The sequence below is a fragment of the Monodelphis domestica genome, chromosome 2, assembly GCF_027887165.1.
Source record: "Monodelphis domestica isolate mMonDom1 chromosome 2, mMonDom1.pri, whole genome shotgun sequence".
NCBI classification, from domain to species: Eukaryota; Metazoa; Chordata; class Mammalia; order Didelphimorphia; family Didelphidae; genus Monodelphis; species Monodelphis domestica.
In genome coordinates, this window is record NC_077228.1 from 11,790,548 (window position 1) to 11,934,726 (window position 144,179).

Sequence of the window (144,179 nt, forward strand, 5' to 3'; positions counted from 1 at the left end):
CACTGAACCCAGATCCTAGAGATGAGCCTAACAAAAGGTATGCAACTCGCCACCTGTGGGATCCTGGCAAAGTATTTCTCAAACAAATCACCTCCACATGTACAAGCCAACGAGGCAGAAGAGGAAGGGCTAGACAACAATTTGTATGAAAACAAGGTCGAGGTCTTAATGAATTCCATCTCAATGTAAATCACCAGTGTGATATGGCAGCCAAGAAGGATTATACAATCTCAGGCTCTGTGAAGAGAGATGTCACCTCCAGGAAAATGGAAATGGTAATTCCACTGCACTCTGCCTTGTTCGGGTCATATGTGGAATGCTGTTTCCAGTTTGGGACACCCCATTTTGGAAAAACCTTGATAAGCTGAATAACATACAGAAGATGACAACCACAATGATCAAGGCTTTGAGTTTATACCATAAGAATACTGGTTAAAAGAACTGGGTGTGTGTAGCCAAGAGGAAAGAAAAATGGTAGCTGTGGGGAAGAGAAATGGTGGTGAATATGTCACCTAGCATCAAATATTGAAATGCCATCACCTGGGAGATGTGAACCACTTGGCCCCAGAGAGCATTTGCTAGGCATTTGCAAAGAACCAAATTTAGACTTGACATCAGGAAAATTTCCCAAGCGAAAGTGAAATGGGCTGCCTCCAGGTGTATTGGGATACCCCTCATTAGAGATACTGAAGCCAAGGCTGCATGACTTGTTTACTGGGCAGGTTGTAAAAGGGATGGGAAGGCATAAGTTGGGTTAAGTAGCTAGTGCCACCTTTTCCAATTCTGAAATCCTGTCATTGTATGATTTGAATTAACTTCTTTGGGCTTCAGTTTCATCCTCAGTTTCAAAAAAAAAGATGAAGATGGAGGAGGAGGAGGAAAATGAGAAGAAGAAAGAGAAAGGAGGGAGGAGGAGAGAAAGGAGGAGAAGGAGAAAGAGAAGAAGGAGGAGAAGAAGGAGAAGGAGAAGAAGATGGAGGAGAAGGAGAAAAAGGAGAAGGAGAAGGAGAAGGAGAAGAAGGAGAAGGAGAAGGAAAAGGAGAAGGAGAAGGAGAAGGAGAAGGAGAAGGAGAAGGAGAAGGAGAAGGAGAAGGAGAAGAAGAAGAAGGAGACCTCTATAGACTTCTAGGTTTGAAAATCCATGATTCTACCAAAGTGATGTTTACAAATACACGTGAAGGAGATTTGAGATATAAGATCAAATATTTCAGTCCAAAAATATGATGGAAAATTTCTAGATCTGAAACTAAGAGGTTCTAAAACTTTTCAGGGAGAAAAATACTAAACTTACTTAGGGATACAAAAATGGATTATGTATAACTTGGTCTTCTTAATACCAGCAAACATTTATTAAATCCCTATTGTATGCTAGATGCTCTAAATAAAAAGTCAAAACCTCCATTTTGACCTCCAGTTCTTTGTAAGATGACTGAAGTGCTTAGAGAGAGAAAGAGAGAGTTTAGTCAGCACTTTTTATAGGCTGCGAAGCATGCTAAGCACTGGGTATACCAGGACAAGCAGAAAAGTCAATTCAATAACTATAAGACACCTACTATGTGCCTGACTATAAATAGAGTATAGTCCCTACCATCAAGAAGTTTATATTTTCATAGAGGAAGACAACACATAAAGGATTTCTAGAAAGTAGGGGATGGGGGAGTAGGATACCCTTGCCAATGCTAGGTGGCGGGAATAGAGAAGGAGAAAGAAAAGTCTGATCAATTAATCAGGCCAGAAGGAAGACCCTTCATGAAATAGTGGTCCTGTTGAGACTAGTCCATCCTCCATCTGTGATGTCTGCATCTTTCCCCCACAGCTCCAAAAGATTCTTCAGTCACTTCCCAAGAGGTGACTATATAATGTCCATAGCTAGATGGAATTTAATTAGATGTAATTCAATTAAACAGTTATTAAAGATCTATTGTGTGCAAGCTACTTTGTTAGGCATTGGACAAAGTAAAAAATAATAATAAAACCATCCTCATCATCAAGAAGTTTAGATTCTACTACGGGGATGTGACAGGTACAAAGAGAAATGAAAAAGTCAATTCAGGAGGAGAACGAACAAAACAGATCAGGAAGAACTCCTTGGAGGAGGTGGCACCCAAGCTGAAACTTGAAGGAAGCTAAGGATTCAAAGAGGCAAGAGGTAAGGAGGAAGTATGTGTTAGGGATGGCCTAGGCCAAGAGCATGGAGGCAGGAAATAAACTATTGAATTCAGAAAACAGATTGCAAGTCCCTTTTGATGATGAATTTTAAATGCATGAAGTTGAATAAAATAAAATGTTTGGAAGAGTAAGATTGGAATTAGACTGTGAAAGACCTCAGGTGCCCGAGGCTGAGAAGTTTTATTCTAAGGTAATAGAGAGCCAATGGAGATTTTTTTTTTTTGAGCTAGGAAATTATATCATCTAGACCTGTTCCTTGGAAAAATCATTCTGGCATATGTAGGAAAGACAAAAACTAATAGAAGCAGAGACCATTTAATAGCTAACACTTAGAAAATGATACACGGTAGGTTTGCAAAGCACTTTGCATATGTTATTTTATTTACTCTCAAAGCAACCCTGGAAGTAGGTTCTATTATTATCCCACTTGACAGATCAGGAAGTTGAGGCTGAAAAAAGTTAAGCATTTTTCCCAGGGGTCAGACAGCTAGTAAGCTGCTGAGGTAGGATTCAGACTTGGTTCTTCCTGACTCTAAAACTCAATGAATGGACTGTGTCGCTGGGCCACCTCCTTAGAAGATGTTGTAATAATCCAGGCAGGAAGTGATGAGGGCCAGAACCAGGTTGGTGCTTCTGGAGAGATGTGATAGAGAGTGGAGAGAGATGGTAGACAACTGAGGCTGTAAACCTGGGAAAGTGGAAGATGGCTCACGTAATCTTAAAACTATGGAGATATTTAGTGGAAAAGGGCCCTAAACAATAAGCAAAAAAGTCAAAAATGGAATGGGCTGCCCTAGGATGGCAGGGAGTCTTTGTCATTGAGAGCCTCAGGAGAAGGCTGAATGACTATTAGTCTTAACATTTAGAAGAGACAATCTCTGTTCCTTCAAACCAAAATTCTAGGATTAGGATTAGTTTGTAGTGGGGAGAAAAAAAGAGAATTTTTTCCATGTATTTCCTTCTCTCTCTGCCTTTCTCCTCCTCCTCCCTCATCAGGATTGTGGCATGGATGCATCTGGAAATACTCTTGAGTGAGACACCCGGATCACTGAGACAACCTGTTTGTTTAACTAGGATACCAGAGTCTTGCTTTCATGCCATAAGAGGAGCTATTGAAAAAAAACTAGAGATGTTTTAACTTAGAGAAGGTTTAAAGGGTGTAAGAGAGTTATCCCCAGCTATTCTAAGGGCTGTTCCATGGAAGAGAGATTAAAAATTATTCTGCTTAGCCTTGGGAGGCAGTGTGGTAGAGTAGTTAGAGAGCTAGTCTTGGACCTAGGAGAACTTACTTCCAAGCCCCTCTTCTGACCCATATAGGTAGGGTATATGTCCCTGGGTAAATCTCTAAACTTCCCAATGTTCTAGGCAGCTCTCATAAGCTGCAGAGAAGATGATCTTCATTGGTAGACAGAGTTCCCTCTACCAATAAAATCCCCCGTCTAATCTTTAACCCCTGGTTAGTTCTGGAAGTCAGAACCAGGTGGAATGGGTGGAAGTTGTAAAGATATCAATGTAGGGCTTACATCAGAAGAAAATTCCTAAGATTTAGAGCTGTCCTTGGTTAGGACAGACTACTTTGGGAGACAATAGGCTCCGCTCACTGGAGGTCTTCCAGCAAAGTCAGTATGACCCCTTTTTTAACCCCTTCCCTTCCATCTGAGAGTCCATACAAGGTATTGGTTCCAAGACAGAAGAGCAGTGAGGGCTAGGCAATAAAGATGAAGTGACTTGCCTAGGGTCACACAGCTGGGAAGTAGCTGAGTCCAGATTTGAATCTCCCATCTCTAGACCTAGCACTCAATGCCCTGAGCTATCCCCTGTCGATATGACTCTTCATTGAATGGGAATATGTAGAAAAGGTTTTGGGGATGAAATGGGATGAATTAGCTGATCATCAAGGTCTCGTCTGATTTTAGGCTTCTGTTGACTATAGGAAACAGGATTTCTACCTAAAACATTCCAGAAAGTTCCCACTTTCCACTTGGTGCATGTAAGAAAAGGCATCCTCTGTTTACCAAGCCTCCTATTTCCCGAGGAACGGGTAAATTCTCAACTTTGAATGCCTAACAGCAAAAGCTCTGTTGATTCAGCTTTCTGCGTTTCCTACCACTATTTACCTTGCTTCTCTGTCTGCCATTATAAAGGGCATTCTTGGCTCTCAGACCTGGCAATTTCTGACTTTTAAATAGTTCAGCTTTCCCTTTTTTTCCACGAATCATCCATATTTATTTTGCCTGGCTTAGAAGGTATTTTGAGATGAAGTATCAGATTATAGAGGGCAGTGCTGAGTCTGAAGAGCCTCACTCCATGTTCTTAGGTTTGTATCTGCCTGCACCCATGAGGAACACACGAATACAGACATCTATCCACACAAAGGTATCTTCATGGAAAGAAGGAATGTCTTAAATCATGACCCAGCACTTATGAACCATCCAAAACAGCACTGTGTTTAGCAAATGCTCACTGACTTCTTATGAAACGTGAAAATGGTTCCAGCACTCTGTCCCCCAACTCAGAATTTATTTACGTTGCCTCTATTTCTCTTTCTTGATCTCTAGGAAGACTAGTGGACACTTGACTATTCCACACAGGTTGGACAAAGCCAAGAACTGTCCTGGATGCTGAGTCCAGAGCCATAGATTGAAATCTGCCAGTAGCCCTCCAAGTCTCCTAGGGGAGATCTCCAAGTGAGTTTCTTTCCCCTTCCTAAACATGGCACCCAGAAGGGAGTCTAGCATTCCCAATGTGATCTGACCAGAACCAGAGACAGAAGGACCATCACTTCTTTCTTCCTATATCTCAGGAGCTCAATGCAGCCCAAAGTCACATTATGGTTCTTGGCTGCCACCTCACATTGTTGATTCAAATACTGAGTTTTCTTGAATTTTTAGTGAAAATATTCTGGAAATGAGAGGAATGGAGCCAGCATTTCCATTTCTAACAGGCATTTCCCCTTCTCCATCTCCCATTGTTCCCAACCTCACTGGCAACTTATCTAACAGATGGGTCCTTACTCCCACCAGGAGCCATAAAGGCTTCTGGGAAATGTTTTAGTCCATTATGGTCCAGACCTATGATTTCATCAGTAAGGAACTCCCAAGTGAGGAAACTCATTTTACCAATGCAGTTCACCAACTGTTCCATAGCAAAGAGTCTTTGAGAGTTGTCCTAGCCATTGTGAAAGACTGAATGACTTGCCCAGCATCACACAGCCGAGATGTCCAATGCAGGATTTGAACCCATGGCATCTTGACTCCATCAACAATGCCACTCTGCTTCCCATTGCCAGGAAATAGAAAAAATGAAGTCTCTTCAAAACAAAGGGGGATGAATAGAGGTAGTTTAAGGTATATTTACCTATTAAACTAATGGATTCTTGAAGGCAACTAGATGGTAATGTGGCTAGAGCTCTGGGGCTAGAATCAAGAAAATCAGGCACTTTACTAGTTGCATGACCCTGGACAAATGACTTCTGTCTCTGCAGCTATAAAATAAGGATCATAATACCACCCAGAATCACTTAGAACAGTGCCTAGAATATAGTGAGTGCTTAATAAATGATTATTTCTATGGTTGAGGTCTTTCTCTTTTGTGTTCTCATTTAAAAAAAATTTAGTGGCCTATTTCTTAATTGTAAATTTTGCACTAATGTCAGGTTCTTCTTCCTGTGTATAGGAAGGAACCTCATGATTGAGTTTGTTGTTATTATGGTAATTTCCTGAGCTCTCTGAGGGTCTTTGACCTCTTGATTATTCTGATTTCTAGATGCAGAGTCTCCTGCATCTCCATCACTTTAGTAGCTCTCTTTGTGGTGGCAGAAAACTAGAAATTAAGAGGATGCCCATCAACTGAGGAATGGCTAAGCAATTTATGGCATATGATTATGATGGACTCCGACTGGGCTATAAGAAATGACAACCAGGTTGATTTTGGAGACACATAGAAAGACCTACATGAAACAAGCAGAACACTGAATACAGTAACAGAAATGAATGACATATATTCCTGCCTCCAGAGAAAGAACTGATAAATAGAAATAAGTAAAATGGGGGCAATTAGGAGGACTCAGTGACTGAGACCAACACCTAGAAGCAGGAAGTACTCAGTTTAAATATGACCTCAGAGACTTCCTAGCTGGGTGACTCTGATGTAAGCTATGAGTACTTTCATGCAATGCATATTTCCAAATTGTTTGTGTCCTGATAGAAGATATATATCACACATAAAATAAAAATCTCATGATGGAAATAAAGTAAATGTTGGCATGCTTTGATCTGCCTCAGACTCCAACTTTAGCTGTGGAGAGCATTTTCATCACTGGTCCCTTGTGGTTATCTTGGAAACTCACTTTGCTGATCATGGTTTAGTCCCATGTTGGTGAACCTATAGCACAAGTGCTGGAAGGACTGTGTCACTATTTCTCCCATGACCCACCCCTCTGCCTAGCAGTACAATGGGAGCACTTCCTCCCTCCCCTGTCTGGGATGAGGGGATGGGGGGGGGGGGCTCACATGCTACAGTGAGGGTTGCAGTTTGGGCATTTGATCTCTAAAAGGTTTGCCATCACTGGTTTAGTCCTTCACAGTTGATCATCATATAATGTTTCTGTTACTATATAAATTGTTCTCCTGGTTCTGTTCACTTTCCTTTACATCAGTTCATAGAAGTCTCTCCAGCTTTCTGAACTCATCCTGTTCTTCCTTCCTTATGGCGCAATAGTATTCCATTGTAACCATATCCCATGACTTGTTCATTCATTCCCTGCCTTTCAAGAGTTTACCTTCTATTTGTAGGGGCACAATATGCAAAAATTAATAGTTAGCATTTCTATGAGGCTTTGAACTGTACAATTTTATCTCTTTGAGTGTGTGTGTGTGTACATATATATATATATGTATATATATATGTACACACACACACTGTCTGTACATAGATTGTTCCTAGATGTGTATCTATCCATACACACTCACCTTTGAGAACTTAGCTGACAGAGTGCCAGGGGATAGCGATGGAGTAGAAAGGTGATGTTATATAGTGAAACAGAACTGGTTAGGAACAAGAGGACCTTGGTTCAAAATTCAGCTCTGCTTCTCTCTACCATTCAATACATTCCCAATAGAGATTTGTAGACTGACTTAAGGAAAGAACTACTGGCATTCAACTCTGACAGTGGAAATTCTCCCCTGGAGACATTACCACCCAGCTCAAATACCTCGACCCCCAGGAAGCCTTCCCTGATTATCCCCATTAAAAAAAAAAATCCTTCCTTCACCCAGGCCTGAATAGCTCGGGGTGGTATAGCACTCTCAAGTTCAAACCATTTGGCAATACAATTGTTGCAGATTAGAGAAAAAGCGGGTGGGGAACAGGACCAAGGGCACTGTGGGAATCATGGCACAGGGAGGAGGAATAGGGGACTGGGAGCAGAAAGGAGGGACCTGGAGCAAGGAGGAAAGAACAGAGAAGACACAAGGAAAAGGACAAGGGGGGAAATATGAAACAAGGAAAAGATACCGAAGAGCAGGGAATCAGGAGCCTAGAGCAAAGAGGGAAGGTCGTGAAGGAGCACCTAGAGGAGGCGATGGGGATCTGGAACAAGCAGGAGAGACCAGGAGAAACAAGGAATGGAGACCTGAGAGCCGGGAATCAGGAGCCTAGAGCAAGGAGGAAAGGCCCAGGTGATGAGGGAGCAGGAAGGAAGCGAGCGCCAGGAGGAGGCTTGGGGACAGGGCAGGTGAGGAGGACACCAGGAAAGGGCTACAGGGGCCTGTGCAGCCAACCTCAGACTAAGCAGCGGCAGGCAGATGCCCGACACCGGATTAGAGGAGTGGGTGGCGCTTAGAGAAAGGGAGGATCTAGCCCGCGCCGCCAGCCAGCCAGCCCCCAGGGTTCAAGGGCAGCCGGCGCCTCCTAGAAACCAACAGAGGCCCAGGCTGCGCGGTGGCGGCGGCTCTCCCTTCTCCGGCGCCTGGGATCCTTACTCGGGGCTAAAGGGAGAAACTGCTCTCCCCCGGTACTGAGGGGATCCAGCAGCCCCATCTTCCGCACCATCCCTACCCCAGCACCCTCGGTGGTCACGCTGGGGCTGCCGCCAGGGTAGCCAAAGCGCAGCAGCTCGCATCCCCCCCCCCCCCCAATAGGGAAGGTGGAGTACGGAAAAGGGGAGGGGGGCGGAGAGAAGCTGGAGGCCCACCCCCAATTCAGCGGCCTTAAAAAAAAAGCTTTGAATCAGCCGCTTCCTGGCCCCTCCTTGCTGCAACCCAAACATGATTCATGACAAATGCAGGAGCAAGAGGAGGAGGGAGGATGAAAGAGGGAGAAGGAAGGAGGAAAGAGGAAGAAGGGAGGAGGGAAAGGGAGGAGGAAGGAGATCTTCCTGTCTGAGCCTTAACCGAGAACAAGTGCAGCATCATATAATGATAACCCACTGCCAGAGGACTCGCAAGGTTTGCCGGGCGTCCTGGGAGCCCTGACATGGGCAACTCATTCCCTTCCCTCCGCTCCCCCCACCCCATCTCCTGTTCTAGCGCTGTGGGAAAATGAAGGTCTCGAGCCCCACCGGAATGATCCAAATAACGCGGCTTCTTTCCATCAGTGCTCTCCTCTCTCCTTACACAAGAACAGCTTTCTCCCGAATCCCAGTCTGCCTCGGTTTCTCCTCTGCGTGTTTTCCGGTTAAATAAATACTGCAACATTTCCAGCCCTGAAGGTCAGCTACTGCTGCCCCTCTGGGCCTGGAAGGGATTCCCCAGTAGTCTTCCAAAGAGATCTTAAATCCCCAGCCCGCAAGAGTTAGGACCCGTGTCCTTCTGGGGAATAAAATAGCCCTGAGCCCCCCTCCAGTTCATTATTAAATGCAGCTTTTTACTATTCCCCCCCCCCCCATCCTTTGCCCAAGTTCGGGCTTCTCCCTCTCTGATTGCTGAGGGCTGTGTAAACAGAGGCATTAAGTCATGCAAGATGAAATGCAAAATGCTTCCAAAGAAGCCATCCGCCTAATTCAGCACCACAACTCCTAAAGGAAGGACCGCGGTGGAAGCCCAGACCCGGCTTCTCTGCAAGCCACCACCACCACAACAAAAGAGCGGCTGTCACATTTATTATATAACGCGAATTTTGCAGGATGGGCGCCCCTGAGCTCCCTTCTCAGCCGGCCAGCGTCGCCGGGCAGCGCCTCGGCCTTCGGGGGGAGCCCCCCATCCCCTCCGGGGCCTTTGATCTTCCCCAGGTGGAAGCTTTCCTTACCTTTATTTTCAGACTCGGTCATTCTCTCCTTCCTCCTCCTCTGGCTGGGGATGAGCAGGAAGCCCAGCTGATGACTTGTGCCAGGCAGACTTTTGATTTGTCATTCACGGCCTGTCAAAGGTCACGAGGCATTGATGCTAAGCCTGCTCAGGCTGGGGCACCCCAAGGGAGCGACGGAGCTGTGATAATTGTATGCAACTGGGTATGGCTGAGTTCTATCTAATTGTGATTATGCGGGACCCCAGAAGGGATGAGGATCCAGGCAGACATAAACACGGAGCACAAAACGTGGCATGGAATCGGATCTGGAGTCTCCAGTGATCTGTCCTTCATTGATGGAATATTCGCTTTAGCTCATCTTCACCTCTGGCCAGACCTGTTTAGGGATGAAGGGGAGGGAGTGAGCATCATTCCGGAGGCTGCAAGAAGGAAGGGGGTTCCATTGGAGACCCCAACGTTAAAATGAGGTCTGGGCATATGTCTCACCACAAACCTTTACATTGTAATAATAGCAAGCACTTTATAAGAATTATCTCATCGGATCCTCACAATAACTGGGGGGTGGGGGTGGGGGGGATGGAGGTGCTATTTTTATCCTCATTTTGCCAAGAAAGAAACAGATTAAGTGACTTGTCCAGGGCCACACAGCTAGTAAGAGTCAAAGGCAGAATTAGGTCTCAGTTCTTTCTGACTCCAGGTACAAAACTCCATCCACTGTGCCATCTAGCTGCAGAGGGAAAAGCTGTTTATTATCCAATCCATTAATATGCAAGTTTTCAGTCATTAAGCATTTTTAAACCCTTACCTTCTGTCTTGGAATCAATATTATGTATTGGTTCAAGGCAGAAGAGTGGTAAGAGCTAGGCAATGGGGGTTAAGTGACTTGCCCAGGGTCACACAGTTAGGAAGTGTCTGAGGCCACATTTGAACCCAGGATCTCCCATTTCTAGGCCTGGTTCTCAATCCACTGAGCTACTCAGCTGCCCCCAATAAGCATTTTTAACTACTTAAATGCTCAATGAATAGAGAGAGAATATTAGATTTGGAGTCACAGGACTTGAGTTCAAATTCCAGCTCTATCTATATTTATCTGTCTATTCTTCTATCCATCCATCTGTCTCTCTGTCTGACCACCTATCTTCTCTTTCCATCTACTCATCAATTCATTTATCCCTACATCTATCCTTCTATCCATCTATCCATTTATTATCTATCCATCTATCTCATATCCATCTGTATATATCATATAGTTTATAAGATATAGGTATGTATCCTATATTTCTACATATTCTATCTGTATATGTGCATGTGTGTGAATATATGTATATATTTTGTTTGTTTGTTTATACATAGTTGCTGCCATGACTCCCCCATTGGACTTCGAGCTCCTGGAGAGCAGAGACTGTTTTTATCCCCAGCACTTCCCACAGTGCCCAGCACATCTTAGTCCCTTAATAAATGTTTGCTGAGCAATACAATGACCCAGGACAATTCAGAGGGACTCATGAGAAAGAAAATCTGTGGGAGTAAAAACACAGAAGAAAAACAACTGCTTGATTACATGGTACGATGGGGCTAGGATTGGGGATGGAGACTCTAAATGATCACCCTGGTGCAAATATCAATAATATAGAAATAGGTCTTGACCAATGACACATGTAAAACCCAGTGGAATTGTGCATTGGATATGGGAGGGATTTGGGGAGGGGGGGGGAAAGAACATGATTTTTGTAATCCTGTAAAAATGCTCTAAATTAATCAATTAAATAAAATTTTCAAAAATAAATAGATAAATAAATGTTTGCTGAATATCTGACTCCATGACTTGTGTGACTTTGGGCAAGTCTCTTCCTTTCTTTTAGCCTCAGCTTCCTCATCTGCAGTAAGAAGATGTCAGTCAACAGACATTAATCAGGAAGCCCTGATAGTGTCTTCATGTTTCAGGGCAATGGGAATACAAAGGTAAAAATGAAATAGCCCCTGGCCCTCAAGGAGCTTGTGTATGCATATACATAGACACAAAATGAAGATAATACAATACAATAAAAATAAGTAGAATCAAAAACTAAATCCCAGGCTGCAATACCCAAGGTATGGAGGAGGGGAGGGGTTCTGAATCTATAAAGCAAGGGGATTGGACAGGGTAGCCTTTGTGCTACCTCACCAATGGGTAAACTGATCCACTTTCTGAGTAAATGGTAAGTCAAACACCAAATTGTTCTTTAAATTCCTTTTCAGAGCAAAATGAGTAGAACCCAGAGAACACACTGTAACCCAGTAACAGCAACGTTGTCTGATGATCAACTGTGACAGCTTGGCTGCTCTCAGCAGTGCACTGATCTGGGACAATCCTGAAGGACTTCCAATGGGGAAAGAAAGAAGCATTGGAGTCAGTGGTTGTGGATCAAAGCAGAATGTCTTTCCCATCGGTGCATCTTTGGCTTTATTTGGGGTTTGGGTGGTATATGAGTGTGCTCTTACAACAGTGACAATATAGAAGTGCTTTTGGCTAAAGACATATGGCTGGGATCAAATTGTTTACCATCTCCAAGTGGGAGGAGGGAAGGGAGTAGAGGACATGATTTGGATCTTATAATTTGGGGGGTATGTTGAAAATTTTTCTCATGTGTAATTGGGAAAATAAAATATCTTTTAATTTGAAATAAATGATAATTGGAAAAATAAAATAAAAGATTCCTTTCCTCTAGCCAAGATCTCTGGATCACAGATTTAGAGACAGAAAAGGGACCCTAGAGAGGACGAAATCCAATGCTTTCTATCATTTTACAGAAGAGGAAACCAGGGGGAAGGGGGAGAAGATGAATTCCCCAAGGGACTAAGGATTTAGTTTGAATTTGAATCCAGGTCTTCTGATTCCAAAATCAGTTATCATTTTCTGGTGCTTTGGAAAAATCCTTTCCACCCTCTTATCTTCCATCTTACAATCAACCCTATGTATTAGTTTCAAGGCAGAAAAGCAGTAAGGACTAGGCACCGAGGTTAAGTGACATTTCCAGAGTCATACAGCTAGGATTCATCTGAGGTCAAATTTGAACCCAAGACTTCCTATCTCTAGGCTTGGCTTTCAATTCACTGAGCCACCCAGCTGCTCTTTACGTTTCCTCATCTTTAACATGAAAAGGCTAGACTTGATGCTTTCCAGGCCCTGGAAAGCTCTCCATCTATGATCAGAATTGAACTGGATGAGGTTATATAATCAACAAAGGGGCAGGGTTGAACACTAGACTGGGAATTAGGATAACCAGGTTCAAATCCTGCCTCAGACACCTATGAAGTTCCAGCAGCAAGGAAGAGCTCAGATCTACCATACCTCCAGGTTCAAGGCTCTAACCATTCTACAACCCAGCTGCCTCCTCAGCTATGTCCATAGATATTCCAGGACTTTTTCATGCACAATCAGCAATCTCTTTTCCCTGCTCCCCAAGCACCACCCAAGCCACTCTCCTGCTCTCCAGGAAGTGCCAAACCCTCCAAGCTCTCCCCACCAACGATGCTGTCCTGGACCACGGCGATGACTCATACAAACCAGCAGGCTTAATTAAGTTGTATCAAGAACAATTTAAAACACATAATTATGAAAATATGCTCCAATTCACAGATTCAACAGAAATTATTTCTCCAGCCTCTGTGGCAAGAAAAGAACATTTTGTGTCCAGTTCCAGGTCCACCACGGGCCCGGGAGAAGAGATGCTGCTGCCCCGTGGGCTGCCCAGCTCTGCACAGTGCCTGCCTTGTCACACAATTGTTCTGAGTCATTTTTCCAGTGACTCATGCTGGGCAGACTGGGCCCTTCTGGGAGCAAAATCAAAGTCCCAGAGATTTAGCATCTAACCTCTAACCAAAAGGAACAAAGCTGCCTCTTTTCAGGGGAATTTCTTTTTAAGCATCTCAAATCTGCTGGATTAGGCTAATGGGCTGCTGAATTTATCTGTCTTGGGACTTCTGATATTTATCTATGGTTCCCTGGAGATGGAAAGAGAAATTAGACATTACACTAACATTGAATTCCCAAATCAGCCAGCGCCTCACCTTTCTGATTCTTCAGAGGGATGGGGCAGAAATCCTATCACCCTCTCTGCTGCCATTTCCATCCTTTTCTGCAGCTACACTGCCCCCATACTCATGAGTACAGTGATGCACAAGAATTCTAATAGTCATCACAAGTAGTTTTGTTATAATTTAAGGTCTGCAAAGGGCTTTACAAATATTATCTAATCTGATTCCCACAGCAGTCCTACAAAGTAGGTACTATTATTATTATTCCCATTTTACAGAAGAAGAAACTGAGGCAAATAGAGGTTAAATGAATTGCCCATAATCACACAGCTATTAAGTGTCTGAGGCCAGATTTGAACTCGGGTCTTTCTGACTTCAGGTCTAGGACTGTCCCCACTGCACCACTTAATTGCCTATGAATTACTATTGTTTCCATTTATAGATGGGGAAATGGTGTCTTCAAGAAATAAAGTGCTCTAGCCAATGCCACATAATAAGCCTTGATCTCTTGGCTCCCCAGTCCAGCATTCTCTAAGGTCTGAGAACCATTTTTCTAGAGGGAAGGGTCTTGAAAGGTCCTCAAAGTCTAGAGTTTCATAATTCTTTGGGGGGCATGGATGCCTTTGGAAGTCTGAAGAGGTTTAAGGACTTTTTAGAATCCATTTTTTAAACCTTCAGCTTCTGTCTTAGAACTGAAACTGAGTAAAGGTTCCAAATCAGAAGAGTGGTAAGGGCTAGGCAAAGTTAAGTGACTTGCCCAGGGTCACAGAGCTAGGAAATGACTGAGGTCAAATTTGAACCTAGGACCTTCCACCTCCAGACTTGGGGCTCTATCCACTGTGCTAGCTAGCTATCCATCAGAATCATATTTCTAAATAAATAAAATAAAATTCACAGGATAACAAAGGAAACCCATCATATTGAAATATAGTTGCCAAAACAATTTTTAAAAGCAAGCTTCCCCTTGCATCTATTCCAACAACCTCATTTTACAGATTAAAGAAACTGAGACCCAAGGAGAAGTCTATTATATCCCAACTATATGCCCCCTACCTAAGCCTGTGTTCTCTTTCCCTTTTATCCCCAAATTATTATAATTTAAAAGTTGGTTATGTTTATGAAATCCATTGGAGAGACCAGTCTTCCAAAGGATCTTAGGGGTAATATGCAATTTGAAATCTTGTGCCTTTGAACTACATTTCCCAGGAGCCTACTGACTTCCTGTCATTACATGCTGATGTAAACAGGGGATAAATAGGGTGGTCTTCTGTGGCTAGTTCTCTTTCCTTCCTGGGTTGGGATATTGGTGGAGTGAGCTGTTTGAACAGGTAGATTAGCCATGGGCATGTGGTTTTATTTTGTTACTTCTAGTGATTATTAATAAAACTTATAAAACATAATATTGAAATGGTTGTATACTAATTTTAATTTTTACAAGCCTCTGCTCTACTCCTGCTAGTATGGATCTTCCATTGCCAGCCACCTGGATTATTGTGACCCCCTCTTTTCAAGTTCTCCCCCCTCTGTGGTCTTCCCTCTAGACAGGTGCCAGATTAATTTTTCTGTGTTGTAGAGAAGGTACTAGCCTGCCTAGGTAGTGGGAGTTTTCACATCCTGGAGTTCCCTATTCCAGTGAAATCACAAGTCTATTCCTATTCCTTTCTGTATTCATATATATCACTGTGCAACTAACTCCTTTGCTCAAGAGTCCCCATTTTCTCAACAAAGCTGTTATTTCTTGGCCGGGCATCCAAGGGCTCCCTACCACCTCATCACACCTTCTCCAAGCATACCTCAAATTATCTCCCACCCCTACCAGGCATCTAGATGGTTCAGTGGATAAAGTGCCAGGTCTCAAGTGAGGCTGTATGACCTGGGGCAAGTCACTTAACCCTGTTTACTTCTGTTTTCTCATCTATGAAATGAGCTGGAGAAGGAAATGGCAAACCAGCCCAGGATCTTAGCTGTGTGACCCTGGGGCAAGACATTTAACCCTATTTGCTTTAGTTTTCTTATAAGTAAAATAAGCTGGAGAAGGAAATGGCAAACCAGTTTGGAATCTTAGCTGTGTGATCCTGGACAAGTCACTTAACCTTATTTGCCTCAGTTTCTGCTCCTGTAACATCATCCAGAGAAGGAAATGGCAAACCACTCTAGTATCTTTGCCAAGAAAATTCCAAAATGAAGTCACAAAGAGTAGGACATGACTGAAGCAACTAAACAATAAATGATCTCTCTAGTCCACCAAAATAGAAGAACCTTCTGATATTGTATCTTTCCCATCAGTTCATCCCATGAAGGAATATGCTTCAATGGGAGCAGGACAAAGGTGAGGTAGGTGGTCAAGTCCCAAACCCAAGACCCACCTATTCACAACATCCCCTAAATCTGCCCTGAATCACCAACTATTCCTCATCCCATATATAATCATTGAAACCATACTCATGCCCAATTTACTGCCGCATGTGGAACTCTTCCATTCTTCAGTCTCATTCTAACACAAAACAAACCAAAAAATTTTTCTCTACACTTACCACTTCCTCTCTAGAGCTAATGCTCTCCCATAGTGCTCATTTGCTCTCTTACATATGCATTTATTCAGCCCCTATTATTAAAGGAAGACACATGGGAGAGTGGAAAGTGATGGATCTATAATCAGAGAGCCTGGGCTTGAATCTGGTTGAGTCATTTACTTATATCTAAGACCCTAAATGCATCACTTAGCATCTCTATATCTCCATCCTCACTTGAAAAATGAGGGGATTGCTCTAGAGGGCTTCGAAGACCCCTTTTAGCTCTTTATCTGTGATCCTAAGAGCACTTCCCTCCCCAAGTCACTATGAGGATAAAACAAGATCTGATCATAAGGAGCTCTGCAAATTTTGTGGTGCTGTAGAAATGCTCCTTGTGGTTGTGGTTACCATCATCATTTTTATCATTATCCTACCAGGGAAAACTGGGCAAGTCACATCACCTTTTGGGTCTTCAGTTTTTCATTTGTAAAATGCAGGAATTGAACTAGATTTCAGCTCTAAATCTCTGATCTTCTATGACATACTGCATGATTGGCACTGAGAATTTCCAGACAAAACAAAGAACTCCTGATCCCACCTAGACAACAGTATTCATTCGTTCATTCAATAAACATTTATTAAGCACCTACTATGTGCCAGGCATTGTGCTTTATAGGCACATACATATACATTTTATCAAATATAAAATTATAAAACTCAAACAAAAAGAGGTAGGCTGCTTAGTAATCAGTTTTATGAGAAGGGATATTCTTACGCACTCTTACATTTAATCTGTATAATTAACATTCCCCCAACATTTTCATAAGTCTAGACAACCAATAAAATAATGCTCTGCTCATATCCAAAGTGTAAATGCTCACATTGAAAATTTAACAGTCGGATTTTACCAGACCAGTTAGACTTGTCTCCAGCACACCCCTAGAGAGGAGGTAACTTGAGGGGAGAAGGCACTGGAAGCTGAGGGGACCGGGAAAGCTCTCTGCTTTGAGAAGAGCCTTAAAAGAACCAGGCACTCCAAGAAGCAGAAGAAGGAGGCAGATAAGAGACCTCTGAGGTCTTTGGTCCTGCAGGAAGCCACTGACCTACCCGTCTATTGATTAGATGCTAACCTAATCAATAAATTGATATTCTTACACATACACACACACACAGGAGGAGGCAGAGACCATAGGGGTAACCATCAAACTGCTTCCTCCAGGCCTTTGGCTGCTCACTAATGCTGCCAAATATTCTCCCAGGCACTATAGAAACCTGCTTACCTTTGCAGGTTCCAGAGCAAGGGTGTTCCATTCTTTTCCATTTGCTCCCATGGCATCTCTAGTTCCCAACTAGATTGGCCATAGAAATTCCCTAGAGATCAAAGGAACACAAGATCATAGCTAGGGAGATGGGAGGGATTGAAGAGGTCCTCTAGTTTCAACTCTCCCATTTTACAGGAGAAAAAACTGAGACTTGAGCGTTTTCCCTGACTTGGTAAATCCCTGATTGATGTATTGATTGGGGGAGGGGAAATGCTTTTGATCTTTTCCAATCATGCTGTGTGCTTTGATTTATGATTGTGACAGTGGTAGGGTGTGCCTCTATGATTTGGTGAAATGTCCTGTGTGACAGGAGCTCCATCTGTCATTTAATGAGCAAGTGGCAGTGTAATCAAGACATTTTCCACTAGGTGGTGCTGTGCTTCAGCCACTAGGCAAAGTGGGTCTAAATCAAGGTAGGTATGTATGCAAGAGATCTCTCCTGACTCTGCCCTCAACAGACTAGCACTGTAGTCAACGGACCAGAGCTGGAATAAATGACTGCCATTTACTAGTCGTGTGATCTCAGTCCAGTGCCTTACTCTGTCTGTATCTGCATGTCTTCATCTGTCAAATGAAGGGGCTGGACTTGACCCCTAAAGATCCCAGGGAGGCTTACTAAGTCTCTAATCCTCAGATTGACGCTGCATTTGGAGAATTGCCTTCAATTTGATCAGTCTTCTATAATTGTATTATGAAAATGTAACCACGCCCTGGCCACAAAGAAAACGAGAAAGAAACTTGGGAGGTCCTCCACAGAGCCTTCAGCTACCTCCTTTGGTCCTTTTGATGTTCTCCCTGTTCCCAGGAGACCTCGGGAGAAGCTGCCCTCCGAACATTTGCAGGTGCAGGAAGACAGTGTATTCTGGTACTCTGATATTGGGTTAAAAGGGAAGGTGTGGATGAAGTGAAGAGAAAGTCTGGGTTCCCTCTTCCCCCTCCCCAGCACTCTGAAATTCATCCGGGTCGCATCTTGCCCTCTCAGCCTGTCTGTCCATCCAAGGCTGCTCTTCTACCATCAACCTTAAGGGGAGATGTAGATCAGCGGAACAGACTGGATAAACAGAAGCGCATGCGTTGGCCATGAAGACTTCAGCACCTGGGATAAGGACTCACTACTTGACAAAAGCTAATAGGAAAACTGGACAGTTGTAGGGAGTAAATCCAATTTACCTCAACGTCTCACAAGTTAGACACAGATACGCTCCAGATGGGTACCGATTAGACATGAGAAATCATATTGTAAATAAAGCAGAGAAACATGGAAAAAATACCTATCAGATCTATGGATGGGAGAAAAGTTCATGACTAAACAAGGGATAGTGAGGAGCACAGAAGATAAACGAGGTAGCCTTGATCATATATATATATATTTTTTAAAATTGTGTGCACAAGTCCAATAGCTGGATGAAAAGAAAAAGAACTGGGGCAAGGGGAATCTTTGCAACAAGTTCTTTTTCTAATAAAAGTCTCATAGATATAGAAGGAGGTGATTCAAATGTATAAGAATAAGAGTCATTCCTACTTATACAAAAAATTTTACAGCAGTTCTTTTTATGGTGTCAAAGACCTGGACACTGAGGGAATGTTCATCAGTTGGGGGATGGCTGAACAAATTATGGTATAGGTTGGTGATGGAATACTATTGTGCTATAAGAAGTGAGAAGGATGATTTCAGAAAAAGAAGGAAAGAACTGCATGAACTGAAGCAGAGTGAAATAAGTAGAAGCAGGAGAATATTGTACACAGTAACAGCAATATTGTCTGATGATCAACTGTGAAAGACTAAGCTACTCTCAGCAATGCAATAATGATCTGGGACAATTCTGAAAGACTTATGAAAGGGAATGCTGTCCACCTCCAGAGAAAAACCTGTTGGAGTTGAATGGATACATGCTCTCTTTCACATCAACATCTTTACAGTTTTATTTTGGAGGTTTGGTTTTGGATAGTATGGAAGTGGGTTTTGCAATAATCCATGTATGGTCCAGATCAAATTACTTACCCTCTCCAAGTGGGGGGAGGGAAGGGAGGAAGGGAGATGGTTTAAATCTTATAATTTGGGAAAATGTATGTTGAAAATTATGTGTAATTGAGAAAAATATTTTGAATTAAAAAAATAAATGTCATTCCCTAATTGTTAAGTGGTCTAAGAATATGAACAGTTAGTTTTCAAGGGAGAAATACCCAGGATATTGATTGTCGTATGAAAAAAAAATGCTCCAAATCATTACTAATTAGAGAAATGACCATTAAAGTGATTCTGGAGGTCCACCTGATATCCACTTGATTGGCAAAGATGACAAACAAGGAAAATGGCAAATGTTGGCAGGGTTGTAGGCAAAAAGGCATATTGTTGCACTGTTGGTAGAGCTGTGACTGGTTATAACCATTCAATCAATGAAACAGAAAAAGATTCTTTATAAACAAAAATCTTTGTAATGTATATATATTTTTGGTAGTGTAAAAAAAAAGACAAAGCCTGATATCTAAAGGGATGCCCACCAATTGTAGAAGTGCTAGAAAAGTTGTGGCATATTAATATGATGGAGTATGGAATGAGGAAATAGATTATTTCAAAAAGATACAGAAAGACTTTCATGAACTGATGCAGAGTGAAGTAAGAAAGAATAACTTGAATAATTTACACGATAATATCATTATTATAAAAGCAAACAATTTTAAAGACTTTAACAAACAGATAAAGAATTAAATGAGCAGAAGAATGAGGAGAACAATTTATATAACAACATCACAGTAAAGGCACCCTTCAGTCCCTACAGAGATGAAGAATACAGCCTGAATACTTCTCAGACAATGAATTGCCTTCTGGAGGCTATAATTCCATGGACCACAATGGCTTGCCCAGCTCTCTTTGTCAGAAAGATATCCAGAGTTAGTCTTTATCTCTGTGGGAGCTGACGGATGCACCAGAGCTTCACACAGGGGAAATGGAGTTATCCAGAGATTGACAAGCCAAGAGGCTCTGTTCCAGCCTACAAGACATCAGTCCTAAGCATGCAGTTGTCCATGTCTAAGAGACAGTCAGGGTTACAAACACATTGTAGACAAGCATGTTGTTCATGATAAAAATGAAAAAGAGGTTTGGGTCTATGAAATCCCTGTCCACAGGCCACCAGCTGTCAATGTCAAAGTGACAATTTCTTCCCTTAGGGAGGGATGTAGAATAGCCCGGAGCAGTCTAGCTTCCAGAAACACCCTCCAGATGAGACCTAAGAAAGCCAGTAAATAAGACTTGTTGGTTTCTTGTAGTTGGCTCTTTTTTCTCCATTAAATTTTTTTTCAATTACATACAGAAACAATTTTTGACAATTGTTCTTTGACATTTTAGAATTCAGATTGTTTCCCTTCTTCTCCTCCCCTCAACTAGGCAGTGAATAGTCTGATGTAGTTATAGCCATACTTTTCTGTAATACATATTTCCATATTGCTCATGTCATGAAAAAGGATACATACCACACATACAGAATAAATCTCATGAAGAAAATGAAGTAGAAGATGGCTTGCTTTGATCTGCCTGACTCTCACAGTTCCTTCTTTGGCTGTGGAGATCATTTTCATCCTGAGTCCCTTGTGGTTATTTTGGAGACTTGATTTGAGGATGATGGTTTAGTCCATCACAGTTGATCATTGCATACTATTTCTTTAACTGTCAACATTGTTTCTGGCTCTGTTCACTTCACTTTGCATTGGTTGCCAGAAGTCTTTTCAAGTTTTTCTGAACCCATCTTACTCATTGTTCATTATGGCACAATGAGAATCCCATTACAATCACAGACCACAATTTGTTCATCTATTCCCCAAGTGATGGACAACCCCTCCATTTCCAATTCTTTGCCACTACAACAAGAGTTGCCAAAATATTTGGTCCAAGAAGTCCTTTTCCCTCATTTCTGGACTCTTTGGGATACAGAGCCAGTAGTGGCAAAGCTGGGTCAAAGGGTATAAATGCCTAGTTTTGTGCCTTTTGAATCTGGTTCATATTGCTCTCCAGAATGGTGGTATCAGGACACAGTTCCAGTTTTAGTGTCCCAATTTTCCCACATAACCTCCAACATTTATCATTTTCCTTTCTGATAGTGGTGAGTTGGTATCTCAGAGTTGTTATAGTTAATGTTTTTTTTCTTTTTTTTAATACTTTAAAAACCCTTAGCTTCCATCCTAGAATCAATACTGTGCCAATATTGGATCCAAGAAAGAAGAGCAGTAAGGATGAGGCAACAAAGGTTTAGTGATGTGCCCAGCTAGGAAGTGTGTCTGGGGCCACATTTGAGCCCAGGACCTCCCTTCTCTAGGCCTGGCTCTCAATCCACTGAGCCACTTAGCTGCCTTCTGTTTTTTGTTTTGTTTTTTTTTTCTTAATGAAGGCAAAATACAATTAGGACCAAACTAAAATGTCCTCCTTGTCAGATATCAAGGAGGAATTTTCAGTTTTACAATGCAAATATTTTAGTTCTAGAGTACTAAAAAGCCAGATTGAAGCAGTGAACTATCTCTCCCAAATTAGATGAACACATCCTCATTTAAAGAATAAGAAACAATAACCTAAGTCACTGTCAATGGAGTTTGAAACTGACCCAATCATTCTAAAAAGATCATCTGAAATAGTGCAAATAAAAAATATTCAATTATCCCCTCACATGCAGAGGGATCTCACTCCCAGATTTTTGACTCCAGTCAGTGACAGAAAAACATTATAGTAATCAAAACATTGAGCAACCCATAGGCGGCAGAAAGCTAGAAACAAATTATGTGCACAGCAATTTGGGGAGATGGCTAAATAAATTGTACCTAGGAAGGTAATGGTATATAACTATATCCCTGGGGAAGAAAGAAGAAACAAAAAAATTAAAATGTGAAGACTTAAAACTGATACCTGGCAAAGGAAACTGCCTCAAGAGAAGAACATAGACTAGTGATGGCAAACCTTTTAAAGTCCGAGTGCCCAGATGGCACCCTCATGCCGCATGTGAGCCCCTGCCCTCCACCCCCTGCCTTACTCCAAACAGGGGAGGGAGGAAGCATTCCCATTGGCTGCTAGGCAGAGAGGCTGATGACACAAGAAATTTTCTCAGGTGCACATGGAGAAGAGGAAGGAAGTAGCCTCTTCTGGCATACATGCCATAGGTTCACCAATATGGACATGGATAATGATTACATTAGATTACATAGATCCTGACTATAAATAATGAATTAGTCCTTTGAAGTTGTTATATGTATTCAAAGCCACATTATTTGAAGTTATAACTATATTATGTAATTATAACATATATAAAAACATAATTATATGAAATAGAATGATGTAAAATAATTATAATAAAATATTATTTACAACCCAACAGAAAAATGCAGTACTGCTCTGACCACTTTGGGGAACTCATTGTTTGCACTAATCAGTAATTAGTAGAATCATAAGCAAAATAAGAGTAAAAGACAGCAAAATCACAATATCATAAATAAAGAAAGGGACAATATCATAAGTGAAAGCAATTATAAAACACAACAAAACTACCAAGACAATTTTGGTTCCAAACAATTAAAGTTTAAATGGACATCCTTCCTTTCTCTTAAACAGTCTGGAAAACAGTGTGTACTTTCAGTTACAATCACTTACTATTTTGCTTAACAATGTATTGTGGGGTTTTTTTAAATGAAAATGCTTTATGGGAGTGACTGATTAATGACTAAAAAAGAATAAGCACTAATAAAGAGCTATGGGTTGAAATATGTTGATTTGAGACATTTCCCTTTTTTGAATACATTTCTATTTCATAAATTTTATTGCTATCTTTTGATGTACCACCTGTATTTTCTACTGTGTCCTCAGAGCATCTTTTCTCTTTGTTAGAATTGAGGATAGTCATTTACTTCCAGAGGCTTCAATTTTCTCACCTACAAAAATGAGAGGATTGAACTAAATGTTCTTTCCAGCTTCAGTTCTATGATCTTATGAAAAAAATCTCAGTAATAAAACAAGGGAGCCACTTTTGGGCCATGGTTATTGAATGGCTAAGGAATGAATAAAATGTCAGCTTTATTCAAGATGGTACTTTTGTTTTATGCCTTCTTTATTGGGAGCTGGAAGAGACACAATAGCGAGCCAGGATTCTGGGGGATTGGTGAGAGGGAAAGGAGAACAAAAAAACTGGGAAACAAAGTAGAAAATAAATAATACTAAATGGTCATGTAGGCAGGAGCTGCAGTAATTAGGTAGCACAATGGATAGTGCTCTGAGCCTAAAGTTAGGAAGATCTGAGTTCAAATCCAGCCTCAAACACTTACTAGGTTTGTGATCCTGGGCAAGTCACTTCATCTGGTTTGCCTCAGTTCCCTCATTTGTAAAACAAGCTGGAGAAGGAAATGGCAAACTTCTCCAGTGCCTTTACCCAGAAAACCCCAAAAAGAGAAGGTTAAAGCTAAAAAGACTGAATAGTCATGAAGAATCTGGCACAACTGAAACTGCTAAAAAACAAAGCAGGAATTTGGGCAAAAGGAAGATGTGGATCCAAGGGCTTTGATTTTTTTTTGACTCTGAAGTCACAAAAATTCAGCTTTTCCCTCATCCATAGTGCCCAGTACAATGGCAGGTACTAACCAAGTGAGCAAATAAAGCCTGATTGTTGAGCCTCACAGTGCCAGAATGAGTGATGCCAGAGATCCAGAAAGTCAAAGAGTAGCATTTTAGTATTTTTTCTTATCCCTGGTGTCTAATTGAATAATTTGCATGAAGAAAGCACTTAGATGTTAGTTAATAAACAATGTAGTACATAAATAGAGTGGAATTAATAATCAATGGCTGATATGACAAATTCAGAGAATCCTGGAGGGGTTCACATGACCTGGTGCAAAGTGAAATCGGCAGAACCAGGAAAGCAACATGTGGAAATAGAATAAACAAAAGATGGAAACTTAGTTCTAGGTACTTAACCAAGAAACTAAGTTCTAGGGGAAAAAAGGTGGGAAAAAATCTACCTTTTCCTTTCTTTGAAGAAATGGGGGGACAAAAGCTATAGAATCATCAGACTCTGTGGACAGGCTGGTTTATTTTGCTGAAGTGAGGTCACAGGGCTGCTAAAGATCCTAGATTTAGGGCTGAAAGGTACCACAGGAGCCACCTTGTGCAAACCTCTCATTTTACAGGTTGGGAAAAGGAGGTTCTTTTCTTGTCTTTCTTTTTTGTAATTTTTTGGTTTTAAGAGATGTTTTGCTGAGTAGGGAAAGGATATATAAATAAATCTAAGTGATGTGAAAAAAACAAAGTTACTATTAATGAAGCATTAATTAAAATATTAATAAAATTAAAATGTAAATTAAAACAAAAGAAAACAGGGGTTGGAACTCCACTGTGTTGCCATAAGCAGGAAAAGATACCATGTAGAACTGTAGTTCTATACTTTTAAAGTTTATATAACTCAGCTCAGCTTCTGATGCTCAATTGTTTTTCCACTTTGCCCCTCTGTGGACACTCTCTTCCAAATCTGTGTACTGTCTTTTCCCATTGGAAAATAATGGCCTTACTATTCCCATATAAAGCGGTGCCTAGCCTTTGACCCAGCAACTCCACTACTAGGTCTAAACCCCCAGAGAGATCAAAGTAAAAACAAAATAAAAATATTTATAGCAGTTCTTTTTGTGGTGGCAAAGAATTGAAAACTGAAGGGATGTTTATCAGCTGGGGAATCAGCTGAACAAGTTATGGAATGTGATGATGAAGGAACAATATTGCACTATAAGAAATGATGAGCAAGATGTCTCAGAAAAACCTGGGAAGACTTCCATGAAATGATGCAAAGTAAAGTAAGCAGAACCAGGAGAACATTGTACATGGTAACAGCAATATTATATGCTGATCAATAGTGAATGGCTTAACTATTATCAACAATACAATGATCTAGACAATTCCAAAGGACCCATGAAGACAAATGCTATCTACTTTGAGAGAGAGAGAACTAATGCACTGAGTATCAATTGAAGTATAGTTTTTCATTTTATTTTTCTTCCTTTTTTGCATTATGATGAATATGGAAATATGTTTTTCATGACTTCTCAAGTGTAATTGATATATTGCTTGCTTTCTCAATGGGTGAGGGAGGGATTTTGGAAATAAATTTTTTTCAAAGAATATTTTAAAATAAATAATATTGAGGAAAAGAATTTAAGCTTCTTGAGGGCAGAGGCTATGTTTCTTTTGCTAGTATTTGAAATCCCAGTGCTTAGCATAGTACTGGACAAAGAGTAGACACTTAATGACTCTGATATATCTATCTATTGTCTGCCTATCTACCTTCCTATTGTCTGAGTATTCCACCTTCTGTCATTTACCTGCCTATCTACCTTTCTATCATCTATTTTTCTTATCTATACTCTCTATCTTTCCATTGTCTGTCTGCCTATCTATCTATCATCTATCTATCCCTATCTATCCATCCATCCATCTATTTATCTATCTATTTATTGTCTGTCTGTCTATCTTTCTTTCTTATCTATACTCTCTATCTATTGGCTGTCTGCCTATCTATCTTTCTTATCTATACTCTATCTTTCTATTGTCTGTCTGCCTATCTATCTATCATCTATCTATCCCTATCTATCCATCCATCCATCTATTTATCTATCTATTTATTTATTGTCTGTCTGTCTGTCTATCTATCTATCTTTCTTATCTATACTCTCTATCTTTCTATTGTCTGTCTGTCTGCCTGCCTATCTATCTATCTATGTGTCTGTCTGTCTATCTATCTATCTATCTATCCATCTATCTATCTATCCATCTATCTGTCTGTCTGTCTGCCTGTCTATCTATCTATCCATCAAATCCCTCTATCCCTCTATCTCTCTCTCTATCTATCTATCTATCTATCCATCTATCTGTCTGTCTGTCTGCCTATCTATCCATCAAATCCCTCTATCTATCCATCCATCTATCTATCTATCTATCTATCTATCTATCTATCTATCTATCTGTCTGTCTGTCTGTCTGTCTGTCTGCCTGTCTATCTATGTATCCATCAAATCCCTCTATCTATCTATCTATCTTTTCCATTATCTATGAGCCTTTCTATCATGGACAGATTTACCTGGGTAGCTCTCTACCTTTCTATCATCTATCTATATTTCTTATCTATACTATCTATTTTTCTATTGTCTGTCTGTCTATCTATCTATCTATCTATCTATCTATCTTTTCCATTATCTAGAAGCCTTTCTATCATCTACATATCTGCCTGGGTAGCTCTCTACCTTTCTACCATCTCTCTTCATTCCATCCATCTCTCTATTTCCATTTCCATCATCTATTTCTCTGTCTATAAATTTATCATCTCTCCTTTGAAAGCAAGTCTAATACGTTATTACAATGTAGACACACACGAGGGCGCTTTAACAGGCAGAATTAGAAAAATCACTTTCCTTTGCTGTGAAAAACATGAAGAAAACAACTATGGCAGCTCCTAATCAGCGACCCTGGGGCCATCTGGCTTCTGCCTGGCAGTTTCCCAGTGACACCCAGGCCTTTCGGCTCCTCAGAAGCCAGGGGCTCTGGCTGAGGGACTTCATGAGCAGGACGAGTTCAGAGCCGAGGGACATCCCCTGATCACAGTGACTCAGCTCTGGCACATTTGTGTGAGAGCTCAATAGGCTGGAGGTTCAGCTGCCTCTGGCTCCCCACTGCTCTGGGATCAGAGGAAACTGGCTCATTGCTCCTCTCGCCAATTCCAGGGATAAGTAAATACCATTAAATAGGAGCCCAGCAAAGAGAAGAAGATGCACTCCTTGGGAGTGCTGGGAATATTCTGATGTCAACCTGTTCCTTTCCCCCAGAGCATCATGGAGTAAATGAGGCTTCATCCCAGGATATCCCTGCCCCACCCCTTGTTTGCCATCTCATTCTTGGTCCTCTGTTTGCCACCTTCCCCAGATTGCCTCCCCCACCCACAAAGGATTGTGTTCACCAGAGCATCCTTCTTGTGGAGCCTGCCTTCTCCTCCATCTCCCCTGGGACAAAGGCAGAGCTTTCTCCTCTTCTGGTGCAATCTCGTCCACAGGGGATCAATCGATTGCCTTATCAAGCCAACTGTCTACTACCTACCCCACCTCAAACCATGCCCAGCTGGTTTTGCCTAAGAGAAAGTATTCCTGGTTGCCACTCTGCCTTTTCCAAGAAATCATCTGGGAAGTTCACTTATTGGGCATTGAAGGAAGCTGGGTGGTACAGTGCCTAGTGCTATACCTGAAGTCAGGAAGACCTGAGGGCAAATTTTGTCTCCTGCACTTACAAGCTGTTCAACTCTAAGCAAATCCCTGAATGCTTTTGTTTTGTTATTATTTGGTCATTTGAGTTATGTTCAATTCTTCAGGATCCCATCTCAGCTTTTGTTGGCAAACATATTGGAGTGGTTAGCCATTTCCTTCTCCAGTTCTTTTTACAGACAAGGAAACTGAGGCAAATTGGTTTTAAAATAGCCATTTCCTTCTGCAGCTCTTTTTACAAATAAGGAAACTGAGGCAAATGGGGTTAAAATAGCCATTTCCTTCTCCAGCTCTTTTTACAGATAAGGAAACTGAGGCAAATGGGGTTAAAATAGCCATTTCCTTCTCCAGCTCTTTTTACAGACAAGTAAACTGAGGCAAATGGGGTTAAGTGACTTGTCCAGGGTCCCGTGGCTAGTACACATCTGAGACTATTGTCTTCGGGCAGCCAAGCCAATAAGCAAAGAGCCCACAGGGTGCTGGCCTTCCCCTGCATCTCCTCCCCAAGAGCTTGCACTGGGCAGGGAAAGCCCGGGGACTGAAAGGTTAACACGATGTTTTTTCAACAGGATGAAAACATGCCATTTGGCAGCTGCTTGAGCTTGCCCGTTAAATGTCAGAGTCAAAGCCCCGATCACACAGGGAACTGATCTCCTTCCCAGCATGATTTATGTCCAAGACAGGCCAAACCACAGGAGAGAGGGCGGAGAGGAGGGAGGCGTGTGGTGGGCTCAGGGCCAGCCCTGAAAACTGAACTCGGCCCATATGCAGCCTCTGGATACCATGGGAGGACGGGAGGAGGAGGAGGAGCCATTCCCCTGGACACCGGGCTTCCCAATTTACTCTGAGCCCAGGCCCCTCCTCTTCCCCTGCCCTCCATGCCCAAATCAAGGAAACACATGGAAAGGACCCACCCCCAAAAGGACCTTCACCCATGATCTCGGTCCTTCCCCAAGACCACCCCTGCCTTCCCTCAGCTCAGTGTCTACCATCAGCAACAGGCAACCAATCCCGGGACTGCAGGACAAGAGATGGAAACTGGAAGAAAGGCGTCTGAGAAGCGAGCGCCTTCTCCTCTGAAACTGAGAGTCCCGGAGCCGTGACTTGCCCAAGGTCACTCAGCTAAGGACCAACGCTGGTTAGGAACCTGTTTATTCAATGGAGTCAATGTGTGAAACTCCCCTGGGAGCAAAACACCAAGCTGGGTTCTGGGGGAGGTACAACGCTTAGCTATGCCGCCCCCTCGCTGCCCTGGCAGGCTTACGTAGCTCCTGTGGGAAGCCGTGCAAGGCATTCAACCAGGTCGGCTTGTTGGGATCTCTTTACAGCCTAAAGGAGCCCAGGTTGTCCTTCACGGCGTACTCTGAGGGCTCGTCCAGGGGTGTGGAGTGGAAAACAGCCGGAAAGCCGGGATGGAACAAGAGTGAGACGGCAGAACGAGCACGTTCGAGGGAACAGAAGAGGAACTGGAGTCCTGGCACCATTTTGTGACTGAGCACGGCGCTCCCTTTCCCTGAGCTGGAGCTTCTTCCTCTGTAAAGGGGAAGGTTGGGCGAGGTGCCTTCTAGGTACCTTCTCCGCTCTTTGCTTCCATTCTCCTCGCCAAGGACGGCTTTGGAAAGCAGGATCGTGGAGCGATTACAGGGGGACGATGTGAGCTCCAACCCGGCTCTGTGACCGATGAAGAGCTGCTGGGTGATCTGCAGCAAGGGACCGCACATCTCTGGGACTCAGTTTATGCATCTGTAAAATGGAAGAACTGGACAAAGGGATCTCTACAGTCCTTTTTCCTTCCTCCAGATCTCAAATAGTTCTTGTTTACTCCAGGCAAAGCCATCGCAAACCACCTGGACACTCTCCAAGGGCAAGAACTAGTTCATTTTTGCCTTTGCATCTCCAGTCCTGGATCAGTGCTTGGCACTATGAAATAATCCATGGAATTGAATTAGAGAGTCTCGGAGGCTTTTCCCAGTTTGGGTGACACACGGGGTCACACATTAGCTCTAAAGAATGTTAGGGAGGCGTATATGTTACATATATCATAACCACCCTATGAAGTAGGTACTATTTTGTCCCTATTTTACAGATGAGGAAACTGAGGCCAAGAGGACAGCTATCCTGTCCGGAGGCATAAAGTTAGTCAATGAGGCAGGATGAGACTCCAAGTCCAACCCTCCAGCCTCCCGAGGTAGGTACTAGCGGCCTCACCCCATTTTATGGATAAGGAAAAGGAGGTCCCTGAATGGCTTGCCCTGGGTGGCACAGGGAGGATTGGAGATCCCTCATTGGCCACATGAAAAAGTCCAGAACGAACTCAAGGAGGCCAGCTGGGACGGAAGAGCTTCCCAAGGACAGCTGAAAATGCCCACAAAGCCAGCACAGAGGCCAGGCGTGAAGAAGCCGCCCTTGACCTTCCGCCCCTCCTGGCCGGCTAGGGGGCGCTTACCTCTTTCCTTCTTCCTTCGCGTTCCTCTTCTGCGCCTTCATCGGCCAGGACGCTCCACTTCTGACAAGCACATTCTCCAGCCTGTCCCCGGCCAGGCACCCAGTCAGAGCAGGGACACAAAGCCCGCAGCTTCCGCCCTGCTTTCCTTCTTGGGGCAGAGAAGGTCCTCCAGTGAGGATCCCCAAGCACGGGGGATAACAGCATCCCCGCACCACCCTCCCCAAGCCACGGGTGATGTCAGTATTGGCAAGGAACCCTGGGAGCTCGGTCACCGGCCCAGGATCCGTGACATCCCAATGAAAAAGTGTTCAAAAAAAGCAAAGCGAATCAAAGGGACGAGCTGCCCCCTTGGTGATCGGGGTCAGCAGAGGAGAGGGGAGCCGGGAAACACAAACAAGCGGAAAGCCCAGCGCCCGGCCTCTCCAATGACCTCAGCAATGGCCAGAAATGTGAGGCCGGCCGCAGAGTAAACAGTCAGGGAGACTGTGGGCCAGGCTCGCCTACGTGCCCGGAGAAGGACAAGCCTCCAGGGAAGGCCGGGTTGTTGGGAAGGGGCTGCTCCCAGCCTCGGACAAAGGGGCTCTCAGGGCCGCACAGGCTGGCATCTCTGGGGTGGCACCACCCAGGGAGGAAGCTGGCCTCCAACAGGCCTTACTTTCCCTTTATTAAAGTCCTGAACGTGTGCTTAGACAACTGGGCTGGTGCCGTCCTGGGCATATCTGCTTGTTTTGACCCATTAGAGGAAATCAGTGGGTTTACTGGTGGGTCACATTACAACAGATGAATGTCGATGCCAAGATAGTCCTATTAATAGCTTCCCTTTGGCAGCCATGGGACTGTCCAGCAAAGAACCTGCTCTTCCCTTCAATGCTGCTTTTCCACTAAAGGTTTTGGCCATAGGGGTAGAGATGAAAGTGATTTTAGAGGTCAAAGAATCCAACTTGCTCATGTTATAAATAAAGAACCTGAAGCCTAATGAGGGTAAGTCATTTATCCAAGGTTAGCTTCAGGATTTGAACCCAGGTCCTCTGACTTCAAATCCAGTATATTTCCACTGCTCCATCAGTTCATTATCCCTTCCTCCTTGAATGTGAGCAAGGGTACTTCCCAGGAGCATGAGCTTACCTGCACATCAACCCCAGGGGCTGGCAAAGTCCTCACGGATTCAGGTGCTTGAGGACAAGAAAGCAAAATCTTTTGTGGTTCCTTAGCCTCATGATGGCAGTGAAACAGGAAAGAGCGCTTCTGGCTTGCTCTATCTCTGGTGACTGCTCTTACCTGGGAGCTAGAGCAGGAAAGAGTCATGTATCTATCTAAAACCAAGAGCAGTTCAGCAGCGCCAGTCCCAGCCTCTGGCACAAAGTGGTACTAGATGAAAAACAGAGTGGCGAACCAATGGAACAGACCCGATCAGCAGGTTGTCCCTGGAGCTGAGTTCAGGTGTCCTGGGCTGCTACTGAGCACCAAAACCTAATGTCTGATAAACCCAAAGATCTCCTCTCCAGGGGCAAGAATGCACTATTCAACCGACAATAGAGGGAGAAAAACTGGAAAGCAATCCAGCAGAAACAAGGCATAGACCATCATCTCATACCCTACAACAAGCTCAAAATTGTTACATAAAGTGTCCTATCGCAAGTAAAGTAGTTGAATGCAAAAGAAACTGCCTGTCAAGAGCCAAAGAAGAAAGAGATGGAGAGCTTCACAGGAGGTAAAACGGATCATTTTGATTATATAAAATTAAAAAGATTTTGCACATACAAAACCAATGCAGCTAAAGTTAGGGGGGAAAGCAAGAAAATGGGAAACAATTCTTTACTGCAAATTTCTCTAATAAAAGTCTCTAAAATAGAGAGAGTGAGACCGATTTGACAGCAGGGAAGGAGGATGGACTGAGTGGGGAGAGACTGAGGCAGGAAGACCCTCCAGCAAATATTGCCATAATCCAGAGATGAGGTGATGAGGGTCAGCACCAGGGTGGGGGCTGTGTCATAGGGGAGGGGGTATCTATGAGAATGTTATGAGGAGAGAGATGACAAGATTTGGCAACTGGTTCAATATGGGAAGTGAGAGGGAAGACCTGAGGCTGACATCAATTTTGGGAGTCTGGGTGACGAAGATAGTGGTAACTTTGGAAGTAATAGTCAGAGGATCTGAGTTCAAATCCTAGCTCTGTCATTATCTACTTTTTTTTTACCTTGGGCAAGTCATTTAACTGTCCTGTGGCTCAGTTTCCTCATCTGTATAACAAGGGGATTAGAGTAAATGACTTCTGAGTTTCCCTCAAGTTCTAGAATTTTAGAAGTGCAGAATTTTAGAAGCAGAATTCACAGCTAGATGAGGGAGTGATAAAATGGCTGAACTGCCTCACTCATTCACTAGATGACCTTGGGCTAGTCATTTAACATTTGCCTGTCTCTGTTTCCTCATCCAGAACTAGAAGGAGCTTTATGGCTTAATCATTCCAAACACCTCATTTTTCAGATGAGGAAGACGTTCAGGGACTTCCCCAAGGTCACACAGATAGAGTTCCAGAATTTGAGCTGAGATCCTCTATTCTTTCCATTATTCCACACAATCTTTTAAGTGAAATTAAAGATTAGATGGTCCCTAATGACAGTTGCCAGTAGATAGAGGGCAGGAGAACCCTCTTTATGGGAAAGGATCCTCGGATGGGGGAGGCACTTCACAAAGGTTAGAGGAGGCTTCCTGCCCTCCTGGGCTGTGGGCAACGGGCTTAAAGGCTCAGTCCTGCCGGACAATCTATACCTTGATGTTTCGTTTGCATTTCTTTGGACTATTGACTCCCTCCACTGATACAGATGGCAGCCTCCCTGCTAGATGGCCCATTTTCACAAGCATCTGTTGCCGAAACATTGATTACTTGGTCGTCAGTCTTCTGTTAATGAGCTTAATCTTGTCTGAGCTGGTCCTTAAGTGACCACATGTGCGTGTGTGTGCGTGCGCGCGCACACACACACACACACACACACACACACACACACACACACACACACCTCTATCTCTGACTCTCCAGCTGATCCTCTCTATTTCTATCTCTCTATGTGTATCTCTGCCTGCCCAACTCCCTCACTCCCCGAGCCCTCCTAAATAGATTTCTCTTGTTTTTCAGAAAGAATCCCTAAGAAGACCATTCCAGCATCCTCCCCTCAACTGGCCAGTCCCAGATCCGACAATCCCCAAGAAATCTCTTCCCATCTGTGGACTGGACATGCCTCGGTGCGTTTCTGGCTCGCCAATGCTGGGAGCTTCAAGCTCAAAGTCTCTTTTGCCCAGTCCCCTCCACCAAGCACACATGTGCCCCATCATCCCAGCAGGATGCAGCTCTGTGGAGCCTGGGGGGTTTTGCACCCTTTAGATTTAATCCCGTTGGCTTTTCTGCCCCCCAGGATTCAAGACCAAAGGCTGACTCCATCCTCATGAGAAACCCCATGAAGTGATCCATTTGGGGGCTCCTTCCTGGGGGCAAGCCTGGGCTCAGCCTGGCACAGAATGCTGGCTTTGGTCCACTAAGCCTTCTTAGTCAAGATGGCTTCCATAACAGGCAGCGGGCAGCTGAGGGAGAGCTTGATACAGGCTGGCACTGGCTCGAGAGGGACACTCACCTGTTCCAAAGGACAGCCCTCTGTCTCTTCATTCCACCGAGCCACCAATCCTTTCTTTCTGCTCTTCTTCCTCCCCAGAACAGGCCCAACGCTTCAGGCTAGTGGGAGTCTCCGAGGTCTACACAGCATCCTGGGCGTGGGTCATGACTAGGCAGCATATTTCCAAGGCAGAAGCCTAAAAATACTTGTCGAAAACCTTCTAGATGAAGGAACAAACCCAGCTGGGCTCCACAGGCAGGCAGTACCAGGAAGAGAGTTACCCGCTGGCAGGGGAAGGGGTGGGTGTTGCCTTCCCTCCGCCCTGGGCTGGGATGGCTCCAGATTGAAAACTTACCATCCCTCTGGCAGGGGTTGCTTGTGCTTATGGAGCCTGGGAGCCTGGCACGGCTCCCTCGACCATTCAGAAACAACTGGCGGCTGTGTTTCTTGGGTGTGGGAAGGAATCCCTTTGTTGGAGGCATGCTTGGCATTTTCTGGTCAATTGGCTGGTGCAGGAGACTGGCGAGGGTCAGGAGCTCATAACAGTTAGTGATGGAAGGGACCTTAAAGACAATTTAGTCTAACACACTCATTTTACAGATGAGGAAACTGAGCCCTAAAAAGGAGTAACGATCCATTCAGGGTGACACAAGTACTAAGCCTCGGTGGCATGTATGTGCAGGTGTGGATGTTATCTCACTGGGATAGGAAAGAGGAAATGTCTTCTTCCAATGTAGATCAATATATAATCTGTCATTTACAATCCTAGAGAACTGCCAGAGTTACTGAGAAGGGTAGCAACTTGCACACAGTCACAAAACCAGTGCAAGCCCACTGCTCCTGGGACCCTTTTCTCATGCCTCCACTCCTCCATACTTTTCCATCTTCTCCCCAGTAGCCTTTTCCTGCTACCTTGCCTTCCCATCCTCCTTTCTTGCTTCCTTTTTTCAGTACAATTTTAGCATTAAATGTGTTATAATTCTTTGAAAATGGATAATCCATATGTCACATCTATTGCAACACTCTTTGTTAATCTTGAATAGCATGTTTTTCCAAAACATCTCATTTCATCCTGAATAAATAAATCTAGTTTAACTACAATAGAGTTCTATTAAGTCCCTCCTTGTAACATTTTCCTTTGATGTTCAAACCTTTATGTCTTTTTTTGTATTATTGTCAAAATTTTTCATTTTCTTTTTATATGTTGTCTTCCATCATTAGAATGTAAATGGCTGAAAGATGGAACTAAGAAGATGGGGTAGAGAAGCTTTCAGTCAAACTCTCCCAAATCCCCCTCTAAACAACTCTAAAATAATACCTCAATCTAGTTCTAGAGTGGTAAAACCAACAAATGATCAAGGGAAACAATTTTCTAATCCAAGACAACTTTATAGGTCTGCAGGAAAGATCTATCCCACCAGAGGGGTGGTCAAGTCTGGAACCAATTCAAGAAGAAAATAATTCTCTAAAAATTAGATTTGGGCAACTAGAAACTAATTAATCCATTAATCAAGAAACAATAAAACAAAATCAAAAGAACAAAAAATAGAAGACTGCACAGCAAAAGCTGTGGGCAGTGCACAAGTCTTGGAGGTGGCTACACTGGCAGCCTTAGCCAACAGGCAGTGGGGACATCAGGCAACTGGTCAGAAGGAGATTACAGGGGACTCTTTGCTGGTACTGCCTTCACAACCCTATTGCACTGATCATACACAGTTGCAGGGTCAAAAAGAGTGATAACAATTGCAGCTTCAGGGGAGCAGCTGTCCTGGTCATGGTTCCAGAGGACAGGAGTGCTTCTGGTCATTCACAGCAGAGGAGGGACCAGGGTCTCAATTTTGAAACAGAGGGGAGAATTAGCAGATGTGACTGCCAGAGAGTGTGGGACCGGGTCACAGGCTCAGTGTCAGGAGTTCTGGTGGCAACAGGGGAATAAGGTCCTTCCTAGATAAAGACAAGACCATAGGCCAGGAAAACAGTGACCATACCTATCCTTAGATCATACCATCTTGGAAGAACCAAACCTACAGCCTCCCAGAAGTATCTGTGAAAACATCAACAAGAAAAATCTGAAAATTTGGGACAGGGCCCTCTCCAGCCTGTGAACACAGTCCAACTTTATTAGTTTTATTAGCTTTAAAAAAAGAGAGAATATGACTAGAGAAAGTTGCTATGGTGACATGGAAGATCAATGAACTCAGAAAAAGATAACTCAGACACTTCCTAGCTGCATGGTCCTGGGCAAGTGTAAACCTTAAAATTTCTTAGACTTATGAATGTTGGAAATTTCACCATTGGGAAATTTCATACTTGAAAAATTTCCTACTGATAGTAAGAACTCTATTGGAATGTGCAACTCCTTGACATGGGAGGATCTTTCTCCTCCCTACTTAAGACTACTTTAGGACAGAAACCTTTTGCTAAACAATGGAAAGGGCTTTGACCTATGCTTAAGCATAGAACAGGAATTACTTTGAGTCATGATTGATTTTAGAATTGATACAATAGAGATACTTGGAATGACAGAACCAGGTCTTGGAAAATACAATCTCCACCCTACTTAGAGTAACAGGATTTAGGAAGGGCTGCAGCAAAGGTCAAAATTTAATTATTTGAGAATATGACCTTCAATAGACATGTGCAAAGCCACAGACCTCTGGGCGGTCCTGGGTTAAACTAGAGCCACCTTTGGCACAGGGGAGACATTGACATTGATTGGTAGATGTGAGAACTGAGGGGAGGGAACTTAGATGGTTTCCTTAAAGATAGTGGGGTCTGAGGAGAGAGAAAAAGAGAGTTTTTTGCTCTGGGAGGTTTTGCTCTGAGCGAGGTGGCTCTGAAGGAGGACTGAGGAGGTTGCTCTGTTGGAGGACCAGGAGAGAAGGCTGGCTCTGAAGGAGGAGAATTCTCTGGAAACATTTCTTGAAAAAAGGCTCTCTTGAAGGTGGAGCCTGAGGTTGGCATGAGAAGCCTTACCTAGAGAGATCTTGGGTGAGTGATAAACCAACTGACTGATTTATTCATTCTTATTCCTTTTTTACTTTCTCTCTTTTTCTAGTGATTAATCAGTGTATTATAAATTAAATTTCTCTATAAAACCCAGTTGGCTTGGGCATATTCATAAATTGGGAATATATTCCCTGGCGACCATCTTATATTTATATAAAACCAAGACACAGTAGAAAACATATTTCAGCGGTCATAATTGATATATATATATATTTCCCTTGCTCCCAAACATTTTAATTATCACACAAGTCACTTAACACCCATTGCCTAGGCCTTACTGTTCTTTTGCTTTGGAACCAATAAGCAGTATTTATTCTAAGATGGAAGGTAAGGGTTACTTTAAAAAAAGAAAAAGGAAAAATTCATTGATTTACAGGGGAAATAAACAGTAAAAGTATACTAATGAGACCTCAACTTTCCTCTCTCAGAACTAGACAAATCTAATCATAAAATATACAATAAAGAAGTTAAGAAGATGAAAAGAATATTAGGGAAAGTGAATATGATAGACCTCTGGAGGAATTTGAATGGCAATAGAAAGAAGTATGCTTTATTCCAGTGATACATGGCATCTTCACAAAAATTGACCATGCATTAAGGCATAAAACATCACAACCAAATGCAGAAAAGCAGAAATAGTAAATGCATCCTTTTCAGTCAAAAAGACAATAAAAATTATTTTTAATAAAGGGCCATGGAAATAGAGATCAAACATTAATTAAAAACTAAAAAAAACTTCAGTTTAGTAATGATAATATTTTGTTGTCTATGGTATCTTATTTTTTTAACCAGATGATTATTTATTTATTTTTTTGTTTTTGTTTTCTCAAAACACTTAAGCATATTTATTCATTTATTTTTTGAATAATTTTATTTAGTCAATTTAGAACATCATTCTTTGGTTTCAAGAATTATACTCTTTTGCTCCCTACCCTCCCCCCACCCCTTCCTGGCATGCAATTCCACTGGGTTTTACATGTGTCCTTGATCACAACCAATTGCCATATTGTTGATGTTTGCACTAGAATGTTCATTTAGAGTCTACAGCCCCAATCATATCCCTCGACCCATGTAATCAAGCAGTTGTATTTCTTCTGAGTTTCTGCTCCCACAGTTCTTCCTCTGAATGTGGATAGTGGTCTTTCCCGTAGATCCCTCCAGGTTGTTCAGGATCACTGCATTGACACTAATGGAGGAGTTCATTACATTCAATTGTGCCACAGTGTATCAGTCTCTGTGCACAATGTTCTCCTGGTTCTGCTCCTTTCACTCTGCATCAATTTCCAGTTCACATGGAATCCCTCCAGTTTATTATTCCTTTGGGCACAATAGTATTCCATCACCAACAGATACCACAATGTGTTCAGCCATTCCCCAATTGGAGGATATCCACCACAAAGAACTCGGCTATGAATACTTTTGCACGTGTTTTTCCTTCTCATCTCTTTGGGGTACAAATTCAGCAGTGTTGTGGCTGGATCAAAGGGCAGACAGTCTTTTATCACCCTTTGGGCATAGTTCCAAATTGCCCTCCAGAATGGTTGGATCAATTCACAACTCTACCAGCAGTACATTAATGTCTCAACTTTGCCACATCCCCTTCTATGGTATCTTTTAGTAACATGTAGTTTTCCTACCTATCTCATTTTCTTAAGTCTTTAATTTTTGCTTTTGTTTTCATCTGCAATCATATTTCCTACCTCTGGTTTTTTTTTCAACCTCAGATGAAGCCCAATAGAAACAATCAATAAGTTCATTCAAGACAACGAGACAATATATTAAAAATTATGGAATAAAGCCAAAACAATAATTTAGGGAAAGTGTATATATCTAATAATGAAATGAATAAAAAATAAATGAATTGAGTCTGCAATTAAGAAGACAAAACTAGAAAAAGAGTAAACAAAAAATTTCTAATTAAATACCAAATTAAAATGCTGAAAAATCAAAGGAGAAATTAATAAAGTTGAAAATAAGAAAATGTTTTAATTAAAATAAAATCAAAAGCTGGTTATATGAAAAAAAAGAATAAAAAGGCAAACCATTATTTAATTTGATGTTTTTTAGAAGAAGAAAACCAAATTTCAGTATCAAAAATGAAATGGGAAAATTTATCAGTGAAGAGAAAATTAAAGCAATTATTAGGAGGTATTTTGGCCAAATATACATCAACAAATCTGACAATCTAAGTGAAATGGATTGAATATTTACAAAAATATAAATTGCCAGGATGTAAAGAGGATATAGAATACTTATATAACCCTATCTCAGAAAAATAAGATGAATACAACTTCATTGAGCTTCCTAAGAAAAAAAATCTTATGGATCAGATGGATTCAAAAGTGAATTCTATCAAAACTCTAAAGAACAAAGAATTTCAATATGATATCATTTACTCGTGAAAATAGGCAAAGAAAGACTTCCTTATTGATTTATTTCAAATTACATGTAATAAATTTCTACATAAGTTTTCCAAAGTTGGATGATCCAAATTATCTTCCTCCCTTCTTCCCTCCCCCTCTGGGGTTTGGCAAGCAATTCAATCTCGGTTATGCTCATATTATCATGCAAAACATTTTCATATGTTTCATTTTTGTAAGGGAATAATCTTATAACACCCAAGCCCCCAAATAGGAACACAAATAAACCTAAGTGAAAAATAAAATGCTTTGATTTTCATTGACTCCAACAGTTCTTTCTTTGGAGATAGATAGCATTCTTTGTCATAAATCCTTCAGAATTGTCCTGGATCATCTTATTGGTGAGAGTAGCAAAGTCTTTCACAGTTGATCACATAATATTGCTGTTACTATGCACAAAGATCTACTGGTTCTGCCTATTTCACTCTGTATCTGTTCATGAAGGTATTTCCAGCTTTTTCTGAAATCATTCTGCTCATCATTTCTTGTAGTATAATATTCTATCACCAACATATACCACAATTTGTTCAGTTGATTATTACTGCTTTATAGTACAATTTGAGGTACTACTAGGCCTCCTTCCTTTTTTTTATTAATTCCTTGATATTCTTGGCCTTTTGTTCTTCCAGATAAATTTTGCCATTATTTTTTCCAGTTCTATAAAATAATTTTTCATAGTTTGATTGGCATGGCATTAAATAAATAAATTTGAGTAGAATTGTCATTTTATTATATTAGTTCAGCCTATATATGAGCAATGAATAATTTTCCAGTTGTTTAGATCTGACTTTATTTGTGTGAATTAAGTTCTTTTAATTCCTGTATTTGTCTTGGCAAGCAGATTCCCAGGTATTTTATATTGTATAGAAATATTTTAAATAGAATTGCTCTTTCTATCGCCTGCTGCTGGACTTTGTTGGTAATATATAGAAATGCTCATGATTTATGTGGGGTTCTTCTGTATCTTGCAACTTTGCTAACATCATTATTTGTACTAATTTTTTAGTTGATTCTCTAGGATCCTATACCTACACCATCATATCGTCTGCAAAGAGTCATAGTTTAGTTTCTTCATTCTTCATTTTAATTTCTTTTCTTCTTTTATTGCTAGCACTCATAGTATTAAATAATACTGGTGATAATGGGCATCCTTGCTTCACCGCCAATCTTACTGGAAAGGCTTCTAACTTACCCCCCTTACAGATGAGACTGGCTGATGGTTTTAGATAGATCCTGCTCAATTTAAGGAAAGGCTCATTTATTCCTGTGCCATCTAGTGTTTTAATAAGATATGTGTGTTGTATTTTGTCAAAGGCTTTTTCTGTATCTATTGAGATTTACGTTGTGTGGTTTTTGTGCGATTTCTATTATTTGGTTATTGATATAATCAATTACGCTGATAGTTGTTCCAAATATTCAACCAGCCCTGCATTCGTGGCATAAATCCCATCTGACCATAGCGACTGATCCTCATGCTATATTGCTGTTGTCTCCTTGCTAGTATTTATTGAAAATTTTTGCATTAAAGAAATTGGTCTATAATTTTCTCTGGTTTTGCTCCTCCTGGCTTAGGTATCAACACCATATTTACATCATAGAGGGAATTTGGGAGCCCTCTTTCTTTGCTTATTTCCCCAAATAGTTACATAGTCCTGGGATTCCTTAGATCTATTTTGTTCACACTCTTACTTTCCCCTTCCTTCTGTTACCCTCCACCCCCTTATTTCAATCCCTTTCTACTTCTCATCTCTACAACTACCATTATTGTTCAGTGGGTTGGGAGGCTGATAATTATGTCTCATGTGGAAATAAAACAATTTTTACTAAGAGGCTAATTATAGCCATTTTGCATTGTACCTTCGTTTGGCATTGTTTGGTTAACCAGCCAGGCTCACTCCAATGACAATTCATCCCTTGGCAGCAGTATGTTTCTCCTCTTCCCTTTTCTTCTCTTCCTTCCCTTCTCCTCTTCTCCCTCCTGAAAGCACTCTGGTAAGTTCTTGCTCCCACCAAAGAACTTTAGATCTTTTGGAACTTGCGAGGTTGCCTATGAAAGGATAAATAAAAAACGAAGGCAAAGGCAAATGGGGGCTCTTGTACAAGACCACTTAGTTGAGAGAGCAGCCCAAGGGTGGCCATTATATATATATGGGAGGAGAGAACAGTCCTCCAAGCTTTGGTGAGATCACATTTTGTTGTCACCTGAAGAGTTTCAGCTGAGAAACTCTTAACCAGAAAATCGTCTCTTAACAAGTCGTGAGTCAGCAGCCAAGTAGGGGGCTTTCAGCACTGAAACTCCTCAGAACTCCTACGTGGTCCATTGGAAGCGAGCAGAACATCTGCACATTCTGGGGTAGTGATAGAAGGGACCGAAGGGACAACGTCTCCTTGTGGCAGGGGAAAGGGAAGCGGGAAGGCATCCCAGGAATGAATAAAAGCACTACGGAACGATGCAGAGATGGGAGCCCGAATGCCAAGGCAAGAGCACATCCAGGTCATTTTGGCTGTGATGTTCTACGGTACAAGTCATCTCTCCTGTCTCCAGTTTTCCTAGTCTGTTTTGCCTGTTCCATACATGCTTCTGCGCATTATACTTGACAGAATCACAGAATCTGAGAACTGGAAATGACTTCAGTAACCAACTGGTCTAAGCTACACCCAGAAAGAGTCTTTACTCCAACATCCCTGGTGAGGGATCATCCAGTGCCAATTGGAAGACCTCTAGGTTGGGGCCTCTCTGTAGGCAGCATGTTCCACTTTGGGGCTGGTATCATTAGGAAGGGCTTTTCCCCTCTGATATGACATATTCCCCCCCTCCATTTTTAGCTCTTTGAGGCCAGGGTATTTGTGTCTGTGGACCGAGGAACAGAAAGGTGGCCAGCAGGAGGAAAAGAGAGAGAGAGAGAGGAAGAGAGAGACAGAGACAGAGACAGAAAAGGAGAAATCTCAATGTGGTTTAGGGAGGCAAGGATGCCTCTCAGGGCTTGATTAAAAGGGAGAAGACCTACAAAATAATAACAGATACCTCTCTGTTCAGTCTCTCTCCCAGTGGCCACCCCTGCTGGGCTCCAGCAGCTCCTCCTCTGCCTGGGCCAGGGGAACGCAGCAGCCCAGAGGACATCCATTCTTCCTGGAATCCTCTTCCTTTTTCACCTGATTCCCGGATGATTTCTTGAGACCTTAAGTGAGTGCAGAATCCGTTGTGTTTGGTAAATAAGCTACTCCCCAGGAATATCAGAGTACCTATGGGAACCATAAGATTGTCATTCTGCTTGGCAAGATACAGGCTGAAGATCACTCTGCGAGCTCATTCTCTGTTTCCGCAGAGCCTCCTTTACAAAAAACACTCAAGTCCTCTTGTCCTTCCCTTGACCAATGAGAAAACTGAGGCTCAGGCAGGGGGGATGATCTTCCAGACATCACCCACCTAGGAGACACACAGTGCCTGGGTGACTGGTCATGCCACTTCTAAGACTTCGTTTCCTCAGCTTTCAAATGGGGATGGTCATTTGTTCCGTATCCACTTGGGATCGCAGACCTTGAGCTCGTGAAGAGGAACTTCAATCTACTTAATCCATTTTATGGAGAAGAAAACTGAGGCTGAAGGCAGTTACACACTTTCCCCAAGGTTCCACAGACAGTAAACTTCGATAACAAAATTTGAACCCAGCCCCTCTGCTTTCAGAGTCAACGCACTTTCCACTGCCTTTTGCAAACAGACCAAACCAATAAGCAATATGGCGCAGGGTTTCTCTCCACAGAAATTCAGTTCAGCTCAATTCGATCACCGAGTACTTACAGCATGCTTAATATATGCCAGGAACTGTGATAAACACAAGAGATACAAAAACAGAAGCAAAAAGCTTCCATTCTCCTAAAGGAGAGGAAACGGAGCCCTAGATAGGAAGCGTGACCTTGTCCATCCTCCTCTTTGGGAGTTTTCTTATTAAGCTTTACAACTTGCCCGAAAAGGTGCTGAAGAGCATGAAGCATGGACTGTACGTCTCCTGGCCATGCTGATAAGCTTGTTCATCGCCTATTCTTCTGAATCTATAATAGGGGAGAGAAACAGACACAAATGGCCCTGACGTAGCCTGTTAAGGAAGTCGGTGTCCCTGAGGGTCCTTCTTAGCATTTTTGCATATTCGATGGAATGGCCATGGACCCAAACTTTCATTAAGGGAAGTCTCTTCCCACTCTAGCTCTAGGGACCCACGACCTCAGATCAAATCTCGAACCCACGGAACTCACTGCCTGGATGATCTTGGGGTCAATCTCTTCATTTCTCTGCATCTCAATTCTCTGTTAAACGAAGAGTTTGGATTATAAATGTAAGCTTGAATTTGAAGAGCTGAAGTTGGCCAATATCTTGCACTACTAGCATGACTAATAAAGATTCTCTTTAATTTGAAGAAATAGTCAGAAAGAAGGGAGTCATGTGGGAAATGATGGGGTACAATGAAAAGAACAATATGTTTGGAATTAAGAAACCATCAAACGGTGAAAAAGACCACTGCCTCCGGAAGCTCAGGAGCCACACTCACACATTACCTCTGCGGTGGACGACCGTGGGACTTTGGGCTGCGCTACCTAAATTCCTCGTCTCCTTGTCTCCTCATATGTCAAAGGAGGAGGGCGAACCAGATGACCTCTGGGGTCTCTTCGAGCTCTCGATCTGTCCATGTAGGACGAGGCTTGGGACTCTACTTACTCCATTTACACCCGTGTGACCTGTGTAGCCTGTGTGGCCCTCATTTTCATCTCTCTCTGACTCAGTTTCCTCATCTATAAAATTAGGACTTTGAACAGATGATCTCTGCCATTTTCCAGTTCTTAATTTATGGTCCTACAATCCCAAGTTCATGGAGAACATCCTTACGAAGGACGTCAATAAAAAATTTCCCATCCTTTAGAGGCATTCCAAAGGGCTGGATATGGGGGACAGTATTTCGTACTGAATGGAGAGAGTCCTGGACTTGGAGTAAAGAAGACTCACACGGAAATCCTATCTCGGGCTGTATCTTCTTGAATAAGTCAATCCCCCATTTTTGACTCAGTTCCCTCATCTATGTCAAATGAAGCTACTGTGCCACCATTTATGTCATGGGGTTGTCATGAGGCTCACCCAAGACAATGTCTATAATAAAGTACTTTGTAAGTCCCCACTTACAAAGCATCGTGTACAGGTGAGCCATGCTGTAGAGGGCCCCCTTCTTCCGTCCATGTCTTTGATTCTATGGTTCCCCGAAAGTCAAGAGCAGGCGATAATAATGGCATCTCAGTATTCTAGAGCTTGTTAAGGTTTACAAAGCATCAACAACCCTGTGGTATTGTAGCTAGCCCAAAGACTTTGGGGGGTAGGGGCGGCTTATAAGTAAGGAAACTGAGGCAAAGTTGATTCGACTTTATAAATAGAAAGATCTAATCATATGTAATACATAATTATGTTGTTATCAATATCTAATCATATATAATATATAAATATTTCTGTGTGTGCTGGACAGCATCCTAGCTAGAAGGCTGGGCTTGGGAGGAGGCAGGCAGCCTCCCCAGACCCTGACTAGCTATTTCTGTGCCTCAGTTTCTTTTTCTGTCCGGTGAGAGGATTGGATTCCACGACCGCAGACGACCGCAGATGGAGGATGCTGTGCAGCCTCTTTTGGCAGAATGGAAGCTTGCGGAGCACAGCGACAACTTCTTTTTTGCATTCACAGCCCAGGACGCGGGAGATGCTTAGTAAACACTCGCTCGCTCGCTCGCTCGCTCGCTCGTTCAGTCAGCGACTTCCCGGAGGATCGGGTCAGTTGCCCCCCTAGTGAAGGCGCCAGCCCGGACTCCCACCTCGGGGTCCTGAACGCCAAGGCCAGGGGTAGCTCGATGTTGTCGCGCTGCCTGCAGTGGGCTTCTGATAGAAAACCACACAATTCCCAGAGCCACAGAGGAGAACAACTAGCCGCGCTGGCGCTCAAGGATGCTAAGCCGGTGACGGGCCATGGTGGAAGGGGGTGGAACCAGCGAGGGGGAGGGAAGAGAAGGACGCGGGGATGGCGCCAACCCCTCCACGTCACCGTTAGACGGTCCCGTCTGCAGATCCTCGCTGGCACCGCCCCACGTTTGGTGGGGACAAAGCACTTACTGTGCGAAACTTTAAGGCAACATAAGATGAAGTCGGGGCACGTTTCCCAAGTGCTCGGCTGCTTATTCACTGGAATCGTACCAAGTGGGAGATTTGGGGCTGACACGGAGGAGCTGCTAAGTTCTGCATAGCCTGAAGTACCCGTCGGGGATCACTTTGAGTGGCAACATGCGCTTCTTCATTTTTACTTTTTAAACCCTTCCCTGCTATCTTAGTATTAATTCTAAGGCAGAAGAGCAGCCAGAGCTGAGCAATCAAGGTACAAGGACTTGCCCAGGGTCACACAGCTTTCTCCATGTCACAGGGCTAAGTCCATGTAAAATAGTGTAAATGTTGGAGGAGGGGGACAGTGGTGGGGACAAGCCTGGCAGCTGAGCCCCAAGACAGAGAGGGAAAGAACTCATTTCTTTGGCAGTGCTTATCTGGAATACAGAGGAAGAGAGGAATCCAGATGGCTTCTGCGATGGACAAATACATCCCTTCTGGCAAGGTTCTATGAGAAGACTGAGGCACCTCTTGATATAAGTGTGGATGAAGAACAAAAGGCAAGGAGGTGGTGGTCATGGTCAAAACAGAGCATCCTTGGGGCCAGTTGGGTGGCTCAGTGGATGGAGAGCCAGGTCTAGAGATGGGAGGTCCTGGGTTCAAATCTAGCCTCAGACACTTCCCAGCTGTGTGACCCTGGGCAAGTCACTTAACCCCCATTGCTTGGCCCTTACTGCTCTTCTGCCTTAGAGCCAATACCCAGTATGGATTCCAAGACGGAAGGTGAGGGTTTAAAAAACAACACTCTGTGAATGTTAGTTATTATTATTTCCAAACCCATTTCCCAGTGACACAGAAAGTAACGGAGTCCTCTCACATCCTCAATTAATGACCTAGAAGTTGTAAACAGCGTTTGGAAATGGTTTTATTATAAATAATAGAACAAGCATTTATAGAGCAGTCTAAGATCTGCCGTGTTTTTCCCTCTTTTATTTGAGCCTCACCCACTCTTTCTAGGGGGCTTCACATGCTTAAGGTAGACATTGCCCTACCTTACCAACAAATGTCTGAGTCAGGTTTAGAACTCAGGTCTTCTTGACTCCCAAGTCTGTCTCCTGTCCTAGCTGTCTCTGTCATAGTGTGAGCTCCTTGTCTTGCTCCTGGGGCCTTTGGGAAGGCAAATAGGGATGCTGCTGCTGGTCATTAGAAGCTATGTACAATGGAAGATGCTTTCTCCAGAACTCCTGGGCCTTGGGCATCCGGTCTGGAAGAAACTGTGGATGTAGCTGTGTGGCCGTAGATAGGCCTATCATATATCATATACATGGATTTATTCCTTTTGTTGATTCAGTTACTGAGTAAAAACTGCATGAGGCTGGTTCTTAGTTCGTGTTTCTAAGGCTCAGTGAAATACAGTTCACCCAGAAAGGAAGGCTCACAGAATCATACAGAGCTGGAGTTGGATGACCTTCTAGTCTATGGATCTCAATATCTGGTTCGACGTAGGATTAAAAACTGGATCCTCTGACTCTATAGCTCTTGATATATTTGTTTATTTTACATGTGAAAAAGAGTTGGGGGTCCTAGTGGACTGCAAACTCAAGGAATGACAGGCATGACTCTCACTGAAGTAAGATTGAGGTAGTGGTAAGTAGTGCTCCCTAGTAGAAAAAGAGGAAGGAAGGAAGGAAGGAAGGAAGGAAGGAAGGAAGGAAGGAAGGAAGGAAGGAAGGAAGGAAGGAAGGAAGGAAGGAAGGAAGGAAGGAAGGAAGGAAGGAAGGAAGGAAGGAAGGAAGGAAGGAAGGAAGGAAGGAAGGAAGGAAGGAAGGAAGGAAGGAAGGAAGGAAGGAAGGAAGGAAGGAAGGAAGGAAGGAAGGAAGGAAGGAAGGAAGGAAGGAAGGAAGGAAGGAAGGAAAAGAGAAAGAGAGGGAGGGAGAGAGGGAGGGAGGAAGAGAGGGAGGGAGGGAAGGGAAGGAGACAAGATATGTTAAACTCTTACTATGTGCCAGGAACTGTACTTAAGAGCTGGAGATACAAAAGGATGAAAGACAGTTCCCGTTCTTAAGAAGCCCACAGTCTAGAGGGGAGACAACATACAAACAACTGCATACAATCAAGTGGGCCTCAAAGTCAACAGAAGAATTTGGACTTGGTGCAAAAGGAAGCTGGGAATTATCAAAACTTTCTTGCCAGAGGAGTGATATGATTAATGGGGCATTTAAGGTAAATTAATCAGGCAAGATTTGCTAAGTCAGTTTGGCTCAGAGCCTGGTTCTAGAATCAGAGGATCTGGCTCAAATACCACCTCTGGTGCTCTGGACAAGTTCCTTAAACTCTTTGGGGTTCAGTGTCTACATCTTCAGAAGGAGAGAGTTGAAATGAATGGCCTCTGGGTCTCTTCCATATGTAAATTGAAGACCCAGACTTTGAGGGCACAGCCTGGATCTTACCTCATAGAATCACAGATGAGTAAGTAGGCAGCATTCTCCATCACTACTGCATAAAGTCTCTAGGCCAAACCTGTATATCATTTCCTTATCTCATCTATTTCTTCTTTCTGCCTCGGTGGTTTGTAGTAGGGGAATTATAAGAACTGGACTTCACTCAAACATTTTCCACAATGTTTCTCTCCTCAGAGTATCTAGTGTATCTTCTAAATATACAATGTTGTTTTTCCCTGTCCCATTTAACCTTAAGATATCCTCTTGACTTTGGGCTTTTGGGGGAGATGGCTGTGAAGGAAGAAGCAAGAGAGAGAAGGATTTGAGCTGAATGAAAAAGAAACTATGTCAGTGACCTGGAACAGTTTGTTTTAGAGAATTAGAGAAGACATAGAAATGACTGAATAATAATTGCATTTATAGGATTGCAAAAAACCTCCCATACCTTCTTTTTTGGCTTTGTCATATCATTTATCTAGCCAGTACCATCCCAAACTGGGTGAATTTCCTGGAGCCATGGACTACCTAGGGGTCCAGGGAGGCTCTCACTCCAAGCTAAGAAATTCATGAGTCACTTCTATTCAAGTTTAAGGATAAAATAAGCCATGTGATCGACAAAATTAAGGACCAGGGAATAAAGTATCTAATTGTTAAAAGATCTTTGTAGTCCTTTGTCTTGTTATAAATTGTTTCTTATTTAAATATAGTAATTTGCAATGCTAATTGATGGTTACATGTAGCTGTTTTTAATACAGAATTCTATTTCTTTTAAAAGCAAAAATATTCTAAAAGAGGCTGCTGGGTACAGAGTTCCAGTGACTCATAAGCATTCAAGACATCATGATACAGGAGAAGCACTTTATTTGGAGTCAGAGATCCTGAGTTCAAATACTGGTTATGATCCACGTATGCTCTTGGGCATGACTCTTGTCTCTCAGTTTTCTCATCTGTAAATGAGACAGTTGGACTAGATGAGCCCCCATCTATGATGCTGTGAACAACACTCCAGTCTTAGGGGATCACAAACTCCTTTGGCAATCAGTCTGGTGAAAACTATGAAGACTTCTCAGAATCCTGTTTTTAGATGCATAAAATGTACAAGATTGGAAAAACTCAACTTTATTGAAATATATTTATCAAGATATTTTGTAAAAGTTTATAGACCCCCCAATTAAAAATCCCCATCCTAGTAGAGAAGGGATTATTTTGAGTTTCTGAGTCTCCAGAGCCCATCCTGGTATCTAGTACTCTGCAGGTCCCCAGTGGGAAAATAAAATGGAATTATGAAGATTAGCCTGGCCATAGTAGGAAGGATTATTAGATAGTCTTGTCAATAGACAAGTGAGGGGAGAGAGTAGAATTGGGATAAGTGGTGGCAGATTTCTTTAGATCCATTTGCTAGAAGCATTATTCTGCTAGATCACCTTTAATGGTCTAGAATTCCATGGTTTGTTGAATTGGGAGGCTTTGGACATTGGCCAAGTACCCTATGTAAGTTTAGCCCCTCGGGGCTCCCTTTCTGACAATAGAGATCAACTTGGAAAAGCAGGAAGATTCCTTCTAGCTCTAAACCTATGATGTAGCTGTGAATCCAAAGGAAAGGACCCGATCAGCCCCTATAATAAGGAGGCAGCATCATGCAGGGGAAAGCCCTGGCTTGGAGGTCAGATGACCAGGGTTCAAATCCTACCTCTGATGTTGACAAGCTGGGTGAGTTTGCTCGAGTCACTTATCCCCCCTAAGCTTGTGTCCTCATCTCTAACGTGAGGAGCCTCTGAAGTTCCTTCCAGTGCTAGAGGACGGATCATAAAAACCTTAGCTTCTTGGTTTTCTTATTTTGTGAGTGTTTATGGGTAGGATGGATGATCTCTCTGAAGTAGAAGACAGAAAGGTGGGTGTACGTTTTTAGGAGGCGTTGGTGATCCATCAGAAGATGACCGGGATGCAGCCGATGCTTCTTCTGGTTCTCAGATAGGAAGGATTCCCAAGCTGGCTTTCTTCTAGTCTTGACAAAATGGCGCACAGGGAAAGCGGAGAGAGGCTCCATATGTGAAGGGAAGGGGAAAAGCCTTTATTGTGCATCTCTCTACTATTGAGTAGGCCCTGGGTGAGTGCTTTATGAATATTTTATTTGAAACAGGCTGTTACGTTTTCTACAAAGCACACATCAAGCATCTCTCCCTGTGAGCTCCCACTCAATAGTCCCAAGGTAGAAGAGGCTCCCGGGGCTGTTCGGTGGAGGCAGCTGGAGGTACAGTAGATGGTGTGCCGGATCTGAAGTCAGGATAGGCCTGTGACCCTGGGCAAGTCATTGAACTTCTTTTTGCTTCAGTTTTACCATCTGTAAAATGGGTGTAGCGTGTCATGGAAGCAATGAGCGTGAGCTCGGACAGACTTTGGGAGATAATGGAGGAGAGAAGGGCCGGTACACCACGGGATCACAAAACGCTGAATATGACTAAACAACAAAAGATGGAAATAGCAGCAGCACATGCCTTGCACGGTGGTGGTGAGGATTAAATATTTGTCAGAAGTGCCCAGCACAGTGCCTGGCACAGAGTAGGTGCCATATAAATGTTCATTCCAGGCCCTCCCCCTTGAGTTGGGTCTGAGGCTCTCCCAAGAGGCAGAAGGACCTTCTATATTCTCCTGGTGGGTCGATCTTCCTCCAGATGTCCCTTCCTCTGTGCCAGACATTGTGCCAGAGCTGAGGGCACAACGGCAGACCAGAACGGCTCCTGCCCTCAACAGCCAATGAGAGGCATGAAATCTTGTTCAAGCAACCCTGCGCATCCCCCATAGACCAAGGGCGGGAGGTCTGGGGGCACCAGGCGAGGCAGCAGGCAGGACTCGAGGTGAGCTGTGAAGGAAGGTGTCCAGGAAGACTATGAGGTGGAAGAGGCCAGTGGGGAGGGCATTCCTGGCCTGCGGGGCAGAGAGGAGATGGAGTCACAGCTGAGGGCACGTGGGAAGACCCCAGGAGATGGCTAAAAGAGCAATAAAGTCCAGGAAACCTGGAAAGGCAGGAACTGGCCGGGGCTTTCGGGACCACACAGGACTTTCTCTTCCATTCTGGAGGTAATGGGGAGTCCCTGGAGTTTACTGAGGGGAGGAGAAGAGATGGCAGACGTGGATGGGCCCCAACTGGCCGCTTGAGGGAGCTTCCCTGCAGCTCGGTCCAGCGCCTCAGGGGCGGCTCTCTTCCTCTCCTGGCTCGCCACAGCAGAGCACAAAGACATCTCCACAGTGTTCCTTGGATCCCATCCTGCTTCCCCGTTTCCTGACATCTGGATCTTGTAGTCAGTATTTCCAAGTGTGTGAAACCAGCTCTGCAGAGTTCTGAGGACCCGGAAAGCACCCTGGTTAGGGCTCCCCCACTCTGTCCCTTGCAAGCTAAACTCTTCCTCACCAGGGTCTGCCTCTCCGGAGGAAAAAGAAGACACGTGTAAGTGTCTGGGCTCCAAAGGAGAGGCCCCGGGATGCTCCTGGCTCTGGACTTCAGTGCCTGGGTTCAAATCGAACCTCTGACGCTTCCCCCTAAGATGGTCTTGGAGGAGGCAAAACAAGCAATCGGAGAGGACCCCGAGGTCTCGTCTTTCTCTAGATCCAGGACTGTATGCCTTTAGAAGATGATTCTGTCTTAGGAAATCACCCAATTGGGAAATCAAGAAGGAATCAGATTTAGAGCTAGGAGGGACCCCATAGATCATGCTGTCCAAACCCTCCCTTCGGAAACAAAAGAACCGACTCCAGAGACTGTGACTTGACCAAGAACACACAGCCTGTATCCAAGGTGGGCTTTAACCCCTGACTTTCCAGCATTATTCCCACAAAGCCAGGCTGGCCCTTTCCCACGGTTAAAGGAGATATTGTTCAAAGGCCAGGAAGACCAGTATCTGCCACCAAGGCAGAAGGCACGAACATGGCAGCTGAGAGGGAAGGGACAAGCACCCAAAAATGCCTGAATCCGAATCCCTGTTCATGGAAATCCGGGGTCTGGTAAATCCACTGTCACACTACCCAGCACCACCAGAGGGCAGCATGCAGAGATGCTAAAGCTGCGTGTGGAAATGAGGTCACCAGTGAACCCTTCGGAGTCAAATAGGGGAGCTGGAAGCCGGGGGCATCTGGAAATCCCTTCCCGACCTTTTGAACCAGAGGCCTCTGGGAATTCAGCTTGACGCCTCAGGAGCCGGCGGAATGTACCGGAGCAAGCCACGGGGCCGTTTTCTCTTCATCCCATTTTCCTGCTTTGACCCAGCCCCATGGCGACCGGAAGTTGGGAGGCAACGACCCCAGCAAGCACCGCCCCGCTCGGACCGCATCTGGCATTCTGGGCTCGGTTCTAGGCATCACCTTTGGTGAAAGAGGACACCCAGGAGGATGCCTCGAGGGAGGCTTAGCGCGGAGGAGAGGCGGCTCAAAGACCCGGATGGGCACTTTACGAGGAGACACTGGACCAGCGAATAGGAGCTCTCATGAAACACGAACCCCCTTTTTTTGTCTCAGTTATTAGAACCGTAGAGAAAAACGGGCACGAGTCGTTTCAAGAAGGGACGTCTCCATCCCTGAAAGTACGGAAGCGAAAGATGGTTCCTTGCGGTCCACCTGGAAAGTGCCCTTTACTGCCTATGGGACCTTGACCAAGTTACATCAATCTGTGCCTCAGTTTCTTCATCCCTCCAATGGCTCGATGACCTCTAAGCTTCTACCCAACTCTGGAAGGTTCAGCCTATGATTTGGGTGGAATGGAAGATGGGAAGAGACTGGGCTCTAGGAGTCTACGTTGGCTCCTCTTAAGTAGGAAGTATATTAGAAGGGGCAGCTGTGGGGCTCAGTGGACACAGCTAAACCTGGAGATGGGAGGTCCTGGGTTCAAAACGGGCCTCAGACACTTCCCAGCTGTGTGACCCTGGGCAAGTCCCTTAACCTCAATTGCCCAATTTTACCTCTCTTCTGGCTTGGAACCAATACTCGGTATTGATTCACAAAACAGAAGTAAAGGGGTTTCTTTTTCCTTGTTTAAGTACATTAGAAATAACACAGCTTCAGGGCTGAGAGATGGCTGCCAACCCTTGGCGAGGGAGCAGTAAGTAGTGGCTAGTGGCAAACAGTGTTAGGAAAAATGGTTCAGATTCCATCTCTGCCACTAGCCCAGTGGGGCCCTTTTGTCTTAGGGTTGCCCAAGTCTAGGAATATCGTTCATGGCCTGTGATTGGGAAAGCTTCTTGGTGAATATAACTTGAGTCCCCCTGAGGATACCTTACAGACACTCTCCTCTTGGAGTTTCTTGCCCCTGAGGAGCTCTGATTCCACGTAGCAATGATTTCCCCATTTGTCTTGCCAGCGTTGCTTGTTTTTAACTTGGAGATGCCGTGGTGAGTCTTGTGCTTTTTAAGGCAAGTGCTATTTGCATCCGGGGGCCTGAGACCGAGGAGTCCGGCTTTTGTTTCTCCACAGTTTCTCTGGGCATCTGGCCACGGTTTCCCAGGAGAGGCTGCCCTCGGATTAAGGGATAGCTGCCGAGTTCTTGGTGTTCCTTCAAAGATAACACTTCGAGTTCCAAAAACAAAAGTCAGGGGTGGCTAGCCCATGGCCAGCCTGGGAAGGACTTTCTCCCAGGGACTGAGGCTCAAATCCATCGAGGCTCTTTTTTCCCCCCAATTTGAACATTATTTTATTTGGTCATTTTCAAATATTATTGCTTGGAAACAAAGATCATTTTCTTTTCCTCCCCCCCCCCCCCCCCCCCGCCCATAGCCAATGCGTGATTCCACTGGGTATCATATCTGTCCTTGATTCGAACCCATTTCCATGTTGTTGGTATTTGTATTAAGGTGTTCATTTAGCGGCTCTCCTCAATCATGTTCCCTCAACCCCTGTAGTCAAACATATGTTGGCATATGTTGGTAATGAAATTTGCTTTTCTTCAGTGTATTTACTCCCACAATTTCTCCTTTGCTTGTGGCTAGTGTTTTTTCTCCTAGATCCCTGCAGATTGTTCAGGATCGCTGCATTGCCACTAATGGAGAAGTCCATAACGTTTGATGGTACCACAGTGTATCTCTCTGTGTATAATGTTCTCCTGGTTCTGCTCCTTTCGCTCTGCATCACTTCCTGGAGGTTGTTCCAGTCCCCATGGAATTCCTCCACTTTATTATTCCTTTGAGCACAATAGTATTCCATCACCAACATATACCACAATGTGTTCAGCCATTCCCCAATTGAAGGGCATCCCTTCATTGTCCAATTTTTTGCCACCACAAAGAGCGCAGCTATGAATATTCTTGTACAAGTCTTTTTCCTTATTATCTCTTTGGGGTACAAACCCAGCAGTGCTATGGCTGGATCAAAGGGCAGACAGTCTTTTGTCGCCCTTTGGGCATAGTTCCAAATTGCCCTCCAGAATGGTTGGATCAATTCACAACTCCACCAGCAATGAATTAATGTCCCTACTTTGCCACATCCCCTCCAGCATTCATTACTTTCCTTTGCTATCATGTTAGCCAATCTGCTAGGTGTGAGGTGATACCTCAGAGTTGTTTTGATTTGAATCTATCTGATTATAAGAGATTTAGAGCACTTCTTCATGTGCTTATTAATAGCTTTGGTTTCCTTGGCTGAAAACTGCCTGTTCATGTCCCTTGCCCATTTATCAATTGGAGAATGGCTTGGTTTTTTGTACAATTGATTTAGCTCTTTATAGATTTAAGTAATTAGACCTTTGTCAGAGGTTTTTGTTATGAAGATTGTTTCCCAATTGGTTGCTTCCCTTCTCATTTTGGTTACATTGTTTTTGTTTGTACAGAAACTTTTTAACTTGATATAATCAAAATTGTTTATTTTACATTTTGTGACTCCATGTCTTGCTTAGTTTTAAAGTCTTTCCCTTCCCACAGGTCTGACATATATACTATTCTGTGTTCACCTAATTTACTTATAGTTTCCTTCTTTATGTTCAAGTCGTTCACCCATTCTGAGTTTATCTTGGTGTAGGGTGTGCGGTGTTGATCCAAACCTAATCTCTCCCACACTGTCTCCCAGTTTTCCCAGAAGTTTTTGTCAAATAGTGGGTTTTTGTCCCAGAAGCTGGGGTCTTTGGGTTTGTCATATACTGTCTTGCTGAGGTCACTTACCCCAAGTCTATTCCACTGATCCTCCTTTCTGTCTCTTAGCCAGTACCAGATTGTTTTGATGACCACTGCTTTATAATAGAGTTTGAGATCTGGGACTGCAAGGTCACCTTCCTTTGTATTTTTTTTCCCATTATTTCCCTGATATCCTTGATCCTTTGTTCTTCCAAATGAACTTTGTTATGGTTTTTTTCTAAATCAGTAAAAAATTTTTTTTTGAATTTCAATGGGCATAGCACTAAATAGATAAATAAGTTTGGATAGGATGGTCATTTTTGTTATATTGGCTCTTCCTACCATGAGCAGTTAATGTTTTTTTTCCAATTGCTCAAGTCTAATTTTAGTTGTGTGGAGAGTGTTTGGTAGTTGTGTTCATATAGTTCCTGTGTTTGTCTCAGAAGATAGATTCCTAAGTATTTTATGTTGTCTAAGGTGATTTTAAATGGAATTTCTCTTTCTAATTCTTGCTGCTGAGCTGTGTTGGAAATATAGAGAAATGCTGATGACTTATGTAGGTTTATTTTGTATCCTGCAACTTTGCTAAAGTTGTTGATTATTTTGACTAGCTTTTTTGTTGATTCTCTAGGATTCTTTGAGTAGACCATCATATCATCTGCAAAGAGTGATAACTTGGTCTCCTCCTTCCCTATTTTGATGACTTCAATTTCTTTTTCTTCTCTAAATGCTACTGCTAGTGTTTCTAGTACAATCTTAAATAATAGGGGTGACAATGGGCATCCTTGTTTCACTCCTGATCTTATTGGGAAGGCTTCTAGTTTATCCCCATTGCAGATGATGTTTGCTGATAGTTTTAGATATATACTGTTTATTATTTTTAGGAATGACCCTTCTATTCCTATGCTTTCTAGTGTTTTTAATAGGAATGAGTGTTATATTTTATCAAAGGCTTTTTCTGCATCCATTGAGATAATCATGTGATTTCTGTTGGTTTGATTGTTGATATGGTCAATTATGTACATGGTTTTCCTAATATTGAACCAACCCTGCATTCCTGGTATAAATCCTACTTGGTCATAGTGAATTACCCTCCTGATCACTTGCTGGAGTCTTTTTGCTAGTATCCTATTTAAGATTTTTGCATCTATATTCATTAGGGAGATTGGTCTAGAGTTTTCTTTCTCCATTTTTGACCTGCCTGGCTTTGGAATAAGTACCATGTTTGTGTCATAAAAGGAGTTTGGTAGAACTCCCTCTTTGCTTATTATGTCAAATAGTTTGTATAGTATTGGGATTAGCTGTTCTTTGAATGTTTGATAGAATTCACTTGTAAATCCATCAGGCTCTGAGGATTTTTTCTTAGGGAGTTCTTTGATGGCCTGTTGGATTTCTTTTTCTGATATGGGATTATTTAAGAATTCTATTTCTTCTTCTGTTAGTCTAGGCAATTTATATTTTTGTAAATATTCATCCATATCACCTAGATTGGTATATTAATTGCCATATAGTTGGGCAAAGTGGTATTTAATGATTGCCTTAATTTCCTCTTCATTGGAGGTGAGGTCCCCCTTTTCATCTTTGATGCTGTTAATTTGCTTTTCTTCCTTCCTTTTTTTAATTAGATTGACCAGTACTTTGTCTATTTTGTTTGTTTTTTCAAAGTACCAGCTTCTAGTCTTGTTTATTAGTTCAATAGTTCTATCACTTTTGATTTTATTAATTTCTTCCTTAATTTTTAGGATCTGTGGTTTGGTTTTCTTCTTGGGATTTTTAATTTGTTCACTTTCAAGTTTTTTGATTTGCAGTTCCAATTCATTGATCTCTTCCCTCCCTAATTTCTTAATATATGCACTCAGGGATATGAATTTTCCTCTGAGTACTGCTTTGGCTGCATCCCATAAGGTTTGAAAGGATGTCTCACCATTGTCATTTTCCTCAATGAAATTATTGTTTCTATGATTTGTTCTCTAACAGGTTTTGGAGTATCATATTATTTAATTTCCAATTAATTTTTATTTGGCTCTCCATGTACCCTTACTGATCATTATTTTTATTGCCATATGATCTGAAAAAGTTGCATTTATTAGTTCTGCTTTTCTGCATTTGAGTGCCATGTTTCTGTGAACTAGTCTATGATCTATTTTTGTGAATGTGCCATGTGGTGCTGAGGTGTATTCGGTTTTGTCCCTATTTATTTTTCTCCCTATGTCTATTAACTCTAATTTTTCTAAGATTTCATTCACCTCTTTTACCTCTTTCTTGTTTATTTTTTGGTTTGATTTATCTAAATTTGATAGTGGTTGGTTTAAGTCTCCCACTAATATGGTTTTACTGTCTATTTCCTCCTTCAATTCTCCTAGTTTCTCTATTAAAATTTGGATTCTTGGAAAACAAGGGGATGCCCTTCAATTGGGGAATGGCTGAACAAATTGTGGTATATGTTGGTGATGGAATACTATTGTGCAAAAAGGCATAATAAAGTGGAGGAATTCCATGGAGACTGGAACGACCTCCAGAAAGTGATGCAGAGTGAGAGGAGCAGAACCAGGAGAACATTGTACACAGAGACTAATACACTGTGGTATAATCGAACATAATGGACTTTTCCATTAGTAGCAGTGTAATGTCCCTGAACAATCTGCAGGGACCTAGGAGAAAAAACACTATTCATAAGGAGAGGACAAACTGTGGGAGTAGAAACACTGAGGAAAAGCAACTGCCCAACTATAGCGGTTGAGGGGACATGACAGAGGAGAGACTCTAAACGAACACTCTAATGCAAATACTAACAACATGACAATGGGTTCGAGTCAAGAACACATATGATACCCAGTGGAATCACACATCAGCTATTGGGGGTGGGGAGGGAGGAAAAGAAAATGATCTTTGTCTTTAATGAATAATGCTTGGAAATTATCAAATAAAATAGTATTTTAAAAAAATTTGGATGCTATACCATTTGGTGTGTACATGTTGATTACTGATATTTCCTCATTATCTAAAGTCCCTTTTAATAGAATATATTTACCTTCCCTATCCCTTTTAATCTGGTCTATTTTGGCTTTGGCTTTGTCAGATATCATGATTGCTACTCCTGTCTTCTATCAGTTGAGGCCCAAAAGATCTTACTCCATCCTTTAATTCTAACCTTGTGAGTGTCAACTCGCCTCATATGTGTTTCTTGAAGACAACATATGGTAGGGTTTTGGGTTCTAATCCATTCTGCTATTCGTCTACGTTTTATGGGTGAGTTCATCCCATTCACATTCAAAGTTATGACTGTCACTTGTGGAATCCATGGCATTTTGATATCCTCCCCTAATTCTGACCTTTCTTCTTTAGCTATAACCTTTTAAACCAGTGATTTACTTTAGATCAGTCCCCCTAGTCCCCTCCCTTGATATGCTTCCTTTTCTAGCCCCTCCCTTTTTGTTCCCTTTCCCTCCCCCCTCTCCTTCCCTCCCTTTTTATACTCCCTCTCCCCCCTCCTTAATTTCCCCTTCTCTCTTACCCTGTTGGATAAGATAGAATTCAAGATCCCAATGGATCTAGATGTTCTTCCCTCTCAGAGTTGATTTCACTGAGAGTAACGTTTAAGTAATACCACTTTGCGCTCTCTTCCTCTCCTTATAGAATTCTTCCCCTCCCCTTCCCATGTGTATCTTTGTGTGAGAAAGATTATTCTATTTAGTTTTTCCCTCTATTTCTTGAAGTAAATCTTAGTACCATCAATCCCCTCCCTTTTCCTATCTTCCCCCCCTTTCACCATATCATCTTGATGCCCCAATCTTTTTCTATGCATGATTCTTCTAACTACTCTAATGATGCATACAATTTGAGTTACACATTACATTTCCCCCACATATATAATTTGATATAAATGTAGTCCTTATAGAAGAGTGTTTGAATGAAAGAAAAAGATAACATTTTTCTCCTTTTCCCTTTCTTTCATATTTACCTTTTCATGTTTCTCTTGCTCTTTGTGTTTGGATGTCAAACTTTCCACTAAGTTCTGGTCCTTTCTTTGCAAATACTTGGACATCTTCTATTTTGTTGAATGTCCATACTTTCCCCTGGAAGTATATAGTCAATTTTGATGGGTAGTTGATTCTTGGTTGAAGACCCAGCTCTCTTGCCTTTTTGAATATCGTGTTCCATGCTTTGTGGACTCTTAGCGTGTTTGCTGCTAAGTCATGTGTGACCCTTATGGGGACTCCTCTATATCTGAAGCTCCTCTTCTTGGCTTCTTGTAAGATTTTCTCCTTAGCTTGGAAGCTCTTGAATTTGACGATTACTCTGGGGGTTGTCTTTTGGAGATTTAGTATAGAGGGTGTTCTATGAACCCTTTCTATTTATATTTTTCCCCCTTGCTCAAGAACATTAGGGCAATTCTCTTCTATAATTTCCTGTAGTATGGCATAGAGATTTTTGTTTATCTGTTTTTTCGGGTAGACCAATGATTCTCAAGTTGTCTCTCCTTCCTCCATTTTCCTGGTCTGTCACCTTGTCAGTGAGATATTTTGTTTTCTTCTAATTCATTATTTTTTTGACTTTGCTTTATTAATTCTTGCTGTTTTGCAAGATCACTGTCTTCCAGTTGCTTAATTCTTGTCTTTAAGGACTGGTTTTGCTTTTCAGTTTGGTCTGCCCTTCTGTTTGTGGCCTCCAGCTCTTTCTCAATTGTGAGGTCTTGTCTGTCAGGCTGCTGACCTCTTTCTGAATATTTTCCCATTTTTTCTTACCACAAGGTTTCCATCTTTTGGATAAGCTCCATTTTGAGTTCTTCCAGAGGATGTGGATGATTTCCATTTTGGGGGCATGTTTTGATTTTGTTTGAATTTCATCCTCTTTCTCTTCTGTCCCCTGGTTCCCCCCCCCCCCATAACAGTTCTCAATAGTCACTTTTTTCCCTTTCTTCTTGGAGGATTACTCTTGGGTAGTGTGAGCCTTCCCTTTGGTGTTTTTTTCCCCCTTTTCTTTTTGGTCAGAGGTCTAGGTGATATGGGCGGGTTGTCTGTGGATTTAAGTTGCCTCAGACTAGTTCTTCCCAGCCTCCGTGGTTAGTGCATTCCCCCCCCCCCCCCCCCCCCGGTGCTCTGTGGTCTCTTCTCACCGGTGCACAGGAATCTCCTGTAAAACTGCTCTGAGGGGTGGATCTCTGGTAGTCCCTGTCAGTTTCCAGGGAGCCTGGTGTGCCCCCCCCCCACTACAACAAGGAGCGGAGCTTTGGCCTTAGGCAGTTTCTACAGTTTCTGGAGACTCCACACTGTTCGTAGTTTGCAGGGGCCCCATGGTCTGTATGCTTTCCAGTGTGCAGGGTTCTCCAGTGAAACCGCCCTGAGAGGTAGTTCCCTAGGAGTCTTTAGATCCCAAGGACCCTGGTGTTCCCCCCCAGACAGAGACATTCCTCACTCACTCGCTGTCCCAGTGAGCGCTCTGAGGCCCTACTCTGGGTCTGTGGGGGAGGAGGGGGAAGGGCAGCTCAGTTCATGTTTTTGTGCAAGCTTTTCCTCCTACTTATAGTGTGGCACTGTTCAAACACCACATACCTTCGTGTCTGTAGGGTACTGGAGAGTCCCTCTGTTCTTCCAAAGATGATTTTTATGCTCTTTTTGAGGTAGTCTATTTTGCTCGGTGCCGGGGAGAGGAAGCGATTCGCGTCTAGATTGCAGCCATGTTTACCCAGAAGTCTCCATCGTGGCTCTTGCTGACTGGGGCACCCTGTGAAAATCCTGAGACCCCCAGAGGCTGCCGCTTTCTCAAAAGAAAAATGGGGCGGTTGGAGCGGACGATCTTGAAGGGCTCTGTCAGCTCTGCATTCTGAGTCGGACTGCTTTGCTCTGAGGACAGGCACTCTAGACGGAGGCTGACTCCCTAAAAGACCAGCCTGGACGAAGGATGCCCATTCCCCCAAGGGGAGGCAGCTCCCCAGAGCAATGAAATCAGAGGCTCCTTCCTTACCTTAAGAGCAAATGAAAATGGACAGTCCAATGAGGGAGAGCAGAAAGTAAAGTGGATTCGGTTATAGACTCAGAAAGGACCTCCAAGGCCATTTAGTCTAATGGCATCCTTTTAAAGAGCAGGGAAATGGTACTTCATTGGGTCCTCACAACTACCCTGGGAGGTGGGAGCTATTATTCCCATTTCAGAGATGAGGAAGCTGAGCTGGGAGGGGGTCTCAGGAGGGGCGCGCATGCTCACACATGGGTAGATACAGGCACATAGAAAGTCAGCAGAGTCACAAAGATACAGGCAGATGCCCAATGGAGGGAGGTGGAGGTGGGAGGCTACAGAAAGGATAACCCAGATCAGGAACCATCATCTCTCATCAGAGGTGACTCTTGAGCTGGCCTTAGAAAGGAACTGAGGGGTCCAGGGGGACAAGATGGGGAGATCCGCAGCCCTGGAAGGACATCCTGCACAAAGGCATGGGAGTGAGAGAGGAGGCACCTCTGAAATAAGCCGCAGCATTGGGGAGCCTTTATGAAGAAGCCCCAAGCAGAGCCTCTGCCCTCTTCTTGCTGTTCTCTCCTGCTCTGCCACTTCCATATAAATGCTGGCTGAATTGCTGTTCCCGGATTTCTCCTTCCCCACCCTGAGGTCCCCTGACAAAGAGGCGTCGATAATAGCCCCGGCTGAGCCCCGCAGCTCTCTGCCATTGTCCCAACCTCCTTCCTCCCCCAGTGCTAAGAATCAACACGAGGCAGCGACCACATTCCAAAAGCCCTTCGTGGGCACTTTAATGACACAAATCAGAAAAATGAACAATCCCTTTCCACCCACTCACCCGGTACAACAGTAGAAAACTTGGCTCCCACCAAGACAGCCACAAGAGAGCCCAACAGCTCCGTTCCATCAGGGCAGAGAGGAGGAGAGACAGTTGGGCAAGAAGCTGGGGGCCCCTTCTGAAGGCAGACGACGTCCAGGTCCCCGAGGCCGAGACACCCAATGAGAGGGGCTTCGGCAAGTAAAGGACGCATTTCAGCTCCATCATCCAGTGCCCAAACAGGGCCCTCTTCGACCCATTGGGGTGCCATTTGGGGGGGAGCGGGGGGAGGTCACTTCCAGAAACCCCATCAGAGCATCTCCTCAGGTAAAGTCCCCCCAATCACGGAAAAGGACGCTCCTGAGTAGTAAGGCAGCAGGAATACATTTCATTTTCTCAGATTTTCCAGAGGAAACAAGGATGGGGGCTCACCCTTCAGGATCCAGATCCCCGACCCTCTGTCCTATAGGAATAAAGCTATCAGACTCGGTCTACACTCAGCTAATGCAGAGGTTTTATGTCTCCACATGGGCCCCTGGCTCTCGTCTGCATCTCTACAAGGGTGCTGTAGGGCTCCCTCCCAGGACAGGGCACTCATGTTTAGCAGCATCTCTCGAATAGTTTATTTTTCAGGAACAACGAAAGTGTCTTCTCAAGTAAAAGCATCAAGTTAAGAGTTGGAAGGTCCTCCAATCCAACCCTCCCCCCCATTATACGGACAAGTAAACTGAGGCAGGCATGAAAAGACTCACCCCCCCCCCAGTCACAAAGCTAAAGAAAAAGCCATCTGCAGGAGGGGGTTTGGAACTCCTCTTCCCAACTCCAAGAGCAGTGCTCAATCCACTCTACCACACCGCCTCTAGGCCTGCTTTAATTACTCTCTGAGGGTGGTCTTCCAGCCCAGGAGATGGTGTGCGAGTCCTCTCTGGGCCACTAAATCCAGTGCAAGACTCTGGAGGGGCCTATTCGTCCATGAAAGGAAAGGAGAGCCGCACACCAAGGGGAAACTCAAAGCCGGGGCTGAATGGATTCTACTCATTCCATCCAAAGAGGATGTCAGAGACTTCCAATGGCACATGCATCTCCACCATTAGCCATGGGGTAGCTTGCACAGGGGCAGAGCTGAGGAGCAAAGGTGGTCCTTAAGCCTTTCTTCTCAGAGGCATGAAAAAAATCCTGTGGACCGAGGAGAGAGAGCGCTCACGTCCAGAAGGAAGGAAGAAAAGGAAAGCCAGAAGCCCAGAGAGCCCTCTGACAGAGGCAGCGGGAAGATGGGGCTTGGCTACAAGGATGGAGGCGGAGGCAGGAGTTCTGTCATCAAGGTGGGGCCAAAGTCCTTGGAGGTCTCCATTCCCACAGCTGGGTGGCACAGCTCCCATCCCCACCATCCCACCATCCCCACGCCCAGAGGGCGCCATGATGGAAAGCCACCCGCCACTCCCAACGAGAGGCGGTTGAGAGAAGTCATCCAGGGCTCGAGCCCTCCCCATACTGCTCTCATCGAGGGGGTCCACACACACGCCGAGCATCTACTTTTCTACACTCTTTGAGACTTCCTTCCTAAGGGTAGAGGGCCCTACTTTTGGTCAATTCTCTAAATAGATTCATCTTTAAATCCACTCCCTGGGAGAAGCAAGGAAGGCGCTTCAAGTGATCTCAATTAGCTTCTAATTTGAACACGGCACCAATACTACACACACAATTTAATGAACAACCACATCCTCCACGTTCTTCATTAGGCTTCTTTCGATCCAATGGACGCCATTTTGTTGGAAAAGAGCGAGTAAACGTACGGCCAGATTTTGTTCGTCTCTGTCCCAGAAAAGGAGTGGAGGATACCTCGGTGCCTGAAAAACAACACCAAAAACGGCATATTGAGGTTTTCTATCCAAAAATGAGGCTCATTAGCTGGGTGACCCTGGGCAAGTCACTTTGCTCACATGGTCTCACCCTGACTGCTCTTCTGCCTTGGAACCAATACACAGGGTGGGCCCCAATACTCTTGTACCTGCCTTCTTTAGTGGCCTCTGGGGAAGGAATGCTGTGTGGGTCACACACGGTGGATGGCTTTGCTTGGTTTTCCTAATTTCCTATTCCTTGGGGTTCTAGGAACATTTTCTCCAAGGTAAACTCTCTGGGAAGGGCAGAAGAGGTAGCTGATATCAAAGTGAAAAGCACCGAAACAAAGGAACAACCAAAAAAAGTAGGCTGCGACCTGAGACCTAGACGAGAGGATCCCTCCCAGGAGCAGGAAAAGGAGCAGAGGAAGACCCGAACTCGTATCCGCCGGCTCAAAACCACCGCATCAGGCGGCCTCTGATGCTACAGAACGACGCTGCTGGGTGCAGTCAAGGCTGCCAACAACAAACAAAGCTGGTAACGTTCTGCGCAAACACTCACTTGTATAATTCTATGACGGGCTTCGCCACCTCCTTGTACTGTCTCAGGCGAGCAGCGACGGACTCCGGCTTATCGGCCTCCTGCTGAATCAGCGGCTCTCCGGTGATGTCATCAACTCCCTGGAGAAGAAGAAAAAGCGGGTGAGAGGGGCCCGGTGGCACCACTGGGGACACCCCAACCTTCCACTGCAGCCTTTTCCAGTCATTTCTTGGTTTTATCCAACCCTCATTTTACAGATGAAGAAACTGAGACAGAGAGGGGCAAGTGACTCTGCCAGTACCCAGCGACGGTCCTAGAGGGGTCGGCCACTGCCTTCTCCACTCATTTTGCAAAGACTGAGGAGGGGAGGTGACTTGTCCAGGGTCACCCGCTTGGTGTCTGAGGCCAGATTGGAACTCATGGAAATGAGTCTTCCTGATGCCAAGTCTAGTGCTCTGCCCACTGGGCCACCCAGCGACCCTCGGAATGTATACTGACCGGCACCCCAAGGCAAGCCACGGATACTAAAAGGGAAAAAGACAGAAGCCACCCTGTGCTTCCTCCCCCACCCTCCCTTGATGAGTAAGGGGGAGACGGGCTTTCTCCTGATCTGGTCAAGAGCCTCTTGTGGCAGAGCAAAGTGGACACGCCACCGTGCAGCCACCGTGCAGCCACTGCAGGTCTTCAGCCTCCGGCAGTCTCTTCTAGCCCGAGGCTGGAGTGCTTTGAGAGAGTCTCGGCAACAGGACGTCGGGAAGACAGAAATTGGAGTTTGGGGCACAATTAAGGGCTTTAGACCCTGGACTCCCCGGCTCTGGGGATGCTTGGAGAAGGGCAGGCGAGCCTGGGCGGGCACCCGGAGAGCCGCCCTTCGGATCCAAGAATCGGGACCCGGCGGCAGAACGATGAGGCACGCGTGAAAGAGGGAGCCCCAGGCCTGAGGACGGCAGCCCTCGGGAGCTCGGATCCCTTCTGGACACCTCCTGGACGCCCAGGGCCAGGGCGGCCCAAACCCTCAGCTGGACGCCCAGGGCCAGGGAGGCCCAAACCCTCAGCTGGACTCCCAGGGCCGGGGCGGCCCAAACCCTCAGCTCCGCCATCCCACAGTCCGCGAGTCAGAGAAACACTTTCCACGTTGGTTGCTAAACGTTCCCCAAGCTCGGCTCCCCTTTGAGCCCTTCTCCTTGTTTCGTGGGATAGTCAAAACTTCTCATGAGCCCTTTGTGGAGCGTTTATAAACAAGTCCGTATCGTACACTGGGGGGCTCTTCCTAGCCGTCCCTCTTCACCCGCCAACTCCATCAAGGGCTTTCTGACTGGGGGTCCTCAGGACGCTCTCGTCTCGGTGCGTCACTGGACCGGTTACTCTTCTCTAAGAAATGATGCTCACCCATCCGTGTGGCACCCCCCACTCCCCAGCCCTCTTTCACATTAATGCCTTCGTTCAGCAGGCCTGAGAGCGTTCTAAGGGCCCCCCATCTTTTTTCTCACCACAATCCTCCTCGTTCAGCCCTCCATCTATTCAGAAAAGGCCACTCCAGGCACGTAACAAAAACAAGTCATTCTCTGTCTGGTAAACTAGAGCTCGTGTCCGCTTTTGTGCCACCACTGCACCGACTCCGAGCGCCCCAACCTCCTCAAAGTGGGCACGAGGCAGAGCCACCAGGCTGCCGGGCGGATCTGAGCAGCCTGGCCACACCTCAGGCTGGGACAGCGTCTCCACGGGGGCTTTTGGAGGCACTATGAAACCAGCACAACCAACTCCTCTACTGACCCCTCCAGAGAACATGCGGGCCCTCTTCCCACTTGGCTGGGATTTCATTTTTGTCTCCTGGCTTATTTCTAGGGAAAATGCCAAGATGAAGAGATTTCCAGCTTCCCAAAAGTCCGGGAGGTGGGTGTTGTCATGACCCCATTTCATAGTGGAAGAAGCAGAGACCAAGAGTGGTTAAAGGACTTGGCCAAGGCCGTGTGACGAGCACACGTCTAAGCTCGATCGGAACTCCAGGCCCCGCATCCTACCCGCCGCACTACCTGGATCTCATGTAGAGCTTTCCAAGGTCCCTGGAATTCCTGGTCCCTCATTTCCCCCTTCCACAACTGGCACGGCTGAAGATGGAGACCTCAGGGGACGCGGCACCTTCTCCTTTTTGTGCCGTTTCCCGGACTGCCCCAGCAAATACTTCATCATCAAGTGCTGGACGCCCCATCCTAGGAGCACCCCCCAAGCCGGAGCCCCCCCGGCAGAGACACCCGTCACCAGGAGGAAGTCACAAAGGAAATGGGTTAAAAATACGTTCTGGAAGAACTCCTCCTCCCTCCTGGGTAACGCTGACCAGTCAAGACACAACTCCGTGATTCTCCTGTTCTGGGCAAAAATTCTGGACGGCGTCCGCGTCACGCTGGGCCAAAGACCAGGACGGAGCTCGCTGTCACGGATGCTGGGCCTAACGACAGCGGCTCCAGGACACCCTCCACAGACGGCCGTGCTGGACTGGAGAACAACCTCTTCCAAAGGGAGCAGACAGAGGCCGACGATGAAGCCATTCCTGATTGCACCCTCCTCGCCCGGAGGGAGAAGAAAGACCAAACGGCCTCGAGGATGCTTCCAGCCACAGAGGCTGAATCGTTCAGGATCAACAGCAGGAGGCAATAAGGAGACCAAGAGAGCATCCAGAAGGCGCTGAGGGCCCCTCGGAGAGGAGAGCAGGGAGGGAGAAGCGCGGAGGCCCGCGTGGACAGCAGAAAAATCTAGAGGAAGCCTGTCCACACGAGGGATCCACGAGGTGGGAACTCAGGAAGGGAGAAAACCCCATCCAAACACTCATGTTTTAAGAAGAGTGACCCGGCAGATGAAAGGAAATGGAAGAATTAAAATGACAGAAAAGAAACTCGGGTTCAAGAAGACAATGAGACACACAGAGGCAGACAAACAGAGGCTGGCAGACAGACAGACAGACAGAGACAGACAGACAGAGGCAGGCAGCTGGCCTCCCTGCTCATGCCAGGCCTCAGTTTCTGGCTCTGTAAAAGGGGAAGGCTGGCTCTAGCCCAAGGATGGCTTACCTGTACTTGGGGTGGGTTGAACTCCAGGTTGTAGACCCTCCCACTGGGAAGATGAATCCAGCGGCGGCTCAGACGGTCTTTGAGAGTTTCAAATGGAATGTTCAAGCTGATCACCAAGTCCGGCTCACAGATCTTGTCCAGGGCTTCGGCCTGCGTTAACGTCCGGGGAAAGCCTGAACACCAAAAAAGGTAGAATAAGCGTTTCAGTAGAGCCCACGACAAGCCAGGGGCTGACTGAGCTCTGTGAATCTCAAAAAATTCTCAGACCCTACTTCCTAAGATTTGGTTAAGACCATTCCCCATTTTAAACAATGAAGGGACTTGTCAGGAATGCAGACCTCTACTCCACCCCTACTTAAGCATACTTTAGGGGAAGATCAAGTTGTAAACTCCTTACTGAACAATGGAAAGTACTTAACTCATACTTATAGTGAGGCGAAGCACTTAAGCTAAGTCTATTGTTAGGAAGGTGCTAAGTACCCATGAAGGTCAGGCAACTTGCAAACTTGCAAGTTGCAAAGAGGTGTGAACTTACTCAGAAGTTTTAGTCTTCCCAGAAAAGTTTAGTCTACTCAGGTGTGAATTAAGAATGGTCTGTCCTTTGGAAAAGTCTACTGTGACTGGTAGATGTGAGAACTTAGGGGAGGTGACATAGGAGAAAATTCTCTTTAAAAGGAGCTAAAAAGAGGTCTCTGAAAAATTCAACTTGCCAAAGCTGAATCGGAGAGGCAGCTTGCCAGAGCTGCCTTGAAGGGCTTGGTGGATGAACTTAATTCAGCTTGCTGAAGCTGAACTGGTGGGTATCTCTGAACACTAGAATCTTGCTTGGGACAAAACTTGTGGTGAGTGGATAAAAGACTGACTGATCTCTCTCTTAAGGCTTAAAAACCTAGGCTGGCCTATCTCTTTTCTCATTGTTTCCTCTTACTCTCTCTTTCATTAATTCCTTATTTGTATTAATTCAACTCTCCATAAAAACCCAGCTGACTTGGGTATATTTCATATTTGGGATTTTTTCCCCAGCGACCACTATACTTTTGGTTTGAAACCATATTTATGTGGTCACAGTTTAAGGCAACCACTCTTATCTGTAACAGTTTATACCAACCACTCATTTAAATGTTACAGCTCCTTGATCTTTGGCACAAAACTGGCTCCATTCAACAGAGGAGAACAGAGGCAGGACAGGGGAGGTGACTTGGCCCAGGGTCACACAGTGTCCCGAGACTGGATTTGAATTCAGATCTTCCCAACTCCCAGTGGTTTGTGCTCTGTGGAACCACCCAGTACCTCTTAAATAACAAGGGGGGTGGGGTGCAGGATGGGAGGTCCTGGGTGGTTCCAACGGGGCCTTGGGCATGTCCCCCAGGGGGAAGTCGCTGATGGCCCGACCCTTGAGCTCTTTTGGCTTAGAACTGATCTTGGGCCAGGTGCGGGTTCAAGATAATAATCAATAAATAGTAGAGCTGGCTTCAAAGTGCTGAAGTGGGCTGAAGGCACAGAAGTCACAGCTAATTCTTAAACAGTAACAAGCCGCATTTCTACCCCCTGCTAAGTAAACCCTTGGCTCCCAAGGGAGAGGAGCCTGGTGGGTGAAAGTAGCAGCCGCCACATTTTACAGATGAGGAAACTGAGGCTCCGGAGGCTGTTATTTGGCCCCATCACCCGGCTCACAGATGGATTCTGCCAAGCCTGGAGGCCTCTCCAGAGTCCCACCACGTGTGTCTGATCTGTCTGTCCATCCATCCATCCACACGGACACACATGCACAGGCACGTGCACTTTGCTCGGAAGTATCTTCTCATCTTCCAGGCGCTGACGGGGACTCGGGCATCTGCGCAGCCTCAGTACCTCCCCCCACCCCACGGTGCAGCGCCCGCTGCTGGGCCGGCTCTTCCCTTCTGTCCAGGAACCGAGCCGGGGATGGGTCTCAGGGCAGGTGGACTTCGGCCTCTTCTCCCAGCCCCGACGCCCATCAGGGGCAGCGGCAACACTTCCAGCTGCCAGAGCGCCTCCACGATGCTGAAGCCTCACCAAACCCCACCCCGCCACCGCCCTAGGGGTCTATGGACAGAGAGAATCTGGCCGGGGGCAGCTGGGAAGGGCGGAGCTGAGGCCGGAAGGGAGGGTCTCCAGGTCTCTGAGTGTCCCTCAGACTCCTTCCTTAACTCTGGGCCAGAAGCCCCAGGCCTTCCCCTCCCCCAACCTCCTGGTAGCTGTCCCTTGTCCTCCAGCTCACTGTTACCATGGAAACTGCATTTCCAGCTCTATGGAGAGGTTTCTTTAATGCACTTTAAATGGCTTCAGAAGAGGCACCCATGAAAAAAGCCTCCAGAATGGGGCCACTGCAAGGTGGCTCAGGGAATGAAGAGCCTGGGGGGGGGGGGGGGGGGGGGAGAGGGGGTGCTGGGTTCCAATGTGACCTCAAACACTTCCAGCTGTGTGACCCTGGGCAAGTCATTTAACCCCCAGGGCTTAGCCCTTTCTGCCCTGGGAACTGAGTCTTAGTGCCAAGGAAGGCAAAGAAATATACTCAGAGGCGCCCCCTCCCTGCCCTCCGGGAAACAACCCAACCCATCCGGGTCCTTCCTCGCATCCTTGCTCAAAGGTGGGAGAGCAGGCGGAAACAGAGAGGGGCAGCCCTGCGGGGCCATCGGGCTTGGACAGGACCCGACCCCGGTGTAGGAGGAGAATCATCCCTCCGCCCAACCCCACACAAGGTTTCCCCTTCTCGGCTGCCAGATCACGTGCACGGAAATGAAGTCAAGAAAGCAAGCAGCAATGGCTGTCGGGAGCTCCCTGTCACTGGGCGCCCTTCGGCGCTGCACCGAGGTAACGAGCACTCAGGAAAGGGCCACTCGGGGCCGGGCATGAGCAGAGATGGGGGAGGGAAAGAAAGCGAGAACGGCAGCGCCTGCCCACGAGCCGCTTACCCTGGAATGGCAAGACGCGGCAGCGTGTTCCAGGGCTCTACAGAGTGGCTCCCCACCCTGAGACCCCACACCGGGCTCAGGCCCCAAAAGCCCGGAATGCCGGGCCCCGGCGTTTCTTCAGACCTTCTGTCCATTCACTCCCCTACCTTCTCTGGATCGGCTATCTCAATGCCTGCCCATCCAGCCACCCCTTAATCCGATACCTACACATGTGTCTCTCCTGAGTCTGTATCTGGGTCTGTGGCGCTCCAGGCCTGCCCAGCCACACCTATCATCTCCTGCGTGTGTATCTACCTCCCGGCCGCCCATCCGTAACCAACCAGCGTCCACTCATCCTCCCTCTCAAGCCTCCCCCATTCATCACTTCCGCCTTAAATAGACTCCCAGCTTAGGCAGCTGCCAAGTCAAGTCATTCTGCACAAGTGAAAGGAGGGCTAAATAAATAAATAGCACGGGGGCAGCCAAGTGGCTCAGTGGATGGAGAGCCAGGCCTAGAGACGGGAGGTCCCGAGTTCAAATTTGGCCTCAGACATCTTAGCTGGGTGACCCTGGGCAAGGCACTTGACCCCATTGCCCATGATGGCAAATCTATGACACACGTGTCAGCACTGACACGTGTAGCCATTTTCGATGACCTGGCCACATACAGAGAAGTACTGGGCCATATGCCAAGGACATTTTTTTCTCTCAAAGGGATACACCACCCAAATTATGCTTGTTTTTTTGTCAAATCTTGACACACCAAGCTCAAAAGGTTGCCTGTCACTGGCCTCGCCCTTACCACTCTTCTGCCTTAGAACCAATACCTAGTATTGATTCTAAGATGAAAGGTCAGGGTTTAAAAAGAATAATAAATAGATAAGACAGCACCAATGGCCCCTGCCCACCTTGTACCTCACCAAGGTCTGCAACCAGTCCTGCTATCCTGCAATCAATCAGATGGGAGAAGTCGAATTCATTATCTGTCTAAATATCTATCCATCCACCTATCTATACAGCAATCCAAATCGAATTCATCATCCAGCTATCTAAATCTCTGTCTATCCATCTGACGATCTAAGCTGGGAAAACCACGTTCTGGCACATCTCGTGGACCTGCCTCGGTTTCCGTCACTTTCAGAAGAAAGCCAAGGGGAGAGGATTCCTCTCCTCCCTTCAGCAGCTCTCACACAGACCCTGACAAGGAAGGGACCGCCTCAGCTACGAGATGGGATGTTTCTTGCCGGCATCTGTTCCCTCACACTGCTAACGCCGCTTGAAGAGAACCACACCAAGGAGTGGTAAAGCCTCTGCATCCAAAATCACAGCCAGAAAGAGCCAGGAGGGGTGATCACAGATCTGGAGAGAGAAACTCAAGCACAGGCTCACTTGGCCACGATGGCGCCATGTTCCCTCAAACCACAGGAGCACAGCGACTGGTTAAAGCAAAGGAAAGCTGGCCACCCTCCACTTCATCTGTATCTAGAACTCACAGTCACGGAGCCAAAGGTTTTGCCACTGACTCCCTGGGGGAGGATGTCTCTGGGCCTCGGTTTCCTCCTTTGTAAAATGAAGCAACCAGCCAACCACGAGGGTCCCTTCCAGCTCCAGACCAACGAGCCTATAATTATTTATTTGCACACAGCCGGCTCCTTTGGTGCCCAGTATTAATACAGATCAGGGGAAAAGACCCAGACCTGAGATCAACCGTCACGATGGCCCTGTGGAGGGAGCTGGACAGGCAGGATCATTTCTTTGGGCTTCAGCTCCAAAGCTACGGCCGCCTCCAATTCCCTCGGCCCTGTAAGTTTCCTGATGGAAGAGGCTGTCTTTGCTGGCTCCCTCCAGCAGCAAGCACCCTGCAAGAATTGCCTTCTCCCCTCCACCAAAAGCAAACACTAAACGTCGGCAGTAACGCTGACAGGTGGGAGCATGAGGAACCCGAACAGACAAGCTTCATCTTAAAAAACCAAGTAAACTCGGACAGAGGGCCATTCCATCGTGCTTGTTTATTCATGGGAGTAGATGCGATTCTGGACCAGAACAGATTTTGCTCATTTTAACCCCCAGCGAGGAAAGGCACCTTACCCATCTGTCCCGGCAACTCATCTCACGGAGCGGCTTTCAGTCCGAGCGGCCTGGATAGAGCCCAAGGTTCTGTGCCTTCTCGCTGGGGGCTGGGGGACCCGTCAGAGGCTGGGGGGGGGGGGGGGGGGGGCTGGCTCTCTCTGGGTTATACGACCTCCTGAGACTCGTATTTTCTAATGATGAGGGTGGCATCAAGGGTATTGACTGTCCTAGTTTCCTTATTTCAAACTAGATATCCCTCTTCCAAGCCAGGCTGCCGTGCATGGTGGGGCACATAGACTGCAGAGAGGAAAAGCCTCTTAACTACTGGGCACAGAAGAGCCTTCATTGTTCCCCTGCCAACAAGCCACTCCTGATGGGATCTGGGACTGGAAGGGGCCATCCAGGCCACTCGGTGCAGATGAGGAAATGAAGGACCACAGAGGTGGCAGAGAAGAAGCCCTGGGTCCTGCCTCTTTCCCCCTTTTGCTCAGGACAAGTGATTTCCCTGGTATAAGGAGTCGACGGCACAGAGAGCCAACGAGCCCCATTGAGGCATTCTTTCCTGTAATTTCTGGCCTCCCAGAACCGCCCCCCTGCCAGACACTGACAGGGACCCAGTGACTTGCCTGTGGTTATGCAGCCAATGTGTGCCAGAGGAAGTCTGGATGCTTGGCCTGGAGATGCCTAATAGTGGCCTGATCTGAGCTGCTGAATGAGCCCTGATCTTAAAAGAAGCGAGGAACAGCCAGGATTCGAACCGCAGCCCTCAGAAGTCAACTCCATGATGCCATGATGTGCCTCCAAGGCTGGCTATCCCAATGGCTGCCACCCACCCCATGAACCCTGGAGATCTACTTCCTGCATACATCATACGGACAGTCACTGAATGCAAGCAAATGGTTTCAAAGGCCATGCTGGGGGTGGGGGTGGGGGATCATTTTTGGACTAAGAGAGGGAGAGCTGGGCTCCATGTCTGTTTCCAGTGCATGAAGGGAATCGAGTCATTTGGCCTTCATGGTCTTCCAAACTGGGGAAGGCCACATCTGTAGTATTGACCTCCATACCTTCTCTTCATTCAGAAAACATCTATTAGGGGGTTTCTCCTGTGCCAGGCCCTGTGCTGAGCTAGGGATAGGGGAAAAAAAGACAGTGCCTGCCTTCATGGAGTTTTCAATCTAATGGAGAAGACAAATAAATATATAGCCAAGCAGGCTATATGTAAGATAAATAAGAAATATTTAAATAGGTTAAATAAGAAATGCTTATATAAATAGGATAAATAGAAATTAAATAAAATTAACAGAAAATAAAAGAACTGGAATTGAGAGGGGCTCGGGAGACTTTCTGTAGAAGGGAGTTTTCATTGAGACTTCTCTCCAAATTATCCCATTTATGATAGGATACTTGGATACAGTGATTGTGAGTAGGTTGTCTCCCGACAGTGGCCTGTGAGCATCTATCCCTTGGTACTCCCAGTATTTAGCCAAGTGACCAGCACACAGTAGGTAATTAAAAGATTCTGGTTGACTTGCCTTCCAAAATGGAGTACCTATTTGATCACTGGAAAAAATACGTGACCTCTCTGGGTCTCCTCATCTGCAACACTGAGACGGATCATCTTGGGGCCCACTTTGTGGTTCTGTGGCGAGGCTGAAATAAGGTTCCCCTATAGGAGCCATCTTGCAAATCCTAAAGCTGTGTCCTTGGTCCCGAGAGGTGTCCACTTCCCGCATCTCCATGGAGCGATTTCTTGGCTCGGGTCTTTCCTCTCTGAGCGAAGCCTTCTGGCCTTGGCATCCCTGAGACCCGCCAATGCCAAGAGCTTCAAGGCTGCCCCAGCAACAAGTCAGGACAATGGAGGGGAAAGAGGGAATGAAAACGCTTCTGTTTTTGTCATTGGGAGAGCATTCACTGCAGGGAGAGGGAGCGCGGCCAGGGCCCTCCACTGCATCCCAGGACAGGAAAACAAGGGCCTGACCGGATGGAAACGGAAGGTGCCCTTCAAGCGCAGGTCTCTTCGGAAAGCTCAGGCTGCGTCTGGCCCCAAACGCCATGAAGAGCGGCCATCCAGTCCGATGAGTAACGTCATCACAAACCTTTGGGATTTCAGGCCGGAATCATGCAAGAGGAGCGCCTAAACTGTGGCCTCTGACTCCAGAAAGGAGTCCCCAGGACACAAGCCCTCGTGCAGGCAGAGGCAGAAAAGGGGCTCTCCCCAGACTCTCAGGGCACAAAGAACGTGGGGTGGGGAGAAATGGACGGCCTTTGAGGACTGGCTCGCCAGGCTGTGAAGTAAGAATGGAATATGGAAAACAAGCAGGCAATAATTAAATGACTACGGTGTGCTAGGCTCTCCTGGGATCCAAAGACATTAATGGTATAAACTGCACTTACCCTCAAGGGCCCTGCAGTCTATTAAAAAAAAAAACACAACCATGGGAGGGGACAACGGGGTGGCTCAGTGGATGGAGAGTCAGGCCCAGAGGCCGGAGGTCCCGAGTTCAAATCTAGTCTCAGACACTTCCTAGCTGTGTGACCCTGGGCAAGTCACTTGACCCCCATTGCCTAGCCTTTACCACTCTTCTGCCTTAGAGCCAATAGTCAGCATTGATTCTAAGACAGAAGGTGAGGGTTAAAAAAAAAAACAACATACATGGGTAAGTATGGACAAAATAAATACTGAGTATTTTGAGAAAAGGGAGAAACCAGCTGGGAGGCACCAGGAAAAGACCTCTTCCTAAAGAAATCTCTCTTGCACCGTTTAAGGGTAGAGGACGGTGGGTGCCCTCCTACGATCATCTCTGGTTTAAAACACGGCTGCTTCATGTTGTGCCCCCATTAGACTAGGCCTCTGGGAGCAGGGCTTGGAGTTATTTCGGGGGTTTGCCTTTCTTTACACGCTACTGCTTAGCACAGTCTCTGCAACAGTAAAGTTTGTGAACCTGAAAAACTCCTGAAGAACTTGGACAAATACGTGGGATTCCAGGACCCACAAGAAGTTTCCACGTACTGATGCAAAGCAAAGAAAGCAGAGAAGAAGAACCTGATACAGAATGGCTCCACCAGGAAGGGAAAAGCAGTGATTCTGGAAGAAAAAGAAGGAATCCTCTCAGCAGAGGGGGGAGGACGACCCGAACCCCACATCTCTGCTTTAACTGTTTTGTCCAAAGGAATTGGGGGGCATTTCTAGAAATTACCAAGATGGGTGTACAGAAGCCACTTATTATTTAAAAGATAAATTGTGGCTGTCCTTATGAGAGCTCTGCCAGTTCTTCCTCCCTGACCCAGAGGCACCAGGGCTCTCCTCGGTCCTCAGTTCCTCCTGGCTGGACTTTTATTCTGACAGCCTCCTCGCAGACACCTGAATTGGTCATGTTTTGACAACTCTAATTTCTAATTAGCAGAAGCTAAAGAACATGCCAAGTAACAGTGGATCCCAGATGTCAACAGATGCACGCACGCACCACTGCCAACGCTCTCTATTGCCCTGAGAATCTCCACTTTTCCATTGGGCCGGCAGCCCTTCTCTCCCTACTGCAAGTCTATCCACGACCAAATGTTTGTTTAAGCCTCCCTGACTCATCATGTCCAGGGCTAGAGAGGTCTTTGGAGGTCCACTTCATCCACCCGTTTCTCTCACAGAGGAAGAAAATGACGCCCAAGGAAGCGGATCAGCAAAAAATCCTCCCGTCCAGCCCCAACGGTTGGCCATCTGACCCTGACAATAACTTTTGCAAAAGGAAGGGTTCTGTGTGGCCCCAAACACCGGGATCCACAAGTACTGTTACTGATGGAAAAGAAGAAAAAAGAAACCACTCTAATTTTGTACAAAGGCTTTCGCTGCATCCATGCACTGAAACAACATATATGCTGGCAAAACAACTTTCTCAGAGAAAATGAGATGCAAAAATCAGCAAAACCAAACTGAAAAACCTGTGCTTCTGACAAAGAATTTCTTAAATCATAAAATGCACACAGAACTATGAAGCATACAAAGTCTCGCTTAAAAACAGAAGGGCTCGAACCAATACGTGGGATTCTAATTCCTCAGCGTCTCCGTCTTGGGGCCACGTTTAACTTCTCGTCCCCCCTTCTCTCCCCAGGTGGTTGGCTGCCAAATCTCTTCATTTTCATATCCACACCGTCTCTTGAATCCACCACCTTGTTGTTTTCTGTCGCTACTGATCTGATGGCAAACAATTTCCTAGATTTCCAATTGCAGATAATATTGCGGCAAGAATTAGCCCCATCTTGAGAACTCTGCCATCAATTCACTGCGAAACCAAAACCTTCCCAGTTTGCCATTGGACAAAGCAACCAAAGCAGCCGAATGTGATCCTTTGGTTGTCAAAACTGCCGTGGCCAAGGACTGGAGAAGGGAGGAGGAGACGCAGGCCGGTGGGCAGGAATGGACACATGGATGGAGGAGTGGGGAACTGGACGGAGACGGATGTCCTTTGAAGAAATAGGCAGATTGAGAAGCAAAATGTGGTAAGAGATTCATTTTGGACAGGTTCGGCTGGCAATGTCCAGTCGGCAGTGGGAGACCCATTCCTGGAGGTCTTGGACTTTTCCTCAGCAGGTTCTTAGAGAACTCAGGGGAAGTGAGGAAATCCTTGGATGGGAGCATGGAGAGAAGGAAGATGAGAGCCTGGGGGGATGCTCATCGCTCTGCACGAGAGGACCCAAGAGAAGAGGCGGAGGAGGAAGAGAGACGGACAAGTGGCCACGCACCCGCATCAGAACGATGCCTCCACCATCTTCCATGATTTTCCAATGAGGCCTCGGTGGCGTCCTCATTTGCTTTTCTCTCGAGTGACGGCCAAAGGTTGTAAGTAGTTTGGGGAAATGTTTATTTGTGTCCTTTGACGACTTTTCTATTGGGGAATGACTCGTAACTGTTGTAAGGATCAGTTTGTGAGGCTTCCTTCGGCCCTTGTTCCTGAACCTACAAGTCCTTCCCGAATTTAATATGGTCATCAAGGATTCATTAGAACGTAAGTTTAGTAGTCATGGTGGATACTCAGCCCATGGATCGTGTCCTATCATAGAGACGCGCAGCATCACGTCGGGAGACACGATAAATGTTCTTTTCTTTTTTTTATGACTGTTTCCTGTGCGTCCCTTCTGGGATTTTCACACGATTCCCAAATTTGTGTTACATGATGTTGGCCTATAAATGGATGGAACCGATTATGCCGTGAACACTCATTTGTCTTAACGGCCTCTGGAGCTTGAAGGCCAGACGCTCAGGAGGGATCCGAGCTGGCCGCTTCCTCGTCCGAGGTGCTCATTCTGTGCAAAATGCAAGTTTTCCAAGTTCATGGAATAAAATTCTCTGACCTGTTGTGCACGTAAAGGGAAGATCACAGAAGGAGCAGGAATGATAAATGACAGAAAAGAGAAAGCAAAGCTCTTTAATTCTTGTTTGGCCTCAGCTTATCCATGAAGATGAACTCTGAACTTGTGCAGAAATGACAGAGCCACAGCAAGGTGGCTCAGTAGACAGAGAGCCAGGCACGGAGATGGGAGGTGCTGGGGTCCAATCGGGTCTCAGACACTTCTTGGCTACGTGACCCTGGGCAAGTCATTAGCCCCCATTGCCTAGCCCTTGCTGCTCTTATGCCTTGGAATCAGTACACAGTATTGATGGAGGATGAGGATTTTTTTTTAAGACAAAAAGATCCTCCAGAAGAGGGTCCAAATGTCCTTGAATTTAAGTCACCCAACCCAGAGAAGCCACATTATTGGGCCCTGAAAGAACTCTGCAGAAAAGATTATGGGCCCATTCTCAACACTACCTGAACACTGAATACAAAAAAAATTTTTTTGAAAAGGACAAATGCTCCAGCTCTCAAAAAAATGGAAAAGAACAGAGTACAAACTATGGGCTTGACTTCCATTCAGTGGGAAATTCCAGAATGGAATAGCAATCATTTCATCCTTAAACAATCCTGAATGGTAGGCATTATTAATATACCCATTTTATAGGAAAGGAAATTGAGGCAGAGGTTAAATCACGTGCTGATGGTTATACAGTCTCTAAGTGGCTGAAACTGGATTTGAACTCAGGATGTCCCCTTCTCCCCACCCCCACCCTGGTTTTAGACCCTAGCCACCTCACTCACTCGCTCACTCCTGCCACAGCCTGCCTGGGGGTTCTGCCTGAGTCTCTACTCCAGCCCATCTTCCGTTCTGCCACTCAGGACACGGGTCTAAACGTCCCCCTCCTCAAGAAACTCCAGTAGCTCCCAGCCACCACCAGAATCAGATGAAAAAGAAACAAAAAGCTTGCAAAACGCTTCCCAAGTTGGGCCCCAGCCCCGCCTTTCCTGCTTTCTGGCACCTCGGCCCCCTTCTTCAGGCCCGCGGCCCTGCCTCTCGCCTCACTGCTGTTCCTAGAGCCCTCCTCACCTGCCCCCTGAAGGCCCACCTCCTCCAGGAAGCCTTTCCCACCCCCTACGTGCCGGAGGGCTCCCTCGTTACTCTCTCCCCACCTGCCCAGGGCCGCACACGGCAGGTGCCTAGGAAGGGCCTTTCCGTCAGCCCGCTGCTGCCCTCTCCTCCTCGGGGAGCTGCTCCGGAGGCTCTGCTCTTCCCGGGGCAGCCCTTGGTCCCGATCGCCCCCTGCCCCCGGCCAGGCTGCGGGAGAGGAGAGGCCAGAAGGGCACCTTCCCAGGCCCCATCTGGTGGAAGGAAGCTCTTCTCTCCTGCCCTCCCTCCCCTCGGCCCGGAGCGGGCACAGAAGCCCAGCCGGGCCTCCAAGACGAGGCGGCCGTGGCCAGGCCGGAGCCTGCGCGCCCCCGATAGGCACGTCCCCACGTATCTGCAGCGCAGGTTGTGAGCCAGCGAACTGCGCCGACACGCCCGTGCCAGCCACATCCGAACCCGAGCCTGGACGTGTCCGGAGAGACGGCCTCTACGCACAGGGCCAGCCCTCGGGGATGCGGCCAGAGAGGCGACGTGGGGGAGACGATCGCCAAGGGGGGCCGGGCAGACCCAGATGGACAGCCACGATGAGCGGATGAGAAACGGGGACGGACGGACAAAGGAGAGGCGCAGACAGTGGACGGAGAGATCGGAGACGCCAGGAGGGCCGACGAACAGTAAGAGGCGGGCGGAGAAGCAGAAAGCCTGGCTTTAGAGTGCAGACGGGGGATGAATGGAGAGTCAAACACGAGGGACGGACGTGCAGGCAGACAGACAGACAGGCAGATTTGGAGCCAGAGGGACCCGTAGAGGCCAGCTAGTTAGAAGGTCATCAGTTGGGAGGCAGAAGCAGCCTCGGCTGCCACCGCTGTTCATTAGTCCCATTTTACCGGTGAGGAAGCTGAGGTGGAGAAGTCAAGAGACTTGCCCAAAGTCACAGCAAGACAACATGTCTGCCCGGCGTTTGCGCCCTCTGCAAGCGTCGGCTGCTCCCCGCACGCTCCCGTGGACGAGGACGTCCAATCCGGCCTCCCCGTCGTCCAGGCTCACTTCGCAGGTGTCCTGCTGTCCATCCGCCCGTCTCTGGCCCCACGGCGCCCTGCCCCAGGCCCTCGTCCCCTCAGTCGTCCTTCCTCTCGGGCCCGTCTCTGTCCCTGGTGTGGGAGGCTCGCCTGGCCTCCTCCTGCCCTCGGCAGGGATCTCCAGTCCTGCCTGGGTGGAGGCCGCACTCGGGGCGGGATGCCTCCGCACGGCTCCCCGTGAGCCCCTCCGCAGCAGGGACTGGCTCTGCCTCCTTCCGCAGCCTCCCGTTGAGCACAGCGCCCGACACCTGGGAGGTGCTCAAAGACTCGGTGATGGATTCCAAAAGCCGTCTAAATGCCTCGAACTTCTCTGGCTGGCGAGCTCTGCCAGACTGATCCGTGGCTGAAGAAAAAGCCTTCTGCAAGTCCCTAGTGCGTGCCAAGCTCTGTGCCAAGCACGGAGGACACAGACGCTAACAGCCCGGCATTTCCTCCGCTCCAGGGACGCCTCAGCTCGCTGAGAAACAAGCTGGTAGAGGGTGGAGCTACAGGTCTGGTCCTTGGAGAACTAGATGGAAATTAGGGCTAGAGAGGCTCAGCGGGCACCTCGCCCAACCAACCTCGTCCATTGTACAGAGGAGAGGCACGACGTTCGGGGGTACGGCGACCTCCCCAAGAGCTCAGGCCCAGGAGAAGCTCCTAAATCTTCTGACACCACCAGGGTGACCTTGAGCCAATCGGTTAACTCCTCTAGCCTCAGTTTCCCTCTCTGTAAAATGAAGGTGGGCTAGAAGACCTCTGAGGTCCCTTCCAGCCCTCACCTTATCACGAGAGATAGCCAAGTGGCAGAAGGGACTAAGCACGGGATGGAGAGGCAAGTTTTGTATTTCAGATCTTGATTTAGACAATTACTGTTGCCCTGGGGCAAGTCACTAAACTTGTGCTGCCTTAGTTTCCTCATCTGCAAAATGGGGAAGAGAAGACCAGGTCCGTCACCTCACAGGGTCATTGAGACGACCCAATGAGACCTTTAAAGGGCTCTGGAAACCTTGAATGCTGCCTCTTCCTGTTATTAATCATCTTGACTTCACATGCAGTCCTTTTCTCACTGGATCACACCAGGATGGCCCCACCGCCCCCTCCACTTCTTCCCTCTGACCTTTGTCCTGGGACCAAAAAGCCATGAAAGGAACCGAGGCTGCAGCAAATGCCTGGGTCAGCACCTCGAACAGCGCCTCCCCTCAAAGCCAGCCCACTTGGACCAGAAGCCCAAGGCCCTTTTTCGCTTACAATTAATATGAGCTGTTTAATAAACGCTTCAAAAGAGACCACCTTGAGAAAGCTGGGACACAAGCACACCGTTGGGAGAGTCGTACACAGATTCAGCAGTTCAGGAGAGCAATTTGGACCTACGTCCAAAGGGCTGGGGGGGGGGGGGGGGGGGGATAGGAGAATCGCTAAGAGCTAGTCTATGACAGCGATGGAAGGGCTCAGAGGCACCCGGGAGGACCAACATGAACTGAAGCAGAGTAAAATGCACAGAAGCAGAAGGATGCGGTACCCAGGGCAGCATCCCAGCATCCCAGCATCCCTGCATCCCTGCATCCCTGCATCCCTGCATCCCTGCATCCCTGCACGAGAACAGCTGAGAATCACGGAGGCCCAAAACTACCGCAAAGGCTGACAAACAAGCCATCGGCGTCCTGGGAAAGACCTGATGAGGCTGGATCTGGGCCAAAGCTAACTTTGTCCACTTTCTTAATTTTCTATTGGAATTTCCTTCCATAAAAGAATTAATACGGAAACGTGTTTTCCACAGTTGCACGTGTAAAATCTGTATGAGGTCACTAATCCTCTTGAGAGGATGCAGGGCTGGGGAGGAGGGAGAGAACGGAAGACTCGGCGGTCTTTGAAAAGTATTGGGAACTTTTTACATGCGATTGGGGGGGGAGGGGGATAACATTTAATGCCATAAGGAACTTCCCCAGAGACCATCACCTGCTCTTTCAGAAGGCGCTTTCTCGGGGGCATTCCCTCTCCCGCTGACGTCACTGATCCCAGCCCGACATTTAACTCTTCCCTTCTATTTGTTTCAGGGCAGAAGAGCAGGCAGGCTAGGCCGGGGCTTAGGTGACTTGGGCAGGGTCACCCGGCTGGGAAGTCAGAACCCAGGACCTCCTGACACCAGGTCTGGCTCTATCGCGAGTGTTTTCTATAAACAGGATCCAGGAGCCCCTCGAAGGCGGGCGCCGGTCATTGTTGTCTTGGTGGCCGTCATGAAGGGTTTCATGTGTTGATTTCGGCTCCACATCAAGCATTCCTCCTACTGATGTCTCCTGGATCCTTCACAAACCAGCTTCATAAAGATATTCTATAAATTTAGCCCACAGTCGGGTGATTGGTTGGAGCAGATTGTCCTTGCAGGGCCGCAGGCTCTGCCGACCAGGCCTGAAAGGTCATCTCACGAAGGATGGAGCCACGGAGGTCGAGGCCACCTACGCAGGCTCTCCCACCGTGTGCCAGGCCCAGGGTGGGCACAGAGGAAAGGCCCCAGGGAGCTCCCACTGTGTGCCAGGCCCAGGGTGGGCACAGAGGAAAGGCCCCGGGGAGCTCCCACTGTGTGCCAGGCCCAGGGTGAGCACAGAGGAAAGGCCCCGGGGAGCTCCTGCTGTGTGCCAGGCCCAGGGTGGGCACAGAGGAAAGACCCTGGGGAGCTCCTGCTGTGTGCCAGGCCCCAGGATGGGCACAGAGGAAAGACCCCAAGGAGCTCCCACTGTGTGCCAGGCCCAGGGTGGGCACAGAGGAAAGGCCCCAGGGAGCTCCCGCTGTGTGCCAGGCCCAGGGTGGGCACAGAGGAAAGGCCCCGGGGAGCTCCCACTGTGTGCCAGGCCCAGGGTGAGCACAGAGGAAAGGCCCCGGGGAGCTCCTGCTGTGTGCCAGGCCCAGGGTGGGCACAGAGGAAAGACCCTGGGGAGCTCCTGCTGTGTGCCAGGCCCCAGGATGGGCACAGAGGAAAGACCCCAAGGAGCTCCCACTGTGTGCCAGGCCCAGGGTGGGCACAGAGGAAAGGCCCCAGGGAGCTCCCGCTGTGTGCCAGGCCCAGGGTGGGCACAGAAGAAAGGCCCCGGGGAGCTCCCGCTGTGTGCCAGGCCCAGGGTGGGCACAGAGGAAAGACCCCAAGGAGCTCCCACTGTGTGCCAGGCCCAGGGTGGGCACAGAGGAAAGGCCCCGGGGAGCTCCTGCTGTGTGCCAGGCCCAGGGTGGGCACAGAGCAAAGGCAGAGCCCTGGCCCTGTCCTGCCCTGCCCTGAGAGCTCTGGCTCCAATGAGGAAGCTGGCACACAAAGAGCAGGGACAGGAGCGCGGACCATGGCGGAGGGCGGGGGAGGCTGGCTCGACCCTCGCAGGCCTCTGCTCCCTGGGCCGGAGCCGGGGTCTGAAGAGGCTCTGGAGGGGGCGAGTAGCCCAGAGGCCCTGGCACTGTGGGCCCCTTACCCAGTGAGATGCAGAACCCTCAGATTGCTGAGGCAAAGGACGCCCCCCCCCCCACCTGCCCCACTTACCGTCAAGCAGCCACGGCTGGACCCGTCTGGACTCCAGTTCGGACACCATGAGCCGCGTGATCACGTGATCCGGAATCAAGAGGCCCTGGTCGATGTACTGCTTGGCCAGAACCCCCAATTCTATTCAAAGAGAAAGGGCAGATGGAGAGGCGTGAAAGGCGGGCCGCTTTCCTGACCCCTCCCTCCCCTCAGGAGGCGCCGCCCCTTTGCAAAGCCCCGCCCTCCATCTGGCTCAGGTCTGGGCTCAGTGCCAGGGACCTCTCGTGTGCACACACTGGGAGAGAATCATCAGGAGAGGAAGATTCCCCTCTGCCTAGCCAAGGCTCTGCTGCTGGGCTCTGGGGCCTTTGGGCCAGGCCTGAACTGGGTCCCCCCCATCCAGGAGCACCCACGGGGGAGAATTCTCTCACTGGGGTCCCCCCAGGCAGCCCCAGAAGCACCTGTGCTCCCCCCCCCCAGCGGCCGACACCCACTGGGAGAGCCTGGACAAGGCCCCTCCCCCGCTGGCCTCTGGGTCTTCATCTGTGAAATGAGCTGAGAAGGGAAGAGCCGCTGGAGGCACCTGAGCCTATAAAATCCGAGTGGAACTTCAGCCCGAAAAGAACGGAACCCCCACACCAGAACCTCCCCTCTGCCTGAAGTGAACATCAGGACAGCCCGCTGAACACCCCTCCCTCGGACCCAGAGCCAGCCCGGGAAGGAGAAGTCAGCACCTCCTCTAAGCTGGACAAGATAAGCAGGAAGTGGCCAGGGAAGAGCTCTAGCGGAGGGGAAAATACTGGGGAAAATACTGGTGTCGGGAGAGCCGAGGGCCACCCCAGGAAACGGGCCTCCGTCCACCTTTTCAGTTTGGGAGCAGACCCTGGAAAACCGCCAGCCAAGCGAGAGAATTCTCCACGGGCAGGCGCTCCAGAGGTCACAAGGGAAGAAGCACACCGCAGACCTCTCTGGGTCTCAGTTTCCTCAACTGTCAAATAGGGGAACCACAGCACCTCCTCTCCAGGTAGCTGTGAGGATGAATGAGGCAACATGTAAAACCCGACAAACCAAAAATGCTGTATTCGTGCCAATTGTTTTTACTGTTGTTACTATTATTATTACATTATTGTGGCAGTTATTATCATCATCATCATCATCATCATCATCATTATTATTATTCCCTTTTGGGATAGAGTACCATTCCAGGAGTCAGGACACCCTGAATTTAAATCCAGCCTCAAACACTTCCTAGTGATGGGACCCTGGGCAAGACACCCAATGTGGGAAGTCTCTGTTTCCTCCCCTGCAAAAGGAAGCTAAAAAGAGCACCCACCTTCCCAGTCATTCAGCCAGCAGGTATGGGGAGGTATATTTTTGAACCCAAGTCTTCCTAACTCCAGATCTGGGAATACACTCACTCTCTCAAACTGCCTTTCAATGGTTTTATAATATTGATTTAAAACAAGTCACAATAGCAATGCAATGATCCTGAACAATCCTGAAGAACTCATGAGAAAGAAGACTATCCACATCTAGAGAAAGAACTGTGGGAGCGGAAACGCAGAAGAAAACCATGAAAAATCACTTTTCAGCTCTGGGAGGGAAGAAGGAAGGAAAGGAGAGAACATGAATCATGGAAACATGGAAAAGTATTTTAAAAATAAAAATAAAAAAAAGTAAAAAAAACCCAAGTCACTGCCACTGACCAATTTCTCCTAAACTTCTATTAAAGATCATGAGGATTATTGGGACTATTTCCTCCTCAGCCTCTAATGATCATGACGAATGATTAAAATCACAATTTATGGGATTGGAAGCTATCCTTTTCCATCAATCGACTTTCTAAAGGTCACGGCTGGTAGGGGGCCCAACAAGGAAGATGTTTCATCGCCATACAGACACATTTCCTCTTTGAAACCACTCTTGGAGTGGCCCAAGGGCACTGAAAAAAAGAGAAAAGATCTCTATGTGGAGCTATAAAAAGACTAAAAACATGAAGAGACATTGCTTATTTGACTCAGGATGCCTTTCTTTTTGAAGAGGTCTTCAGGCCTCTCAAAGATGCCCATTTTATGGAATGGAAATCCAGACCAGGAAGATGTTTCCAGAAGGTGCAGCATCTGTGTGTCGTGTCTCTCCCCCCCCCCTCACCCCCCCAGCCTAGCTTGTGCAAATCGCAGGTGCTTAATAAATGCTGGCTCAATTGAATGAACGGAATTGGGTGTGACAACAGAAAGGAAAGGCAGTGCTCCAACATGTCACACCAACCCTAAATGAATTGGACAGATGGAAAAACAAATTAACACCCCAAAGGTCAACATTCCTGGGACCAAAATGCATCCAGTAGGGAGTGAATGGACAGGCCTTTCTTTATAAGCTGGAAAACCAATTTCCTACATTCCCTCCCCAACTCCACCTCTCTGACTCTAGCCAAGACTCGCTTCAGGGAAGGCCCTCTTGCTTCCCTTGGTCAATAATGCCTTCACTGGCCTCCTCAAATCATTATGGCTAAGCTGATCTGTTTCCACATTTTCCCCTTAGAATGTAAACTCCTCAAGGGCAGGCTTTGGACCACACTCCCAGCATAGGGCGCGGAATAGAGGACACCATTAGTAATATTGATTAATGTTACATTTTCTCTTCTCTATGCATATTATTTCTCCTCCATACTAGTAACAATAATAATGAACATTTATATAGTGCCTTATATTGGAATGTGAGTTCCATGACAAAAGGCATTCCACTTTAGGCTTCGTAGCAGAGCCTGACACCTAGAAGTGTTCCAATAGGCTGAATGAATGAGCCTCCACTTTATATAACAGAATGGGGGAAGAAGATGACCCCAAAACTAATGACTTAGAAACAGTCCTGGATTTTTTTTCTCTTTCAACAATTTAACAGAAGTAATTGCAAATATTAATATTAGTAATGATTAATATTAATAATGATTAATTATAATAAAAATGAAATTATTTCAGTTGTGTGCAATTCTTTGGGATCCTCTCTGGGATTTTCTTGGCAAAGACATCGGAGTGGTTTACCGTATCCTTCTCCAGCTCATTGACACATGAGGAAACTAAGATGAACAGGGTTGCCTGAGGTCACACACATAGCAAGGAAGTGTCCGAGGCTGAATTTGAGCTTAGGAAGACGAGTCCTTCCTTATTCCAAGCCAGGGGCTCCATCCACTGAGCCATCTGGCTGCCTATTAATAATAGAACCAACAATAACAATAAACATTTCTAGAGTCCTACCACACATTATCTCATTGAGACCTTATGACAACCCTGGGGAAAGAGAAGGAATTAGACCAGTATATTTAGAGGGAATTTGGAGGTGAGGAAACTCCCTTTACAATTCTAGGGAAGCACCTTCTCTGCAACTCACACACCTATCAATGTATAACAGGAATATGTATGTATTGTGGGTCTATAAATACATACACACATATAGCCCCCGAGAGATGTAGTATGTTAATATATCTCAAATCATTACATAGAAAACAGGGCAGGAGACTACAGTCCAATAAAGAAGGGGAGAGTCAAAGAAGAGCAAACAGGGAATAAGAGGGGGAAAAGAATTGGAGACAGGACAGCAACAGGAGAGAAGTAAGTACTTACTTAAGTAAGTACTTAAGTAACTTAAGTAAGAGGGGGGGAAAGTTTAGGTCTGGGACTATCCTCTCATGACTCTCAATGATCATGAAAGAGAGATGAAGGAGATGATGATGGTGGTGGTGATGGCAATGATGAAGGTGATGGTAGCTGACATTTTTATGGTGTTTCCTATGCTTTTCCTATGTGTTTTACAAATATAATCTCCCATGTGGTCCTGGGAGGTAGGTATTATCATTATCCCCATTTTTTTGCAGATAATAAAACTGGGGCAAATGAGTTTAAGTCACCAAGTTAATTAATGTCTGAAGGTAGATTTGATCTCAGGTTTTCCTGACTCCAGACCCGGAACTCTAGCCATGATAGCACTTAGCTGCTCTATCCCATCCCAAGTAGAGCTGAGTAAAAGGCAGAATTGGGTGACAGGGAAGAAAATACTAATGAATCAAAGGGCACACAAAGCCTCCTTGGGGCCTCCAGGACAAGAGAAAGAGCTAAGTGGTCCTTCAAACATACACCAAGTCAGATTTAGATAGCTGGAGAAATATTAATTATTCATGAGCAGGCAAAGCCAATATAATAAAAATAACAATCTTATCTAAACCAATCTACTTATTCAATGCCATCCCAATTAAGTTACCAAAAAATTATCTTACTGAGCTAGAAAAAAATAACAAAAAAGATTTGGAAGAACAAAAGGTCAAGAGTATCAAAGGAATGTCTAGAGAAAGAACTGCTGGAGTCATCTTTCATATCAGTGTATTTGTGGTATTATTTGGGGGGTGGTTTTGTTATGTATGAGTTTGCTCTTACAACAGTGACCAGCGTGGAAGTTTTGCATGATGATAAAAATAAAATTAAAAATTAAAAAAGAATATCAAAGCAATGAATGAAAAAAAAAGTAAAGGAAGGGTCTAAATGTACCAGATCTTAAAATGTAGTATAAGGCAGTAATTATCAAAACTATCTGGCACAGGATAAGAAATAGAAAACTAGTTAGTTCAGTGGAATAGAGTAGATATACCATACACAGCAGTAAATGATTATAGTAATCTTTTTTTTTTTATAAATGTAAAGATTGAAGCTTTTGGGATAAGAATTCACTATTTGGTAAAAATTCTTGGGAAAATTGGAATGTGATCTGGAAAAAACTAGGTACAGACCAATATATCTTATACTATTTACCAAGATAAGGTCAAAATGGATGAAAGGGAGAAATCCTAAGAAAACTAGAACACCATGGAAAATATTAAAATATTATTGAGATTTATGAAAATGAATTTGTGAATAAAAGACAGGGATATAATGATATGAAATGGAAATTCTTGATGACATTAAATTAAAAAGGGGTTGTAAAAGTAAATCAACATAACCAAGATTAGAAGAAAAGCTTAAAATTAGGGGAAAAGAGTTTATAAATTTTATAAATTTATAAAAGTTTGATACCTAAAACATAGAAAACTATGTAAACCATTTAAAAATGAGTGATTCCCCAATTGATAGTCAAAGAACATGAATAGTTTTGATAATGAAAATATATAATCATGAGAAAAAGCTCTAAATCACTATTGATTAGAGAAATCCAAATGAAAGTAACTTTAAAATATTTCCTATCTATCAGGTTGGCTAAAATGACAAAAGTTGGAGACGTGGAAAAATGGGGAACCTAATATATTGTCAATGGAACTGTGAACTGATCTAGCCAATTTGGAGAGCAATCTGGAATTATTCCGAAAGCGTTATGAATTAGTCTATACCGTATGACCTATAAAGGATAATCCTACTATTTGGTTTATTTCCCCTGGGGATCAGGGAAAGAGGAAACGAACCCTATGTTTTATAATGTTTATAAGAGCTCTCTTTGTGGTGGCAAAGATTTGTAGATTGAGGGGATGCCAATTAATTGGGGGATGGCTAAACAAGTCGTGGTATATAACGTGAGAGAATGGATACCACTGTGCCCCAAGAAGCAATCAGCGAGTTGATTTCAGAAAATAACAGAGTGAAATGAGCAGAACCAAGAGGACACTGCATACGAGAAGAGCAGCATTGTTCAAAGAAGGACTAAACTACTCTATTGTCAGTATTCAGACCAATGACAAAGGTCCCATGAAGAAAGATGCTCTCCACCTCCAGAGAAAGAACTAATACCAATTACACGGAATAACGAGTTTCCACATAAGTTCTGCAATGTTATATGATCCAAACTGTCTCCCTCCCTCCCTCCCAGAGCTGAGGAGCCATTCAATGTGGGTTAAACATGTGTTATCATGTAAAACATTTCCATATTGATCCTTTTTGTAAGTGACTAATACATTTTTAATTATAAAATAGAATTATATTAATATTTCTAGTGGGTAATCTTATAAACCCAAACAAACAAGTGAAAAATCATACACTTCCTTCTGCATTCCAACTCCAACAGCAGAATGGATAATATGATTTTATACATGCTCAAACATACATTGTCTCATGTGTGCAAGTATTGCTGTTTAAAAAAAAAAAACACCCATTATGTGGATTAAAATATCAAGAGCTACCTCTCCAAGAGAGAGCATTCCTCTGGGTTCTCCAACTCTCAGAAGAGATTCAGTTCATGCCCAAAAGGAATCTGGGGGCTCCTGTGGAAAGCCTAATGCTAGGGGCTCTGCTGTTTTTACCCAAGTGTAAAAATAGACTCGAACTCTGGACTTCAATCCCCACAAGCCCTTGCTCCACTTCCCCAAAATGCTTTGTAATCTCACGGAATTCTGAGGTGGGCCGAGATCGAGAAGGGATTTAACCTGATTGCAGAGGCTTTTGGGGGTCTTTTTTGGACTTCTGTTTTGGAGCAGACATGGCTCTTTCCATAATGTAGGTGAGGTCTTGTCTAGGCCTCTCTGGCCTAGGCATGTTTTTCTTATCCTGTATTTTCTTTAATCCTTAACTTTTAATAAACCTCATAAAATATAATACTCCTCGCAGAGAGAAACTAATTTCTACCTGCCCCAGATGCCTCAGTCTCCCCTAAATTTTAATCTTTACACAAGGGACCTTGGGTAAGTCATTTCTGCTTTCCTAGATGAAGGGATGGGTCTAGCCAGCTGGCCAGCTCCAAATGGATAGTATTCATTGACCCAAGGACCCCGTCGGACGCCTAGCTGGCCAGAAACAGGTCCAGAGACCAATTCTCAGAGATGCTTCTTTCCTTATCACACCCTGATGAAGGTCCAAAGAGGATAAAACTCCATTTTTGTTCTTGAACTGCGTACCTGAAAGCGAAGATGCTAAACTCTCACCCAGAGACAAAGAGAAGAAATTCTATTTTAGGGAGAAAAGGAAGCCTCCGGCTCTTGGTGGGGATGACTCAGGGCGGGAAGGTGCCCGGTACCCAGCCACCTTGCCAGCAGCACCGGACCTGAGCCAGGATCCAGGCTCTCCCTTCTCCCGGCCTTCTACCTTCCCCCAAGAAATGGGTTGAAGAAAAAAACCCACCGGATTGGAAAGCTTTTCTGCTAGAGAAGGGAGGGCAGGGAAAGACGAGGGCTGCGCTTCCTCTCCTGAGCCGGCCTGCCGCCCACAAATGGGGGGCATCCTCTCGGGCAACAGAGAGGTCTCTCCTCGTCAGACGATGCAGCGGCGCTGAACTTGGGAGGCGAGTGCTGGGCATTTTAAAGGGGCCTTTTAGGAGAGCTCCCAGGAACCCATCAACCAAGGATGGGGCTCTGCGACGGTCCTAAACTACCCCTGGGCTGGGATGCCAGACCGGCACAGTGCTTGGCACAGAGGAAAGGCCTAACACTTGCTGGCTGGGCTATCGAATTTGAGGGGTCCTGAGGAAGCCACTCAACTCCCTAAACTTCTCTTTTCTTGGCTGAAATATTAGATAAGATACTGGATGTCCCCATAGCCTTGGGCAGTTGTAAACTCCAAGTCTAACCTACGCTAAGATTTTTGGAACATCCTGCATTTCCACTATTTACACCTCAAGATAAAAAAAAAAAGTGCATTTTGAATTTGAAATCACTTATTAATTATTTTAATAAATTGCATATTGAATTGTAAATTGAATAATTTTAATTATTTAATTATTTTGATGAATTGTAAATCGCACTAATTATGAACGATATCAAAAATGAAGTTAGGCTGGGCAGCCTCTGAGGGCCTGAGAGGCAGAAGAGTAAAGTTTGGGAAAGGCTTGGGATGAGTCACAGGACCAGAGTTCAAATTCTTGGGTTGTCTCGTCCAAGTCACCAAAACTCTGTGGTCTCATTTTCCTCACATCGCCCTGGTCAAGTCCTTTGTCACTGCTATTTCTCAGGCACATCTGGGGCTTCGTGACCCCATTTGAGTTTTCTGGGCAGAGACACTACCGTGGTTGGTCATTTCCTTCTCCAGTTCATTTCTTACAATGGGGAAACAAGATGGCGCCACACAAAGAGCGTGTCTGAGGGAGACAGAAGAGGGCCAGGTCCCCAACGGGCCCAGAAGCTTCTTTTCAGATTCTGATGGGTGCACGAGCTTGCATCAAGGGTAAAACAATCTAATATTGCCGGAGAACCTTAAATCACCCCAGGAAGAGAATTCTAGATTGAGTCAGGGAAAGGGGTTTCACAAAAAGGACAAAAAGTTGGGCCTCGGGGCAGCTGGGTGGCTCAGTGGATGGAGAGCCAGGCCTAGACATGGGAGGTCCTGGGTTCAAATCTGATCTCTGACACTTCCTCACTGTATGACCCTGGGCCAGTCATTTGATCCCCATTGCCTAGCCTTTGCCGCTCTTCTGCCTTGGAACCAATACACAGTATTGACTCCAAGACGGAAGGTGAGAGACTTTATAAAAAAAAATAAAAATAAAAATAAATAAAAAGTTGGGCCTCTTCTAGAAATAAGGCCTTGCTGCCTATGTTCCCCAACGAGGGAAATGCTGCATTTCGGATGGAACTTGATTAAAAAAATGTGATTTTCCCATCCAGTGTCCAGGCGCCCCCAAACCAGGGCACGAATTGCAAGTTAAGAAGCCCATCATGTACGTTTCACACTCAGCCATCCACCTGTGGCCAGGGATCCAAAGCAGGGAACACACTTTTATTAAATGCGCCCCTCGTCTGTGGCAGGCTCAGGGCCCAACAGCGGGGAGCCCCAGGAAAGCAGAAATGACTGGCCCAAGGTCTCTCAGCCCAGAGCCCCAGACTCCCGTCTGGGCAGGAAGGGAGGCTCTTCCTGGAGTTGGAGAGCCCGGCTGCACGCTCTCGTGGAGTTCAGAGTTCGGCCCCTTGCCTGGCCCTGACCACTCTTCTTGGGCGGAAGGGGAGGGACGGCCTTCACTCCTGGTCTCTGCATCCCCGCGCCGGGGGGCCTGGCCTCCGCCTGAGGACGCTCGGGGCTCCCGGCTCCCCCTTCCGCCCCTCTGGGCAAACCAAGGAGATGGAGGATCCCTGGCAAGCCCGGCAGGACCCCTGCGCTACGAGTCACTGCTCCATCCGCGAGGACGAAGCTTCCCCCCCCGACCTGTCCCGTTCCTGGAGCCGAGGCGGAGGCGCGGTCCTGTGCCCGCCCAGATGCCCTGCTGATGCCCCGCGTCTGCCTCGGTGCGGGAGGGGAAAGAACTCACCGTTTCCTCGGCTTATATTTCTTCGATTCCCCCCATGAAACTGGAAGCCGCCCGGGCAGGGACAGCCCCAGAGCGGCCCCGACAGCCCGTCACTCCTGCCCGGGGGAGCCAGGAGGGCAGAGCAGCCCAGGGCAGGGATGGAGCGAAGCGGCAAGTCTGGGGAGCTGTGCAGGGGCGGGCGGGATGGGAGCCTGGAGGACGCCCAGCCCTTGGAGCCTGCCGAGGGCTGAGGAGGAGGGAGAGAGCCAGTGTTCAAGATAAACCCACGAGCCGATTCTTGGGTGAACGACGGCCTGACACACTGGGCCTGGCACACTGACACACCGGGCCTGACACACTGGGGCCTGACACACCGGGGCCTGACACACCGGGGCCTGACACACCGGGGCCTGACACACCGGGCCTGACACACCAGGGCCTGGCACACCGGGCCTGACACACCGGGGCCTGACACACTGGGGCCTAGCACACTGACACACCGGGCCTGACACACTGGGGCCTGACACACCGGGGCCTGACACACCGGGGCCTGACACACCGGGGCCTGACACACCGGGCCTGACACACCGGGGCCTGGCACACCGGGGCCTGACACACTGGGCCTGGCACACCGAGGCCTGACACACCGGGCCTGACACACTGGGGCCTGACACACCGGGCCTGACACACCGGGGCTTGGCACACCGGGGCCTGGCACACCGGGGCTTGGCACACCGGGGCCTGACACACCGGGCCTGACACACTGGGGCCTGACACACCGGGCCTGACACACCGGGCCTGACACACCGGGCCTGACACACCGGGGCCTGACACACCGGGGCCTGACACACCGGGCCTGACACACCGGGCCTGACACACCGGGCCTGGCACACCGGGGCCTGACACACCGGGGCCTGACACACCGGGGCCTGACACACCGGGCCTGACACACCGGGCCTGGCACACCGGGCCTGACACACCAGGGCCTGACACACCGGGGCCTGGCACACTGACACACCAGGCCTGACACACCGGGCCTGACACACCGGGGCCTGGCACACTGACACACCAGGCCTGACACACCGGGCCTGACACACCGGGCCTGACACACTGTTAATAACTTCATGAATGCTGCTTGACGGACTGACTGCTAAGAATAAAACCTGGAGCATCCCTCGCCTCTTCCCTTCCCTTGAACCTTGAGAAAATGCCCCAAAGTCCACAGAAGGGGGGGGGGGGCGCTCCCCATCAAGGGGTAAAGGGCAAACAAAGGTCCCTCCCAGCCTTTGGAGAGTGAGGAAGGGATTTCAAGCCTGGAGCAGAGAAGCTCCAAAGTCCACTTTGGAATCATGACGTGATTAAGAACATGGAGGACCTCCTAGAAGGAAGCAGAGAATTTGCCCCCTTTCCATGCAGTGTGGTCTGGGGGTAAAACCCTCGATGGGAGGGACAGAGATCTGAGTTCAAAGCCCATCTCTGACGCTTCTAACCATGTGTTCGAGATCATGTGATTTCTCTCTAAGACGCCATTTCCTCACATCATGAAGCTCACCCACCACAATCAGGTGGATTTTATGCCAGGAATACAGGGAGGGTCCAATATTAGGAAGACCATCAGCATCGCTGACCACAACAGTAACCAACAGGACAAACAAACAATAAATAAATAAAAAGAGCGAGTAAAACAATAGAAACCACAGGATTCTTTCCACAGATGCAGAGAAAGCTTATAAATACAACATCCATTTCCTTAACGTGATAAAGTGAGGACTGCCGGCAAGCATCACCCCTCAAGAGCATGAAAGAAGCGAGATCGGGGTGGGGTGGATACAAATTCGGGGCTTTGCGTAAGGTCCCTGACAGAATCACTTCCCCTAGAATGAGCCACCAGAGTCAGGGAGCCCAGCTTGTGCGGGAGCTGCTGGGCAGACCACAGGCAGCTCCTTCCTCTTCCACGGTCCCTGGACCGCACACACAGTTCAGTCTTGCCAAGTCACAGGCCCTCATCCGCTGCCCGGCCTCCACGCTCGCTAACTTGGCCGCCTCCTCTGGATCAGCACCATCTCAGCTGCTTCTCCCCGGCACCATCTGCTCAGGCAGAATGCCTCGTGAACACGGCCGCTGTCGCTGCTCCTATCTTTCCATCAGCTTCTTGGCAGTGTCCTCCAAATCGTGGAGAGCAAGACTGCCCAAAACATTTGTCTTTCAGCCTCTCCCTGCCGCCATCTTTGAAAAGGCAGGATAAGGTCAGGGAAGGAAGAGAGAGTCCACAAAAGGATCTCAAAGGCCAGCCAGTCCAATGGGAACACGATCAAGGAATAATTGTCCAGACCCCCCCCCCCCAATCTCCCAAGAGTGGTGATCCAGCCTTGCTTAGAACCCTTCTACAGAAAAGGAATTCACCATCATGAATCCAACTTTGTTTCTTTATTTTAAAGCCAAGAAGAGAACAGAAGGAAAGCCAGCAAGGAGCACAGACAGGTAGGCTAGCTTTGAAAGCCCCAGGCTAAGCTTATTACATAGTTAAAAAGCAAGTGAGATAGAATAAGGATTCTTATTTTTGAATGATTCTCTTTAGAAAAAGACTTTGATAAAATGGAAATCAGTGCAAGACTATCAAAATATTGATTCCATGGAGTATTAAGTTCAAAATAAAAATAAACATGGCTTAAGTGTTTTTCTTTTTTTTTTTTTAAACAAGTTTCTTTTGTAAACCCAGAAATGAAGTGTGATCAGGTTTTTGGATGGAAAAACTTTTAAATGGACAAATGGTGTTTGATTACAAGAGTAAGTGACATGCTGAAGTTCCAGAAAGAAATTGATGAGTCCTATGTATTTAAAATTATAAAATCTTCATGTCATAATAATTAAATCAAACTTGAGAGCTTTTCTATTTCTAATGTCTGGAAATGGTACACAGATATCTGGCTGGAAGGGTCCTCAGAGATCTACCTCTCCTATTTCACAGATAAGAAAAGTGAAGGTTAGAGTGGATGGCAGATTGTCGTAAGAAACAGGAGCAAGATTCAAACTTGAGTCCTTGGATTTCAACCCCACAGTTCCTTTTTACATTATACTAAGGAAAAAGGAATAAAGAACATCAGAATAAGCCAGCACGGCAAAGTCAACAATGATAATAGCTGGACCTAAGGGATGGTGGCCAAAAGGATGCACTGAATGCTCTCTGGAACATGTATAGGACATAAAGCAAAAAGCGGGCATGATAGAAAGCAAGAAATAAATATAAGAATAGCTGAACACCAAAGGATGCTGCAGGTATCCCCTGCACAAGGAATTCAACCCAACTTTCTTCCCTATATTTGCCAGGAAAGCATTGACTCCTCTTAGCTATTCCACAACTGGCAGGAGAGGGGAAGGAATTTCTGGTTTTAAACAACCTTTTTTGATGGAGAAAAACAAGGAACTGCAAGATGCTTCCAAAAATGCTTTTGCTATGCCTGATGACACTGGGGATATAAAAACAACTCAACATGGGGGGGGGGGGGGGGGGGGCGGGATATACGTAATCAGATTTTTTTAAATGTACATCCATTCACTATCAACAAGAGCAGAAAAAGTAATCAACAAAATACAACATTCACTTACACTAAAAACCTCGCAAAACATGGAAAGGCTTTAAAAATATTATCTTAAAAAGCAGAGACCTAAAACCAAACAACTAAAAAAACTAAATGGAAAAGAGAAAAAAGGGCACAGAATGTCATCTTGCAATGCAAAAGGGTCCTAAATTTGGATGAGCTGGGTTTTTGTTTCCAAATCTGCTTGCTACCTAAGTAACCTTAGACACTTAAGTCACTGCTATGGCACTAGTTTATCATTCACAGTTCATAGGATTCACAATTCATTTGGCGCTAGAAAGGACTTTAGATATTTATTAGTCCAACGCCTCTGCATACAAAATCCCAAACTCAGAAATTTCCCTTCCTGAGCAAAAAAAAAAAAAAGGGTGTGGGGAATTTATGATCCTAAAACTATTCTTGTTGGAGCAACTAGCCAAACTCAAGAGATGGGATGGATTCAAATCTGGCTTCAGACACTTCCTAGCTGTGTGACCCTGGGCAAGTCACTGAACCCCCATTGCCTAACCCTTACCACTCTTCTGTCTTGGAACCAATAAACAGTATTGTTTCCAAGATGGAAGGTAAGAATTTTTTAAAAAACTGTTCTTGGTCTTCATTGCTTGGCACCAAATGCCCTCCAAAATCTGGCCCTACCTCTATCTTCTGGCTTGTTTTATTTAACTCTACTTCACTTGCTCTGCCTTCTGGGCAAACTGGCAGTCCAAGGTAGTGCAGTGGGTCAAAGCCCTGGTCTTAGAAGATTTAAATGTGGTCTGAGATGTGTGGCAGAGAACCCAAACAAGTCCTTTGATCTCTGCCTCTCTGTGTTCCTCTGTGAAACAGTTTGGTAATAATGGCACCCACTTCACAAGGTTATGAAGATCTAATCAGAAAAATTTACATAGAGCATTCCGCAAAGCATAAAGCAGCACAGGAAATATTACTAACTAGGTGTTACTAGCATAGGCTTTGTGCCTCTTGCTTCTGGGTCTGGAACACTCTCCTCACCCTAGACTCTTGGAATCATTGTTGTTTGGTTTTTTTTAATCTAGCTCTCATGTCCCAAGAGGTCTCGACTATAAACTCCCTGCCATTCTACTCCCTAAGGTTTTCTCCTTCTGAAATTGCTTCATATTGCTCCATAGAGGGGGGCACCTAGGTGACGATGCAATGGATGGAGCATCCGGGCTTGGAATCAGAACCACTCATCTTCTTGAGTTCAGATTTGGCCTCTGACCCTTACTAGTTCTGTGACCTCGGGTAAGTTGCTTAACTTGTTTGCCTCAGTTTCTTGATCTGAAAAAAAATGGCAAATCCCTCCAGTACCTTTGCCAAGAAAAGCCCGAATGGGGTCATGAAGAGTTGAACACAACTGAAAAGACACAATAACAGCATTCTAGAGAGATGTCATTCATCTGTGTCCTCCTTGTTTCCCATCATCATGCCCCAGTGGAATGTTAACAATAACAGGACATAAGAAGCATTGGCTTTGGCATTACAGGACCTGGATTCAGAGCGACGAGAGTGCAATTTGGATCTAAGAAGCACTAAGTCTGCCCACTATATGACTGTAGCACAATTATTTAGTCCCTATTATAGACCTCAGTTTCTAATCTGAAAAATGGCTACTAAAAACTCTTCCAAATCTAAATTTATTTGCTTATCAGTTCTGAAAGCAAGGAGGGAAAGGGGGAGGGAAACAACATGAATCATGTAACCATGGGAAAAAATACAAATAAAATAACAAATCTAAATTTGTGATTCTATGATCTTTAAGGGCAGGGACTGTTTCAATTTTATCTTGGTAGTCTTAGTGCCCGGCACATACTAAGTGCTTTGTGTTTCTCAAATAAAATTAGATCAGGAGCAACTGTGAGACCCAGTGGATAGAGAGCCAGGCCTGGAGATGTGAGGTCCTGGGTTCACATCTGGCCTCAGGTACTTCCTAGCTGGGAGACCCTGGGCAAGTCACTTCAACTCCCATTACCTAGCCCTTCCCAGTCTTCTGTCTTAGAACTAGTATTGGTTCTAGGGTGAAACAAAACGATTTTTTAAAAATTAAAATTAGATCCAAAGCCCTCATTTGGCAAATTAGAAAATTGAGTTTCAGAGACTGACTTGCCACAGTCATCCAGGAAATATCAGGGCCAATATCTGACCTCAAAAACAGACAGTCAGCAGGTATGTGTAATGAAAATAGCACACCATCTAGAACCCTAAGAACGGGTTTCAAATCTCCACTTCGACCCATATAATGTTTTATAACTCATTTTCCCTCTCTGGACCAGGGTTTCCTCATTAGTAAATCGGCACGGCATCAGTGTGGGGGAGTGAAGAAATACCCTATGAATGTCCTTTTTCTCCCTCAAGTCCTCTGATCCTCTGATCTCATGGTCTTGACAGAAGTTGGCAGTTTGTGATTTTTCCATCAACCCATAAAATCATGAAGTGCATCTATAAAGCCACGATAACATTCTCCATGGCACAACCCTACAAGGGGGTTGAGAATGTAATCTCCTGGAAAAAACCAAAGGTTTTGTTTAATGACACAGCCTCCTGAACGCTCTTAACCAAGGAAAGTGTGGGTTTGGTCCCCGGGTTCATGGAGAGGAAAAGGCTTTGTAACCCCTGAAGTATTCTCTAAGTACGGGCTCCTAAAAACCATCCCCATTATCATCTGATGGTCAAAGACCAGGAGCATCTGAAGAACTGGAAGGCACCTGAGCTGTCAGCTCATCCAATCCATAGCTGACAAAGAATCCCAACCTCAACAGTGGTCATCTAGGCTTTATCATAGGCCACCTCCAATGAGGGGGAAGCTAAGGTCACCAAACCCCTTCCAGAAAACTACAATCATTAGGCACTTTCCTCCATCATGCCCAAATTGGCCTCTTTGGACTTGTAGCCATTGCTCCTAGTGATGCCCTCTAGGGTCAAACAGGGAGGTTCTGATCTCTTTTCCAGCTCATAGTCAGCTCATCAATACTAAAAGACTCTCAAGCATCTCTCTAACTTGTCTCTGGGATTAATATGCCCAGTTCCTCCAGCTCATCCTCAACCAGCAAGGACTCAAAGCCTCCTACATCTTGCCTATCTCCTCTAACACTTTTCTGCTCATTAATGTCCGTTCTAAGCTCTGAGGTCCAGAATGAACATAGTCCACCAGAGGTGGGCAGAATACAGGGGGCCTCGTGAGCTCCCTATCCCTTGAAGCCATGTTGCCCCAAATGCAGCCCCTCTCCCATTCAAGAGAGTAATCTTGCCAATTACCTAACATTTCAACCTGATACAACTTGGCTCTGATGTCACATCCAAATTCTTCTCTATTTTTACCTCTTTTCCATCTTTTCCACCTGTCTAAGTAAATTAAGAAAGCTGAAAAGGTGGCAGGCTACTTGGCAGTCAAAAAAGCTAACTGGCTGCTTTCTAAAAATTGGTACAAAGGTAAATGATTCCCATAAATCTATCTGGAAAGAATTATTTTGTCGAGTCATTCCAACTATGACCCAAAGGATGATGGGGAAACAATGGTGGGCGTAAGAATGCTATAGCACATTACCAAGGTGATGACTCACATGAGAGGGTAATCAGGCGTATTGTCGAGGACATATATTAATGGAAAAGGGCCAGAAGAGCAGAGGAAAACTTGGGGCATTTGGTAGCTCCTCTAGGGAGGATTCATGGAAGGACAAAGGCAAGAATTATACAGGGTGAGTAACTCCAGGGTTCTCCATGCAGGCAAAGCGGTGGAGAAGCTGGTACTCTGATCTACTGTGGAGCGAATGGAAATTGGAAGGTAGAAACCCTCGTAACGCTCAATAAGAGCAACAGAATTCATTCTATCCTTTGGTCACTTAGGACATTGCCAAGAACACCCTGGCAGGATCATCAAAGAAACCCCAAAATAGCTAAAGTAATCAGTTCAAAGATTCTCATGCAACTTTATTTATTGCCAAAAGCAAAGCACAACTGAAATCAATCTCAATATTCAATAAGAGGGAAATAATGGAATGAATTAAGTTAATGATATGAAATACTTTAATACAATTAAGGTTGACAAGTACAAGTAATAGAAGGCAATCTAGAAAGACCTTTATGGAGAACAGAGCCCAGACTAGCTATGATCATACAAGAGAAAACAGGAGAGACAGATAAGGAAGCCCAATGAACACCTGGAAGGAGTAACTGGAAAGGGAGGGCATGTCATGGCTTGAATTCCATGAACTTGAGCATAAATGCTAAAAAACAAGTTTTATTTACTGTATTTATGTTCAGGACCCCCATACAATCCTCTAAGACTCTCTTTAGGTTTTGGGTTTATAAGAGTTAAGTCAATGTGTGAAATTCACTAGTATTGGGAACTCCCCAAGAAGGACAATCCTTCCACCAATGCACATGGGCATCTTCTTTCTGACTGGGCTTTAGAGTTGCCCAGGGCACTGGAGTTGAAGTGAGGTGCCCATGGTCACACAGCTGGCAATGGAAGTTAAAAAGTTAATTTACAGGCATTAAGCACCTACTATGTACCAGGCAAGAGGCTAAATGGTACTGGGGAGTTAAGAAGCCTCATCTTCCTAAGTTCAAATCCAGCCTCAGACACTCACTGAGAGACCCTGGGCAAGTCACTTTGCCTGTTTCTTCATCTATAAAATGAGCTGAAGAAGGACAAGGCAAACTGCTCTAGTATCTTTACCAAGAAAATCCCCAATGGGGTCATAAGGAGTCAGATAGGACTGAACAGTGACTGAGCAGCCAACAATTATTTGTGCCAGGAACAGGGTTACACACTAGAGATAAAAAGGAAAAGAAAAAAAGTAGTCCCTGCTTTTAAGGAGCCCCCAGTCTAATGTACCATCATGATACAGAGAAGATGAATTCAGGGATAATTAGAGCACATGAGAAAGTGTGGATGGGCTGCGATATATCCCACTGAGTGAAGGGAGGATGCATCTCCTCCATGGGAGTACAAAGCCACGAAAGTAAGCCAGCCGCCATGCTTGAAGCACATGAAGCGACTGGGAGCTGAGGGGAAAATGATGAGGCAGAGGAGAAACCAGCAGCATCTGGAATCGGGCTGCCAAGGAACCCAAGTTCTGTTTCAACCTGACCCTGTGGTTTCCCAATGTGCCCCGCCAAGCACACTGGCACACACCCAGGGGGAGAAGATCACATTCCATTTATTTCCCCTTAAAAAGGGGAGAATCATTTCTACTCCATCATGGCTGAGAGTCCAACAGCCATGGTAGGTATTCACTGGCCATGGATTGCTTCTGCACCTCCTTTGGAAGGAGCCCTTCTTTCACTGGAAATGCCATGGGGCAGAGAAGACAAAGAGCCTGCCACAGAAGCAGGAAGGCCAGAGACTCAACATCTCTTGCCCAAGCAAGCTTCTAAGGCCATCCACTGCTGGTGTCCACCTGCATTAATGGAGGCACTTCCCCCTCCAGGGTTCTCTGTAGCAGCGAAATCCCAAACATAGACCCCAAATCTCTGCGATTCCTTCATACCCTGTCACTAACCGCAGAATATGGCAGGGCCCCCGAGGCAAGGGCAGTCTGCCTTTCTCATATAACATCCCTGTAGTACCTGAAGGTTTGCAGATGACTTCTCACCAGTCTGATCCTGACAATAACCCCAGGAGATGTTTTAGTATTCTTATTTTACAGAGGAGGAAATGAGCTAAGAGGTTCAGAAAGAAGAGCCTGGCCAAATAAGACTGAGGCACCTCATGCTCCTCTTGGAGGGGTCTAATTCTAGGGAAGCCTGTCCCTGGACCCAGGCCCAATCTATCTCTCAGACTCCCACTGCCCCACGTTCTTCCCTAAGTGGGAATCAGAGGTAGCCATCCCCCTAAGTCCAGAAACATCCCCCTTAATCCAGAGAAGTCCTCCTAAGTCCAGAGACATCCCCCTAAATCCAGAAATGTCTTCCTAAGTCCAGAGACAGAATGTCTTCTCCTTCTGACTTCATAATTCAACAAAAGTCCCTATGCCATTCATAGCATGAAAGACATTGGGGGGGGGGGGGGGTATTCAACAATGCTCCAGCATGGGTTGAACTGATGACCTCTGGGTGTTCAGAGGGCATCCAACACCAAAGAGGATGCTGGGTAGCATCCACAGGACCAATGAGGGCACCACACAACGCCTCATGCCTGCATCCTGCTCTGCTGTGGACCCCTCTCCCTGCCCCAGTGCCTGGCGAATGGCCACATGCTAATTGACTGTGGAATCAGACTAGATGGCCTCCCTGGTCCCTTCCGGCTCTAAATCTCCGATCCTGAAGCCTCTTCATACAGTGAATCCAATTAATCACATCCTAGCTGCAGGCTGTATCTTCTTGTCGTTCATCATCCCTTCCTGTCCAGTCTTGACTTGGGCGCCAGTGAGCTAGTTGAAGTCCACCAAGAAGGACAATGCAGAATCAGACACTTTTCATCGGAATGCGAGTTCTCAGAGAGCCAAGGGGAGCTTCATTTGGGTCTCTGTGCCCGTCGCCTGGCAACGTAGGCACTCAACAAACAGGTAGTAATTGATTGGACTTTTCTGCTGGCTTGTTCATATACATGTTGTTTCCCTGTGCTGGAATGGAAGCTTCTTGAGGACGGAGCTTTGCAATCCAATCCCAGCCCCCAGCCCAACGCTGGCAAATGGAAGTCATTGATAAATGCCCACCGATGGCTGCAACTGCATTCTAACCTGACTCCTCTGTGGAGTCGCTCCCCCTCAGTAAAAAGCGATGGCTGTGACATCAGGGATGGGATCCTTTTCTGTCCCCTCAGACGCCACCATGATGACCCACTTAGCTAGCGTCTCCTGCTGCCCTCTCAGGCCTCCTTGTCTCCTTGATAATTCTTCCCAAGACCATCTTTTGAGGAAGGGCCCAAGCCAGACAAGCCTTCATTCTCCTGGCTCCACCATCTTATTCCTACTCATTTTCCAGCTCCTTTTTAAAGTTCTTTTCCCTGTTATCAGGTCAGCCGCAGGAGCAGGTAGGTGAATCAATGGATTGATGGGGAAGTCCTGGGTTCGAATCTGATCTCAGACACTTCCTAGCTGGGTGACCCTGGGCAAGTCACTTAACTCCAACTGCCTAGCCTTTACCATTCTTCTGCCTTGGAACCAATACATGGTATTGTCCATTCCCTGAAGGCAGGGACTGTCTCTCTTTCTGCTTGTATTTCTATCCCCGGCACTTCTCCCAGCTCTGGCACATACTTAATAACTCCTCGCTGGTTCAGCTAGATTTAAGCAATGCCTATTGCCTAATGCACCGTGCCCTGCCTGCTGGAGAAACGCCGTGAACTGAACTGACTCCAGAAGTTCTTCATGGTTACACCAGCAATGTGCAAGATGTGGCTCAGCTGGAAAGGCCAAGAACCCTCAGAGACTCTGTCTCCTACCCAAGGCCCAGTCTGGCAAAGTGAGGCACCAGTTGGCCATAGGGAATACAATTCTGTGGTCATGGCAACCCAGAGAACAAAGAAAAAGACATGCTAGTTCTCAGTCCTTGCAGAGCTCTTTTCTGTCACTCTTTTCAGGAGCATAGGGGGTAGAAAAGGGAGCAGAGAATGAAAAGAATCCAGAAATTGTGTGGGGTTGTCTAGAACAAGCATGGCCTGCTTTTTCAGGGGATGAGCGCCCTGTCTCTGGTGGTGTACAAGTAGAGGCTAAAGGAACACATATAGATGTATAGAGATTTCAGCACAGTAAAGAAGCCTAAACTGAGATTCTACATAAATGACTTGCATTTTAAATGGATTTTTTGGTTCTGTAGCTTTTTTAGTACCTGAAATCCCAGAAGAACAGGTATGACAGCCTTACATGGAAACCTTCAAAATGAGATGGGAGGGTGGCTTGGCCATTGGCACCTTTCCTGTTGGTCATTAATGACTGGAATTAACTTAGACAAATATCTGGACTTGAGTTCAGAAACTGAAGGAGCCACCATTTCATCCACATGAACATGGGTCCTCCCTCCACCTATGAAGACCACAAGCTTTCTCTGCTCTCCATGAACTACTGTGGTTTCATATATATAAACCAATGACCAGTCATAACAAATTTCCACACGAGTTTTCCCAAGTTATATGATCGAATTTATCTCCCTCCCTCCCTCCCTCCCTCGCTCCCTTCCTTCCTTCCTTTCCCCCTCTGGGTGCTGGCAGACCATTCGATCTGGGTTATACATATATTATCATACAAAACATTTCCACATTGTGCCTTTTAGGATGAGTGAGTAATCCTAGAAAAGCAAAACTCCAAGCATAAACCCAGATAAACAAATGAAAAATCAGATCCTTTCATCTGCATTCTGATTCTGATAGTTCTTTCACTGGAGGTGGAGAGCATTGTTTGGTATAAGACTCAGAATTGTCCTGGATCATCATATTGCTGAGAATAAGCAAGTCTACCACCGTGGATCGCTCCACAAACAAAAAACAGCTGCAGCAAACTTGCACCTGGTGGCCATAAAGTCCTGAACCCTCTGCACCAAGCTAGGCTGACCCTCCAATCCATGACACATAGAATCAATCCACCCTGGGCCCTAAGGGAAAAGATTCCCAGCTTGGGATGACGTGTCCATGCCTGTACTCTGCTGAGGAGCCTGGGACAGCCCAGGGCCACCTCCCCAAAATAGCTGTAAGTTGCTTAAAGGCAGGGAGTGTTTTTTATATGTACCTCTACTGTCTGGCACAGAGGAGGGACCAAAGAAAGCAGTTAGTGGGAGAATCAGTGAGGAGATAGATAATAAAAGTAAACATTTATAAAATGCTTTAAGGTTTAAAAAGGGCAAGCGTCTCATTTGATCCTACAGCAGCCCTGGCAGGTAGCTATTCTTTTTCTCCATTTTACAGATGAAGAAACTGAGTCAGGCAAAGGCTAAGTGACGTGTCTAGGGTCCAACACAGATAGGAGGTACCTAAGCCTGGATTTGAATGCAGATCATCCTGACTTCAATTTCAAAGCTTATATAGCCTATAGGGTAAATATATATATACACCCACATGGATAAAAGATAGTCTTTATCCTCCCTTCAGAAAAATATCACCTCATCATAGTTTGAGACAGTGTTTAAAGAGAAGAGAAGAGTAGGGAAGGGTATGAGATCTGGGCTTTTTTTTTTTTAAGCCTCACCTACTGTCTTAGTATCAATTCTAAGATAGACGAGTTATAATGGCTGGGCCATCCAGGTTAAGTGCCTTGGGAAGTAGAGGAACCAGATCCTCCAAACTCCATGCCTGGGCCTCCATTCGTGGTGCTACCCAGCTGCCCCCGAGGTCTCGTCTTATAATTCATCTGGACTTCCAAGGATGGAAAGTCCCGCCAACCGATGCATACCAGTCACTGCTGTGGAATGGATGGTCTTAGCTTCCAGGCACACAGAACACAGACATGGAATAGCTGCTCAATCCCCCCTACCCCCCGCTCATCAGGAGCACTAATGGGATGCTGTCCAGGTGACAGAGCTCTTCTGGTAGAGCACTAATATGATTATTATTCACCTCAGGACTCCCAGCAATTCTGTGGATTGAAGAGACGCGGGAGACCTATTTTTACCTATAAGGAAAAGAGGCCTGGACAATGGAGCTGACTGAGAATGGCCCAGAGAGTAAATGGGAGAGTCAAGACTTGAACTCAGGTCTCCTGGAGGCAAAGGTCAACTCATGGGAGAGCGGGTCGCAGTCCCCCAAAAGGTTTCCACACAGCCCTTTCCCCCTTGCTCACCCGCCATGGTGCAGGCTTCTCCTCGTGACATCTGGGGGCTGTCTGCAAGCAGCATTCCCCTCTCACACCCCTTCCTGTTCTCGTCTTCTCACCAGCAGGACGTGACTGTTATGGGAGAAGCCAATCGCCTGTCCTTCTGAAAGGCCAGCTCTGGTGGCCTCTCCCCTTCCCCTCGGCGTGGAGCCAGGCAGTGGCCGCAGCTTCTCTCCATCTCCATCCCTGGCTGATCTCTCTTCTGGGCTCCTGCACAGGCCCGTTTGGGCCCCCTCGAGGCCAGTCCCTAACAGACGGCCTCGGCCCCAGCCACTGCCCAAGAGGCCAGAGGGAAAGGCCTAAAGAGCATCTTGGAACTCCCCAAGGAACGGGAAGGCTCCAGCCTCCAGGACCAACCTCCTCTTCTCTGTCGCCTCCACATTGACTTCTTCTACGTGAGCTTCACGGCATGTGTAGGCTGAAGAGCCCACACAGCTCCTTGAGCCTCCCTCATCCATAGACCAGGGAATGCCGGCCTTGCAACAGGCAGAGGCAAAGCCAACCTCCATCCTCCCCTGTTCCCAGCCCCCCACTCCTCAGGCTCCACAGTGGAGGGGAGAAGCCCCAAGAGGCTCGGGCTGCAGGGGCTCTCCCTGCTGGAGGCTCTCTCCACCGTGCTGGGGCTCTCCCTGCTGTTACAGGGCTCTGAGGCTCTCCCTGCTGAGGCTCCAGGAAGCAGAATGCCCCATTTATTCACGGTTCACAAAGGGGAGCCTCTGAGCTCTGCCTGTGCTCTCCAGCCAGCAAAGGGCCACATGGGGCTCAAGATGGATCTGCTCGAGGTCCAGTCCACATAGAGCCGTGGGAGAAGCTTGGCCGCCAAACGGGCCTGCATGCCAGTCCTTCAGATGGGGACGAGTGACTGGCGGAAGGTACTGAGCCTCCAAGAGGAGATAGACGCACAAGGCGGCCAGCAGCCCTCTCCACTCTGGCCCTGGCACCCGATGGCAAGGTCCCTCCAAGGAAGAGAAGCCACAGGCCATTGCAGGGGAAGGACCCACCTTAGCCCTTCACCCCTAGAGCTCTTGAACAAAAGGGACAGGAGATGAGTTCGAGTCCTGTCCCTGAAACACGAGTGAAGGAATGAAGCCCTCAGTAGGCCTTGAGGTCTCACACTAGAAAAAGTGCCAGCCCTGGCATGGAAGGCTTGAAGCCAATCCAAATTCAGACACTGACAAGCTACATGACCCTAAGCCAGTCATTTCACCTGTCGCCTCAGTGTCTTCAACTGTAAAATGGGGCTTGTAACAGCACCTTCTTCCCCAGGGGTGGGGAAGTCCTTTGGAGCAGCAGAAGTATTGCTCTGGTTACTATCCCCAAAGTCAGGGGCCGAAGGGGTCTGAGGATGCTGGCTGGCGCCGGCGATTCCCAAAGAGTGATCTGGAGGCCCTGGAAGTCCCCAAGCCATGCTTGAGGGATCTCCAAGGCACAGAAAGAATGTTATCGTGTCTGATACCAAAGGAGAGGACCCAGAAGAACCCAAAGGTCTGCTGGGGGATCTTCAATGGCTCCTGAGAGGGGCAGCGACAGCACCGTGGATGGAGTGCCAAGTCTTCCGAGTCCCGAGGACTTGAGTTCACATCCAGTCCTTTCCTAGCTGAGTGACCCTGGGCAAGTCCCTTACCCCCACTCCCTAGCTCTTCTAGCTGCAAGTGATCCCCGTATTGCTTCTAAGACAGGAGGCAAGGTTTCAGAAAACAGGAGTAAATGGCGTGTTCCCTCCAGTCACAGGTAGTCTCTATCCCCAGGCATCAGACCGAGGACGAGCGAGAAGCCTTCCAAGAAGCTGGAGGGCAAAGCGAGGAGCTCTTATCCCGCGAGGGCTCAGGACTCTGGGGAGGCTACCCAGGAGGCAGCAAGGCACGAACAGAAGTCTGGGGAGATAAGCGGAGCCCCCTCTGCAGGAGGCCGCGGTAGACCTCAAGAGTCTGGAGAACCAACTGAAAAGCGTGTCAGGATCGCAACAACTTCCCAGGCCGCGTGGCCATCCCCGTCCCGCAGCAAGAGACGGAGAGGGGAATTCCACCCAAGCTGGGCAGCCCCAGAAACCGCCGCGCCGGGCAAACGCCGGGCTTCGGACGCCGCCACAAAGCCGCAAAGTCAGAATGAAAACACGCCTTTGCCCAAGCTAACGGACTCACTCTGGGCCAGGACTTGGCCCCAAAGAGAAGACTGTGCGAAGGGGGTCAGGGGAGCCCGGAAGAGGCCCCCCGTCCGCTCTGTGGCCAGGAGGTGGGACTGAGGACTAGAGAGGGCCTCGGGCGTATGAGAGGAATAACTCTCTCCCACCGGAAGAAGCTTGGCACAGACGGCGGCTCCACCCAGTCTCGAGGGTCTCTACAGCGGCATGGAGGGTGCCGGCTGGGTTCCAGGAGGCAGAGCGCCCCCCCCCCACTACAGAACCGATCCGGATCAGAGACCCAGAACGTCCCCGAAGATATACAGAGGCAGAAATCAGAGTGTCTGAGCAGGATGCAGGGGGCCACCTCGAGGCCGGGTGACCCTGGACAAGTCACCTGCCCCCGGCCCAGGCCTTGTCCTCTTCCGCCCTGGGATACTCCATGCTGATTCTAACGCAAAGGAAGGCGTGAGGTCGGCCCTGCCTCTGGCCCGCTGCTTCAAAGACGCTTCCAGGCAGGCCTGGCACGGGCCAGGCAGCAGCCCGGGCTTCTGGGGGTTCTGCAGAGCAGGTCTCCCCGCTCCCTCTCCCCGCCAGGGCACTTCCCGGCCTTCCCACAGGGGCCTCGCAGAGACCTCCAAGCACTCGGCCTTCTCGCCACCGAACACCGATGAGAATAATCCACCCTTAACGAGTGCAGCCCCCCCCCTTCCCTCCTCAGACCTCTCAGGCTCTGCCCTCACTCTCCCATTTTCCAGAGGGGGACATTGAAGGCCGAGGTAAGATCACCCCGTCACACCAGGAGGGGGACTCGAACCCAGAACCCAAGCCCTCGCTGCAGTCCGCCTCCCATCCCCCCCCAGCGGAGGTCACTTCCCCCTCCCTGCCTCACCCGGCTCTTCCGGGCACACAGTAGGGATTCTAAGATGGAAGAGAGGGGTTAAAGAGCCCGGATTCTGAGTCCCCGCGGGAGGAGCCGCTGCGGGAAGGCTGAGGCTGGCTCCGGTCTGCTTTTCTGCACAGCCCAAGCCCAGCAGGAAGCCCCGCTCTATGGACATCAGAGAGGGCCGGCCAGCACCAGCCGGTCCTGCTGGCCCAAAGCCCGTCCTGGAGTGTCCTGGAGCGCAGCGGGCAGCGCTGACCCCTGCGGAGCCCCGCCTCTCCCCGCCAGGCGGGAAAGGAGCCGGAAGCGCTCTGGGAGGGGCACCAAGCCTCTCCTGAGCCCAGCAGACAGGAGGACCACTCACATGAACCATCCCAGGGAGACTGCGCAGAAAGGAGCCGGAAAGCGCTTGGGCTCTGGGTTCCAATCTCCCCGCTGACCCTAACTGGCTGGACAAGTCACGTGTCCTCGTTTACTGAATGAGTCAGCCTGCCCGCCGGCCTCCCAGGTCTCTCCCAGGTCTCGACTTGTCTCCGCATCACAGAAGAGCCGCAGGCAGGGCAGAGGCCACCGAGCTCCGGTGCCCCCAGAAGGGACGGACCAAAGCGCCTGCGCTAAGCAACATTTCCCATCATCCCCCAGTTCGAACTCCCAGGAAAGCCGGTCTTGGGTGAAGTCCCGCCCCGTCTGGGGTTTTCTTGGCCAGCCCGTTCCTTCTCCAGCCCCTTCGGTAGAGGAGGAGCTGTGGCCCAGGGGGAGGTGACTTGGCCAGGGTCACTGGGCCAGTCAACGTGCGAGGCTGGATTTGACCTCCCAAAGCCCAGGGCTCCTGCCTTGAGACCCAGCAGCCTCCCTCGGGCACCCCCTAGCGGCGCCGGGAAGGCTGTCCTGAATTTAAAATTGGCCCTTTTAGGAGCGAAGTTTCCCAGATTCTTTTTAAAGCTGTTTACAAAGCGGAACAAAAAGGCCTTTCAGAAGCAATCCCAAGAGTTAACCTGGAGAGAACAGAGTCCCTGTGTGGCTCCCCTCCGCTCCGATCAGGAGCTGAGCTCGTCCCCTAGGGCAGTCGGGGCCCCCGGGGGTCCCCTCCAGGCTGAATGGGCTCCTCTTACCCCGATGGCGCAGGTGCTGGGAGGATCTCCCCCCCTCGGTTTACAGAAAAAGAAACTGAGGCCCAAGTGCTCACTGACTATGCTCCGACCTCCCCAATTCCCAGGGACAGGACAAGCTTTTTCCTCCGTGATTTCCCGCATGAAGGCAAGAGAGAAACTGAGGCTCGGCCAGCATGGGGGAGGCCGGAGGGGACTGGGAGCCTTCCCGGCTTCCTCTGGGGCTCGGCAGGATCGGGGTTCTTTCGGAGGCTGGAGGGGGGAAAGGGCTTTCGACCCGGAGAAGGCGGCGCTTCCGGGCCAGCCCCAGCCAGCTGCCTCAATTCTGAGGTCCGCAGGATTAGCCCCGGGGCTGGACAGAGGCAGCCCTCCCTCCACCCAGGGGGAAGCTCCTCCGCGAGCACTCACGCCAGAGCAGCCCTCCCCGGCGGCTCCTCCCCATTTCCCAGCGCCAAGTGGGGCACGGTTAATCCGCAGCCCTGCCTGCCCGGCCGGTTGGATGCAGGCTGCCGCGCAGGCTGGCTGCATGCGGCCCGGCACGTAGAAGGGGAAGGAAGGCGGTGGGAGGGGAGCGCGAGAGCTAGCCATGCTAAGGGTCATTTCTCTCTCGATCTCACGCGCGCGCGCAGACACGCAGGCAGACACGCGCACACGCAGACCCACACGCGCGCACACACGCCAGTCCCAGCTCCCTTCCCCACTCACCCGTGTCCGTCCTGATGTTCTCCCGAAGGAAGTGGCCGCTGGAGAGATGCTGGAGCCCAAAGTTTTCGGCGATCCGCTGGCACACGGTCCCTTTGCCCGAGCCCGGAGGGCCCAGAATGACGGCCCGCAGGAGTTTGGAAGCCATCGCCTGGCGGGGAGGGGGCGCAAGGACAGCCGAAAGCCGCCCCCCGAGACCCGGGACTGATGGAAAAGCCCAGAACTCTTCTCTTCTTCCCTTCCCCGCCCCCGTCCCCCTCCGATGGCCGGCGGTGGCGCTGCCCCTGTGAAGAAAGGAAGAGACTTGGAGCCCCCAGCCCAGCCCGCACCCCGCGCCGCGCCGCCCCAGGGCAGACTGGCCAGATACCCCGGCCCCTGGGCACCGAGGTGGGCTGGGAGAGAACGAAGACCCCCACCGGGTCAGAGGGCAGCCCGAGCCAGCCTCTCCGCTCCCACCCCCAACGGGCCCGGCCCGGAGTGAGGGATCCCCGAGCGCAACTGTCCCACCCCAGGGGGAATGCACCCAGAAGCCCTGCCCCAGGCCATCCGGCCCCACGCACCCCTCCCGGTCCCTTCACTCTCTCTCGCTGTCTCGCCCAGTTTGAGTGTGTGTGTGTGGGGGGGGGGGTTCCCTACTCTCTGCCCACCCAGTTCTCGCACGTGGGCAGCGTTAAGTAAGCAGCGCCTCCTCTAGCCCTTCCCTAGCCCCTCCCCACCCTGTCTCCGCCTGCAGCTGCGACCGCTGCCCACCGGCCGTGGGAACTCGCTTGGAAGCCGGATCTCCACTGGCGGTGGTGGCGGCGGCGACGGCGGCGGGTAGGCGGGAGCGGGGCGGCGCTCCCACCGCCGGCTGTGATTGATCCGGGGCCCTCGCCCGCCAGCCGGCCCCTCGCCCGATAGGGGGAGGGGGAAAGGGCGGAGCCCCAACTCTCCGACTTGGGGATGAGGGAGTGGGGGTGGGAGGGAATGAGATTAAAAAAATAAAATTGCCTTCGGAAAGCACCTGGGTGACTGATGAGCCGTCCTTGGGGCGGTGAGCCCGCGCAGTCTGCGAGGCTCTCCAGGCTCCGGCCGCCCAGAGCCCATTACCCAGCTGGGGAGCGCCTACCCCTCCCCACACACACCCCCAACCAATGCTTCCTTGAGGGGACCTCGTCCTAGTCTGGGCTCTAGAGGGGGGAAGCAACGATCTTCTCGTCACGCATTTGGAGCCTGGAAGCTCCAGCCCTCTCCTTTTGCAGATGAGAAAAGTGAGGCTCTTGGAGACGCCAAGCGATGCGCTCTGGGTCGCATAGCTAGCAAATGGCAGAGGCGACATTTGAACCTGAATTTTGCAGCCTCCCAAGTCCAACTCGCTAGCCGCGAAGCTTAAGGAGTTGGTCGGTTCTGACCCTTCCGCAAACCCGACGGCTCATTTTCCTCCCCGGCCCGGTGCCGGGATCGGTAGCATCTCCAGAGCTTTAGCCGCCGCGGAGCCCCGCCCAAAGCCCTCCTCACCTTAAGCCCAGGGCCAAGGAGAGAGGGCCGAGTCTGTGGTGGTGACCCGGTTGGGACGGTAGTGAATTTGGCAGGGCCCCTTCCAGCCGCACCTTCAGCCCCAAGGCTGGGGGGCACACCCCTACAGGGCGAGGGGCAGGAAGAGGGAGAGAAACTGTTTCCTGTCCTGTTTCTGCCCAGAGCTCGACTTGCCCAAGTGCCCCCGGGTCCCCTTACCCATTCTAGCGCCGGAGAGCTTCCCTCGCCTTCCTTTCCTCACTACCTCGCCGCCCCACGCCCCCCTCCCAGGCCTGGCCCAATTCGAGATTCCCCATCCCAGAACCCCTAGTTTTTCCAGCCCATCCCCAAGCCCAGCCTTCCTGCAACCCCCGGCCGGCCCTGGCCCAGCTAGACCCCTGCCCCAAGTCATGGGAGCCACACCACTGTGGCGGTGTGGCGCTGGGGGGAGGCGGGATCTGGTTCCTGCTGCCAGGGCTGCAGTGGAAGGAGCCGCGTTCCTAGAATGAACCCCCGGCTGGAACTCGCGGCCCAAAGCCCCTTGGAAACATTGTTGCACGCGGCGGCCGGGTTCTAGAGCACCGGGCGCGGAACGCCGTGGGGCGCCGGGGGTCTCGCCGCTAAATCTCACCCCTTTCTCCAGGAAAGTGAGTTTGGAAAATCGGCCCGCCCTCCCCCAGCTCGAAATGAACTTGTGGCTCCCGAGGCTGCCTAGCCCGGCCGCAGGCCCCTTCGCGCGAGGCCTGGCCCTTTAAAGGACTGCGTCTGCGGGGGGGGGCGGCTCGGCAACACCCCTCCGCGAATGGGAGCGGATGCTGGAGCCCAGCCGCTCCGCGTGCCGCGGCTGCCTCTGCAGCCCCAGCCCAGGCGCGCCTCCTGACACATCTCGGGGCCCAGGGCCTCTGCCCTGCCCGGCATCCGGCGAGCACCCGTGCCCATGCCCTGGGGCTGCGATGTCCTCCGGGCGTGTCAGCCCACCCGGGGCTCGAGAACCGCCCCCGCTACGGCCTCCGCCTGCCCACCCCCTTTTCTGCCCTTCCGCGTTATCCCCCCTGAGCTCCGCCAGGCTACCCGCGGGGCGCTGGAAGAAAGGGGCAAAACGCGAGGCAGCCCCGGGCTCCCCACATTCGGGGCAAACGAGGGCCCAGCCTGCCTTGCGCTCGGCAGCCCAGAGCCCCCAGCTCCCCTTTATGTCCTGCGGGGTTGTCTTGGCGCTCAGTCTAGAGGCGCGCCTCTAAGCACGAGCCTCGAGGTGTCTGCGGGCAGGCGGAGGAATCTCCACCCTCAAGGGGAAGAACCCGCTGCGGGGGAGGGGCGAGGGGCGAGGTGTGAAGCCGCCGGGACTCCCCGGGAGGGAGCGCCGCCCGCGTTAGGGACCCAGCAAAATGGAGCTCTTGATCCGCCCCAGAGAGGCGCTCCTAAGTGTAGCAGCTCCATCTTCCTACCCAGGCGTGGGCGCCTTTAGCTGCATATATGATCCTTTAAGTGCCTGAGAATCATCCGTCCTAGTGCTTTGGTAAGGGCTAGGCCGGGGCGCTTAAGTGACTTGCCCAGGGTCACACAGCCCCGAAGTGTCTGAGGTCACCTTGGAACCCAGGACCTCCCATCTCTGGGCCGGATTCTCCATCCACTGATCCGCCCACCCGCCCAGTTCTGTTTCGTAAAAGGGGAAGAGCCCGAACTTTAGATCCAAGCTGGGACTCCTTCCCAGGAATCAAAGAAATGAGGGTGCAGGTGTGCATAGGTGTGCCGGTCTGCAGGGATGTGCTTGGAGAAATGAGAAAGAGAGTGCAGACGGAGATCTCTACCCCTGGGACAGTCCCGCATCTCGGGAAGAAGACAATCCCCCCGCTGAGTCTGAGGGAAGGAGGAGGTGGAGACTGTCATGCCCGGGCCTGCTGGCCTCTGCCCAGAGCCTTTTTCTCCCTTCGGCAGCTTCGAGAGAAGTTGGCATCGTGTGTCTTGTCTCGGGAGGCCAGAAGGGCATGGACTGCTCGCTCTCTCCCTCCCTCCCTGTCTCTCCCTTTCTGTCTGTCTGTCTGTCTCTCTCTCTCTCTCTCCCTGTCTGTCTCTCTCTGTCTCTTTCTCTCCCTCTCTGACTGTCTCTGTCTCTCTCTGTCTCTCCCTCTCTGTCTGTCTGTCTGTCTCTGTCTCTCTCTCTCCCTGTCTGTCTCTCTCTGTCTCTTTCTCTCCCTCTCTGACTGTCTCTGTCTCTCTCTGTCTCTCCCTCTCTGTACTCTGTCTCTGTCTATCTGTCTGTCTGTCTGTCTGTCTGTCTCTCTCACTCTCACACACACACACACACACACACACACACACACTCCCTCAAGTAAGGGCATTGATCTCCAGAAAAGAGAGGCTTATTCTGATGGACTTTGGGGCTCAGATGACAGACCCCAAATAGTGATTTTTCAAAGGAGCACTGGGGACGCTGACCCTTGGGGGGAAATCAGGAAGTGCTTTCAGAAGGAGGTGACCTGCCAGGCTGGTTGAAGGGGACTAAGGAGAGCCTTCCAGGCTTGGGAGGGCAAGTGTGTGCAAGAGAGACGGACTAGACAACAATTCACAGTACAGAAGTTCCATCCACCTTTAATAGGTCTGCTGCCACTAGACAATGGGGGAGCCGCCATGAAGTTTAGCTTCTTTCTTTTTGTTTGAATCTTTCCCTCCTTCCTTCCTTCCTTCCTTCCTTCCTTCCTTCCTTCCTTCCTTCCTTCCTTCCTTCCTGTTGAGGTATGAAGTAGTGGGAGAGTGGTAAGGGCTAGGCAATTAGGGGTAAGTGACTTGTCTAGGGTCACACAGCTACTGTTGTGGGGGGAACTTGAGGTGAACCCCAGATTGGGGCAGGCACCCTTTGCAGGAATGTAAGACTCAAAAACTTAGCTTGGAACTAAAAAGAGAACCGTATTCATTTGGAATACACGTTGGAGTGGTCCTCCACTGCCTCCTAGAAGAGATGTCGCCTGGGGATGATGCTATGGAATGAGGTTGGGCCCACATGGGGGATGTTGGTTATCTGGCAGGGCTAAAGGGATGCTTTGTGTCCCAAAGACTGGGGGGGGGGGGAGGGGCAGGCATAGTTTAGGGAACAGGTAGATGTCCTAGATACAGCGCTATAGCGTCGGAGCATAGCCGGGAGGCGTCTATCCGTGCCCATCTTGAAATCTAGGGGAGAATCCCAGGGGATATTTCTCTCAGGGGGTCTTTCCTTATCCTGAGTCTCTGATGCCCAGAGTCACCTTTTCCACAATGTTACAAGAATGCAAGGAAGGAATTTTCCTGCATCCCTTTTGACCTGGAACACTTCTGGAATGTGAGGTGTCCAAAGGGAAACCCGGGGTCCCATGCCACTACAAAGTGTCCAAGACCAGGACCTCCCCTCTCTAGTCTTGGCTTTCAGTCCAGGGAGCCAAGCTCTCTGCTTGCTGATAAAATCAGAGCTTTCTAGTGGAGCAGAGCCTCAGGGATCAGAGATAACAGGCTCAGAGGTAAAGCCTGAACCCTCAAAGGTCATCTACTTCTACAGCCTCCCTCCTTGGAGATGAGGAAACAGGTCTGAAGAAAGCGGCCTTGCCTATGACTCGGTTGTGATCTCCTCGGCCTCTCAGAGCCAGGGCTGTGGCCAGGAAACCCGAGGCTCCTCACAGAATTCTGGAGAAGCTGAAGATGCTGCCCTTCCCTCAGGAGCTCTGCTTCCACCAGCATCAGTCAATCAGTTTGTCAACAGGTGGTCAGGAAGGAAGGAAGGAAGGAAGGAAGGAAGGAAGGGAAGGAGAAAGAGAGAAAGAAACAAACAAAGAGAAGAGAGAAGGAAAGAAGAAACAGGGAAAGGAGGGAAGGAAGGAAGGAAGGAAGGAAGGAGGGAGGGAGGAAAGAAGGAAGGAAAGGAAGGAGAAAGAGTGAGAGAGAGGAAGGAAGGAAGGAAGGAAGGAAGGAAGGAAGGAAGGAAGGAAGGAAGGAAGGGAAGGAGAAAGAGAAAGAAACAAACAAAGAAGAGAGAAGGAAAGAAGAAACAGGGGAGGAAGGAAGGGAAGGAGAAAGAGAAAGAAAGAAACAAAGAAAAAGAAGAGAGAAGGAAAGAAGAAACGGGGAAGGGAGGGAAGGAAGGAAAAAAGGAAGGAAGGAAGGAAGGAAGTAAAGGAAGGAGAAAGAGTAAGAGGAAGGAAGGAAGGGAAGGAGAAAGAGAGAAAGAAACAAAGAAAGAGAAGAGAGAAGGAAAGAAGAAACAGGGAAGGAAGGAAGGAAGGAAGGAAGGAAGGAAGGAAGGAAGGAAGGAAGGAAGGAAGGAAGGAAGGACTGACTCCAGGCATGAAGGTCAATGAGATATAGGAGATGAGTGTTTGGTGAGGAAATAACAAGAAGGCTGCTTTGGCTGGGCCAGTTTGGGACCATAAGCTCCTTGGGGGCAGACACTCTTGTCCCATCTGCCTCTGTGTCCCGGCCATCTCGCAGCAAACAGGGCAGAGCAGATACTTAAGAATGTTTATGGAGCTGAATCGAAGCTCTGAGGTTGTTTGCTGGCTGTGAAGGCCATATATGCCAGCCAGAGGAGGGTGTCTTTGCCCCCAGAAGCACGGGCGACGCGGCCACTTCAGCTCCTTCCTCTAAATCATTAAACCTAAAAAAAACACCCCAGTTAGGAAATCTTTCTTAGAAAAGCTCAGCGCTTCCTCCCCGGGACCCAGATGCTCCTGGTTCCCTGTCAGCTGCCCAAGAAGCTTTGGTTCTAGCTGGTTCTCCTCCCAAACTTGGAAAGGTTTCAGGATCTGGGCACAGTGATGGACTTTGTGCCGGCTAGCCAAGACCCAGGATCATCCCTAGAAGCGCCCACATGGCTCCAGATTGCCTGCCCTCAGAAGCTCTCCACAAGGAGAGGAGTCAGTGCTGCTCTGGGGCATGGCAACGGGGCTCTCTAGCCATTCCTTTGTCACCATGTTGATAACAAATGGCCTGGAAGTAAGGAGACATTTGTGGTATGGAAGAGCCCAGACTCTAAAGCTAGAGGACCTGGATTCAAATCCCACCTCCATGAGGAACAAAAAAAGCCTAAAGGAATAAATAAATATAAAACTACAAATGAAAGACAAAAGCTTAGATTAGACAGAAAGGGGAAAAAATTAACGAAGAGAACAAAGTAAAGAAATTCTTTTTAGAAAAAGGAACAGAAAAAAAATTTTAAGCTAACAAGCAAAAGAAGTGGTGGGGAAGAGACGCGGCAGAATTTTAATAAACTACTTAACTAAGTGAGAAAAAAAGAAGCAGAAAAAATAAAATAGGAAGAAAACTAAGTAAAAGGAAGAAAAAAAGGAATGAATAAATAATGTAAAACTCCAAAACTATGGAATGAGATGATGAATGGAAGGGTGGGTTGAGGGTAAGGGGGAAGAGAGTCTATGGAAATAGGACTGCCATAAGACAAATTAGAAAAACAAAATTGGGGGAGGACAAAATATCTTAAAAGAGGAAAAAAATGTTAAATCACAATTCATTTTAAAATAAAAAGAAATACTAGAGATGTAGAAAAATCTAAACCCAACACGCAAAGTTAAATGTGAATGAATCAAATAATCTCATTTTAAAAATGATAGACTGGGTAAGAAAACAAAGTCCTACAATCTGTTGATTACAGGAAACACCTACAAAGCACAGATATATACAGAATAAATAGGAAAGGCTTGAACAAAATTTACTAAGCCTTGGGTAAATTCCCCAAAATAGGATTTGGAATCATGCCATCAGACAATGCAAAAATAAAAATGTATAACATAATGGAGATAAACCAGGCAGTCATATTATGTTAAAGGAACTATAAACAATGCCATATAGCATCAAAATTCATAAAGGAAAAATTATCTGAATTAGAAGAAGACATAGAGAGTAACACAATAATAATAGGAGACTTTAATGTCCCTGTCTCAGATTTGGACAAATCTAACAGAAAAATAAGAGGAAAATACAGAATTACACAAACTACTTAGAGAAAAAATAGAACTAAAAGTCCTGTAGTATCTTCTTTAATGGTCTTATTTAGAAGACATATATTTCTCAGTGCCGTGTGTAACTCTTACAAAAAAATTAAATATGCATTAGGGCACATAGATATTGCAAATGAATGTAAAATAAGGCAGAAATTGTAAACATGTCCTTTATGAGTCATAATGTAATAAAAAGTTGTCAGTTCATAGAGCACAAAGAAAAGAAGCAAACCCAAATGGAGACTTAATATTCAAATCTTAAGTAAGAAGTGAGTCAGAGAACAAAGCATGAAAACAAGTGATAATTATATGAAATACAATAATATGAAACAATATTCTAATATTTCTGAGATGCTGCTAAAGTAGTCCTTTAAAATATATTTCTAAAAGCATATATAGTATTAACAAAATAGAAAAAGAAGATTTATGAACAGATTGTTCATTTTTAAAACTTAGAAACTCAATCAATAAACTCAAAATAAATAAAAAAGGACATGTTGAAAATTAGAAAATAAATAGAAAAATAAAAAGGTCTGTAAGAAAGAAAAGCAAAATTAAAACATAGTTCTTAAAAGAAGATTAATAAAGCTTTAGGAAACCCAATTAAAAAGAATAGGGTGAATGAATAAAATATCAAATGAACAAAATGAAATCAAGACAAATTCAAAAGAAATTAAAAGAATTATTTGAACCAAGTGTGTATGTTTTTTTACAAACAACCCAAAGTCAGAATACAAAATAGAGGATTGCCTTCAAAAACTGAAAATACTCAAATCAACAAAAGTCCAAATCTTAAATATTCTAATTTCAGAAAAGGAAAAAGAATTCGATGTAAAGGCACTAACAAAGCCCATCAGGGGAGGGAAAGGAGGTGTACTTCTGGTCCTGATCGACTTGAAAGAGAATTCTATCAAGCTTTTAAAGAATAATTAGTATTAATGCTATATAAATTCTTTTCAAAACTTGAAAAGAAAGCATCCTAGTCTGGAAACCTCAGGGAGACATTGGGCTTTCACCAGGAATAGCATAAAAATCTGAACATTTCTTTAAGATAGCATAGTAGGAAAAAAGAGAGAACCTGGGTTACCCTAAATAAAGCAGCCCAGAGTCCCAAAGGATTCCTAGTGTCTTAGAATATTGGCTGTAAGGCAGAATAGCAGTAAGGGCTAGACAATGGGAGTTAAGTAACTTTCCAGGGTCACTCTGCTAGGAAAGGTCTGAGACCACATTTGAATCCAGGACCTGTTGTCTCCAGGACTGGTTCTCTCTCCACTGAGCCACCTAAGCTATCCCCTCTGTATTATATTTTAAATATCCAGTTACCATCACCAAATATTCTTAATATCGAAACTACGTAAGGATCAAAGAAAGAAAGAGAACTAGAGAACAATATAATTAGTTAAAATTCAATCAAACTTAGGAAAGTAATCAACATGATCATATTTGAGAATATCAAGGGAATTAATGAAAAAAAAGTGAAGGAAAATAGTCTAGCAATACCAGATCTCAAACTGTGCTATAAAGCAGTAATCATCAAATCAGTCTGATACTGGCTAAGGAATAGAATGGTAGATCAGTGGAATAGACTGAATATAAAGAGGTAAATGACTTAGCCACCTAGTGTTGGATAAACCCAAAGACCCCAGCTTTTGGTATAAAGATTCACTATTTAACCAAAACTACTGGGAAAGTTGGAAAACAATATGGCAGAAACTAGGTATAGATCAATATCTCATGCCCTGTATCAAGAGATAGTCAAAATGGATATTTGACTTAGCTATAAAGAGTGATGCCAAAAGTAAATTAGGGAAACATAGTATAGTTTACGTGGTAGATCTCTAGAGAAGGGAAGAATTTGTGACCAAAGAAGAGAGGGAAAGCATTACAAAAAGTAGAATAAATAATTTTGATTATATTAAGCTAAAAAGCTTTTGTACAAACAAATCCGAAGTAACAAAGATTAGAAGGGAAACAACAAACTGGGAAATAAGTTTTATAACAAATTTCTCTGATAAAAGTCTCATTTCCTAAATCTATAGAAAATGAAGTCAAATTTATAAGAATACAAACCATTCTTCAATTGACAAGTAGTCAAAGGATATGAACAAGCAATTTTCAGATGAAGAAATCAAAGCCATCAATAATCAAAATGAAAAAATATTCTAAATCCCTCTTCATTAGAGAAATGGAAATTAAAACAAATCTGAGGTTGTCCCTCGTACCTATCAGATTGGCCATTACAACAGTAAAGGAAAGTGGTAAATGTTGGAGGATATGTGCAAAACTGCGACACTAATGCATTGTTGATGGAGTTGTGAAATGACCCAACCATTCTGGAGGGCAATTTGGAATTATGCCCAAAAGACCATAAAATTGAGCATACCCTTTTTTCCTATAATACCACGACTGAGTCTATCTCAAAGAGATAATAAAAAAGGGAAAAGGACCCGTTTGTGCAAAAATATTTATAGCAGTTCTTTTTGTGTTGGCAAAGAACTAGAAATCAAAGGGATGTCTATCTATTGGGGAATGGTGGAAAAATTTGTTATATGTAATTGTGATGGAACACTGTTGGGCTATAAGAAATGATAAGCAGGATGATTCCAGAAAAAGCTGGAAAGACCAACATGAACTGATGCAGAGTGAAGTGAGCAGAACCTGGAGAACATTGTACACAGTAAGAGCAATATGGTACGATGATCAACTGTGAAGGACTTAGCTACTCTCAGCAATCCAATGATCAAGGACAATTCTGAAGGATTTCTAACAGGAGATGCTATCCATCTCCAGAGAAAGAAATGTTGGAGTCAGATGGATGCAGATCAAAGCAGATTATCTTTTACATCAGTTTATTTAGGTTTTATTTTGAGGTCTTGATTTTGTATGAGTGAGCTCTTACAGTAAGGACCAATATGGAAGTGTGTTTTGCCATGATAATATGATTATAAATCCCAGATCAAATTGTTTACCGTTTCTCAGTGGGATGAAGAAAGGGAGGGAGGGTAATGGTTTGGATCTTGATAATTTTTAAAAACAGATTTAAAATTATTTTTATATGTACTTGGTTTAAAATAGTGTGGAAAATTAATATTGAACTTAATTTTTTTATAGGAGACCTTTCTTAAAACTTGAGTTTAGAAGGTCATCCAACTCCATTTACTCCCCAACTTCAAAGCATCTCACTCCCCTGGCTTTTGTCTCAGACTAACATGAACTATCTTGGCTGAGAAAAGTAAGCATTTAAGTTCTAGCCGCCATTTTGAATTATAGTGACCCAGCCATGTGGAGAGAAAGGGAGCTTTCCAGCATCCTGAAGACCCACCTTTTCCTCTGATAAAGTCATGAGGAGGGCTTTGAAGTCTCTGATTCTCTCTTCTCAATGACTGTTTATCAATCTGAGATAGTATGGGGAAGGACTGAGTGGTGCTATCACAAGGAGTATCTATTAGTGGGCACCAGAGGAACTCACTCTCTTTCGCCACTCTCTCTCTTGCCCTGCTTTGACTACTTGTTGCTGTGAGGATTGTGGAGGCTAATTTAGTTTGTGTAAGAAATACTGGCCCCCAAGAATCCCACCATTACAATGAGGTGGATATCCATGGAAAGAATGAGATAAAGGATAGTCAAAAACAATGGAAGTCAATAACCCAAAGTTTAATAAGCCCCCAAACACAAATTACTGAGGAAAGAATTCTTCTGGGAAGACTAATACCATCTAGCAGAAATTAAGCTTAGACTAACTCTTACACTATGTTCCAAATTAAATTCAAAATAGAAATGACTGGATTATTAAAAATAATACCTTGAAAATTATGGGAGAAGCAATTCATATATCGATCACTGCTATGAATAGTATTTTTTGAAGCAAAATTCCATTTTGTATTTTACATGAGCATTCACTAATTTTTCTAGACTTTGTGATGTGGGTTTTCATATATAGGATATGTATTCTTAACCAAACATGAGTTAAATGCAATTATAAAAGATGAAATAGAAAAAAATGTTTATTTAAAAACAAAATTGGGCATTGACACAACCAACTCATCATGCATAGTAAATACATAAATTATTTTATTTTTTGACATTATTTTTAAGTTCTAAATTCTTGCCATTCTTCCAACTCTCTCCAATCCACTGAGAAAGCAATAAATATGATACTCATCACATATGTGGAAGTCATGTGGTTTAAAAAAGCAAGAAAAATAAAGTGAAAACACATATATATGTGTGTATATGTATATATATATATATATATATATATGCTTCAATTTATCCTTAAGAGTTCATCAATTCTCTCTTTGGAGGTAAATAATATTTTTCATCATGAATCCTTTGGATTTTTAAAAAATTATTATATTGATCAGAGTAGCTAAGTCTTTCACAGTTGATCTTTGTTACAATATTGATGTTACTCTGTACAATATTTTTCTGGTTCTGCTCATTTCACTTTGCATCAGTTCATAAATGTTTTTCCTGGATTTTTCATCATTTCTTAGAGCACAATAATATTCCATTGCAATCACAATTGTGATAAAGGATGGAAAGGTTTGCAATTTGCAAAACTGGGCAAAAACTGAAAAGTGCAAACCTAGGTATGATTGACAGTGACATGTGACCAAGGGTCACATGGGCACCTGAGTGGGAGGATCTGGGAAGATTCCATCTTGCCCCAATGGACTTTTTCTTCTGGTCTCCTGAGGAAGTTGAGAGGAAGCTCTGAAGAGGATTTCCCTGTGTTGAACTGAGGAAGGGTTTCTGTATGGAGCTGCTGGCAGCATTCAGTCTCACTTGGACATCAGGACTTACTTGGACATCTAACAACAACAAATCCTGGCTCTAACTAGTTTTGGATCCCTGCTGTGATATTTGGGTATTTTCTTAAGTTTTAGTTTAGTAACCTAATTAGCATAGTTAGTTTTTTAAATAAGAATAAGCATAAGTAAATCACTCAGCCCTTATTCCTTTCCCTTCCAAAACAATAAAGTGGATTTTTATATGTTTTTTCCTCTTGTGTTTCCCTTATCCATAATCCTATCTAACAGTTTGGCGAGCCAGCCAAGAGAAGGATCTGTATATTGTATTTATTTCTTGTATGACTGTATATTTCTCTGTGTACTTAGCTAGCTGGGAGCTTAGGGGCTTACATAGAACTCTGAAGGTTGGCTTCCTGAAGGGGTTACTGAAGCTGCACCACAGACCCCGGCAGCCATCTTAAGAGAAAAAAAACTGTTTTGATTGTTTGAAATTTATTTTTTTGTCTTTAGTTTATGTACAATATATATTGTAGCAATAATCTTACATTGGAAGCTGGCCTGTCTGTAGACATGTTTACAATGTACTGTTTCTGTTCTTCAATTATTTTCTGCATGTACCATATTTTGTATTTGTGATGTTCCCTAATTATTGTCATTATGTGTTTGCTATGGACTGTCTGAAACCCCAATGGATGTTAAGCAATGTGACATTATGACTTATGTACCCCTGGCTGTAATCTGTGCCTGTGTGGTTTATTAGTCTCATGCCTCTGTGTGCCTAAAGTGTTAAGCATCTAAAATATCTGGTGACCTGGGTTAGAAGGGATGACGTGAAGATGATGGTTATGCAAATGAAATTCCAACTCAATACCCTCTAGCACTTTATTACCATTAATATGACCCAAGGCTTTGCACAAGATACCAACAGAGTAAACATATGGGATGTAAAAGTAATGGGAAAAACTTAAGTAGACTAGATAAAGAGGAAGCAGCAGGAATAATGTCATTGTGCCCACTTAGAGATATACTGGTGGTAAAACAAAATTAAGTCCATAAAGTGAAAATACATAAGAGATTTTCCCCCAGAAGACCTTGAGTCCATCAGAAAGAGAATACCACTTTTTAATAATGAACCTAATAGGGTGATTAAGGAGATGTATAGGACAATTGATTTGTACAATCCAGACTTCAATGATTTTGCCCTACTGATGAAGGAGGTCTTGACTAAGAGAGAAAGAACCAAATTTATTCAGGAGACAAGAACAGATCTGTTCTTGCAATCTTGACCAGAGGATTTGAAGTTAGATACATCTGAAGAGGGAATTTATGAGACGTTAGTAGAGGCAAGAGATGCAATTCTGGAGGTAATGGGAAGGTATACCAAAAGGCCCAATTTATGGTCAAAATTTGAGGCAATCAAACAAAAGGTCTCTGAAGCTCCTGCAGTTTTCCTGGAAAGGATAACTGAGGCAGCTGAAACTTTATTGGGAATGGATCCCTTGGAAGAGAACTCAATTGCACATATTAAGAGGGTCTTTGTTAAAAATGCTGTCCCAAAGATCAGGCAATTTTTTAAAACAAATTACCCTGACTGGGAGGAATTAGAGTTGAATGATCTATGGAGGAAGGCCACATATTTGATTACAGACTCGGAGGAAAGGAATGATGACAGGGATACTATTGTTGAGGACTTAAAGAGGAAATTGAAGGAGCTGAATGAGAGGTTAGAGAGAGTGAAATCAAAGAAATAAAAGCTGTGACTGCATTAAGATCTGTACAGCCATGGTATACTAATAATACTTATAAGCCAAATGAAAGGAGATTAGGCCCCAGACAGTGTTTTCTGTGTGATTGTATAGGACACCTGTACAGAGACTGCTGCTTTAGGAATCAGGTTAGGAGACAATTAAGTAATGGGTATAATAGAAACAATAACTGGAATAGTAATAATTTTAACAATAATAGATGGAATATAAATAATAACAATAATCAAACTAGGTTTACCAATCAATATCAAAATGCTTGTTCCAGGGACAACAAGCACCTGATTTAAATACTATGCAGTCTTGGGTAAATGCTGGAGCAAGGCCTAAATATAGCCAGATTGTAAGGGTGACCAGAGTAAGAATAGTGTCTTATGAAGGTTTCCTCAGAGAACACATGAGAATGAATCAAGGAATGAATGTGACATAATTGTAAATGAGTTCAGGATAAATGAAAATGGGAGTAATGAAAAAAATACATGGTGATACAAACGAATTAATTGAATCAAAGGAGGAGATAGTTGGTGTAAATAATTGTACAGAGAAGGAGCGTTGTAATATAAATTTAATAGAAAATCCTAATGAATGTATGATAAGAGAAATTAATGAAGAATATAACCTAAGTAATAATAATGAAATCGTAAATGGGAACAATGATACTGAGATGGAGAATTTAAGGACCAATGAGAGCAATATAAAAGCTGATGATGCGAAATCCTGGGAAAGTCATGTAATTCATGCAGATGTTGATTTGGATGGACAGGAAATGACTGAGCTTTGTACTGATGTTACTGTGCTTGCACCAATTCTTGAAACCTTCCAACCCCCAAATAGTACTGTACCCTATGTTTCTGTAACTATAGGGGATCAGATATATGATCTTTTGGTGGATACTGGAGCCAGTAAATCAGTTTGCAAAATCTTCCTAAAGATTCTAGAGCTGTTGGTTCTATGGAAGTGATTGGTGCTACTGGAACACCAGAGAGAGTAGCTAAATTACAACCTAAAATGATTGCCCTTGGTCCATTAAGCGTGGAACATGCATTTCTATGTATGCCTGGATGCCCAATGAACCTTCTCAGGAGGGACTTGCTTTGTAAATTACTAGCAACGATTCAATGTACTGATACTGGGGATATTTCATTAAAACTCCCAGAAGAATCTCTGAAAGCCTTTCCATTGCTGTTCTTAGATTCAGTCAGTGCAGAGAATGAGTTGAATTCCATCTATCCTATTCCTGAGGATATACCAGAAGGTTTATGGGCAAAGTCTTCCACAGATGTTGACCTATTGAAATCAGCTGATCCAGTGATAGTGAGAACCAAGGAAGGACCAGTTCAATATCCTTTGAGTAAAGAAGCTATAGATGGAATAAGACTGATTATTGAGTCCCTAATTCAACAAGGGATCACAATGCCGTGTTTTTCAAATTACAATACTCCCATACTGACAATAAAGAAACAAAAGCTCGATCAAGATGGCAAAGTTGTCTATAGATTCATACTGTATTTAAGAACTGTAAATGATCATGTAATTAAGACTCATCCTGTAGTACCAAGCCCAGCTACTATAATATCATCCATTCCAAGTCAAGCAAGCTATTTCACTTCAGTGTTTTTCTCGATACCAATTCATGAGGATTCTCAAAAGATCTTTACTTTCATGTGGAACAGTGCCCAGTGGACATTCACTCATCTTCTGCAGGGATTCTGTGACAGCCCGAGCCAATTCTCTCAAATTTAGAACAGAGACCTTAAAACAATATCATTCAAGGAAAGTAAAATAGTGCATTTTGTAGGTGATATCCTCCTAGCATCTCCATCTGCTAAAGTGTGTTTGAGAGATAGCAATATTCTTTTTGATTGAATTATATAAATGTGGACATAAAATCTCTAAAGCAAAACTTCAGTGGGTTTTGTCACGGGTTGAATATCTTGGTTTTTGTGTTGCCAGAGGGTTCCAGAAGTATCACTAAGAAAGGAATAGCTGATATCCAGAATCTGAGTGCACCTAAGACCAGGAAGCAACTCAGAGCTATTCTTGGGACAACTGGTTTTTGTAGACAATGCATATAGTGAAATTACTAAATGTTTAACAGATCTAACTAGGAATACAGAACCAGAACCTCTGAAACTCGAACCTGAACATCTGCAAACCTTAAGTAAGCTTAAGGAAGTGATTTTATCTGCACCAACTTTTAGAATCCCAGACTATACTAAACCTTTTCAATTATTTGTGCATGAGACCAAAGGTATTGCATCTGGTGTACTGACACAGACTTTAGGACAAAGCACTCGTCCAATTGGATACTACAGTTGTCAGCGAGATCCAATTGCTGCAGGTATAGTTCCTTGTTTAAGGAGTGTAGCTGCTGCAGCTGTGTTAGTTCAAAATTCATCAGAATTAGTTTTGGGATGTCCATTGACAGTATTCTATTCACATCAAACAGAAGCATTAATGAGGAAATTTCGTACTCAAGCATAGTCAGCCCAACAAATATCTAAGTATGAAATTATACTTCTAGGTAGTGAAAACATCAAGTTGAAAAGGTGTAGTGTATTAAACCCAGCTACACTTCTTTCTTATTTGCCAAAGGACAGTGAACCATTACATGAATGCTCAGAAATAGTAAATCTAGTGGATATGCCAAGGACAGATTTAAAAGACACCCCGATTGAAAATCCAGATTTGGTTTATTCACAGATGGATCTTCATATTTTTGTACTGGAATTAGATGTCCAGGTGCTGCAGTTGTCACAGAATTTGAAACACTGTAGTATGGATCATTACCTAGTAACCTTAGGGCTCAAACCGCAGAGTTAATCCGTTTAAAGCAAGCATTTCTTCTGGCAGCTGATAAAAGTGCAAACATTTACACAGTCTCTCATTATACTTTTTCTGTTTGTCATGTGACAGGAAAGATCTGGAAGCAACAAGGTATTATTACTGCATCGGGAAAACCAATTGCTCATGCACAAATAATAACTGAGTTGTTAGATGCTATCCAGAAGCCTAAACAGGTTGCAGAACTTTCCATCCTTTATCACACATACCACAACTTTTCCAACCTTTCCCCAATGAATGGGTATCCCCTCAATTTCTTACTTTTTCCACTACAAAAAAACCCCAATTATACATATTTGTGTACTTATAAGTACTTTTCCTTTTTCTTTGACCTCTTTGGGATTCAGACCTAGTAGTGGTAACCCAGAGTCAAAGCCCTTTGGGCCTAGTTCTAAATTGTTCCCCCCCAAAAAATGCATTAATAAACAACTCCACCAAAAGTGAATTAGCATCCTAATTTTTCCACATTCCCTCCATCTTTGGTCATTTTCCTTTTCTGTCATGTTAGGGAAACTGATAGGGGGAAGGTGGTCCCAGAGAGTTGTTTCATTTGCATTTCTCTAATTATTAGAGATTTAGACCAAATGACTATGGATGATCACATTATTTTCAGAATTTCCAGATTGACTTTCCCAGAGTGTTAAAACAGAACACAAAAGCCAGATAATGACTCTGAGGTGCCCATGAACTGGTCTGACTTCTTTCCCAGGACTCCTCTCCTTTTGTCTAAGAACTGAAGTGGAATGGGATAATCCAGCCTAACAAGCAGGAAGCCCCCTCTAGCCCCCTTGCCTCTGGCTATTGTGGCTTTCTTCAACTTTGATCAGCTCCAGAGCAGAGCACAGGCTCACTTGGTAGCCCTCTTCCTTCCTTCCCAAAGACTATTTAAGCACCCCGTCTCTGCAGTTCAGTGAGAGTCCCAGCTTCTCCCATTCAAGTCACTTGCTTTAGTTAGACCTTTGTTATAACTCCGTTGGCAGTTCCAGATTTTTCAGGTTGACACTATTGATAGCTTTGACTTCTTTCTTCTGAAAATTGCCTGTTTGTATCCTTTGACCATTTATGGATGGCTTTTATAAAACATCATTTTGGTTGTATGAAAATGAAAAGCGTCAACCGGATTAAAACAAAAGCATCTGAGTAGTTATAGCAAAGTTATATTACATTAATTAGGTCCAAAGATTGTATGGGGTTTCCCACTCCCATATAGCACCATGGCATTGGGTTGGGGGGGGGGGGGAAGGGATCTCCAATGAGATATAACGAAGGAAATGGTTGAATAGTCTTGTGGAAGGCAGGACTCCCCTGAAACTTGGCCAAGACAGCCATAGTCTGAGGTGAGCTCAGGTGAGTTTCCTGTTCTTTGGATTTCACTGTCCTCTTTTCAGTTCCTTCCTCAGGGAAAGGGAAAGCCAATTCATAGTCCATTCACAGTCATTAGCAGCCTTTTGATTGGTTTATTCTAGAATTTGGGCAGATTTCTGAAGCTAAAGTTCTAAGCACAAATGAAACTCAGGTGTCTAGAATAAGAAAGGAAGCTATTAAATGGAGGGGGGACTGTGGATATTTTCAGAGAAGGGTTTGCCATTCCATATAGAATGAATAAGAGAATCTGCATTCATTTGTTGCATATATATATGTATATATGACTACAAGCTCTTCCCCAAGAGATCTGAGCAGCTCCCTGAAGAGAGGATCCCACCTACAGAACCATATGAAAGAATGTTCCAGAAAAATGCAAATCACAACAGCCTTACTCTTTCACCTGGCACTGTAGAATTAGAATTTTCTCCCCAGAACTCTCTCTCCCAGCTTCTTCTCACATGAAGTTCTTATGGTTTGGAGATAAAGTTGGAGGAGGTTGGGTGAGAGTCGGGCAGGAGAATTTTACCTGCATGTTTTTTTACTTCAGCTTTCTAATTTTGTTCTTTTATCTCTTCTACTTCAAGTGATTATTTATAAACTTTATACAATATAATACTTGGAGTTATTGGATATTCATTTAAATGTGCAAAATCCAAAAAGAAAAGACAACAGCTAGGAGATAGTATTGAAGGGATTTTGAAAAGAGGGGCATACTCATACATTGTTGATGGAATTGTGAATTAGTAAAGCCATTTGGGAAAACAATTTGTAATTTTTCAAATAAAGTGACTAAAATGTCCATAGGACATGGGGAGGTGAAATTAGGGTCTTCTCCAAAGAACTGACAACTCAGGCAATCTCCATGGTGAGGAAATAACCTTATTGAGAGAGTGAGGAAGGTAGTGGAATGCCCATGTGATGGAGGTTTTCAGGAATGGTTTTTATCTTGATTAGTTACTATGGAAGGGCTCATTTGTTTAGGTGGTTGTGACCCTGTTGTTCCCAAGGAAATGATGTCACTTTACCCATAGTGCACCTTGGTCTGTGTAGCCTTACCCATGGTTCACCTTGTTTCCCTCCTGGGGTGAGGGTGGGGGGAAATGAACCACAATGCAAATAGGATGCTAAAAATATGCCAAACACCTTGGACTAACTTCAGGTTATTTTTGCCAGATTTTGCACAGACTCCAAAGAGGGAAAGTCTCCTGTCCACTGTGCCTGCACTGGCTGGCCAGTGTCAGAACTCCTGCCTACATGCTTAGAGCGGCCTGCCAATGGCCATCCACTCACCTGCCTGCAGGCAATCCAGGTAGCAAGGAATTAGAAACAAAGTAGGTGCCTGTTGATTGAGGGATAATGAAAGAAATTGTGTAGAAAACAATAGCATATTACTGTGCTGTCAGAAAGGACAAACATGATGAATACAGGAAAAAATTGGAAACTTTACGGAATCTAATGCAGAAAGAAGTCAAGTAAGCCAAGAAAGGTCATAGGCAAAGCCTACAAGAGTATCCATGGAAAGAACAACCCCATGAAACAAATGAGAGTGAATGTTCCAAAATGGCGGAGGAGTGTGGCTGGTCCCAAAGAGAGAAATCAGAAGATACCTCCCCCACTCCTTTACACATGTGGGAGGTCCACGCAGGGATCATTGCACAGATTTTCTGGTTTTTTTCAAGGTAGTGATCAAAACAAGCTTCCTATTTTTTAACTTCCTTCTTTTTTCTTTTAAAAACGAAGGGATCCTGGGTTCAAATGTGACCTCAGACACTTCCTAGCTGTGTGACCCTGGGCAAGTCACTTGACCTCCATTGCCTAGCCCTTACCATTCTTCTGCCTTGGAACTAATACATAGCATTTATTCTAAGACAGAAAGTGAGAGTTTTAAAAACAACAACAAAAAAAGTAGGGAATCCAGAACAATTTTAGGGAAATGTACATAATACAAAAGCAAAAGATATTAATAAAAATTTTTAAAGAATGAAACTGAAAGATATGCATGATGGAAAAGATACTAACATTTCCTCAACCGAAAAATGGAACAAATGAATGAAAAATGGAAAAGACATGAACTTTTCCACAACATGCTGAGAGTGGCCTGTCATCAGTGACTTCTCCATCAGTGGCACTGGAGCTACATTAATAATAATAATTATACTAGTAGAATGATAATAATCAGGGCAATAATCATGATAGTAGCACCATTGAAAGTATCCTGATTCAGGGACCTGTTGTTCCCAGCCCTACCTGTCAATGAGTTTTGGGGGAGGCTTCCTCAGTCTGCATCCTTGTGTTTCCTGAGATTGGGCACGGTGGCAGGTCGAGTACCCCACCTGTTCCACTTGGGTAGATTATCTTATCCTTGAGGAGAAGCTGAACTGCAAAGGGTCCGACCACTTTTTGCTGGTGTGAACCTCCTCGAATTGTCTTTCTCTCATGACAGAAGTTACATTACCAAAAGCTGACCCACCCTGAAAAGCTTGCTGATGGCCAGCCATCAGCCCATCGCCATGCTGCTCCCTTGAGATAGTTTTAATAAACTCCTTTTCATTCTTGTTATCCTGAGTTTTACCTCTTTAATTAGAGCAAAAGCCCAAAAGGAAAGAAGTGTTCTGTTAACAGTAATTGAAAGTTTGCAAAATGTTTTACAAATATCATTTCATCACAGATGAAAAACACCTACTTGATGGGATGAGTTTTCACACCCACACACACCCACACACACCATCATCATCATCAGAAAATGGGAAGCAGGTGGGACAGATGAGCAAATGAGACCAGGATCCTGACTTCTCTGGGTAAGGCTCCAGGGAAAATGAACAGGATCCTAGATATCTCCTCAACCAGTCCCTGACATTTCTAGCCAATCTGCTTTCCGACCCTCTGGCTAGTTCTAATCTTTTGCTATTTTAATCAGTTCTGGCCAATTTCCTCATTCCTGCTGCCATGTCTTGGTAAGCCAAGGGGAAGTCCTGGCCAATATGTCAGCCAATGTACCTTCCTCTATCTCTGGGTGTGGTTCCCTGGGTTCTTTCTGCTATCTTGTTTAAAGCTGATGGCAACTGGAAGGACCTACAGACACCCTACCTACCCCCATGCCTCTAGCCTTTGGTCCTCCTTCATCTCATGGACATCTGTGTGTGTGTGTGTGTGTGTGTGTGTGTGTGTATGCTCCATTTCCCAAAGGCTTCATTGGTTTGGAAAAGAACTCATTTGTACAATTTTATAGAGCAGGGTGGTGGAAACAATACCTCAGGAAACAGTGAGAACCAGTGGCCAGGAGAGAAATCATTTGCAGAAAGCTTAGCCCAACGAGGCAGATGATGCTGAGGGCACTTAAGGATAATGCCGGGAGAATGGCCACAAATATGAAAAATTTAAAAGCCTGCCACTATCATTTTGGCCTGACTTATATTTTTATTTTCTTTTTATTCAGAACTGAACAAATTCCCAAGAAGGTATAGAGGGAGATTCCCATCTACTAAGAACAGAAAAAGAAGATTATATGGGAAACAGAATCTTTGTAGCACATTTTGCTTTTTTTAAAAGAATATAATAAATTTAACATGTTTCTTTTTTTACATTAACATTTTATTTATTTATTTCATGAGCATTTATAGTCTTTCCTTTTCTTATCCTCTCCCATTGAACAAAGAACAAAATAACAAAAATAAAGCCATCATAAACACACATAATCTGGGCCGGGCCCCCAAATATGTCTCTTTCTTGGTATGTTAAGTTCATCACTTCTCTAGGAAGAGATGGGAGACATATTTCTTCTTTCCTCTTCTGGACATGTTCAGAGTTCTAAGATCTTTCAGATCAACATGTGACTTTCTAAGTTGCCTTCCCTGCCTGTGCTCCTTTGGTACTCTTCTGTGGATTTTGTACAAATATTTCCATGATTTCTCTCTTTTTTGGCATCTTTCTCTCTAACTGCTCCTCCTCCCTCCCCATCCTCACCTCCAGTTGGGTGAGGGGAAGAAGAAAACTAACACCTTTGTCACAAAGCAGCAACACCAAGCAAAACAGAGCCACCGGTTGGCCCCGTCCCCAAATGGATGTTTTGCTCTGTTTATGATCAATGGGGAGGTCCTCCTTCGGATTCTCATAGTTTGGCAGGATATTGCACTGATGACCTCACATCCCATCCACACAGGATAAAGCAAGTGGATGAAGAATACATACGATCCTAGTTGATGTGTGTGTCTTTCACACCCAGGATTAGAGAAAACTGGAAAGTCTCAGAAAGATGTTTGGTCCTCCCTTCGGACCAGAGCAGATGTCTGAATTGCTTCTTTTACTTGTAGGGGGCGTCTGCAGTATCTCATTGTAAATTTGGGTTAAATATTTGGTCATAGGGTAGATGTAGGTCATTGTTCTAATATTTCTACATTTCTAGCCTTTGTGGGTTGTCTGCTGGCTCAAGGTTTTGGGGGTTTTTTGTTTTTGTAAATTTTAAGTTATTTTAACTCCTAAAAAAATTGTGTGTATTTATGGTATTAAAGGATAAAATGTGTTCATATTATACGATATTACACACACACTATACTTGGGTGTTTTTGAGTTTCTACATTTTTTCTCTGTCATCTGCTAGCCTTCACGTGCCGTCTAGGGCTTCCGTAGATTTCCCCCCAAATTCCTGTTTAATTTCTTATGCTGACCAACCATGATGAGGAAAGTCACCTTGTGGAAGGGATTTCTACATACGCATTTATAATATATACTAACACCTTTCTGTGTGTTCATATATACACAGCTGCATCCATTCCATGTACTTGCATATACTTACATGCATCCCCACACATAGTGGCAGCGATGAGCATTTATGAAGCACCAATGATGAGTTCGTCACCATGCTAAGTGGCAGGGAAACATGGAGAGGCAAAATTAGTCCCTGTTCCTCAGCTCCCAGCATGCCGAGAACTCTGTACAGTAAATGGGAGGTTCATCTTATTGGGAAGAAGCTCATAATCCTGCACACACACAGAGTGTATACTGTGTCTAGACAACGATTTGGATCCCTAATTGTATGAGCTGAGGAGATGAGAGTGGATTGATTTCCTTTGGGAAATTAGAGTGAGGTTTGAGTTTTTTAATGACCCCAAGCTTTCTCTTGAATCAAAGGCTTATCCTGTAAAAAATTAAAAAACAAACAAATAAACACCCTTACAATTGCTACCAAGAATCAGTTCTAAGGCAGAAGAGCTGTGAAGGCTAGCCAATGGGGTCTAAGGGACTGAAGTCCAGGGTCACCCAGCTAGGAAGTGTCTGAGGACAGATTTGAACCCAGGACATCCCAACTCCAAGTCTGGCTCTCTCTCCACTGAACCACTGAGCTGCCTCCTAACTTATCTTTTTCCCTTCACTTCACCTGGATGGGCTTCTGTTTCCTCATTTATAACATGAGAGGGTCAGATTAGATCGACTGAGTTCCCTTCCAGCTTTAGATCTGGGATCCTATCCATGAAGAATAAAGGAGAATCGGTGCCCAGCCCATGGGCTCTGCTGTTGCCTTTGGGACATCCATGCTTCCCAGAGATCTCCAGCCCCCTGGATGGAGCCCTGGGAAGGATCGACAGTACCCCAAAGGCCAGAGTCGCATCAGATGGGCAGGCAGGAGTCTGTGGTCCTCTTTGTTGGAGGAAACAAAAATGTTGGTGAGATGAGAGATCCGTCTGGGTCTCCCGTCTCACATGAAGCCTTACCCTGGATAAGTCCACCAGCTGCACCAGAAATCCTCTTCTCTCTAGTCTTCCATCAGATTGTTTATGGGCTAAATTGCCTGAAGTCACCCAGAAAGTATCTGAGATTGGATTGGAACTCAGGCCCCACCAAATGTCCCACATGGAAAATCTCATTTCTAGGGCAGCCAGATGGCTCCATGGATAGAGAATCAGACCCAGAGAAATCCTAGGTTCGAACATGGTCTTGGTTAGTTTCTAGATGGGTGACCCTGAATTGATCACTTCCCTCCAGTTGCCTAGCCCTTACTACCCTTCTATTTTGGAACCTGTACTTAGGATTGATTATAAGATAGAAAGCATGAATTGTTTCTTCCTTCCTTCCTTTCTTTCTTTCTTTTCCTTCCTTCCTTCCTTCCTTCCTTCCTTCCTTCCTTCCTTCCTTCCTTCCTTCCTTCCTTCCTTCCTTCCTTCCTTCCCCCCTCCTTCCTTCCTTCCTTCCTTCCTTCCCCCCTCCTTTCTTCCTTCCCCCCTCCTTCCTTCCTTCCTTCCTTCCTTCCTTCCTTCCTTCCTTCCTTCCTTCCTTCCTTCCTTCCTTCCTTCCTTCCTTCCTTCCTTCCTTCCTTCCTTCCTTCCTTCCTTCCTTCCTTCTGTCAACATGGAAATCTAGAGATCCCCAGTTTATTTAGTTTGAGTGTAGAAACCCCAGGTTTTGACCTTGTCACAGGAGAGTTTCCCCCTGAGGGAAGGTCCCTCTTCACCAGACAGTGAACTTCCTGGTAGTTTGGGTGGGAACAGCTAATCCCATCCAACATTGAACATCCCTTTTGTCCCAATGGTTTCTTCCCCCTAGGCTAAGGTCCATGACCAAGGTGACCCAGCCCTAGACTGAGGCTTTCCCTTTTGTGTCCATTGTAGGGCCCCAGCCCCTCACTATTATTCCTGTCTGGAACTCTTCATTTTCCTTTCTCACCATTGTAAGGTCAATCAACTGTCCCTCTAATTCTAAAGCCCCCAGGTCACCTAGAGTGGTATAGAGGTTCCCCAAGTTCTTTTGTTCCTCTGGAGTCCATCCTGAGTCGGTGGCACTCCCAGGGGCTGTTGACCAGGGCGTCTTGACTCCCGTGCAGTCTTGGAAATCAGCTCTGTTGTCGTAGTAGCAGCGCTAACCCCTTTTCCCTTGATTAAAGAGTGATTTTGACTATTTAATAGTTCTGTGTTTTTTCTAGTTGACATTAATGGAGGTCCCACCGAGATCTGAAGTCCCCGCGGCCTGAGCCCTCCAGCTAACGAGGACCCCAGACTTGAGGTACCACACACAACCTGTTTGGGGTTGGGTCAGGAGTCCGGTTAGCAAGGGCCAGGTAAGCGGCTCTCTCGGAGGAAGGACTCGCATCTCTGGTTTGGGAATAACTCGCTCTTTAATTAAGGGATCCTTAGTCAATTTGTCCATAGTCACTGGACATGGGTAACAGCTTGTCTGTTGTCCCAAAATTTGGTGGGGCGGTCAGTAGCCCAAAGAAATACGGCCGCAAGTTACATGGTTTCGAAGTACGGACCTGATGCAAGCAAGTATTTAGAGAAGTGGCAAGCGATGACAAAGGCCAATCCGAAGGTAAGCTGGCCAAGGTGGGGTTCACTTAATGAGGAAAGGATGTTGTTTCTGCAGTCTGTTTTAAGTGAAGCAGGTCGAGAAATTGAAAGAGATGAAAGGGAAGTCTTCAACCAATGGCTCCAGGAGTACACCCAGAGAAAACACAGGTCAGAAGGATCCGTAGAACAAGAGACGGGTAAGAACAAGAGAAAGGTAAGGGAGGAGGGGGAGAATCAAGGTGAACAAGGAGAACAACCGAAGGAACAGAGCAGGGAAGCCACTAAAAAGCAAATAGCTGATTTACAGAAGGAGGTGGAAAGCCTTAAGGAACTCCTGAAAGGCTCTAGCAACCCATCAACCTCTTTAGACAGCATACCTGAGCCCCTAGAATCGCCTGAGGCACCCATCCCTCAATTCCCTTTTAAAATTAAGGGAAGGGAAGGAACCAAAACAATGCAGGTATCTTTTACTCCTTGGACAAAAACAGCTCAGAGCCATGGCCAAGGAATTCCCTAAGGCTAGAGAAAACCCCATAGAATTTACCAAGGAATTTGAATTAACTCTCTCTACATACCAGCCTGGCCTATCAGACCTTTACCAGCTAGCTCACATACTGGTTGGTTCAGGAGATGCAGCCCACTGGTTTAAAACTGCAAGTTGGGAGAACCCTTTAGAATATATTAATCAGTTAATGGCCAGAAAGGAAGGACCTGAAGTCCATCTTCAGGAGGCAAAGAAGATGGGAGAGGCTTTGTTAGAAGCAATCCCCAAGGCCTTTCCAAAATCTGTAAATTGGGGAAAAATCCAAATTTGCACTCAGAAAGGAGAATCTGTATTTGATTTTTATAATAGATTTTTAGATACCTTCAGGGCAAATTCTGGACTTTCCCCAGATAGCCCAGACACCTTAATTACCTTTAACACCCTCTATGTGGAAGGGTTAAATAAGGCCCTTGCAAATCTCCTCAAGAGAGGGAAAGTAGACTGGAATTTAACTCCCACCCCTGACCTAGTCTATCTAGCAAGTAAATTCCAACAAACACTGACAGAAGAAAAGGAGAAGGCAGCAGAGGAAATGACAAAAAAAACTAACCAGATCATGAATTTGCAATTAAAACACTGGGAGCAGAAGGAGAAAAGACCAACTGAACCCTATTCTGCTGAAAAAGCAGGCGGGAGGCAAAGAGCCTGGAGATGTCACTTTTGCCACCAGACTGGGCACTTTAAAAAAGACTGCTATCGGCTCCAGGGTAAGAGGGAAAGACGCCAAGGTAAGTTTCAATACCACTCAGGAAAGTTCCCCCGAAAGGAACATCATGAGGAAGCCTCACAATGACGGGGCTCGGAGGGTATCAAGGGGGTTTTCACTGTGGTGTCCGCCTCCCCAGTGGGCATCACTCACATTGTGATTGTATCCCATCCTATTGAGATTCTCATAGATACTGGGGCCACAATGTCAGTTTTAAACCCCACGGCCTTTCCTAGCCCCCTTCCTCGGAGTGACCAAAAAGTTTCAATAGTGGGGATCACGAACCACGTGCAATCTGTTTACTTGTCTCAACCCCTCCCATTTATTCTGGGAGAAGTGAAAGATATGCACTCCTTTCTTCTCTCCTCAGATGCCCCCCTGCATCTTTTGGGTAGAGATTTCTTAGACAAATACAAAGCCACAATTGAATTTTCCCCAGGAAAGGAAATAAGGCTTTCCCTATTCCCCCATCGGATGCCCCTCCCACCTTCCAAATACTTACAGCTCCCATTATAGCCTATGATCTTCCGCAGCTGGAGGAAGTTCCTTCCTCTCTGTGGGCTACTGATTCTTCTGACATCGGGAGAATTTTAAGCGCTCCCCCAATACAAGTTCAGTTAGACCCATCCAAACCCCTTCCAAGGGTCCCTCAATATCTCCTCTCAGGGGAAGCAACAGAAGGAATTAGACCATTAATTGATAGTTATCTAGAGGCAGGTATTTTGATAAAATGTTCCAGCCCTTGCAATTCACCCATACTGGGTGTCCGAAAGCCTGGAGGCCCAGGGTGGCGCCTAGTTCAGGATTTAAGAGCAGTAAATGCCTGTGTTATCCCCAGAGCTCCAGTAGTCCCCAACCCCCACAACCTTTTAAATCAAATCCCACACAGTGCAAAAATTTTCACTGTAGTTGATTTATGCAGTGCTTATTTCAGTGTGCCACTCCATGCAGACAGCCAATTCCTTTTTGCTTTCACCTGGGAAGGAATTCAGCTCTGCTGGACTGTTCTGCCCCAGGGTTACACAGAGAGTGCCACATATTTCTCCCAAGTACTAAAAGCAGACCTTGCTGGCCTTAAATTTCCATTTGGGTCCACCTTACTCCAGTACGTGGATGACCTACTTCTGTGTTCCCCAGATGCCCAGTCTTCGAGGGAAGATTCAATTGTGCTCCTTAAGTCCTTAGCACAAAAAGGCCATAAGGTATCTAAAGAAAAAATGCAGTTTGTCTCTTCACAGGTGAAGTTTCTGGGACATCTAATATCAGCTGAAGGGCGTAGCCTGGATCCAGCCAGAGTAGCTGCTATATTGAATTTCCCAAGGCCCAAAACAAAAAGGACAGCTTCGAGGGTTCATGGGATTAGCTGGTTACTGTAGGTTATGGGTCCCATCTTTCTCTTTAGTAGCCAAGCCCCTTTTTGATCTCCTCAAGGCCTCATCCCCAGAACCTCTGATTTGGAAGGAGGCTGCAAAAATTGCTTTCATGGACTTAAAGTCAGCTCTTTCTAACTCCCCAGCCCTGGGGCGTCCAAATTATTCACTACCCTTTCACCTTTTCCTTTTAGAAAGAAATGGGATTAGCCTGGGAGTTTTGAGCCAGAAACATGGAGACCACTTTAGGCCTCTTGGATACTACAGTAAAAGTCTAGATTCAGTGGCAAGAGGGCTACCATCATGCCTAAGGGCAGTAGTGGCAGCTTCAGATTTACTAGAACTAGAGAAGGAAGGATGCGTTAGAAACAGGGATACTGGATTGTGGCAAGGACCAAATGGGTGTGTAGTCCTACCGGACCCTCTATGCCGCCCCATGATGGAGTACTTGCATTCCATAAGTCACTGGGGACCAGACAAATTGGTCAGCATCGCTCGCAAATATTGGTGGGGAAGGTTGAGGCAAGCAGTGGAGGATGTGTATTTGCAATGTCAAATTTGCCCTAAATATAATATCAGTAAGCCTTTAAAACCTACGCCAGGTAAATTCCCATTACCTGAGGCCCCTTTTCAAGTATGGCAAATGGATTTCATTCAGTTACCACCTCATGCTGGATACAAATTTGTTTTAGTAATGGTTTGCATGTTTTCTCGCTGGGTAGAAGCATTTCCATGCAGACAGGCCACAGCAACAGCAGTAGCCAAATGCTTACTGGAAAAGATATTTCCAGTGTGGGGAATTCCTAGGGAAATACATAGTGATAGAGGAACACATTTCACTGGTTCGGTAGTGTCACAGCTGTTAACAGCATGGCCTGTGTTACATCATCTACATTGTGCATATCACCCACAATCCTCAGGATTAGTGGAACGTGTAAATGGCATCATTAAAGTACAATTAGCCAAATTCTATGGAGGACTTAAACATACCCTGGCCCAAAGCCCTTCCAATAGTTCTGTTGAACCTGAGAGCCACACCTTTTGGCAAGCTCTCACTCTCACCATTCGAGATAATCACAGGTCGGCCAATGTCTCTTTTTCCACCCTATACTGACTCCATGTGCACCAAGGTTTCCCTCTTATCATACTGCCAGGGACTAGCAAAAACTCTCCAAGGCCTTAACCACCTTATATCTCAGTCGGTTTCCAGGAATTCTTCCTCAGAAACACCCTCAACATCTAAAGTGAAGCCCGGAAATTGGGTATACAGAAAGAGGCACCTACGAAAGGATGCTCTACAAGTCAGATGGGACGGACCTCATCAGGTATTGCTGGTAAATCCATCTGCAGCAAAACTAAAAGGAATTGAAAGTTGGATACATCTATCTCATCTAAAGAAAGCCACAACTCCAAAATGGTCAGTAAAGTCAATGAGTGACTCAAAAATACGGCTGACCAGAAGAAGATAAAAAGAAGTTTGAACTGGCTAAGTATTCTTTTTCTTTTAAAATTTCTTTCATTCACATGTTATCTCTCTGAACCATAGAGGTATTGGTAAGTTTATTTCCCTTCAGAATTTTATTTACCCTGAGCAAAGTCCCTTTAAGTAGAGAACCTAGAAAGGACAGAGCTATTCCCCAAACTTAGTGGAAATAAGAAAAGTTTAAAATGGGAACATTTTTTCCTGACTACGGTTTGAAAGTGACAGCTGAGAATTTGCAGCAAAGATTCCAGAGTGCTTGTTTGTCTCAAAGTAGGATCAGAAGAGGTTAGGAAGAAATGATGGAGCCTAGAAATAATTGTTCATAATATGAGATAAATATTTTAAATCTGAAGCATGGTTATGGTTAAGTAGCTAAAAAAAAAAGAAGAAGAAGAAAAAGAATGAAACCAATTCCAAAATGCCTAGCATCTCAACCTCCCTAAAGGGGGGGGGGGGGGTGTGAGTTGAGTGTATAAGGCTTTAAATTTAGGAAAAATTAGAAGCATTTTTAATAGTGAGAATTTTTCTGCTTTTATATTTCTACAGTTTGTAGGATTTTTATTTTGGTAAAGTAAGGCAATCTTTCTGATTAAGCATGTAAATTACATGATTTTATGATTTGTGTGGAAAAGACATTATTAAAAATTAATAAGATGGAATTGCAGATTTAAGGTTAGCAGTGTGGATAATCCTTATAGTGAATAAGCATATAGGGAGTAGATCAAGTCCTGTTAAAGAATGTGTTTATAGATTTCTCTTAAGATTTCTCTTGCAGCAGCAAGGAAGCTGACTGATACCAAAGGAGGAGCCTGCCAGAGGACAGAAGTCTGAGAGAGAGGAGGCTGAAGGCATCATCAGGACCCATCAGAAGTGAAAGACTTAAGACTTTGGGAATTGGGGTAGTGTTTTGATTGTTAGTCAGTTTTTGGCCTAAGGCAGACTGCCTGCCTTTCTGGCTCAATTGTCAATGCACCAGTGGCATTGGGGAACGCCCCCAAATGCCAATCACCAATATCTGTGTCCCTAGACTTTCCCACCAGTAGGGGATGGAGTCCAATCCCATATAGCATTACTCATTTGTCCATGTTTGGTCAGCGACGTTTGGTCTTGACCAAAAGGGGGGTGTGTCAACATGGAAATCTAGAGATCCCCAGTTTATTTAGTTTGAGTGTAGAAACCCCAGGTTTTGACCTTGTCACAGGAGAGTTTCCCCCTGAGGGAAGATCCCTCTTCACCAGACAGTGAACTTCCTGGTAGTTTGGGTGGGAACAGCTAATCCCATCCAACATTGAACATCCCTTTTGTCCCAATGGTTTCTTCCCCCTAGGCTAAGGTCCATGACCAAGGTGACCCAGCCCTAGGCTAAGTCTTTTCCCTTTTGTGTCCATTGTAGGGCCCCAGCCCCTCACTATTATTCCTGTCTGGAACTCTTCATTTTCCTTTCTCACCATTGTAAGGTCAATCAACTGTCCTTCTAATTCTAAAGCCCCCAGGTCACCTAGAGTGGTATAGAGGTTCCCCAAGTTCTTTTGTTCCTCGGAGTAGTAGCGCTAACCCCTTTTCCCTTGATTAAAGAGTGATTTTGACTATTTAATAGTTCTGTGTTTTTCCTAGTTGACACGTTTCTTTCTTTCTTCCTTCCTTCCTTCCTTCCTTCCTTCCTTTCTTTCTTTCTTTCTTCCTTCCTCCCCTTCCTTCCTCCCCTTCCTTCCTCTCCTTCCCTCCTTTCCACTCTCTCTTTCCACTCTTTCTTTCTTTCTTTCTTTCTTTCTTTCTTTCTTTCTTTCTTTCTTTCTTTCTTTCTTTCTTTCTTTCTTTCTTTCTTTCTTTCTTTCTTTCTTTCTTTCTTTCTTTCTTTCTTTCTTTCTTTCTTTCTTTCTTTCTTTCTTTCTTTCTTTCTTTCTTTCTTTCTTTCTTTCTTTCTTTCTCTCTCATTTCCAAAACTGAGTAGTGACAGGATCATAGCAAATCACTGAAACTTGCTGATCCTCTGTTTCTCCATCTGAAAAATGGAAAAATAAATCTTACCCAGCAAACGTTCATTGAACTGAATGGACTGCTTCTCTGCTCTCTAAGGAGAGCCAAGAGATGCACTTGAGGCTCCAGACTGTCTTTTTATGGGTGTCTGGATAGTCTAGAATTTTCTCTCCTAGCAGTCCTAAACAGACTTCCTAAGAAAAAAGGGAATGTTTTCTTTAGCCTCTACACAAAGGCTAACAGAAATAGGAAGCACCATTTTTTGAATTAAAATTTTTAATGAACAAATGGATTTTCTCTCCCTCCTAACTAACATACACGGCCACATAGAGCAGATTCCCACAAGGACCAAAAAATGGTCTGCACCCCAGTCTGCTTCCTCTCTGTCTGGGGGGTGGAGGCCCACCTCATCCCCTGCTGCTTGGAATGAATAGTGGCCATTGTGCTGGCCAGAGTTGTTCCTTTTTTGTTGTTGTTATATAGAAATCCTTCTCCAGGTTCTGGTTCCTTTGGGGCTCTTCCTTGGTTCTGATGATTTTCCTGGTCCTGGTAACTCTCTTTCCGTCTCTAGCAATCCTCTGATGAGCATTCGCAGCTTCTTGGCCAGCCAGAGATGTATTGGGTGTGCCCCTGGAGTAGGAAAAAGGGGCCTTAGAAAGTGTGTGTGTGTGTGTACAGGGAGTGTGTGTGTGTGTGTGTGTGTGTAGGGAGTGTGTGTGTGTGTAGGGAGTGTGTGTGTGTGTAGGGAGTGTGTGTGTGTGTGTGTAGGGAGTGTGTGTGTGTGTGTAGGGAGTGTGTGTGTGTGTGTAGGGAGTGTGTGTGTGTGTAGGGAGTGTGTGTGTGTGTAGGGAGTGTGTGTGTGTGTGTGTAGGGAGTGTGTGTGTGTGTAGGGAGTGTGTGTGTAGGGAGTGTGTGTGTGTGTAGGGAGTGTGTGTGTGTGTGTAGGGAGTGTGTGTGTGTGTAGGGAGTGTGTGTGTGTGTAGGGAGTGTGTGTGTGTGTAGGGAGTGTGTGTGTGTGTAGGGAGTGTGTGTGTGTGTGTGTGTAGGGAGTGTGTGTGTGTGTAGGGAGTGTGTGTGTGTGTAGGGAGTGTGTGTGTGTGTGTGTGTAGGGAGTGTGTGTGTGTGTGTGTAGGGAGTGTGTGTGTGTGTGTGTAGGGAGTGTGTGTGTGTGTAGGGAGTGTGTGTGTGTGTGTGTGTAGGGAGTGTGTGTGTGTGTAGGGAGTGTGTGTGTGTGTAGGGAGTGTGTGTGTGTGTGTGTGTAGGGAGTGTGTGTGTGTGTGTGTAGGGAGTGTGTGTGTGTGTAGGGAGTGTGTGTGTGTGTAGGGAGTGTGTGTGTGTGTGTGTAGGGAGTGTGTGTGTGTGTGTGTATGTGCAGGGAATGTGGGCGTGTCATGGGGAGCTTGAGGTGAACCCTGGGGGGGTTCGGGAAGGGTACCTTTTGCAAGGATGCAAGACTGAAACTTAGCTTAAAAATAAAGAGAACTTTATGAATTTAGAAGGTAATGTTGAATCTGGCCAGGAGGACAGCCTAGGTGGAAAGTTGTTCTCAGATGACATCAGTTCCGGCGTCTTTACAACCGTGAAGAGGAGACTCTCGAGTGCACACTGAGGCACGGGCAGGGGAAGGTCTGCCTGAAGACATCGCGGTGACCTTCCTAGTTTGGAGGACAGATGGACGTCCGAGATACAACTTGATGATATCATGGAGGCGTGTCTGGCTGTCCATCTCAAAGATGATCCAAGGAGGAGAGTCCTCTCAGGGTCTTCTAGGAGTTATCCCTGCTTACAGTTTGCCTGAAACACTTCTCTAGCTTTGGGGGTGCAGCGCCCATGCCATGTGAGCAGGGAGTGTGTTTGTGCAGGGAATGTGGGTGAGTGTGTGTGCAGGGAGTATGTGTGGGAGTGTGTGTGAATGTGAGTGCAAGGAGTGTGTGCAGAGAATGGGTATGTGAGTATGTGTGTGTGTGCAGGGAGTGTGTGTATGAGTGTATATGTGGAGAGAATGTGTGTGTGTGTGAGTATGTGTGTGTAGGGACTGTGTGCAGAGAATGTGTATGCGAGTATGTGTGGGAGTGTGTATATGTGAGTGTGTGAGTACAGAGAATGTATGAGTGTGTGAGTGTGTAAGTGAAGAGAATGTGTGTGTGAGTGAAGAGAATGTGTATGAGTGTGCATGAGTGTGTGTGAGTGTGTAAGTGCAGAGAATGTGTGTGTGTAAGTGTGTGAGTGCAGAGAATGCGTGTGCGGTCTCTGTCTCTGGGCTCCTCTTGGATCCCTTCCGGCCTTGGCAGGCTGGCCGTTCTTGCCGAGGACATGACATCCTGGTGGGGACTGGGACGGCACTGCTGCCAGGGAGCGATGGAATGGGGAAGGAAGAAAGGGGAAGGCTGTCATTTACATTCCCCCCTCCCCCCCCCCCCCCCCCCCGTTTCTTTTCCAA

General features: G+C 46.0%; 1 protein-coding gene across 4 annotated transcripts; it reads right to left on the reverse strand.

The window, feature by feature from the left end:
• Positions 1 to 61,376: 61,376 nt before the first annotated feature.
• Positions 61,377 to 112,206, reverse strand: AK4 (adenylate kinase 4). Of its 4 annotated transcripts, XM_007480461.3 has the most exons (7): positions 112,105 to 112,206; positions 111,685 to 111,805; positions 110,191 to 110,471; positions 82,871 to 82,990; positions 66,876 to 67,048; positions 63,832 to 63,950; positions 61,377 to 63,278 (listed from the first exon to the last, which is right to left on the reverse strand). In XM_007480461.3, the coding sequence occupies exons 3-7, from the start codon at positions 110,333 to 110,335 to the stop codon at positions 63,167 to 63,169; spliced, it is 669 nt and encodes a 222-aa protein (XP_007480523.1). In that variant the 5' UTR covers positions 110,336 to 110,471; positions 111,685 to 111,805; positions 112,105 to 112,206; the 3' UTR covers positions 61,377 to 63,166. The 4 variants fall into 4 exon arrangements, with proteins under 4 accessions (XP_007480523.1, XP_007480518.2, XP_007480522.1 ...); XM_007480456.3 differs by lacking the exons at positions 111,685 to 111,805; positions 112,105 to 112,206 and adding an exon at positions 110,904 to 111,150; XM_007480460.3 differs by lacking the exons at positions 111,685 to 111,805; positions 112,105 to 112,206 and adding an exon at positions 110,835 to 110,857.
• Between the last annotated feature and the right edge of the window lie 31,973 nt (positions 112,207 to 144,179).

Coding starts and splice junctions, on each gene's coding strand:
- AK4 (XM_007480461.3), bottom strand. CDS start 110,335: ATGGCTTCCAAACTCCTGCGGGCCGTCATTCTGGGCCCTCCGGGCTCG. Junction 82,991..110,190: donor GAACATCAGGACGGACACGG/GTGAGTGGGGAA, acceptor CTCTTTGAATAG/AATTGGGGGTTCTGGCCAAG. Junction 67,049..82,870: donor CCAGCCGTGGCTGCTTGACG/GTAAGTGGGGCA, acceptor TTTGGTGTTCAG/GCTTTCCCCGGACGTTAACG.